Source organism: Antechinus flavipes, chromosome 5 (assembly GCF_016432865.1).
Source record: "Antechinus flavipes isolate AdamAnt ecotype Samford, QLD, Australia chromosome 5, AdamAnt_v2, whole genome shotgun sequence".
Taxonomy (NCBI): domain Eukaryota; kingdom Metazoa; phylum Chordata; class Mammalia; order Dasyuromorphia; family Dasyuridae; genus Antechinus; species Antechinus flavipes.
This window is the reverse complement of record NC_067402.1, coordinates 14,344,268-14,466,163: the sequence shown is the minus strand read 5'-3', so window position 1 is coordinate 14,466,163 and position 121,896 is coordinate 14,344,268. Positions and strand designations below refer to the sequence as shown.

At 51.6% G+C, this 121,896-nt stretch overlaps 2 protein-coding genes and 1 long non-coding RNA gene across 5 annotated transcripts; 2 read left to right on the top strand and 1 right to left on the bottom strand.

The window, feature by feature from the left end:
• The first annotated feature begins 1,464 nt into the window (after positions 1–1,464).
• Positions 1,465–47,518, top strand: GSDME (gasdermin E). Its single transcript, XM_051963187.1, has 10 exons — positions 1,465–1,775; positions 7,874–8,097; positions 11,953–12,145; positions 25,282–25,453; positions 26,119–26,239; positions 31,692–31,874; positions 34,582–34,709; positions 38,235–38,436; positions 44,460–44,533; positions 45,616–47,518. Exons 2-10 carry the CDS (start codon positions 7,887–7,889, stop codon positions 45,847–45,849), a joined length of 1,518 nt encoding a protein of 505 aa, XP_051819147.1. The 5' UTR covers positions 1,465–1,775; positions 7,874–7,886; the 3' UTR covers positions 45,850–47,518.
• On the bottom strand, positions 46,572–110,285 carry PALS2 (protein associated with LIN7 2, MAGUK p55 family member). Of its 3 annotated transcripts, XM_051963183.1 has the most exons (13): positions 102,948–103,125; positions 97,186–97,271; positions 73,700–73,830; positions 68,883–69,035; positions 61,914–62,066; positions 61,253–61,480; positions 58,341–58,472; positions 56,323–56,422; positions 55,993–56,061; positions 55,326–55,487; positions 53,742–53,944; positions 53,123–53,251; positions 46,572–52,093 (listed from the first exon to the last, which is right to left on the bottom strand). In XM_051963183.1, the coding sequence occupies exons 2-13, from the start codon at positions 97,229–97,231 to the stop codon at positions 51,917–51,919; spliced, it is 1,683 nt and encodes a 560-aa protein (XP_051819143.1). In that variant the 5' UTR covers positions 97,232–97,271; positions 102,948–103,125; the 3' UTR covers positions 46,572–51,916. The 3 variants fall into 3 exon arrangements, with proteins under 3 accessions (XP_051819143.1, XP_051819146.1, XP_051819144.1); XM_051963186.1 differs by lacking the exons at positions 97,186–97,271; positions 102,948–103,125 and adding an exon at positions 110,092–110,285; XM_051963184.1 differs by lacking the exon at positions 97,186–97,271.
• LOC127539149 (uncharacterized) lies at positions 105,954–107,661 on the top strand. The gene is made up of 2 exons (XR_007947852.1): positions 105,954–106,040; positions 106,134–107,661. It is a non-coding gene; the product is annotated as an uncharacterized LOC127539149 (long non-coding RNA).
• Positions 110,286–121,896: the final 11,611 nt, after the last annotated feature.

Genomic DNA, 121,896 nt, shown 5'->3' with positions numbered 1-121,896 from the left:
CATTTTTGAGGTGAATATCGGGCCGTCTTTGTTCCCTCAGTCACCTCCCTAGTTCATCCATTTATTTATGTATAGACAACCGGCTCCCCACAACAGCCCGCAGCCCGGCTCCTCCACAATCTGTTCCACCACATCTGGCCCATTAATCTTCCTAAACCATTGTTTTGATCGCATTATTCCCAGCTCGAAGCCCTCAGGCCTTCTCCTTTCCATTCGTGATCTTGTTTGATAAAGGCAGTTCCGTCGGTGTTGGAGATCTTGTTCTTCTTTTAAAATAAGTAGAATAATTCTCTCTGGGGAAGAGGTGCAGGTTTCTCGGGGACGTTTTCTTGGAGGCAGCTTTAGTATCAGTTGAAAGTAATAATCACCTCAAAACGCAGCCAGGTGATAAAAGTTCAGATCTTTTATTGTCTCTAATATAGCCCGGTTAGCTTAGAGCCCTCTGAATGTCTCCAAATCCAAGGGTTTTGTCCTTCAGCCTCTGCCTCTGCTTTCTTCTGCCTCCAGCCAGCACAGAGATGGAATGAATCTCTTGTCTCCTTCACCTGGGGCTCGGCCAGCTTTGTGGTGAGTCTTTCAGACCAGCTGGGTCTCAGTGGGGGGAGTGCAGGAGCCCAGCCACCTACCACAGTGGTGAGAGATGAAGATGAATCTGGTTGTCCACTGAACTCTCCACTCGTAGCTTTATCCTCTGAAAACTCTTCTTCCGCCACCAGCAGCCAAGTGGAAAATATTCTGGAATGAATCATTCTTCACTGACTTTTCTGAGAGAGAGGGATGATGGGTTTCCTCCCAGAGTGCTCTCTGGCCCTAAGAGCTTGAAGGGAGGTGTGAATTCCCAAAGTTACAAAGTTTACTTTGTGAATCTGGCAAACTTGTGAACTCCGATGAGTAAAGGTGCAAACACAAGCCTTGTACTAATTAGTTCTACTTAGTACCTTGTTTCAGGTTCTGGCCCAAAACATCTTCTTGTAAGATCAGATCAACAATCGATCAACTCTGATGAGTTAGCAGTTTGTCAAGATTCCAACACGTAGGGAAAAGAGTTAAGGCCGCATCTGGCCCGGTGAAACAGATGGGGAAACTGAGGCCGGGATCGGAGGCCCCGTCTCCCGACTCTTCCACGCAGCGGAGCTCGATGCATAACCCGCGTGTGGCTGGGCCCTGAGCGGCCCGTCCGCTCAGAAGGCACAAGAAAGGTAAGGGCGAACTTCTCAGGGACCCCTGTACCTCACTTTCTTCCTGCGCAAATAAGAGGCCTTGGCCCTTCCTCACGAGGCCCGGAGCTTCAAAGCCAGGACCCCTGCCCGCCCATTGCGAGCTCTCGCCACTCCCGAGCCCTTTCTTCGGTCCGCCCCGCCCCCCGCACAGCTGTGTCTCCGGCCCGTTCCAGCTGCTGGGCGGGGGCTAAGTTTCCCTCCCCGCCCCCTCCTCGGCCCGCCCATCACGCCCCTCCTCGGCCCGCCCACCACGCCCCGTTTGGGCCGCTACATAAAGGGCTGGTTCGCAGGCCACGATGTGAGCTCCAGTCCTCTTCCCACGAGTAGCCAGGATTCCAAGGGCCTGAGCCTGGGAAGAGAACCGGGGTGAAGTCGGGGGTCCCGGAGGAAGCGTCTCTTTCTTCTCCTCCTCTTCCTTCGCTTCCTCCTCTTCCTCCTTCAGGACGCCGCCGCTGTTTCTGTCCCCCCCGGGCTCCCCCGGACCAAGAAGCGGCCCTGACGCTCCCCACTGCGCTTCTGAAGGCCGCTGCGTCGGCAGCCGCTCACCTGGCCCCGGTAAGCCCCTGCGCCCCTGCCCCGACTCTCGCTCCTGCCCCTCTGGGGAGAGGGGTTCCTGTGCGAGTCGGGATGTCCCTGGGCTCCCTCGGCTCTTGCTCCACCCTCCCCTCGCCTGCCTCGAATCTGGTTGGAGGCCTCGGGAGGGAAGGGGAAAGTGGGGGAAGTCCTGCCCCTGGCTCAGGAAGTCCCGCAGCCTAGCGGGTCCCTGGGATGACTAAACTACTAGGCTGGGCCCTGGAACTGTCCCTGGGGGGAGATTGAGTCACTTGTGGAGCATCTTCCAGGCTGGGCCCTGGGTTAAACCCTTCTGGGATGTTTAAAAGAGATGGTCACGTGACAAAATATCTGTCTAGCACTTGGCCCGGTACTTGATACATAGTAGGTGCCTAATAAATGCTCCTTGGCTTCCGAGGACCTCCTCGGAGCCTTCCCTTGACTTCTATCCCCTCAGTGGGCTCTTGCCTGCTCCATCCAGGCCGGATTTGGGGGTTTGGCCCGCTTATAGCAGGCTCACTTTCGGGCCCCCAAGATGAGGCTGTTTGAGCATTTGGCTTTCTTTCTGGTTCTGAAGGAGTCACCTCTAGTCTGGGAGTCAAAGGGTGGGGTTAAGATGGGAGCTGTCGCTTCCCCTTTCGAGCCATCAGCTTCTTTGCAAATTGATGGCTTTGGTCAGTAGGGCAGTAAACATTTACCAAGCACCTACTATGTGCCAGGCAGTGTGCTAAGCTTGAGATACAAAGGGAGGCAAAAAAGTCCCTTTCCACAAGGAGCTCTCCGTCTTACAGGGTAGTCAGCGTTGTAAACAACTGTATACAGGCAAGCTCCAAGCAGGATGAACTGGAGAAGGTCAGCACAGGGCGGCTGGAGATTTAGAGGGTACAGGTGACCAATGGGTGTGTCAAAGGCAGGACTGAGTCCAGACCTCTGATTTGTCAAGTCAGAACCCCAGACTTCTTATTGTATAAGGAGGGAAACTGAGGTAGCAGAGCCCAGTGTTAATGATCAGAAAAGGAACTGAGAGTTAGAGCTCCAGATTTGCAGTCTGGATCCTGATCAGAATCTCTGTTCGGCCCGAAACCTACTGTCATCACTTCTTGGCTCCATGATCTAGAACTGAGGGTTGGTCTGGGTAGGTGAGCACCCTGTGAGTGATCTGTAGGAAAGAGGAGTTTCGAGGCCATCCAGACCCTCGCTCTCCATTTTAGAATGGAATCTCAGTTCCAGTGCTCTCTTCTTGTAGTTTGGGCTCTCTCCTTATTGGTAGAAATGTTGAGCTGAAGGACACCCCAACAAAGTTAGGGTCCCTAGGTGTCGCAGGTATGGCAAAAGAATTCGCAAACTCTGTCTCCAAGTTAAGGGGCAAAAATTTATTAATTGGATTAGCAAAGAACCTGGAGCAAAAAACCCTTATAGGAAAAGGATAGAGAGATCTGGTGTTCCATGTCACTGACAGGCTAATTTTTATTCTGTCGCTCAATATTGAATTTTACAGTTCAGAGGTGGGAATGGAAGGGTACCCCCCATTAGTCTCGGAAACCCCATTATCACAGACCAGCAGCCTGAGATCTAGCAGCCTATCTGGAATTGTGGCCCAGTAGTCTGGATGCTACTTCCACATTTCCTCTAGAAGCTGTATCCCGTCAGAGATGAACCCCTTCCAGAGAAGGAAACTGAGGCTGCCAAGATAGAAACAGCAGAACTGGAGTCCTTTGATGTCCAATTCAGGGTTTTGTGGTCAAAATCTGTGATCCTGCTGTTGCTTTTTAAACATTTCTTCCCACTTCTAAAATCATATGATCTTGTGATAGATCATACCCTTGACCTTTCTCTGAGCCTCAATTCTCCCCAGCAGGTGAGGGGGTTAGGCTAGAAGGACCCTCCTTCCAGTCTCAAGTCCTGTGATCTGCCCGGGGCTGGAGTTCCCGCCTCAGTGTCTCCAGCCTGAGACTGGACTTCCATTGAGAAGCTTCCAGGGTTCTCTTCTGTGACCCCAGGGCACTCCCAGGATCCTCCCGCTTTTGAATTCTTGTGATTCCTTCTGGTCTCCTACTGTCCTCTATGCTGTCTCCCTTCATCTCCTGCCTCTAGCTGACTTCCGGATTTCAGGAACCATTTGGTTTTTACTCTACAGTTTGTTTTATTCCGGACCAATCGAGGGCTTTTTTTTTTTTCCCCATTAAAAATGGACTGGGGTAGGGAGCTCTTCTTCAGATCCGACAGTAGAAATGTTGGAGCTAGCAGGAGGATGGGACGGTGGCTTTGGGATGCAGCTCTCCATCCACCATGTTGCCTTTGACTTGCCCTCTAGAGAACTGGAGAAGGCTTCCTGCCACCAGCTCCTAGGTCTCTAGCTAGAAGGGACCTTTAAGGCCATCCAGTCCCGATCCAGCCCAAGGCCACATAGCAAGTAAATACCAGGGCTGGGAGTTGGACCCCACGCCCTCTACCTCCAGATTTGGCTCCGAGGCTGTCCCATGCTTCTTTGCTGCTCCAGTGCACTAGCCATCGCCTACAATCCAAATGTATGGCAGATTTTAGTTTTCAAAGGGTCTTCCCCGGAACACCAATAGCAGACCTCTCTACCGAGACCTAGAGCGGTGGGTAATGGCTAAGGAGGTGAGAGACTGGGCCACGATCTGCAGAGTGGGAACGGTTCGAATTTCTTACCGCTCCCCCTCTCCCCTGTTGGTGCAAGGAAGTCCTTTTATCATTATAGAACTGTAGATTTAGAGCTGGAAATGGGGGGACTCGCGGATGTCTCTAAGTCCAAGCCCCATATTCTGTGACCTGACATTTCCTAAGCTATAAAATGAAGGGGAAGGTTGAGCTCGAGGAGTCATGGTCCTTCTGACACAAAAGCCACGGTCCCGGTCTTGTTGCTAAGAACTAGTGGATCCTGGAACAGCCCTCTCCGATTTCCTCATCGGTCAGATCAGGACCAAGAGTCCTTTCAGCTCTCGACCTTGGACAACATTTTGGTTTAGGAAGCGATTTCCTCATTGCCACCAGATGATGCATGTTGTCCTGTACATTTGGCCCCTTCCAAACTAGCATGACATAGTTGTTTTCTCCCAAAGTTGACATGGCTCCTAATTCACCTTCTTTTGATTTGGAATTATTCCCAATTATTTGGCTCTACTAACTACCCTTCCTATTTTCTGAATCAATAAACATTTATTAAGTACCCACTATATGCCAGGTACTGTGCGAAGTAACGAGCATGTACTGATTATCTATTATGTGCCATAATAGTCAGCGAGTATTTATTAAGCACCTACTGTATGCTAGACCCTTAGTGCTGGGGATACAATGATAAATTAAAATGATTCTTGCCTTAATTGAAATTATATTTTAATGGAAAGTTCTCAGGAAAGCAAAGTTAATACAGTATCAGATGTTCCCCTTTTGGTAGAAAGAAACCATGCTAAATGTACAGGAAGTTGATGTCATTTTTTTTTTACCTCTGTCTTTTGTGGTTTGTGGTTATTATTTTATAATTGAGGAATTTGAGAGAAACAGGTGAAGGGATTTACTTTAATAAGTGTCCAAAGCCAGATCATCCTGACGCCTCTGACTTGGGGTAGAGAGACCAATTAGGAAGCCCTGGAATCAGCCCAGGGATCAATCTAAGGGCCTAGACAGGAGTAGTGATTGTCTGACTACAGAAAAGGGATCAATAGAAAAGATCCAGTGCAGGCAGAAACCACAAGACTTGGCAACAGGTCTGCTCTGCGGGGTGAGAGAGAGTGAGCATGGAGCCCGGGAGGGTGGCAATGCCCTTGGCTCCATCCCGGCCAGATTCGCTGAAAGCAAATTAAACTGTTCTCAAAAGTAAAATAAAAATATTAAGAGTCTGGTTTGGACTTCCCTCCTCCTGTCTTCCTCCTTCTCCCTTCAGGGAGTCACAAAATCATTTCTCTGAACTTTGAGCTCAAACCATATTGGAGGGATAAGGGGAGAGTTGATTTTTGAATGGCAAGGCTCATTGGGCTTTTTCCAAAGCTAATTTAATCCGAGCACATTTCAATAACAGTCGGATTTGATGATTTTTTTTTCCCCTATCCTTCCTCATTTTATAAATGAGGAAACTGAGACCCAGAGAGGTCATATCATAGTCTGAATTCAGATAGTGACACGGTGGGAATTCAAGCTCTAGCTTTGTACATCATACCATGGTGTCTCCCCTCCAGGATTGGGGTGAGGGGAGGGCAGATTTTTTATAAAGGAGGTGTAAGACCTCATTTTTTACAGCTACTGAAAATGGCCTTTCAGGAATGGAAAGGACAATTAGGGACACTGGTTCCCTCAGCCTGAGGCTGTATTATTTACACTTGTTCCAAGATCCCCCGTACGATGACAAAAAAAAAAAAAAAAAAAAAAAACCAAAAGATGACTCATTTTTCAAAACCTCAAGAGACAAGGTTGTGTGGGGGAAAGGGCTTTGGGCAATTGAGAGATTCCAGTTTCCTTTGAAGAGAAAATTTCCTTTGTCAAATGAGGAAATCGCACTTCCCTTCCCCTGTGTGGTCGTGCTGTGCTTGCAACACTCTCATTTAGACTTGCTCACCTTCCTTCTGAGAAGAGAAGGGAAAGTCTTGTTCCTTCTCCCTTGCCCCCCAAGAAGCAGAGAAAAAGGTGTAGAGAGAGGAAGTTGATCAGTCAGTGACAGAATGGCCTGGAACCCAGAGTCCCAACCTAGTGGTGTTCTGGCTCGGAATTGTGGTGGCCCTCTCTGAGAACAGATCAGTACCTGCTCTAGAACTTCTGGCCCTACATGGCGTAGGGCAGGAGAAGGTTGGATGACTTGCTAATACGTGTCACAGGATGAACTTGAACACAGTACCCCGATCCCCAAATTTGTTCTCTACCAGTGATGGCACGCTGCTGCCCTTCAAGCCCCTGCATCCATACCGAAATAATGGTGTCTTCCAATGGATCACAATCTCAGAACAGGGGGGAAATCTCAGCGGTCATTTCTACTACTTCTAGGGGAATTCTGTCAGCAATTAGCAGCCCCCTCCATTTTGGAGAACTCTTTTTTTAGGAACGTTCTCCTTATGCCAAGCCTAAATATGCTTTTTTGTGCCTTCCCCTCTTAGGAACCTTATTGGTTTTGCCCTCCAGGGCCAGGCTGTTCAAGGCTGCTCCTTCTCCGTGACAGCCCTTCAAGTGCCGGGGATTTTCTTTCCTTTAAGATAAATATCCCCAAGTCCTTGGCCCGAGCCTCTTGGAGCATGGCGGCCCACCTGTCATGGTTGCCCTTTTCTCATGGGCTCCATTTTGTCAATGCCCCTTATAAGACGTGGTGCTCGGAAGTCGGAGTGAGGGGCTGCATATCCAGTGACGAGTCGGCCTTTAGAAAGAACACTAAAAACTCCAAGGACCTACTGTGTGCTGCATTCTGGGCTGGGTCCCAAGGGAGGTGCAAAGATCATCAAGAGGCTGCCTTTGGTCTCAGTGAGGGACATGTATATGTATATGCTTGTCATTTGTCAGTGGAGCAAGAGCTCCTTACTGAGCTAGAGATTTTATATGGCTGAGAAAGATGTGTGTGTGTGTGTATACACACACACACACGTGACGCACATGTACACACATGTAGCACACACATGCATACTTTAAAACATGTGTGAAATTTTCCACTGGATTTTGCACCATCTCTCTCCTCTTCCTTTCCTCTCCTTTCCCCCCCACCCTTTCCCTCTCCCTTTCTCCTCTTTTCTCCTTTTTTTTCCTCTCTCCCTCCTGAAGTCTTAATCAGAAAGTACCTTGTTCTCTCTTGGGATAATAATTCATAAGAGCCGACTCCTTCGACCATATGTGGCCGGGAAAAAGCAGTGGTACATTAGGGAGAAATAACAGTTCAATTCAGAGGAGAAAGAGTGATGAGGAAAGAGCAATTTTTTTTGATCCCTCGGTTCGCGCCCTGGCATCCATCCAGCTTGAGTGATTTTGGCAGTTTGTGTGATACCAAAGGCGGGGGAGAATGCTGTGCGGTGTGAGCTGTGGCCGGGGTAGGTTCCCCAGAGGATGCTGGGAAATTCTGCACTCTCTGTTTCTCTGTCTGCCAATGACGAGAGGGTTTCTCCTTCTAGGCGAGTCCTTGGGATGTTCGCCAAGGCCACCAGGAATTTTCTGAGAGACACTGACCCGGGAGGGGACCTGATCCCAGTGTCGAGCCTGAATGACTCGGACACGTTGCAGCTTCTGAGTCTGGTGGTGAAGAAGAAGAAGTTTTGGTGCTGGCAGAGACCCAAGTATCAGTTTTTATCAGTCACCATCAATGACATCCTGACCAAAGATCAGTTTCTGAACCCAGGTAAGGCACCTGCCGGGTGCTCCGGGCTGTTCTCCGGGTCCTTGGCCCCCAGTGCAGGGACGGGGACTCTCCTAGAGGAGAGGTCGAGGTCCAGAGGGAAGGGCTTGCTCCAGGAGCTAACGACCTCGTCCCCGTAGCATTTGGAAAGGGTGCCAGTAATGGAAAGCCCAAGAAAGGGCCTATCTCTGCTTACTCTGTGCTGGGCCCTAAGGGAGCTGCACAGAGCATGAAGGGGCTGTGTCTGATCTCAGGAAGGGAGGGGTATAAGCCATCATTGCGTAGGAAGCAAGAACCCCAACCTTGCCTCCTGAACTGGGGAGCTAACAGTGCTGGGAAGTGGATATGTGTGTGTACACATACATTGGGGGGGTTATAGATGAGAACATGTAGACAGAATTTATACAAGCACGTGACATACGATGTATAATCACATATTATGTACATATATGTACACACTTTTCTTCTTTTGTTATTTCATCTAGGGCAGGGCTTCTAAATTTTTTGTGGGTCATAGACGTTCCCTTTCTCAGAGTCATGTTTTTTAGTTCATAACATATAGGATTACCAAGGAAATCAATTCTATTGAAATAGAAGTTTGGTTTTCCCCCCCCTTAAGGAAGACTTGCCCAGGGTCACACAGTTAGGAAGTGTTAAGTGTCTGAGACTAGATTTGAACTCCTCCTGACTTCAGGGCTGGGGCTCTATCCACTGTACCACCTAGCTGCCCCTGAAATACATATTTTTAATATATGTGTATATATTTTAAAATTGGAACAAAAGGGAAAAACCATAGGAGAGAGGGGAAAAAAAAAAAAAAAACAGAAAAAGAAGTGAACATAGCATGTGTTGATTTACATTCAATCTCCATAAAAAGTTTTCTTTCTGGATAAAAGTACACACACACACACACACACACACTTATTTAATACTATGGCCCCGACTGGAAACCACTGTGGGGCCTACTTGGAAAGAAGAACTGACTTAGAAAGCCATAGGGAACAAAAGGGAAGTGAGAGGGAGGCAGGATGGCACCGTGTAATCGGGACTAGATCTGCCCTTGATAACCCCAGGGGTTCAGATCCGGCTCTGCTGCTTCCTAGGTTCCCTTGGCCCAGGAGACATCCAGGGAGGCAGTTTAGACATTGGACTCTGGATGTCGAAGGAGGTGGCTCAGCTCCCTGTTGCATGTTCCTTAGAGCCAGGATTGTGAGGCACTCTACAGAGCATGAGCGGGACCTTGTCCTGTGCCCCCAAGTGTCTTCCACCTAGTAGATCGGCTCCCGCCCCAGACTTCCTGCAGATGTATCCATCGTACTTTAAAGCAGGGGGCCCATCCATCCCTTACTTAGGTCTGGAAGGCTCCAAGTGGAGGCTGGGGAGGGATACAGTTGGAGGCTCCCTCTTTGTCCATTGAGGAAATATTACAGGTTCAGTTCCAGATCACCCGGAAAGTGAATGTTGTAATAAAGTGGGTCACGCAAATTTAGTTTCCCAGTGCGTATAAAAGTTACATTTACACTATACTGTAGCCTAGTAAGTGTGCAATAGTATCGTATGTATTAACTTAAAAATACTTTGTTGCTAAATATGCCAAACGTTGCCTGAGCCTCGGTGAGTCATGATCTCTTTGCTGGTGGATTGATCTTTTTCTGCTTGACCCCACAAGACTGAACTAAAAGAAATGGCTGGAAATTGGAGAGAACCTGATATGGAGGTTGGGTTAAAAACCATTTCCTAATGAGCTTGCCTAAGCTAGGATGGGCACTGCATGCGGAGGGACCGGGTGCCCCCTCCCTCGGAGGTCAGACGGCCCTAGTTAGAGGGGATTCTTGTTCAGTGTGGGCGGGGCTAAGTCTGAGGCGGGTCCCTCCTAGTTCTGCTAAGTGAAGATAGGGGATCTCCCCTTCCCCCTTCCCTCCCCCCCAATTGCTACAAGGGAGGCAGAGACTTCACGGGAGGAAAGGTCCTTCCACCTTAAAGAGGGCTACGGTGTCTTATGGGTCTGTTGTGGTGTTCCGGGGTGATGAGCGGCAGCGAGGACGTCCATGGTCCCAATGGTCCAGGCTGTTGGTCTTGTATCTGCCCGACAGTCAGGGCTCCCGGAGACACTCATACATCCTAGCATGTTGGAAATGGAAGGGGGTCTTAGAGAGCATTTAGTCTAGCTCCTTTGTGTTACAGTTTGGGAAACTGAGTCCCAGAGAGGGGACCTTTCCAAAATTGTGGACTGTTTCTAGTAGTTTTTTAGTTGATTCTCTAGGGTTCTGTAAGGATGCCATCATATCACAAAGAATGAGCATTTGGTTTCTTCACGACTACTCTAATTCCTTTCATCTTTTTCTCCTCTTATTGCTAAAGCTAATGCTTCTCATATAAAAATTGAATGGTGATGGTGATAGTGCGCAACCTGAGGGGACATTTTCAAAGGCTCACACCCGGAATTCTAATCCAGGTCCTTTGGCACCAAACCTGCTGCTCTGTTCACCAAGGAGACCTCAAGGGCCCCGTTTTACAGAAGAGGAAACTGAGTCATAGGGAAGTAAAGTTAGGCAGTCATTTACTAAAGGCCAGGCATGAGAAAAGACAGCCCCTATCCCAAGGAGCCCGCTGTCCAGTGGCTCTAGGATAAATTGGATGTGGCCCTAGAGACGGAGGACATGGATGCCAGAGGTGGGTCTCTCTCCACTGGGCCATCCTACCTCTTGCTAATTTCTTATGTTGCAGTGAGAGTCACAGGATCAAGAAGCTGGATGGAGGAGGGGTGGGGCTTCACAGACACCTCATCTCTGATGAAGGCTTTTGCAGATATATTTCTGCCCGATCTCGACCCAGGCAGGGAATCCCTCATCTCCACTCATCTTCGGGATAAAGTCCTGCTGAGCTTCACCCTCAGTTTGGCAAAAAGCTGTGCCCCTCACCCTGGGCCAACATCACTCCCCGGGCTCCCAGCCCTGTGTTTTGAGGACCTTCCCCCCACATCTGGAGACCCCTCTGCCCCCCACATCTGGAGACCCCTCTGCCCCCCACATGCGGAGACCCCTCTGCCCCCCGCCTCCCTCTCTGGGTCTCGTCCTGCCCTCTCATTCTCTGAGGGAGGATCTCCGTTATCTCAGGATTATCAAGCTGGATCAGACTGTCTGAAGATGTTCTTGGGACAAAGTCACTTAGGGAGGAGCAGGGGCGGGGTAGGATCTGTGCGGAGGGTGCTCTTTCACCAAAGATGGCGGTGGTTGTTCATGTCTAGCTCTTCATCATCCCTCTGGAATTTTCTGGGCAGAGATAGTGGAGGAGTTGGCCATTTCCTTCTGCAGCTCATTGTACGGATGAGGAAACTGAGGCAGACAGGGTGAGGTGACTTGCCTAGGAGGTCAGTAAGTGACTGAGACTGTATTTAAACTCAGATCCTTCTAACTCTAGGCCCAGTGTTCCATCCACTGAGCCACCTAGCCGTACATGTAATCAAAGGATCTGGATTCAAATCCCAACTTGGCCCCTTTCTAGCCATCTCTTCTTAGGCAAATTCCTTCCCTGCTTTGGGCCTCAGTTTTCCTTTCTGTAAAATGGTCTAAATCATTTAAGTGGCAAGGCCAAGTGATCAGAACCAGGGGTGTCCTATCGATAGCCTCCCCCGTTACTCCCCAATAATCCTGGTGTCCATTTGTCCATCGGGGCGGGTGAAGGGAGAACTGCCCCAACACCAACAGACAGGCGTAGCTTTGAATCCAGCCTTGAGCTTTTCCAAAGCTCTTCCTGCCTTTGGAAGAAGGGAGCCAGTTTTTAGAATGTCCTTTGGCACCCAGGGCACGCTTCCTCCCACCTTCGCCTGAGCTCTGGTCGTCCTTTGCTTCCTTCCAGTTGTGGTCGAGTCGGACTTTGTGACGTACGAAGGCAAGTTTGAAGATGTCGTGAAGGGCACGGTGGGGACCGCGCTGGGGAGGCTCACCCTGAACGCCGGAGGCTCGGGCTTGGTGGAGAGCCAGTCCTCCTTTGGGACGCTGCGCAAGCAGGAGGTGGACCTGCAGCAGCTCATCAGGGAGGCCGTGGAGAGGTGGGTAAGGAGAGCCCCTGCCGTCTGGCTGGGCGTCCCCAAATCCTGCGTCTGGGGGGATATTTCCTGGCTCGGTTTCCTCTTCTGTCAGTCGCGCTCGTGGGCTGAGAGGATGGCAGCCGAAGTCCCTGCCGTGCCAGGTCTGCGTTCGCCTAAAGGAAACAATTTGGGAACTGCTGCAATCTAAGAGCATTCATTTTGATTGTTTTGCCTACACTGCAGAATCTCGGGGTTGGGACCTTCACTCTTTATCAGAATAGGACTTTTCTCTCTTGTGTGGCCACTCATTCAGCCTTTGATTGGAGATAGGGGATGGGGAGCTCACTACCTGTTGAAGTAGTCTGTGCTCCCTCTGCCCTTGGTCATCCAGGACACATTGAATCCCACTTCCCCGGGACTTACTCAATGTGTCAGTTCTTGTGTGTGTCCTTTGAGACTTCTAAATGCCCAAGGATAAATCTGAACCCAACAGCAGGGCTGGAGTGCTCCAACCTGTCCACTTGGCAGCTGGTTGTGCTGGACGGTCTGATAGGGTCGAGCATAAGAGAGATGCATTGGGGTTCTAGCCTTCCATGAGCATGATATAATTGGGTAGAGAGCTGAATCCCCCACTGGCACTTGGGAAAGCTCTGGGTGACATTCTAGTTTGAACAGGAGGATCTGTATCTCCATGTGGAGCTGAGCTGAGGAAGAAGGGGGAACTTTATGGAAACTGGAAGTGGAAATTTGAACAGTTCCTTTCTCATGTTTTAAGGTAGGGAGAACAAAAGGCATCTTTTTATTATTATTTTTTTTGATAATATAGTTATTAACTATAGTCTTACTAATAACAATATATTATAAGGATATATTATCATTAATGATAATTTTCAACATTCATCCTTACGAAACCTTGTGTTCCAAATTTTTTCTCTTTCCCTTTTCCACACCTCCTTCCCTAGACAGCAAGTAATCCAATATATGGTAAACATGTGCAATTCCATACGTATTTCCACAGTTATCATACTGGACATGAAAAATCGGAACAAAAAGGGAAAACAAATGAGAAAGTATTTTCACTTTTTTGTTGTTGTTCTTGTTTTCTATGTTGTGATCTACTCTCAATCCCCATAATCCTCTCTCTGGGTGCAAAGGGCTCTCTCCATCCCAACTCTGTTGAAATTGCCTTAAATCACCTCATCATTGAAAAGAGCTGCGTCCATCACAGTTGATCCTCACATAATCTTATTGTTGTGTACCATGTCCTCCTGGTTCCGATCACGTCACTCAGCAGCAACTCATTTAAGTCTCTTCAGGCCTTTCTGAAATCATCCCGCTGATCATTTAGAAGGCATCTTTTTAGCGTCACAACACGGTTGTAAAAAATCAGTAAAATGAGATATTTAGCTTGGGTGATTTCTGAGATTCCTGCCCGCCTAGGGAGAATCGCTTAACCCCTCAGGACTTGGTTTTCCCATCTGTAAAATGAGGGATTCTTGAATGAGTACCAGAAGTCTCTTCTGACAGGATCCCATGATCCCATGATGATGGGGGAGGGGAGGGTGATATAGAGAAGAGTCTCTAAAGCCTTATCTTCAAAATAATAGCGTGTATATGTGTGTGTATATAAAGGTGGATACCTTTAGTGTTTACATAATGCTTGACGTACATTATCTCATTTAAGAATGAGTTTCAGGGATGGGAAAATGAAAACAAATGTCGGACGGCCCATTTGTTTGTGCTTATGTTAGGCGACTGAAACCAATGGCCAATGAGGCGACGGCCTCCCATCTGCAGGGTGGAGATGGTACAGAGCAGGGCTTGCCTCATTTCATGATGGGCAATAAATGCCTGCCTTCCCTCACCGCCAGCTGCGGTCATTCGGCTTCTGAAGCATCCGTGGAGTTTGGAAAGCTAGCCCTGATCCAAGGCTGCCCTTGAGGCACCCTTGACGCAGGTAATTAGTAACGTTTAAGTACAGCCTGTTCCCAAGGGTTATTTTCCCCAGACTTTTTTTATCCCAGGTAATTTAGATAAGACATTGTCCTCAAAATGTTCATTGTAATGCTGAGCTGAACCAACTGCCATTGCCCTCGTGTTTTCCATCTGTGAAATGGGATCGGAGAGAAATAGCACTTGTATTGCCCACTCCCAGAGCCATTGGGAGGAACGGGCTTCGTCGGCCCGGAGGCACTCCAGAAGTGGGAGCTGGTAGGGTGGAGCCCCGTCTAGATGAAGGGTCTTGGCGATTTGTTTGGCCATCCCCCAGTTGATGGGCATCTCCACAACTTTCATTTCTTTGCCACCACAAAGAAAGCTGCCATAAATCCTTAAACAGATGTAGATTCTTTTCCATTTTCCCTCCTTATCTTGGGAAACAGACCCAGGAGTAGTAAAGGGACAGTTTAATAATTCTTTGGACATAATTCTAAAGCTCTCTCCAAAATGGATCAGATCATGGATTCACCACGAATGAGTGAAGGTCCTAATTTTTCCACATCCCCTCAACATTTATCACTTTCCCCTTCTTTCATTTTAACCAATTAGGTTATACAATGATATCTCAAGGTTGTTTTTATTTGTATTTCTCTAATCAATAGTGATTTAGAGCATTATGAATATAAATTATTTTGTTTTCTTCATTGGAAAACTGCCCGTTCTTGTCAATTGGGAAATGCCTCGTGTTCTTATAGATTTGGCAAACTTCATTATATACTTGGGAAATGAGACCATTATCTGAGGAACTGCCTATAAAATATCTTCCCCAATTTCTGCTTTCCTTTTGATTTTGGCTACTTTTGTTTTATTTCTTCAGAATCTTTTTAATTTAATGTAATCAAAATGATCCATTTGGCATCTCACAAAACTCTCTCTTGTTCATAAATTGTTTACCTATCCATAAAGTAACATTCCATGTTCTTCAAATTTTCTTGTAATATCTCCCTTGATATCTAGGTTTTGTAGTCATTTTGACTCACCTTGATAAATGGTGTAAAATATTGATCTATGCTCAGTTTTTGCCAGACTGCTTTCCAGCTTTCCTGATAATTTTGACCCAATAATGAATTCTTATCCCCAAATAGAAGTCTTTACACTTGTCAAACACTGGATAACTAGATTCTTTTGCTATTGAGCCTATGTTCCTCATCTGCCTTACTAATTTTTTAAGCCAGTTCCAGATGGTTTTGATCATTACTACTTTATAATATCAATTGAGAGATCTGGTACTGCTAAACCTCTTTTTTTTTTTTTTTTAATAACATTCCCTCCCCCCCATTAGTTCCTTTGATATTCTTGACCTTTTGTTCTTTCACTGAATTTTATTATTTTTCTAGCCATAAAATAATTTTTAATAGTTTAATTGAGCATGGCATTGAATATTTAGATTAATTTTGGCAAAATGATCATCTTTGTTATATTGGCCCTGCCTACCTCACGAACAATTATTTCTTCATTTATTTAAATCTGATTTTATTGTATACAAAGTTTTTTTTTGTTGTTGTTGGATTTTTTAATGGTTTTGTTCATATAGATCATATAGATATATATGATCGTATAGATCTAAAAAAAAAAGAAAAAAGGCATTATCCGCTCTAGTTGACAGAGTTATTCTTAAAGACCCCTAGAACTATTTTTCTTTTGTTCATATAAGTGAAGTTTCCAGATAACTGAAGCATCTTTCTTTCATGTGCCATCAGTTGGCCAATAAATTCTATTAAGTACCTAGTATATGCTAGGTATGATCCCTATTTTCAGTGAGTTTACATTCTAACGAAGAAGACAAGTTCATATAAAAGTACGTGCAGCATGAAAATATAATTACCAAATACATATAAACTCAGGAATATGAATAGCTGGAGGGATAAGAAAGAGCTTGATGCAGAAGACAGTTTAAGTTATATTTTAAAGGAGAAGGGAAGGTAACCAGGGAGTATGTTCCAAACATGCAAACGCATAGAAGTGGGAAATGGGCTAGATGGAAGACTGGATTTGTACTATTTTTGGCAGAAGCCTTTTCTCTGATCTTGTCTTGCTTGTTAAGTAGTTGGTGTTGGGCATAACTTAATCTTTTTTGGTAACTCAGGAAATGAGGGAGTTAACTGAGATTTCTATAGTGTTTCAAAGAAGGTAAAACTCCTTTTTTAGCTTTTTGTTTTCAAAATAGATGTATCGATAGTTTTCAACATTGACTCTTTTTTATTGAACGTTTTTATTTTCAAAACATATGCATGGGTAATTTTTCAACACTGACCCTTGCAAAGCCTTGTGTTACAAATTTTTTCTCCCTTCCTTTCCCCCACCCCCTCCCTTAGACAACAAGTAATCCAATATATATTAAACAGCTTTATCTTTATCTCTTTATCTGCTCTTTCACCCACTCTGTAAGGTAGGGACTCCAGGGAGTAGCGCTCCCAATTTACATATAATGCCTAGAAAGGTGAGGTTATTTGCCCACCCAAGGTCACACAGCTAACAGATCTCGGAGTTGAGAATTGAATCCTTCCTTGCTTTGGATGCTACTGTCGATTGTGCACGATTCTAGGCTGGCCCTCCATGTGGCCCTTCTCTAAGCTCCGGTGAGCCTGGGAGCTGGACACCCAAGCTTTAAATGAGTAACTTGCTCCGTGATCCCTGACAAGTCTCTTGAGTTTCTCCAACACCTGGAAAATGGGTCTGAATGTATCAAATCTATTAATTACAAAATCTGCCTATGAAGTTTACATCCAGACTGGGAAATAGAATTTTCCCCCATCAGCAGCTTGTCCTTCTGTAACCCTGGCTTGCTAATTTTGTCTGAAAATTGGATAAAGAATAATTGTTTCTGCCATTTCCCATCATTCAGCATTTTTGAGGGGAGTCTATGAAGTGGAATATATTTCCCTTCACTGCCATCTAAGTATTTCTGACCCTCCTTGTTCTCTGTTCTCCCATCACTCCCTTCCGTTTTACACCTTATCTCTGACACTTGCGGCACCTGGAGCTTGGGCCTTCTTCCTTCTGTAGAATTGGGGGGTTGAACTAAAGAGCATCTATGGTTCCCTCCAGCTCTTAAACGTAGGATTCCCACGTTAACTCCAATTTGAAAAGCTTTTGAGTTTAGAGGACTTTTCTCAGGAAGACCCTGACTGGGAAGCAGTATTGAGCCAGTAGGGAAGAAAAGCAAAGAACACTGGAGACCGAGAAGGGACCAGAACTTTTTTTAAAAATTAGATTTTTAAAAAATTTAAAAATTTCCCCCCCTTTTGATCTGATTTTTCTTGTACAACATGATAATTGTGCAAATATGTTTAGAAGATTTGCACGTGTTTAAGCTGTATTTGATCGCTCGCTGTCTAGGGAAGGGGGTAGGAGGAAGGGAGTGAAATAAATTTGGAACACGGGGTTCTGCAAGGGTGAAGATTAAAAACTATATTTGTGTGTATTTTGAAAATAAAAAAGCCATTATGAAAAATTCAACATTTCTTTGTTTCTCCCTCTCTCCTCTACTGGGGGAAAAAGATAAACGCGAGTCTTCTGGCAATCTGTGTAGTGAAACTAAGCGAATTAGATGCCACGTACGGAAGCGAAAGCTTCATTTGCTGTAGTGACTTTGCCTGGTGGGGACGGGGTATGTGCTTCCTCGCTGGATTTCTGGGCTCTCACCAGACCGTTGGGCCTGCCCGTGAGTCCGCCCGAGGCCCGGCGGCTCCGTGAGTGGAGAGGGCCCTGGGTCTGCAAGTGGATGGACCCGAGTTGGAATGCAGCCTCAGACTCCTCCTGGGCAAGTCCCAGAGCCTCCCTTTTCTCGCCACTAGTGCTTGTCTCTCTCTCAGTACGGCTGGGAGGAAAGCACTTGGCCAGTGAGAGTTGAGTGGGGGCTTTGTCTCGGGCCTTCCACGCCCTGCCTATAAGATGTCACTGACTGTGGTCAGTGCGTGGCCGCGAGGTCACCGAGCATCACGTGCTGTGCCCTCGTGCGCCGTGTTTACCCCGGGCCTGGGCCTCGGTTTCCTTTGCTTTATTGCCTTCCCCTGCTGCAGCATCTCATAAACCCGGCCTGAGTGACTCCAGGGAAAAGGCTGGAAGTCCACACTTGCCAAGTGCTTTTCCTCCGCCCTCCCGGGGCCATTGTGTGCCAAGGAGATAAGCTCCCGCCGCCTGGGCGGGGTGCCAGGAGAAGCCGTCCCAGCCCGGGAGAGGCCGAGCCTAATGTGGCTAATAGAGAGTAAGGGATCTTCCGGGGGGCTTTGCGTGTCTCTGGCACTGATCCCACCGCAGTCGGGTCAGAGGCGGAGAGAGGGGACTTTCCCCTTCACTGGGAAGGCTGAATCCCAGCCTGAATCGCCTCCCTTGAGATGGTCCTGGGGGTCAGCACTCCAGCCTTCCGGCCTGCCGCAATCCCGCGGTGAGCCTGACCTCGTTTGCAGACCCCCGCAGAGCAAGGACCCCTCCCCCCCAAAGGTGCCCGCAGCGGCCCCCGTCCGGCCTTTCTGAAGTTGTTCCTCCTTCGGCCCCACTCATCTCCCTCCTCAGGCCCCGGCTGCTGTGGAGCTCCGTCCCAAGCTCCTCTGAACCAAAGGTCCCTGGATTTACAGACAGAGGGCAGCCCAGAAAGAAGAACCAAAGCTCTTTTTAAAAAATTTTTTTGCTCAGTCATGTCAGTCACATCCAGCTCTCTGTGCCCATTTTGGGTTTTCTTGACAAAGATAGTGAGTGGTTTGATATTTCCTTTTCCAGCTTATTTCACAGATGGGGAAACTGAGGGCAAAAAGGTCCCAGAGCTGCCAAGTGTCTGAGGCTGGATTTGAACTCGGGCCTGCAGGCTCAGTGTTCTCTGCTCTATGGCGCCACCTAGCCGCCCCGGCTGAATTTTTAAGTAGCCGTTTCAGTATCAGTCGCTTGTTTGACTCACACTGTGAATGTCCGGGAGTCCCGGGCGCCGTCCGGTCACATCCGGCCCCAGAGGCCCTGAGCTTTCTCATCATCCTCAGTAGTGAGGGCGGCTTTATTTTCTGACCCTCCCTGATAACGCACAAGGGTGAGGTTTTTGGCCCCCATGATGCCTTGTGGCTTTCTGCTGCAGACACAGATTTAGAAGCTTCCCCATCCAGCCTCCTCTTTACCCAGAAGCTGCAATGGGTCCATAGACCCCCCGGGAGCCGAGAGGCCCCTTGTGTTACAGATGGGGAAACCGAGGTGGGAGAGACCAAGGAACTTGCCCAGGGCCCCCGGGGACAACGGCAAAGCCCCCCAGCCTCGCCCGTGCTACTCGTCCCGTCTCCCCACCTTTTCCCAGAACTGCCGGCCACCTTAGTGCTGTTCACTCCAACTCCGCCCTTCATTTGCTATCTCTTAAGTAGCCCCCAGCCTTGGGTCCCCCAGCCCCCTGCTCTTTCACCTTTCACCCCCTGACCCCTAGGGTTTTCCTGGATCTTAGGTCACCTTTATGTTTGTCCCCAACCCCAGCCCCCTGCTCTTTCACCTTTCACCCCCTGACCCCTAGGGTTTTCCTGGATCTTAGGTCACCTTTATGTTTGTTCTCCTTGCTGAAGAAGAGTCGGCCCTTTGCCCTCGGCCTCCTGGCTGACTAAGGGAGGCTGGCTATTTATTTACCGCGGGAGATAAATGGTGACCGCCCTGCCGGCACGCTCCCGGGGGCCTGGGGCATTGACACGGGCGGAGCGCCCCCTCCCCGATTTATGAAGCGGTGTCTGAGTCATCCCCCCTGCCAGGCCCGTCCCCACCCCCACCCGGCCTGAGGGACGCAGCCCCTGCTGGGCCAGGGGAGGCCGGAGGGGAGTCGGTGTTTGGGGGAGAATCGTTTCACAAACACATACTTTGCCAGCTTAGGTTGGGGAGTCCCTGGGCTCCCTCCAGGGTGGATGGGGGGGCAAAGATTCCCCTGTTGTGTTGGGGCAGAATGAGGAGCCGTGGGTGGGAGCTGCTGAGCTGTTGGTAGCCATTAAAGCCATCCCAGAGTTCCCTGGGCCTTGGCAGGGAGGGATTGCCTCAGGCCAAAGGCAGCGGCCATGGGTCATCCCATGGCCAGGGAGGAAGCCGCGGAAGGCCCCATGAATCCCAGCTCAGGAGTCTCCCGCTGGGAGACCTTAAGCAAGTCCTTTTATTTCAGGAAGCTCGGGTTTCCTCAACTCTAAAAAAGAGGAGGGGGCTGCACTGGGGAATCCTGGGAGCTGCTGTAGGCGCTGGGCGGGAGGGGGGCCAGACTGGGCGGGTGCACTGAGCCTGGGTTTTATCCTGTGAGCCGTGGGGAAGCCTTCAAGGGTCATGAGCAGGGTCAGTAAAGGGATTGGGGGGGGGGGCAGACCGATGTGGCCAGCCGCCCCCACTGCAGGAAACCAAGGCAGGGAAAGGTTAACTGGCAAGCGGTAGCTAATGTCAAGGTGGGGTTCGAACCCGACTATTCCTGACCCCCAAGCCCTGCATCAGATCACTCCATGATGTCCATGAGAATGGACTGGAGCTTTGAAAAGGCGCTGGATTTGGAGTGGGGGCTCCTGAATTGAAGGGCCAGACCTGCCAGTTACTATTTGTCTGACTGTGAAACTCGGTTTTCTCATATGTGAAATGGGGGCAATGATGGTCCCTCCCCACAAAGTTGTGAGGATGAGCTGAGATAGATGCTATGGGCACTTAGCACACAGTAGGCGCTACATAAATGTTGCTTATTATCATCTGTATAATGGGGGGGCGGGACTGGATGCTTCAAAGTCTTCTTGGCAGGCAGAAGGAGCATCCCCTCAGGAGAAGCCGGGTGGTCTGGTGGGTAAAGGCTGGGGCCGGAAGACCAGAGGTCAAGCTCCAGAAACTTCCTGTGTGCCCGGGCAAGCCGTTCGCCGTGTGGCCTCGGTCCCCCCTCTGTAAAAGGGGAGGGTTTGGGCTCCAGCCTGACGAGAACTCGCCAAGGGTTGGCTCGGAGCCCATGACCCTTCTGGCTAAGCAGCCGAGAGGGTGTGGGGGTCACCATCTTCCCCCCAAGGACTGTGGGGAGAGAGGATCCATCCCACATTTGTCCATCCTTCAGAACCTCCAAAAGATGGCAGCACCATCCTGGGGAACGGGGCTCAACTCGCCTGCTCGGGAAGCGGGGACGCTGCCAGGGCGCTCTGGCAGGGCCCCCGGCAGCCACGTGCCCCCGGCCCCATTGAGAGCCGGGAAATGAGCCCTCCTGGGGATCTGCTCTTCCTCCGCATCCGAATGCTTTCACTCCCGGTCCATCCCGCTGCCACAGCCCCGAGGGGCTCAGGAAAGACTAAGTGGGCCCGCGTTGGCTTGGGGAGTGGCCTGTTTTCCCTGCTGCTAATCACTGCTCAGCCACAAAGTGATCTCTTCTGGGCTTCTTGGACTCCAGGGCTGAGCTTGTAAATCCCCCAGTGACCCAAGGTGAAGGGAGGCTGCATGCTGGGCCAGCTGCCGCTCCTCCCCAGCTTTTCTGCCTCTCTGGGTCAGGGCGTAGGGAGCCTGGGGAACAGGGCTGGGCGCGGCTCATGGGCCCAGAAGTGAGAGGGACCTTAAAAGTCTGGCCCGCCACCTCACAAATGAGGAAATTGTGCCCTTGTCCAGGGAGGCCCAGGTACACAAGTCGGGTGATCTCCCCAATATCATGTAGTGAGCGGCAGGACCAGGATGAGAACCCAGAAGCTCTCCTTCCTAAAAGCATTTTTGGACACTTGAGGTACGCTGGGTTTTGGGTTGTTCTTGAATAGGTCCAAATCAGCTCAAAGGTTTTTGGTAGGTTTTTTTTTTTTTTTCCTGAGACAATTGGGGTTAAGTGACTTGCCCAGAGTCACACAGCTAGGAAGTGTTAAGTGTCTGAGGTCAGATTTGAACTCGGGTCCTCCTGACTTCAGGGCTCTTGCTCTATTCACTGCGCCACCCAGCTGTCCCCTTGGTAGCTTCTTTTTAGGGCACATAGAGTTGAAATGAGCTCCAATGAACGGCATCTCTTCTAAATTTCAAGAGAGAGTCTACCATTATTTTGTTCTCTCCTGGGGGGATTAGAAGAAAATAAGTCTGTAAAGTGACCGATTGAGGGGATAGAAGCCGAAGGATGAGCCAAAAGATGAAATCAGCTGTGACGGAGGCGGGGAGCAGGGGAAACCTGAATCCAGTGAAGGGAAGGTTTGCAAAGAACTGATACATTTGGTTTGGATTTTGGCTTATTATTGCATCCTTATGTTTTCAAATCACTTTTGTTTTCAAATAAATATATATATATATATATAATATTCATATGTTTATAATATATATATATTTGAAAGCAAAGGTGATTTGAAAACATAAGAATATATATATATATATATATATATATATATATATATATATATATATCCTTTCCCAATCCCTTCCCAGAAAAGCATCTCTTGTAACTCAAAGTAAAAAAAAAAAAAAAGTTGGCAAAATCACCCAAGTGTAGACGTATCCACAGTATTTCACCTCAGTAGCCCTCCATCTTTGTAAAGAAGGGACAAAGATGTATGTTTTTGCAACTTTATTATTTTTTTAATGACCATTTTGTTTTACTTTTTTTTTTTCAACTAACAAATATAATTTACTCTCCCTCTCCTCTCTGCCAACTAAAAACAAACACAGCCCTCCTAATAAATGTGGCCAGCCCAGCGGAACACGGGTCCAGGTCGGCCTCGTCCAAAAACATACATGTCCGCACCATGACTCCATCGTCGCATGTGAGGGTCCTTCATTGTCTGTCCTCTGGTACACCATGTAGTTCACAGCTTTACTTTCTTTTTTTGGCGGTTCTATCCCTTTACATTGTTGTTGTCATTGTGTAAGGAGCAGCACTAGGTGGCACTGCAGTGAGTAGGGCCCTGGGCCTGAAGTCAGGAAGATGTGACTTAATTGTGGTCTTAGAGGCCTACTAGCCATGTGATCCTGGACAAGTCACTTAACCCCTGTTAGCCTCACTTTATCCCCTGTGAAATGGGGACACGCCAGAGAAGGAAACATCAATCCACTCCGGTATCTTTGCCAAGAAAACCGCAAACCTCTCTGAGACTCAGACGTGGCCGAATGAGCCGTGTACGTGTTTTCCTGGCCCTGCTTTCTTCCTTCCACGTCTGTCTCTCTAGATCTTCCCAGGCTTCTCTGAATTCTCCAGGGTTACAGTTTCTTACAGGAAGGTAATGTTCCATGACCCTCCTGTGTTGTGAGTTAGTTGGGTACGTGGGTATATTTATTGATGTGCCTCCTTACTCACAGTTGGCCAGTCTCTGCTGGTAAGGCTGAATCTATCCTTGCTGGGTTGGGAAGGACCCTGAGGACAAGGGCGATTTCTTGTTTTTGCCTCTGTGTCTCAGAGACATCCAGTAGGTGTCTAATAAATGCTTATTAACTTGGATGGTAGTTTGAGGAGCTGTCCACATCAGTCTCTTTAATGCAGATACGGTTGTTTTAGCTCCTTTCTGTCAACTTTTCCAGTGTCCATTCCCCACAGAACCTGAGTACAGACCCGCCAAATGGGCTAACTCACCCGTGCCTCAAGTCCTAACTGGCATCAATGCAAATGGCTTTTTAAAAAATCCTTATCACAATTAACCGTTTCTGGGGCTTGACAAAATATTTTTTTAAAATTTTTTATTTAAATATTTAAAATATCGGGGCAGCTGGGTAGTGGAGTAGATAGAGCACCAGCCTCAAAGTCAGGAGGACCTGAGTTCAAATCTGGCCTCAGATACTTACCACTTCCTGGCTGTGTGATCAGGGACAAGTCACTTAACCCCAACTGCCTCAGCAAAAACAAAAATCGTTTTTAAAAGGAGCTATATTCTCGCCGTTCTTTGAAAGCAGGTTTCTTCCCTTAGTTTTCAAGTGTCTTGTGTATTAATGATAGCCAGGTTCCATTGCTGCTTTTCATTTATGGGACTGTGATTTTTTAATGAAATTTGACCATTTCAGCTTTGTTTCTGGGGTGATAAGAACGGCGAGTTGTTTGGAGTGGCTGGAAGTCTCATGGCTAAGCACCTACTGTGTACACTGGCTCCAAAGTCAAAAATGAGTCGGTGCCTTCATTGGTCGGCCAGCTTGTGCTTGACCACCACTGATGGAAGTGGAGCGTGGGAGACCTCCGTCTCCCAGGGCTGCCCGTGCCCCCAGTCTCGTGGTTAGGAATCGGAGAAACAAGCCCCAGTTGTGGCCTTTGGTCCTTCCTTCTGGGACCAGATGGAACAAAACTAATCTCTCTTCCACTTGGTATCTCTTGAGATATTTGAGGAGCACCACCATGATGTCCTCATTGTTTGCTCTCCCATTAAAAGTTCATATTAAAAATCCCCGCTTCTGAAGGGATCCTCCCATGGCACGAGATCCCGTCTTTTCGCCGCTCTGGTTGCCTTCCCCTAGACCCTCCGGTTTGTCAGGCTCCTTCCTCAAACGCGGCTCCCACGGTCGGACCTCTCTCTGGCTGTGGCCCGACTCGGTCAGTGTCCAGGGGGCCTGTCGCCTCCCCCTTCCTGGAAGCTCGGTCTCTTTAGCTTGAAATCTCCTCAGAGAAGCCGAGCATTCCACCCGGAGTTGCGGGATGACCTTGGGCAGATGCTCTTCTGGCTCCAGCTCTCCATTTCTTCACCTCATTGACTTGGGTCCTTGACGTCCCTTAGGAGAGCCCATAGCCCTGATCGCTTCCCCTCAGTTTGTCCTGAATGCGCCTGCCTTCCCCATTCGCCGGAGGATGGCTCTGCTGCCGTCCCTGGCCTTCTGTTCTCTAGACCGAAGTAGGTGGGAGTTTGGGAACTTGGCCGGGCCCGGGGTCCGACTCCCAGCGGGGCTGCTGGGATGGATGATGGGCTGTTTGAAGACCAGCTGGTGGTCCTCTGCCCGCCTCCTGTTTGCTTCCCTGATGGCCCGAGCCACGCTGTGTGTAATGGGATCCCGAGACCCCTCCCAGCCCCACTCGCACCATAGGGTGGGGAGCGAGATGCGCTGCGGCCGTCCTTCTCTGGCCTCGGAGCTCTGAATCGGCCGCACTGAATCGTGGTTCATCTTGTTTCAAGCAGATGGCCTCCCACAGAACCGCGAGTCAAACTGTGGCCATCGTGGGCTCCCTCCCAAGCCCCTTGCTCCATCGGGAGCGGGAGGAGGTTCACGAGGCCGTTAGGCCCCGGGGAGGCTCCGGGACACTCACGCTCGATGCTCTTTTCCAGGACGATCAATCTGCAGAGCCCCGTGCTGCAGCAGGTCCTGGAGCACAAGAACGAGGTCCTGTGTGTCGTGACGCAGAAGATCGTGACCACTCAGAAGTGTGTGATCTCCGAGCACATCCAGATAGAGGAGAAGTGCGGCGGCGTGCTGGGGCTCAGGACCAAGAGGGTGGAGGTGACGCCTCGGTCAGAGCGGGCGGGGGGAGGCGGAGGCGTGAGGGGCTCGGGGCCCAGTGCCATCAGCAGCCTGGCTGTCCTCGGGCCTGGGGGTCTGGGGGCCTGGCCCGGAGGAAGGAGAAGGAGCCCGTGGGGTCATCTGGGTCAGCCCCATGATGCTGTGCGCATGCAGTACCCGCTCACACGCGCACTCTCTCACATACACGCTCACACTCACTCATCCACACACATTTTCACTCTAATTCCCAATGCACTCTCACTCTCACCCCCACACTCAGTCCCTCACTCTCACAATCCCTTTCACTCCCATACATATATATTCTTTTATTCCCACACTCGCCCCTTCACTTCCTCTCACTCTCACATTTGCTTCCACAAGCACAACCTCCTCTTCCTCCTCCCCTTCCCCCTTCCCTCTTCTTCCTCCCCCTCCCCCCAAAGCTCCTTCCTGGCATTCTCGAGGATGTTTCCATAAACCTCCCCAAGGGGCCGGAGCCGCCCCGTGCCATCTCATCCTCTGGGGGCCGTAGGCGCAGCTCTGTTTTCCCGTGAGTGTGGAAATCTCCTTTTGGGCGCCAGCGGGACTGGTGGTGGGGGGTTAATGAACTTGGGGCCGAGGAGGAAGAAAGCCCCTCACGGCCTGCACGCCCCCTCCCCCCTCAGGTTTCTGTGAGCGAAGATGGGAATGTGACCCGAGATTCCAACGTGGTCCTTGAGATCCCCACAGCCACCCCCATTGCCTTCAGGGTCCTGGAGCTCTACGTCAAGGAAGATGGGCAGTTTGGTGAGTGCCCCCCGTAACCCCGGGTGGTTTGGCGAGTGCCCCCAGTGCATTCTCACACCCACCTCTTGACCCCACCTGGAGTTTCCTTGGCAGAGATCCTGGAGGGGTTCACCTTTCCTTCTCTAGCTCATTTTACCGAAGAGGAAACTGAGGCAGGCAGGCTGACGTGACTCAGCCAGGGTCACACAGCTGGAAGGCGTCTGAGGCCGCATTTGAACTCGGGGAGATGAGTCTTCCTGACTTCCTGACTGGGCGCTGTGGCATCCCCAGCTCCCTTTGGAAACGTACAGCATACGCTCAGGCAAAAAAGTAAAAAGGAGTATTTATTGGGTGTCATGGTGCTAGACTAAATCAGGAAGGCCCTAGTTACAATTTAGCCCAAGACACTAGCTGTGTGACCCCGGGCAAGCCACTTAGCCCTGCTCGCCTCAGCTTTGCTTAGAAAATGGGCACAAACAGCATGTGCTCTCTTGGGCTGTTGAAAGAAATGGTGTTTCAGGTGTTTGGCAAACCTTACACTCTGATGGAGCTGTTGCCATGACAACAGATGTGTAACACTGTGCTAAGTGCTGGGGACACAAATACTGAGAGACGTGTCCCGCCCTCGAGGAGCTGGCCGTGGGAATGGGCAGGGATTGGGAGGAGAACGGGGGCTTTAAAGACCAGGAATAGTCTGAGTTGCTTTGATTTGTGTTCCTCGAGCAAGAGAAGGAAAGTGGGAGTGGGGGGGGAGGGACTCCCAGCAAGCTGGTGGACTGCCCCGGCTCGGTGGGGGGAAGTAGATTACCCGAGGAACAAGAGAACATTTATGAGTCTGAAGATCTGAAAAGGGTTCCAGTGGTAGGTGACTCCTGAACTGAGCCTTGCAGGAGGCCAGGGGACGTTACCATCTGTACAAGGTGGGGGGCGGGCGATGTAACGCAGGGAAGAAGGGGGGCGGTGATGTAACGCAGGGAAGAAGGGGGGGCGATGTAACACAGGGAAGAAGGGGGGCGGTGATGTAACGCAGGGAAGAAGGGGGGGCAATGTAACACAGGGAAGAAGGGGGGCGGTGATGTAACGCAGGGAAGAAGGGGGGGCAATGTAACACAGGGAAGAAGAGGCAAGACCGTTTTTCTGGAAGGGAGAATGCCAAAGCCAACGGGAGAGTGGGTGGGAGGCCCCAAATGCCAAGGGGGCCTTGAAGGTAAGAGAGGGAAGGTTAAGGACTTGTTCCACCAGGGGCACTGGGAGTGAAGCATTGGGCTGGATCAGGAAGATCTGAGTTCAAATGTAGCCTCAGACATTTCCGGGCTGAGTGATCCCGGGCAAGTCACTTCTCCCTGTTTGCCTCAGTTCCTCATCAGTAAAATAAGCTGGAGAAGGAAATGGCCAAGCCCTGCGGCATCAGCCCCTCCCGAGAAGAGCTGGCTGTGACCAAAGTGACCGCGCGGGGGCTCTGTGGGACCCGGACCCACACGCATGAAACTTGACCTAGCGGCCCAACCTGCCAGACTCGTCACCTCGGCTCTCCCGGGCTTCAGTTCCTCATCTATAAGGTCGAGGGAGGCTGAGCCAGGTGGCCCCCAAGGCGCCGTCTACTTCTCAGGCTTAGAGTCTCCTGCCCCGGGAGCTGGAAAAGCATCTCGTCCTTATTTCTGTCTCCTTTCCCGTCCCAGGCTTGGCAAGGGGCCCCCGCCATGGAGACCACTAACCAATGTCTACTGAGTCAGATTGGAATCGGGGATGGTTCAGATGAGGGTCATGTTCAAGTTGTTGCCTTGGGAAGCAACTCCCTGTTCTCTGTGAGGACCTCGGGGCTCACACCGTCTGAGGACCTCTGCTGGCAGGGAGGGCTGCTAATGCTTGTTGACTGATTGAAACAATATAAGCCTCTTAAAAAAATAAACTTTGGAATGATCAGCATCTATGTTTCCCCTTTTTCCCCTTCTTCCTCCCCTCCTTCCTCCATGCTTTTTTTTTTTTTTTTTTTTTTTTTTTGCTTTTTTCCTTTTTCTTCTTTCTTTTTTGCTGAGGCAATTGAGATTAAGTGCCTTGGCCAGCTCACGCAGCCAGGAAGTGTTAAGTGTCTGAGGCTGGATTGGAACTCTGGTCCCCCTGACTTCAGGGCAGGTGCTCGCTCTATCCACTGCCCCACCCAGCTGCCCCTTTCCTCCATTCTAAAAGGAAGAGCTCCCAATTTGGTCCTTCTTTTCATCCGAGGCTTGCTTGGCAATCTGGGTATTTTCCCAGAACTGAACCCGCCCGTGAAGGTTGTTGATTTGTCAGAAATGAGGCTGTTCAGTGGAGGCTGCCTGGAATTTTGAGAAGTTCCTGGGAAGAAAGCCCAGCCCTGGGAGGAGGGGGGTGAGGGCGGAGGGCAGAGGGGGGAGGGTTGTTCCCTCCCCAGCACCTGCTGTGTCTGGGCGGTGCTTGCTGAGGAGGAGCACTGCAGGGAACCCACCCCATTGGTTCTCCCTTTCTCACTGACATGGGTCAGGCTCTTCACTTCCCCTTGGGAACTCTTTCCATTTGGATCATCAGAATGGGATTATCAAGACAGCTAGCCAAACCCTCCATTTATCAGATGAAGAAACTGAGGCACTGAGGGGAAGATATTTGCCCCAGGTCACAGAGGTGGCAAGTGGCATCTATGAGACTTGAACCCAGGTCTTCTGCTTCTAAATCTGGTTCCTTGTATGGCCCCAGCCTCTGTCTGAAAGATTCCCTTACCCCCCAAACTTCCCAGAGCTTGGTCCCTCCCAGGAAAAGGCCGTTGCTTTCCCCAACGACAGCCGTGCCTGCTGGGAGGCAGCAGGGCACATTGTCCTTGTGGTCACTTTGTACAGATGCCCCCGAGTCCTGTTCTCACCCTCCCCGGGAGCTTTCGGGGCTTTCTCAGCTCCGTGTGGGGCCGATCCCCTGCTTGCATTTCAATTCCAGCCCTTCTTCCCCTTTCTCTTTTCTGGTGCCATCGGGGGCCGTCATCTGGGCCGCTTTCCTTTCTCCTTTTGCTCCTTTCTCATGCCCCGGGCTCGGGAGGCCGGTTCTCCCCTCACGCTGGGGCCTTGTTTTCCCATCGCCGAGTCCCCTCTTGGCCCGGAGTCCGTCCCGCGTGCCTGGCAGCTGAATGCTGGCGTCCCGTTCCGGGTTTTGTCTATCTGCTCCAAGTCGCTCTTGCCATGGCACATTCTGAATAGTTCCACTTTCTATACCACGGCCTCCAGGCTGGACTGGACCGGACTGGACCACCAGAGACCGGTCCGTGCCCCCTGCTCTGGCCACGGCTGCTCCAAACCCATTCTGGGAAGCGGCCGGCTCCCCTTTCCCAAGCCCTGGAGCCAAGAGTGCCCTCTGGCACGGGTCTCCCCGTTTCTACACTGGGGCATTCTTCCCAAAGTCTTAACTCGGTCAGTCCGCTCTCGTTCTTGCATTACCATTCCTTGAGAGAAGTAAAGATACTGGCTCCCTCCTGCTACCCTTCTGGGGACTGGATCAGAGCACAGAGACACAGGGACGGACGCTGGATCTCCAGTCAGAGATGCAGGGTTCAGTCCTGACTCCAGCATCTACTAGCTGTGAGACCTTGCACGAGTGGCCAAACTTCTTGGAGACTTGGGTTTTCGTGTCTGTAAAATGGCATAATAATTGGCTGCTGTGAGGATTGAATGACATAGTACATGAAAAAGTACTTTTCAAACCTCAAATCACCCTAGAAATATTAGCTATTATTATGACCATTAATGTTTCCTCTACCTCTCAGCCCTTGGTTTGGAAGTCTTGTGTTTCTTGGCTTTTGTTTTGGGTTTTGCACTTGGGCTGGTTATGTTGGACCTTGTCCTTTGTAGGACCCCCGCCCCCACCCCCTTTGGCCTCTGTGCTTGTAGTTCTCGGGCCTGACTGGGAAACCAGCCGTTTCCCAGCATTGCATGGGCCGAGGGCCGTAGACACAGGACTGGAAAGGACCGTGAGCGTCCGCTCGTTTTACGGAAACATGAAGTGATGAAGTGCTGTGGGTCAGGGTCCAAGGCAGGCTTGGCGCTCCCAGGCTGGGGGACTCTTCTCCCCAAGTGACTCTAACCTGAATGGCTGCCTCCTGTGTCCAGGAGGTCCCTGCATCTTCCCTAATTCTCTGCCCTTGCCTGGTGGGTACTTGTCGGCTCTTCAAACCCATTTCCCCTCCCAATATTTGCAGACGGGTTCCTGGGACTTGGCAGCTGCCTCTCTGCTCCTCCCTTGGAACGTTCCTTCCCCTGCCATCCAGTGAATTTTCTAGAGCAGTTTTCCTCATGGCCGCTCCCAGTTGGCCTAGACCACGGGAGCCATGGTATCCTCTCGGAGGCCATTCTGGACCTCCTCCAGGTCACAGTCCCACCCCGCCTGCTCCCCAGCCCATCTCCCTGTACTAAAATAAAGAAAGGAGTGTGGCCACTGGGACCCTCGGGTCCCCCTCTCCCACTTCTCTCCCCTCAGCCAGGATCTCCTCCTCGCAAGGTCCAGCATCTGCCTGGGAAAGCTTGGCTCAAAATTAGGCTTTGATCTTTCAGCCCTGATCTGGCTCCTCCAAGGCCGCCGGCTCTCTCTCCAGTCCAGGAACTAGAAACCTTGAGATTATCCCTTCCTTCCCTCCCATCCCTCCCTTCCCCTTCTCTCCCCCATCTAAGCTGTTTGGCCTTGGACCAAGTTCTCATTTTCTGGGGTTTAGATTTTCATGAGGTTGATCTGGTAGACCCTGAGGATCCTCCCCTCTCTGTGTCTGAGACTTCTAAGGACTCAGTCTTCCCATCTGTGATTGCCTTGAGGCTGGAGCTTCCCTGTTCAGTTCTTGAACCCTCACCGGAACAGTGATTTAGGTCAAGAGTTTTTTTTTTTTTTTTTTTTTTTCGGTCACTTCAGTCATGAATGAGTCTTCACAACCCGCTCTGGGGTCTTCTCGGCCCAGATACTGCAGCAGTTGGCCATTACCATCACTGGCTCCTTTTACAGATGAGGGAACTGAGGCAAGCAGAGGGAAGTGACTTGCTCAGGTCCACATGGTTAGTGAGCATCTGGGGCCGGATTTGAACTCGGGATGGGTCTTGGAGGCCTGGTGCGCTATCCACTATGGCGCCACCTAGTGGCCCCCTCGGTCTAGGACCAGAGCTCAGTTCAGGTGACGAGTATTTCTTTCTTTGGCTGGACCCCAGCTCCCTGGAAGAGGTTGCATGATTATGGAAGGGGGGTGGGTTACCCCGAGTCCTTCTTGGGCTGCTGCTGTCAGGTGGCCGCCCGCTTTGCCCTCTCTCCCCCTCCTTTGCCTGCGAAGGCCCAGATGGCGGCTTCCACATGGGGAGATAATTCTCTCCCAGCAGGAAGGGACAGCCAGGGGGAAATGATAATGCTTCAGACCCCTGCCCCGGCTCCCCTCTCTCCCCTAAGGCACGTCTATTAACGCCGAACTCCCCGGTTTTCTCGTCCCCTGTCCCTGTCTCAGAATTCTGTTTGCTGCACGAGAAAGAAGGCGGCTTTGAGCGAGGGAGCACGGACGGCCGGGACCACCTGGACGCTGGGATCTTTGGAGAGTTCGTCTTCCCCTTCATGCCAGACTCCGTGGACGGGAAATCTGAGGCCACGAAGCTCACGCCCGTTGAGGGCCCATTAAGCGCCTTAAAACACGGTATTAGAAGCAACGTGTGTCTTAATTAGCCTCCAAGCTGGCCCTCGGTCAGGGAGGGGTCCTTGTCGGGTGATTTAGCGTGATGTCTCAGTTTATTTTTACTTTTTAAATGTTGACACTTTATTAATGCCCTCTTCAAGGGAGGGGGGTCAGTCCAGATGGCCCCGGAGGTCCCTGCCCATCTGGGATCTTGAACAAGCCTCTTAACGCTCCTTTTGAGCTCCGGGTGTTCATCTGTAAAATCCGATTGGTCGGGATGTCCTCGGAGATCCCTAGATTTATGATCCCATAATTCTGAGACCTCGGGTCTCGGATTCCTTAAGCAAAGAAGAGGAGAAGATCTGTTTTTGTTGTTGTTTGTTTCGATGGAAGCTGGGGGGAGGCTTTACACTTTTTTTAATCCCCAGAAGCCTTACTGAGAGTAGCGAGTCTTCAGCAGGAGCGGCGACAGGGCTCGTGCCTCTGCTTTCCCCCCACCCTTGGCCTTCCGGCAGCACCAGCACCACGGTCGGCCGCCCTGAGCGCCCGTCAGATCTGGTGCCACGTGGCAGGGAAGGGTTGCTCGGTGGCAGGCCTTGCCCATTCTTTTTCCTCCAATCTTTGATATCTGGAGGTTTTGACAGGGGACTGGGAAAAAGAAACCAGAAGCCATGGGATCTCAGGATGCTGGTGTCTGGGGCCAATCAGGCTGGTGAGAGACGGGCTGGTCCTCAAGACCCAAATGACAAAAGCAGATTCACCTCTGCCTGTGGCCGGCAGACGGTCCGGGGTGGTCTCCCCAGCCCCACGTGCTGCCCTGAGAGTAGGGAGGGACTCGGTGGCCTTCCAGGGAAGGCTGGGGGCTTCTCCTCGAGGAAAGGCTTAGACTAGAAGGCTGCTGAGGTGCTGAAGGGAGATTCCGTGACTTGGACTCGAACCAGACACTAACAGCAGCTGACACCTAGATAACATTTAGTTGTTCAGTTATTTTTTTTTTGTCACGTCGGACTCTTTGTGACCCCATTTGGGATTTCTAAGTAAAGATGCTGGAATAGTTTGCCATTTCCTTCTCCAGCTCATTTTACAGATGAGGAAACTGAGGCAAATAGGGTGAAGGGACTTGCCCAGGATCACACAGCTAATAAGTGTCAGATCTTTTGTCTCCCAACCTGGCATTCTGCACAATGGTACCATGTTCCTTAAGGTACTTTAAGCTTTGTAAGCTCCTTTACCTATATTCTTTTTAACCTTGCAACAAACCTGGGAGGTAGGGGCAATTTTCCCCTTCAGGGAAACTGAGGTAGATAGTGAAGCCTGGATGAGCAGGGCTTTGGCAGCCAAACACAGGAGTTTATATTTGATCTTTGAGGTAAGAGTTAATAAGTCCGAGGCAGGGTTGCAAGCCAGGTGTTCTGGGTGCTCCTTCCACCCTGACATGCTGCCCTCCTTCAAGCGATCCCTCCGAGACGCCATTTACAGGTCAGAAAGGAAGGTCCCCTGTGCCCAGTACTAAGGGTCGGGTCGGCTTTAGATTGGCCAATGGAGTGTTCTGTTGGGCTCCGGATGCCCCCAGGGCTGTGTTAGAAGCCGGCTGCTTCTTCAGAGCTCTGGGCATCGGTGCTATGGAGAAAATGTCAGCATTTAAGGCTCCTGAAAAGGAGACCGAACCGTAGATCTCACCATCCAAGGAGAGGCCAGTGCCGGGGGAGGCCATGAGTGGTAGGGATTTCCAGGGCTATTTAAATGAGGTAACAAGATACAGTCTCGGCCATGGGGAACCACAGTGGTCTCGCCCTACACTCACTAATGGTCATCCTGGATCCCGGGAGGGTGGCCCCTTTCAGAAGCCCAAGAAATCAGGCAGGCAGAGGGATGGACGGGGTGACCTCAAGGTCTTGCTCTCTTTCACTCATCTTCCTCGGCCTCTAGTTCTTTATCTGAAAAATGGGAGACTCGTCCTAAGTGTCCAGGGGTCCATTGCAGTTTTTGCTGTTTGCTAGGCGCTCTCCCGGGTGCTGAAGATATAAAGATAAACCATATTGTCTCCCTCTTCCGGGAGTGCGTACAGGGCGTCCCTTGGATCCTCACGCCATTTTAAACTATTAAAGCTAACAAAGCTTAAAATGACCCAGACACTTGGGGGACCTGCTGTATTTAACTGGGGAGCTGCAACATCTGGCCAGAAAGTATCAAATAGGCACCAAGTGAATACAAAGTTATGTATTTTGTGGAGATGTATGATATTTTTATATTACATATATGTATGAACGTGTGCCTGCATTTACACAGCTGTATATTTTAATGATGATAACAATTAACATTTATCTAGTGATTGCTACACGCCAAGTACTGAGTGGTACAATTATCATCTCATTTGATCCTCACAACAAATCTGGGCAGTTACTATGCTGACAAATGAGGAAACCGAGGCAAACGGAGCCGAACTTTCCCAGAAGTCATAAGTAATCGGCCCAGTTAATATCTGTGTAGTTCCTTCTCTCTCACGCACAGAATAATGAAACTTTAAGGTCAGCACGGTCTCTTCCTCCGCCCGGTGAGTGGGAGCTGGCCGGATCCTAGCTGGCCAGAATGCCGGAGACTTGGAGAGGATCGTTGGCCCGAGTCGAATGTACCCAGTGTGGGAAATGCCGCTGAGGGGAAGGACGACGAGGGGCTGTGGAAAGCCGCAGCCCCGTCCCCTCCTGGCAGAGGCTTGTTGCTTCCACAGGGATGCTGCTCTTGGAGAGGAATTTCCGTCCTTTTGTGGAGCTGTCAGGCCATCACCGAGCAGCTCTGTGTGAAATCCTCTGGGAAGTGCTGCTTGACGATGAATTGGTGGTGGCCCTGGACACCGTGGTAAGGGAAAGGGCCCTCGAGCCCGCGACTTCTTACGCTTTCTGAACCGTGACCGGCATAAAGTAGGTGCTCGGAAAACGTTTCGGCTGAGTCAGACTCTGCACTCGGGGAGAAATGGGCACGCTGCTGGAAGGGAACTCTCAGTTCCCTGGTTATTCAGTCCTCATTCCTCATACACACACGCACACATACACACACTCACACAATTGCACAATCGCACACTCGCACACAATCTCTCCCTCTCTCACACACACACAGAGAAACAGAGACAGATTCATGTGGGTAGGGAAGAGAATTAAATATGGGGCCTCGGTTTCCTCATCTGTAAATTCAGAGAGTTGTATTAGGTGACCTCTGAACTTCTAGCTTTAGACGTTCCTTTATCTGATTCACCAACTTCAGATGCAGGGGCTGTTCTCCACTTCCTTGGTACCCCACTTTGGCCATCACTGCCCGGAAGATGGGGAATCAAAGGGCCAGGAGCTGTTCCTCTCCGTCCCCATGATCCATCTGGATGTAGACTTGGCTGCCCCCGTGGGGGGAGGGCTCCATCTTGGTAAAGGCCGACAAAGAAAGTTTCCTTGAAGCATTCTGGGTATTTTACCACTTGTCACTGTGTGAACTTGGCCAGCTCTCAGGACCACCCTCGCCCCCCCCCAGACTAGCTCACCTGCTCTTCCCCACGCCCGGCACCCCCTACCGCCTCCCAGCCTCTTCACAGAACCGGCTTTCTGCCTGAAATCTTCTGAGAACCCCGGGTTTCCCTCGAAGCTCAGCTCAGAGGCTCCCACCCGCCGTCGCTCCTGACCCCCAGCTGCCACCCAGACGCCTTTCCAGGCCGCTGGTGATACCAGGAGGAAGTGCAGGACTTGGAGGAAGTGAACCCGCGTTCCCCGGGTAGGGCAAGCCCTTTAACCTGTGTCTGCCTCAGTTCACCGACATGTAAAACGAAGATAACGGCAGCGCTTCCCTCCCAGCGTTGTTGGGAGATTATATTCCCAAAGCCATAAATACCATATAAACACCAGCTAGTGTGTTTTTGTTTACTTTGCCCAGACTTCTCTACGTATGTGTTGTTCCCTCCTAAGGAAGGTTAAGTTCTTTAAGGACAGACTTTCATTTTGTTTTTGTCTTGGTATCCTCAGCCCCTAGCAGAAGCCTGGCATGTAGTAAGTGTTTAATAGGCAGTTGTTGGCACATAGTAGGTGATTTGTGAACAGTTGTTGGCACATAGTAGGTGATAATGATTAATGAGCAGTTGTTGCCACCGAGTATTGATTGGCACATAGGAGGTGATTATAATAAGTGTTTGTTGATTGATTGAGTTAGGTACAGGGCAGCAGAAGGTCTCAAAGGTTCTGCGACACCATCTCCCTGGGTATTTAATTGCTCGAATGAAAAAATGAATGAAAATGAAGCCTTTTCTGCGTGGCAGGGGCAGGGTAGCGTGGAGCCTTGGGAAGCTGACCTCCGAGCCAGGAAGACCTAGGTTTAATTGCCTTTAATTCATCCTGGCTGTCATTTACATTCTTGCTCTCCGGGCTACCAGGCTTAGTGTGCAGAGAAGGTCCCGATCTGCATGGGTGGAGGGAGGAGCCGGGGGATGGACCAGCCGATCCCCCCCTTCTAGAGCGTGCTTTCGGCTCCCGGTTCCACGGAGAAGGGACTTAGCTCTTCAGGCCTCCGTTTTCCTATCTGTAAAGTGTAGGATTGGATTAGGTGTCCTTCCGGCCCCAGATCTGGGATCCCCGGCGTTGGCCAGCGGCCGCTGCCTCCCTCCCCTGCCCCTTTCTCTCCTCGTTCCTCGTTTCCGTAAGCGCCCGCGGCACAGCCCTGGCAGCTGCGCGGTTTGGGATGGCAGGAACATTGAGGGAGGCGGGCAGCGGGGCCGGCTGGGAACAAACAGAATGGTGGGCACAGGATCTTGTTCTTTCTTAGCTATTCTGCTGGTGAGGCGAAGTTCCCGAAAGCGATGATGTGCCGGGGGCAGCGGGCCGGCAGCCCGCCAAGCAGCCTCCGCTGCGGCCCGGGGACGGCTCTCGCTCACTTGGAGTGACTGATGGGAAAAAAACAGCCTGGTTTTTAATGAATCTTTATTTCTTTATCTGTTTGTTTTTGCAGAGGCTTCTGGAGCTCTGAGTAAAGACCTTTCCAGGCCTTAAAAAGACTTTATCTTTCTTCCTGTTGAAGTCAGACTATGCCAGGGAGCCTCAGGCTGTGGCACCTGCCGGGGAGGCGGGGCCATACCCCAATCACTCTGTTTGGCCCCCAAGTCCCCAAGCAGCCTGGTTTGGCTGGACAGCCCACTGAGTCTCCCATCCCCAAATAGCTCGTCTTTAAAAGCAAAATGTCCCCCAGACTTCCTGCCAGATGCTCCATCCTGCTGAATAAGGAGCTTCACCTGCCTTGACAAATGCTCAAAAGGAAAGAGTTGAGGGGAAATTTAAAGCGGAGAGGCTAGAACTCCCTTCCTGGAGAATGAGCATTTATTAAGCACCTATTAGGAAAACCAAAAAACCCACTCTGATTTTCCTGGGGATGGAAGGAGATTCATCCTTGGACCCAGAGGATCTTCTCCCTCAAACCGATAGGACCCTATGGGTGTTAGCCTCAGAGTACATTGGAGGGGATTCTACCCAGCTTCCACCCCACACTGTTGGCTGCCCCTTCTCTAGAGGAACTGATAGCTGGCTTCTGACGCCCGCCTCGAGGTCCTGTATTTGGAACTAGCTCTGAGTCTTAGACCCAAAGGCAAAAGACCCTTCTGTTTGCCATCGGCTGCCTTTGCCCCATGGGAAAGGTTGTACATTAGTACATTTATTTATTTTTTTTATTAAAGCTTTTTCTTTTTGGAATATAATTCATTGATTGATTTTTATTAAAGCTTTTTCTTTTTTGGAGGATAATTGGTTGATTGATTTTTATTAAAGCTTTTTTTTTCTTTTTTTGGGAAGAGGATAATTTTTTTTTTATTTCAGTTATTCAACACTGACCCTTACAAAATCTTGTGTTCCTAATTCCGCCCCCTTCCCTAAATAGCAAGTAATCCAATATATGTTGAATCTTCATAGAGTTATCGTGCTGCACAAGAAAAATCAGATCAAAAAGGGGAAAAATGGGATAAGAAATAAAATGCAAGCAAACAACAACAAAAAGAGTGAGAATGCTGTGTTTTCATAGCACTCAGTTCCCACAATCCTCTCTGGGTGTAGATGGCTCGCTCCATCACAGGCTCATCGGAGCCCCTGCTTGTTTTAAATTGATGATGCTTAGAGAGTTTTTTAGTCCTACAGTTCCCTAAAGGAAATTTGCTGCCCAGTGCTTGATCATGTACAGACATTCGCCTTGGCGGGGATGTGTGCGCCCCCGTGAGCATGTGGGGGTGTGAGGAGGGCGCGTGGAAGAGCCCGTTCCTTCCCCTTCTTATTTCTCGGAAGTTGCCGGCCTCCTCCCGTTCTCGCCAGAGCCGCCGGCTTGCGGCAGGAGCGGGCCTGGGTTGCCAACCTCTCTCTTGCCTCCCTGCAGCTCAGTGACATCCTCGCCGGCGGGTGCCCGCAGCTGTCGGCCCTGGCGGGGCTGAGCCGTCTCCAGCAGCAGCAGCAGCAGCTCGCCGCCTTCCTGGGGCTGGCCGGCCTCCGCGTGCGGGAGGACTCGCGGGTGTGGCGGGACGCGCAGGGCCCTCAGGAGCTGCTGTCCACCGTCCACTTCCTCGTCAGTGCCCTGGCAGGTAGGGGAACAAGCCGCGCCCCGTTCTTAGGGGCTTCTCCCGAGCCCATTCCCTCCTGTGGGAGACCCCGGGCAGGAGAGCACGGGATGAGCCCGGAGCTTGGGAGTCGGAAGGCGTCCGGTGGCCCACTGGCCCCTCTGACTTGTCCGATGAGCCGAGGGTCAGAGGGGACGCTGAAGGCCTCCCCGTTTTACAGATGGGAAAACTGATCCAGGATCAGGTGCCTAGGTAAGATCCCCCAGCACTAAGTGATGGAGCTGGGATCTGAATCCAGGGACGTCTGAGCCCTTACAGCTGGAAGAGACCCGTGGGCCTTTACACATGGGGACAGTAACTTGTCCAGGATTACATGAGGGTAAATATTAGATCAGGATTTGAACCCGGGGCCCTGGCCAGGCCATTTTGGGGTAGTTGTCATTCGTGGGCAGTTGTTTTTTGTTGTCCTGGAGACGGAGCCTAAATCTGCCTCTCTGATCCCCCCCCCCCCCCACTGCTGGGAAAGGCTGCCCCCTCCACCATCCTAAGGGACTCCTCCCCAGGAACTGGGGCCCCCGGGTGGGGCTCCTCCCCGCCCCACCCTTTGAAGCTGCCCCCACCCAGGGAGGCTTGCAGAAAGGGGCCCAGGACTGGCACCTCCCTGCCTGGAGGCCAGTCCGTGAGTGAGCTGGAGCTCTATCGGGACCCACTGGGGCCCGAGGGCCAAGCCAGGGGCCAAGAATGAAAGCATTCCTACTTACAGAGAACCTATGTGGGGGGGGATTGGGGGGAGGGGGCACAGGTACATGGACAAGTGCACACGGCTCTTCTAAAATAAATAGCAGCCCAACGGCTAATCCCGAGGGGAGCTGGGCAGCCCTGGGGGGCCGAGGAAGGCTTTGTGGCAGCCCTGGGGGGCCGAGGAAGGCTTTGTGGCAGCCGTGGGGGGGCCGAGGAAGGCTTTGTGGCAGCCCTGGGGGGCCGGGGCAGGGCGTGGCAGCCCTGGGGGGCCGAGGAAGGCTTTGTGGCAGCCCTGGGGGGCCGGGGCAGGGCGTGGCAGCCCTGGGGGGCCGAGGAAGGCTTTGTGGCAGCCCTGGGGGGCTGAGGAAGGCTTTGTGGCAGCCCTGGGGGGCCGAGGAAGACTTTGTGGCAGCCCCAGCAGCCCCTCCCCTCCCGAGTGACTCCCACCTGGGGGCCCTGGCATGGAGCCTCACTCAGGCCTCCCTGAGGGGCTGCCGGGGCCTCCCCCTGGCCCTTTGCCCAGCCCACAGGAGAAGAGCAAGAGTCGCCTTTCTCAGGCCTGGGCACCTTCTAAAAGGAAGCTCTGTTCTCTTTTCTACCCCCCAGAAGGCTTGAAAGGGACAAAGGGGGCTCCTCGTTCCCCTGGATTTTCCCTCCGTGCTATCACGAGGGAAACTTGGGGGGTCCTTTCCCTCCCTCCCGCTCCCTGGCAAGTAGTTTAGTTGGAGAGCCAAGAACAGAGGCAGCGTGTGTGGGGCGGGCACTGCCGGGCAGGAGTGGGGGCCCCGCGGCCGTGTGAGCCGAGTCAGGCTCTGGTTTTTCTCCGGGGGGGGGGGGAAGGGGGGCCTCCACTTTCCTCCACTGACATCCTGGGAGACTTTCCGGGCAGCAGTGTTGCCTTTGACCCCCCGAACTCCCGGGGCCCGGGACCCTTCTTTCCTCGGCTTTAGCCTCTCGGGTCGAGGGCAGTCGGGGCAGCCGATGTCTGGGGGCTCGAGTGGGCTGCCCGGAGCTCTGGAATGGCCTCTCTGGCCCGCCCGCATCGTCCCTTTATCTCCTGTTGGGGGAGTGGGGGGTCCAGGTCTCAAAGCCAAGGCCCCGGCCTCACACCCCCCATGGGACTTTGGAGTAGACCACTTGTGGGACATAATCCAGGGAGCATTAATGAAGCGCCTGCTGTGTGCCAGGCACCGGGCTGAGTGCTGGGAAGGCAAAGGAGTTGGGCGCTGTCCACCAGGAGGGACGATCCTGGAAACATGGCGTCCATTCGAGGTACACGTGGGTGACCCAGAGGGGAAGGCTCTGCGCCCTGGGGGCCAGCAGTAGGGAGGATAAAGTGCTGGCCTGGATCAGGAAGGCCCCGAGTTCGAGGGCAGCCTCAGACTTATTAGCTACAGCTAATGATAATAAACTAATGAGGACCTTGCTGGGCAAATCCCTCTCTGCCTGCCTCAGTTTCCTTCTCTGTAAAACGAGGGCAAATAGCGTCTACCTCCCAGGTCCCGGTGGGAATCGCGTGAGGTTGTACTTGGCTCCGAGAAGGCTGCTTACGGTCCAGCCCCAGGAAGGGTTCTGGGGGGGAGTCGAGGGGGCAAGAAGAACCTTCCGGGGACGGGGGAGCCCTCTGGGCTTGGTCAGCCCACTGCAGGGCCCAAGCCCAGGTCCTGAGCACTCCTGCCCGGGCGCTGGCCGACCGACTCCCTCACCTGCCACCAGGAGGCACTGCTGCCACCCCCAGGCCGCCCTACTTCCCTTGGCACTTGGAGGCTTCTGGGCCGTCGCCCTCTGCTTTGGGACCGGCGTCCATCCCTGCCCCCCTCCGCTCCCCTTCCTGGCTCTGCCTGCATCCGGCCCCTGGCTCCTCCTCTTGGCTCCCTGTGACTCCCCAGCCCCAGCGATTCGGCCATTTCAGTTGTGTCCCACTCTTTGTAACCCATTGGGGGTTTACTTGGGTCCTATAGTGATGCTAGAGTGGATCGCCGCTTCCTCCTCCAGCCCATTTTACAGATGAGGAAACCGAGTCAGGCAGGGGTGGGTGCCTGGGCCAGCTAGAGTGGATCGCGGCTTCCTCCTCCTCCAGCCCATTTTGCAGATGAGGAAACCGAGTCAGGCAGGGGTGGGTCCCACAGCTGGATTTGCACTAGGGAGGATGAGGCTTCCAGACGCCAGACCCGGAGCTGTGTGCACTCTGGTGCCCCCCAGTGGCCAATGCAGGGCAGGACACGGTAGGTGCTTAAATTCTTGCTGAGACTTGCACAGGTTTAACCTGAATTTAACTGCCCCTCCCCCCTCCCCCCCCCAGGGAAGATTTGACCCTCCAGAATTTTAACAAACAAACGTTAAAAACGGGGGAAGAAAATAAAATTTATATAGAAACAAACCCTAACTCAGTTTTGCGCCAAAAAGGAATTCTTGCTGGTTTTGAGCCCGAGTCCCCCCTCTGAGCCTCAGTTTCCTCCCTTGTAAAAGGGACCCCAGCTTTTTTAAGGCTGCTTCTATCCGCAGCGGCCCCCGCTCTCCCACGGGCTCGGCCACTGGTCTTTAGCCCCGCGCGAGTCCCTGCTGAGGGTCGGGCACCGTGCCAAGCTCCGGGTGGGCAGGGGAGCCCCTTAGGGAGGGCTGGGCTCGGATTCAAGTTCTGCCGTCACCAGCTGCCCGGGCGAGCCCCTTAAGCTCGGCCTGCCTTTTCCTCCTCTGTTTAATGGGGCAATAACTGCCCCCGTTTCACAGACGTGTCCCGAGGGTCCAAAGAGAGGCGCCGTTTGCAGGGCAGGCCGGGAGCCGCCGTCGGACGCGCACGAATCTCTGGGTTGGAGTTCCAGCTCTCGAGGGCGTGGCCCGGATTCCGGGGGAACTCTGGGAACTGGGGTGTGTCCCCCCGCTCAGGGACGCCCCAGTCTGTCCCCGGAACGGTCCTCCAGGGAGAGAGTTGGGAGAAGTGAGAGCGAAGGCGCCAATTTATGGAAAGGGCGCTGCTAATGCAAGTCCCTAGTTTTCATTAGATTTGTGAGGATTTCAATTATTATTAGCTTATGAAGCTCTGACCCTGAGGTGCTTCTGGGAGGCGGCGCTGTCGGAGTGCAAACTAACCTGGGGGGGGGGGGGAAGGGGGACATTTTTCCTCCGCGCGGCGGCCCCTTCTTGGGGGATGTTGGCGATCCTGAAGGTCGGAGCCGGTTTAAGGAGCTTTCATTAATATCCATCTCTTCTGTGTCTGCTCCCGCTCGCCAGATTCATCAGGAGGCTCCGAGTCTCCCGGGATACCCGGGAAACGTGAAAGTGATGAATGGGCCGGTAGCTCGGGCTTCCGTATAATGACCTTCTGGTCCTGCCGGGGCCCGAGGCAGAGCGAGAGGGAGGGCGGCTGCTGGGAGCAGGAAGGCCGACGCTGCGGGCACTGGCTGGGGGCCCGGGCAGATCACAGGGTCCTAGCTCGACAGTGGAAGATCCCTTAGGGATCAGCGCTCGCGGTTTGCAGATGTAAACCGAGGCACAGGCCCCAGCAACAGGGATCGGCCTCTCTGCGCTCCAGGCAGCTCCCTCAAAACGTTCTCTAGATGGGGAAAGAGTTTAAACGCAGAGGCTTCCGATGGAATCGGGGGTCCCGGGGGAGGGGGGAAGTTCTCCCTCTTTGGGAATGATCCTGGTCTCCAGTTTGTTCAGCTTTAAAAACTGGAGTATTTATCACTAAATCCCTCCTCCTCCTCCTCCTCCTCCTAACAATGATGGCCAGAGTTTCCCTCGTGCTTGTCCGGGGCCAGGCTTTAGAGATATTTAGGTATTAGACATTGTATAAATATTTAGATGGAATAGAGAGCTGAGCTAGCCCCAAAGTCCAGCCTCGGACACTCGCCAGCAGCTTCCCTCGGTTTCCCCATCTGTAACATGGAGGCCAGCGTAGCGCTCTCCTTATGCAGTTGTGACGTTTGTAAAGCGTTCGGGCCCGGACCTGGCCCTTACAAATGTTACTTGTTATCGCCAACAGTCCTGCCCGGTGGGCGCCGAATGCCCGCTGCTGGCCTGGCACCGGGGCACCCTAACGTGTGTGAAGCTGCCGGTGCTCCAGGAATCCGAGTTTAGTTACCCACCGGTCCTCCGTTCTCTCGTTCCAAACTGGCGAGGAGCAGGAGGTTCTCGGGGACCCCTGAGGGAGCCCGGGGTGACCTCAGGAGGGAGAGGACGGGGCCAGTCGCCACCTCCGCCCTCCGTGGGGCCCTGTTCTTCCGGGCTGGCCTGATGCTTCCTGCCTCTGGTTTTGGGGGCCCTCGGGGACAGAGCTGGAACTCTGCGGGGGGTGGGGAGCTTCCCAGGGCACAAGACCCGGAGGAGGGCTGCAGAGAAGGCTTTTCTCCACGGCCTCCAGGTCTGACTTTGTGTTAAGGCGGATGGGGTGACCCATAATGAAGTCTTATTCCCCCTAGTGGAAGGGTGACCCCTGGGAGGTGCCAGGACACACCGGGGTCTCCCGGCTCTTGGCCCTAGCAGCAGGAACTCTCCTCCGCTGCAGGGTCTCGGGGCTATTGGGGAGCGGCTTGGGAAGGATCCCGGGGGTCCCCGCCCCCCACCTCAGCCCCCAGGCTTCTGCCCACAGCGAGCAGGACAGGCTGCAGGTGTTTATCCGGGCTCCACACCCTCCCTTTTATAAATAAAGCTGTTAATTATTGCAAGAGCACGAGGGCTGGGAAGCCACTCGTGGGCGAGTGTTGCCCTGCCAGAGACGGCAAGGACGCCGCTTCCTCTCCTTCATCTGTCTCCCTTTGCTTTGAACTTTGAGCAGAAACAAACCCCAAGATTCCAGGTGACCCAGAGCAATCCTGTGGCTTGCTGGGATCGGGGAGCGCGATTCTTGGGCCTTTCCTTGGGCTCCCAACGTTTCTGTGTGAGACGGGGGCTCAGGCCTGTGGTTTCTCCTGCCGTTTTCTGCTCCGTCTCCACCCTCGCCCCCCCTCCCGACTCTGGACCTTGTCTGCCGGGGCCCTTCCCCTCCCCCGTGGGTGCATTCGCTCCCTCTTGCCCCCTGTTTCCTTCCGCTGAGGGCGGGGCTTCCCGCCTGCACTTGTTTCCAGGGCGTATGGCACAGGGAGCCCTGGATAGATGCTAACAGAGCATGTTTTTAGGGGTTATTTTGTTTGATTGGCCCCTGCCACAAAGGGGCTGCCCCGAGACCCCGGTGACCCCACGCCCAGGGTCGCGCGGGGATTACCCGCCGGTGCCTCAGCTTGGGGGGCCGGAGAAGGCCCGATTCTGAAGCCCAGGGAGGGAGCTCGGTCCGAGCGTCCGTCAGTGACCGGTTTCTCTCTTTGCAGAGATGCCGGACAACACAGCGGCTCTGATGGGCGTTTGCTGCCAGCTCCGTCTGATACCGACCTTGTGTCACTTGGTAAGTGCGGGACGCGGGAGCTGCGGGGGGAGGGAGGGAGGCCGAGGCCTTGGAGACCGTCCAGGCCCCCCATGGGGGAACGGGAGGCAAAGCCCCTCCTGAAGGGCAGAGGAACGGGGCCAGTGACTCCGAGTCTGTTGGAAGCCCAGGAGGCTGCGGGAGAGGAACGTGGCCCGGCCCTTCTCCCCGTTGGGGACTGGCCGGCTGAGCTCGCCATCCTGCACGGAGGGGACGAGGGCCTTTGTCAGAACTGTCGGCTTTGTCTTACCGGGGGTGGGGTGACGGGAGCCCGGCCCCCTCGGGAAGCGGCGCCCAGTGAGAGGGAGTCACTTAAACGCTCGGCCCCAGGGAGCCTGGCAGAAGCTTTCCTTTTAAATGGATCATAAATGAAGCAGCCCAGTAGGTGGCGCGCTCATGGGGTGTTCGTGCCCCTTCGTCGGGGGTCTGCCCTTTGGGCCAGGAGGAGCAGAGCTTGAGTCAGGTTATGGGGGAGGGGGAGCAAGGGCAAAGCCAGAGCGATCTCCAGTTTCTGGGCTGGTGGGAAAACTAAGTCCAGATCCTCGAGTCCACCCGGCCCAGGAGGGAAAATGCCGATTGCAGGGAGGGAGCCGTGTGTGTGGCCCCTGACCCAAGAAGCGGGGATTTGGGGGGGGGGGGGCTCCCATCCTTGAGGAGTGTGTTCTGTTTGGGGGGGGGAGGGGACACAGCGCTGAGGAGATCTGCAAGCTCAGGATAATTGGGGATGGGCAGGGGGTGACGGGGAGTCAGTCAGGCCCGAGCTCACTCTTGGCTCTGCCCTTCCCTGTCTAACCAACCACGACCTCTCCGGGCCTCGTCCCTGGCCCCGAGATCCCTTAGACACCCCATGTATGACCCCCTATCTGTGGGGGCTCTGGCGGGGGGGGGGGGGTCTGGCCAGGGGCCTCGGGAGCAGGACTGCTGGAAGAGCTGGAAAAGCTCTTCTTTCTGGGCCCTTCCCTCGAGCCCACTCGGTTGTTGAAAAGTAGACTTTCCTTTTTCTGCTCTTTTGTGATTTAAGAAAGTAAATGCATTAGCTCTCCCCTGGGTGGATCTAATTACAGCCTCAAGTGACATCCGCTGACGGCGGTTCCGAACTCGGGGACCCGAGCCTGGCCCCCCTCGGTGACGCAGGAAGCTTCGAGGTCGTGCAGAAGCTGTTCGCCTTGTCCAACATCAGCCTGGAGCGGAGGGAGTCGCGCGTGGAAGCCGTCATCACCAGACGGCCCCGGTATCTCCCCCTTGTCCTTTATATAGCCCTGCATGGACTTTGGGCTTTAGAAGGAAAAGCCGAGTGAGGGGATCGGGGAAAGGCCCAAGTGCTGCTAAGGGCGGCGTCCTGCTCGCTCCGGGGGCTCGCTCCGCCTTCAGGAGACCCAAAAGCTGCTCATGAGACAAATGAAGAGACCCCACCCCCACCCCCCACCCCATGTTAGCTAGGGCTTCCTTTTAAAAGACTCGGCAAAAAAACCGCCTCCTGCCATTTGTAATATTAGAATCACGACTGCAGAAAGGGGTGTGTCTGGGGATCGCTCACCATCGTCCATGCGCGCCCTGGGCTCGGACTGGGGGGCACGAGAGACCTCGTCTGTCTGTGTGACGGAGAGACTGTGGGGAGGCTGCCGAGCCTCCCGCCTCCTTCCAAGGGAGTAGGAAGACCCGTCTGCGGCCCCTGGTGCAGCCACTGGCAGCCGGGTTCCTCCGCGGCTGTCCGAGCTCCTGGGAGCCACGGCCGTTTACAGCCTTCCTTTCCCTTGCAGTGCAGATGTTTAATTAACCATGGTTTCTGAACCACGTGGTACCTGTGTCTGCTCCGGCCGGACAGCATCCGGGACTCGGGCGGTCCTGGGGCCTGAAGCCGAGGAGACATCCCCGAGCTGGGCTGCCCCGCTCCCTCCCCAGCCCCAGTCTGGCAGCCCCGGCCCAAGGCAGTGCCCTTTGTCCTTCCCCGGGAGCACCAGTCCGCTCCCCGGACGCCCCATCCCCCAGGGAGTGGCGCTGAAGAAAGGCCCCCAGCCGCTTCCAATAATAAGTCTTTATTTCTTTATATATACAAAAATATTTCATTGGGAATAGGTAAATCTCCGACTTTGTACATTTCGGTAATTGGCATCATGGACAATACATGAGCAAGACATGAACACGTGGGGGGCCTGGGGAAGATGGGGCGGAGCCAGCCTCAGGGCGCGCGTCCCTCTCGGGGAGCTGTGGTGGCCGGGACAGCCCGGGAAGTAGCAGCAATGGGCTTTAGGAACGTACGGAGCCAGGGTCCGGCGCGGGTTCAAGCTTGCAGCCGCCGAGCTTTCTGCCCTCAGCTTTTCAAACTGCTCTTCTGCACATGTGCAAAAGCTGATCCTAAAAACCATGCATTTTAATGTCCCATGTAGAACCACAGAGGAAAAGAAATGCCAGGAAGAAACCCCCCCAAGTTTCAGGTGCTGCCCCTTTGAAAAAGGGAATCGGGGCCAGTTTTTTCATACTACCTTAAAGAAACATTTGCTGGGGGGGGGGAGGGGGGGAAGGGGGATCACCTTTTTTTGCATGTGTGGAGGAGGGAAAATAGACGGAGACTTTAAGTCTAGGTTTTTTGGACTCTTTGCAAGTGGACTTGCAATTATTCCAAGTCTGCCACTTAAGTTTCTACTGGATTCAGGGCATTTTGGTTATTATTATTATTATTATTATTATTATTATTTTACTACCTTCTTGTAAAATGAAATGATGTCCCTTAAGGTCCCTTCCAGCCTAAATCCTCCCCAGGACCAGGTGAACCTCAAGTTCTGAAGCAGGAAATTTTTCTACTTAGAAGACTGTACCTTCTGTTTCAATTCTCGTTCTTTTGAAAAATGAAATGATAAAAGCACCTCGGCATTTGGTAACAATCGGTAACTGATCTTAGTACTGAGGATTTGGGACCTTTAGTTATTGCTCCCTGTTTTTGTGATTAAAGTAGAAACATGCAACTAAGCTACTGTCTGAGTGAAGTTTCTCTGGGATGGGGCTCCTGCTGAGGGGGGGAGCGGCCGCGCCGTCCGGCCACCAGCTGCAGGGCCCGCCACGGCCCCGCTAGACCTCCGGGGGCCGAAAGGCCGCGGGCCGGTGCGCATTTTGACACTATCTCCCCGACTCCTCCAAGCCCCCCTCACAGCCCTGGCGGAACCCGAGTCGTTCATCTTGCTGTTCATGAGCACCTTGAATGTCACCTGTGGATGTTTTCATGAGCAGGAACTGGGAGGCAGGGAAAAGGGAAGGAACAAAGCTGGCTACTGTGGAACCGAGACCCCGCCCGTGCCGGGCCTTGGGGCCGGGAGAGCCAGTGGTGGGGGACGCCAGCTCCTTAGAGGTATAGAGAATGTGGTGCGCGATCACCACCGTGAGGTAAACACTCAGAAACCAGCTCTGACCTTGGAGGGAGGGCGTGACTTGCGCTCTGACCCCCTCCCCCATATCTAATAACCTAAATTTCTTCAAAAACAACAAAACAAAAGTGCCAGCCGCCCGCGCCTTTACATCTATTTGTTACAATCTGACCCCGAACGCCAAGCTGCTTTCCCCTGGACCCCCCCGGGGGTCTCTGCGGCTGCACCACGAGAGATCCTGCTCCTTAGACTGACCCTGAGTTTCTCACACACAGACAGGAGTCCTTCCTCGCAGGCCTCGGGCTTTGGCTCCAGGAGGGCCAGACGGCGGCTCCAAGGCGGCATCTTTGGGGTTGCCAGGGGCCTCCAAAGGGTATGTGCACCAGGCACCGATTCCCGGGCCTGGAAAGGGGTCGCAGAAGGACCTCGAGGTGGAGGAATCGGCCCCAGGAGAGAGACCGGGGGCGCCAAGCCCAAATCTAGGGGGGCTTCCTTTCATTTCTCTGAGGATTATGCAATCCTCTTTTAGAGAAGGAGGAAGGGGAATATTAGAGTCTCACATAACCTGACGGACTCGATCTGATCACAGGAGACCCAGGATTCGATCCCCAAACCTATCAGGACTCACTTCTCACGGGTGGTCTCGGTCGAGAGCAGGAGAGCGGCATGGGGGGGGAGGGAGGCAGCCGAGCTACAGGGGCCACGAGCCTCACCTTCCACGAGCCTCACCTTCCCAGCTAGAAGGAGCCCAGCCCGGGGACCCGGGAGATGGGGGAGGGGGCAGAATGTCTCATCCAACCTGGGGCCCCGGCTGGAAGAGGAAACTCGGGTGGGCAGAGAAGGGCAGCGCCTCGATGGCGAGCGGGCACCCCCAGGAACCCCAGGGGCTCCTCCCCACCTCCCTTTGGGAGCTCAGCGCCCACAACGGCCACTCCCGACGGGCCAAACCAAAGGCGAGATGACGCAGGGTCTCCAGCCTGCAGAGCCTCATCAGGGACAAGTGTGCCCGAGCCCGGCCGTCCCCTCTCCCCCAGCCGCGGCGGCCGGGCTCTGGCTCCTGGCTGGCCTGCCGCGTCACGGGCTTCGGGGAGGGGACGCCTCCCACTGCTCCAGACGCCGCCGCTGCAGCCAAAGGGGCCCAGAGGGACGGGCCTGGCCCAGACCCTGAGCGCCAGGGGGACCCGGGGCCTTCAGATTTCCAAGGCAGCTGCCATGAAAAGCAACGCCCTGTGGGGCCTGGGTCAGTCCCCGCCCCGATGGCTGCACGGGGCCAGTGATACTATTGCTATTTTGGGGGCGAGCAAAGCTTGGTGCAGAACTTATCACGTGACAATGAAGGCCCCGGGGGAGCTGCCGGAGGAAGCCCCTTCTAGGGGCCGGCAGCACGCCCCCCTCCCCGCACCCTCCCCCCCCCCCCAAGGAAAATCATCTTCAGGGCTGTTCACAGATTTCAGACGATTGTTCAAGTTCTGTTTCCTACTTAATAGAAACTCGACAGTCACACTCCTGCCTCTCTGAGGGAGATTCTAAGACATGATCCTCGATCTCAATGACTCCTTCCAGTTACGGCAGCTTCTGGTCCCCCACCAAAGCGGCCGAGCATTTGGAATCGCTTCAGACCGTTCCCTCGTCATCAGAGCTCCCCATACCTCCCAAAGCCACATCGCACGTGTCCCCAGTTCCAGAACCAGCTGGATCTGCAACCCCAGCGGCGGGCTCCAACGCCAGGGCCAAAGGCCACCCCCTGGGTCTACCCTGCTCGTCAGGGGGCCGCCAGCTAGGAGCTCCCTGCTGCGAGCAATGGGCCGCAGGCGGCTGGGCAAGCCTAGAGAAGGGAAAGGAAACCAAGGTCCGGTTCACTTTTCCCAGAAGGCTGGCTCTTAGAGTACCCTAAAGACGTGCCCTGGGACCAAGGGTTTGGGTCTAGAGGAGCCTTATTTTACATGCGGGCACAGCCCAAATCACCCAGGGGCTGAGTGGCAGGGGTGGGCCGGCCCTCAGGGCTTCCCTTTAGCCCCCTCCTCGTGGCCCTTCTATCAGATCCACACTTCGGCACTTTCCATCCCCGATTAGGACACCTGAGCGCAAAGGAAGCCGAGCGTACGAAACCATTCCAAGTCCCTTTCTTGGTGAAGTCAGGATTCAGGCCCATCTAGCGTTGAGAGGCCCGGCCTTCCTCCCAGGCTCCTTTTTAGGACACGTGGTACAGACCACCAGGACAGGAGGCAGACCCTGCCCCACCAGCCCGCCGTCCCCAGGAGGCCCCCACGGTCCCCGAGGGGGGACACACTCCGGGCTCCCTTCTGTGCCCTGGAAGGGGCCGAGCTCAAACACAGAAACCCTAAAATCACCGAGAGTTACCTCTAAGCAGGTCCCTTGATTCATGTTGTGATGGGAAGACAAGAAACTGATGCAAATGGATCCTGATTAAACACTGTGACTGTTCTGGAGAAGGTTTTCTCAGGGATGCGGAATACCTATCCTAAGACTAAGAAGAGGGACCTGGGTCACAGCTCCACACCCCAGGGTCGGCTCTGGGACAGCACGGCGCATGGGGCCGTCTTAATGGGACTAAGCGAGCGACCCTGTGTACGAATCAGGCCTTGAAAGCCTAAGGCAATCACTGCAAGTCTCCTGGGGGGAACTCGTTAGGAGTCGCCTCCTCCCCTGCCCCCAGACCATCCAACTCCAGGAGATTCAGGACCGACACGGGGATGTGCAAGGGACAGAGCCGGACGTCCCGGGAGAGCGTCGGGCCGCTTATCTGCACGCGGCGGAACTGATGTGCGAGCCAATGGGAATGTAGAAATCTGCATATGATAATGTCAGTGAGCACAAGGAGGCGGCCACCCTACGGCCCGTCATAAACCTAAAGCCCATCTCTTAACAGAGACGCGCCGTATAAATAACATCTAGTTAGAGCATTTAGCAAGAGCTTCCACCTTTCACAAGCTACTCAATGGGTAGGGTTCTCAGCACAACACGGCACGAACATCCTATCATGTCACGTCTCAGAAAACACAAGGTTCACTCACGAACACCTCAAAATGGAAAAGCGAGAGAATCTTTAAATATCACAGGAATCGATAGCTGTAAAATAGAACTGCTGACCATATTATAATAAAAAGCTTTATAAATTAAGGTTTTTTCCTTATCAGTGAAATTTTCACTAGTGAAAATAAATACTTTGACCTAAGTTTCTGTTTCCCGAATCCTAAGGCGCTCTCTCCCTCCCCCGTCCCTCGCGGACTCGGGGTCTCTGCGGGGGCGCCCCTTCTCGCTCAGCCCCGCCGTACTAGTTACAGGGGAGCGGCCGCACCCTCCCCCACACAATGCATGCTGGGAAACGGCTCACACGAACAGCCTCGGAGGGGAGGCCCCTTCTCGCGCTGCATTTCCCCCTAAAACCAACGTGAAGGGGACCTACTGTCTGTGTAAAGTACAATGAGCAACCGCACCGACCTCCAGGAGAGCAGAAAGCAGACACGGAGTAAGGTGATGGGATGCTGGTTATGGCACTGATTACTGACATTCTGCTCTCAGAAGAAATTAAATTAGATGACAGTTCATAATTAGTGTTTTCCCTTAATAAGAATAGCTGGCAACAGAACCATAATGAGGGTTTTACAAAAACTGCTTCAAGTATCCATTATCACAGTGAAAATAGGAGACCAAAATGCACTGTTAAAGTGAATGATCGGAAAACTCGGATGAAAAAGGCAAAAATGTTAAATCAAAACATATACAAAATGCTTCAACGCATTTCTCTCTGTGATATGAATAGAAAGATTATCTGTAAAAAGTTAGAAAAATTAAGATAAATTACATATTTAAGTCCACTTCCCCTTCCACATTTTCTATAAAAATTCCGAGTCGTGTCCTAATATTTCAGTCTACCGAGTAAAAACGCCTCGACTTGGCCGGGACCGTCTAGCGCCGCACACGTTTCTTAGACAAACGTTTACTTGGAAAGGTTCCATTTTGTCTCTTCTGCGCAAAGGGCCCGTCAGTACACCCAGCTGATGGGGACCCACTGCGGCTCGGCCCGCAGTCTCTCGATGGCCGACTGCAGCTTCTCGAAGGCCTTGTCCAGGTTGTCGTTGACGATGATCAGATCGAAGTAGTGGTTGTAGGCTCTGTGGATGCGGGCGCTCTCATCCACCGTCTTCTTCAGGTTCGTGTCCTACAGGGGTTCGGAAAGGAAGGAAGGGGGATGACACGGGAGCTCCAGCCCGTTTTAGGCCGGGAGCCTCGCGGCCAAAGGCCTCCCACAGCACGGCCGACACCTGTCCGGCTGGCGCGAAGCCAGGAGGACGCCCCTCGCTTGGGCCGGATTTGCTCTCTGCCCGTTTGTTTTTCCCTCACGGCTCTCCCGGATGCATGAGGAGGATCAAACAGGAAGCCCCGGGACGCACAGAACTCTCCGGCTGGTACCAAGTCCAGCCCGGGCCCGCGAGCTTGTGTAACACTGACGATGGCGTTCCAGCTCCCTGGGTCCCCAGGATCCTGACCAGGGCCTCGCGGAGCAGATCTGCCAGCGGAGCCAAGAAGCCCCTGCCCGCCCGGGCTGGCTCGAGGGGGACGGGGCCTTCCGGCCAGAACCGTGGCCCTCCCCCCGCCCCCCAGGACCGTGCTCTCCCTGTCCTTTGGCCGACAGCACTGCCGACAATTCTTACGTTTGCACGGCTGCCAATAGAAAATGCCCGTCCCCTGACCTAAGTCACCCTAAGTCACCCTGTTGAGCTTGTAAACAAATTAGTTCCTCTGCTCCCTGTTTTCTGGGCCCGACCTAAGGTTCACCAGTGTGAGGAGCCCCGGGGGGAGGCCGCCCGACCCCAGCCAGGAAAGCGACCGAGCTCTCAGTCCCCGAGACGTGGAGGGAGGCGGCTGGACACCACCTGACCTTCCACACCTTTGTTTTAACCCCATGACCCACTGCCCAGCTTTTCCACGCTAACATCTCCCCTCAAGGAGCCAGAGCCCTGATCCCGTGAGTAGGAACCAGACGACTGTGGCCTTGTTAAGCGTGGCTCCCCGCTGGGAGGCCTGAGGAGCCTCCCCATAGCTACCACTGGTCAGCAGCCCCCCGGCCGCCGTGAGCTCCCCCGCGCCGAAGGCCCAGCGCCCTCCCTCCCCCCCCCACAGTCCCGGCCCAGGTCGCGGGGAGGCAGGAGAGGGAAGGCGGGCAGCGTGGGAGAGGGAGCCCGCTCACCGTCAGCAGCTTGGTGGTGATCCCAGCGTCCACCACGGCCTTGTGCATAGCGCGCAGAGTCTCCAGTTCGGGAGCCGCGATGAACACCACGTAGGGCATGAACTCGGACGTCCTCAACACTTTCAGAGCCTGGGGACAGGTGAACGTTCAGGCCCACGCCCGGGCTCCCCCCACGCCGTCGTCTCCGCTCGGAGATGTGAGACCGGCCGCCCCGGACGGATTCTGTCCCCGGGCACGACGGCTCCTTCCCCCACAAGGCGGCGGCCTCTGCCTTCCCTCCCCCAGGACGTCCTGCTTTCTTCCCTCCATGCACAGATTAAAGGCCTCCAGCCATAACCAGATGGAGCTGGTGCTACCTGTGCAGCCGCAGTCACGCCTCCCCCCCCCCCCCAGACTCCACCCGGGACTGAGCAGCTCAGCATTGGGAAGAGGAGGCCACGGAGAGCCTCTGGGCCATTCCCGGGCCTCCCGCCTCCCTCCCTCCCCCCCTCCCCCCTCCCTCCCTCCCCCCTCCCCCCTCCCTCCCTTCCCTCCCTCCCTCCCTCCCCCCTTCCCTCCCTCCCTCCCTCCCCCGCCCTCCCTCCCCCCTCCCGCCTCCGCCCCCCTCCCGCTCCCTCACCTGCGGGTTCACATCCAGGATGCACGTCCTCCCGGTCTGGGCCACCTCCAAGATGGAGTCTATCCTGGTGCCGTAGAGGTTGCCCTCGTATTCCCCGTGCTCCAGGTACCTCCCGGCCTTGATGTCCGCCTCCATCTCAGCGCGCGACACGAACTTGTAGGCCTGGCCGTCTTTCTCGTCCTCCCTCGGCTTCCGCGAGGTGACTGCGGGCAAGGCAAACGCACAGAGAGGGTTTCAGTCGGACCTTGGGCCTCAGCAGCTCCAGGTGGGGAGTCTGGACCGCGAGGGGCTGGCGCGGGGGTCGGGGGTTTCCACGGGGAAAAGAAACACGTTTAGGGGTGGCCCCGGGGGGCTTATTTATAGCTCAGGATCCGAGGGCCGCCCGCAGGGAGCTGGAGAGGCCCCAGGCCGGGGAGGGCAGGCGGGAGACTCTCCAGCCGCTTACACTCCAGTAATGCCGAGTCCTCCTGGGGCTCTCCTTTCAAGCCCCTTGCAACAGGCTGGGAAGCTGAGGACAGAGCGCGAAGGGACCGAGCTCCGGGGCTGCCCTTCCCCTGGTCTGACCCCTACTCCTCAGACGGACCCCCGCCCCCGCGCCTCCTCTCAGAGCGGACTCTGCCTCCGCAGGGGCCGACACCCCCGGCCTCCCGCCCAGGGGCTCCCGCTGCCTCCCGCCCTGCGCTCTCCACGGGGTGTCCGGGGGTTTGGCAGTTACCACGGAGTCTCCCTCCCCGCGTGTGGGCGACAGGCCACGGGGCCGTCCTCACAGGGCGGAGGAGCCGCCGAGGAAACATTAAGGGCTCTCGCTCCATCCCCGGAGACTCTGGCCCTTCTACCAAAAGCCTGGCGGGGGGCCCGAGGCCCGTGGCTGCGGATCCCCTCTGACCGAGGCCGGGAACCAGAGCCGGGGACCCGGCCCCGTCCGCACCCAGAGGCGGCTCCGCTCAGAAGCCTTCTGGTCCTACTGCACTCTGCGGTCTCCGGCCGCGTCGGCCAAGTGCTTAATGAGGCAAAGGAGCCTCCCAGTGTGGAACAATCCGGAGGCTCCTCGCGTAATTATGATTCTGGCCACAAACAGCCTTTTTTCCACAGATAAAGTTGACGTGGGAGCTCCCAGCCACGAGGAGAGCTCATCGCCTTCCACTAGAGCAACACCACGACTATGTGGGGAGGGCGCGGGCCGGAGGGAGGGAGGCCGAGTGCGGTTCCCCAGCCCCGCAGCCGCTCTGGGAGGGTGGGCCAAGCCCACGACCGCCCCGGGGGCACCCGCCACACGCTGAGGGGGCTGAGACCGAGCGTCCCGGCTCTGGGCACAGCCGGGCTCGCACAGAGACCTCGGCAGGCCCCGGGGGACCGGGTAACCAGGCTCGCGAGGAGCCAGCGGGCCGTCTCGTCAGAGGGAAGGCCATCGTCGGACGCTTCCGAAAGCCTGGTGAGGACGCAGGCCGAGAGCCGGGCTCACACAAAACTCCTGAGCTGAAGCATTCAGGGTCAAACCAGAAAAAGGGATCGGGAGAGAAGCAGCCCCCCCCCCGGCCCCCCACGACCTGACACAAAGCCGGGGAGGAAGTGGCGGTTACTCACACGGCACCGTGGTCCCAAACCTGGTGGGATTCAGCACGATGAACCTGTTCTTCAAGCTCCTCCGGCCAACCCCCTGGGCCCCGATCAAGACCAAGGTCTTCCTCTGAAAAGGCGGCATCTTGGCCACTTCCTCGTATATCTGGATTTCGTGTCGGTCAAATTCTAAGTGGGGAGAGAAGGAGAGTGTCAACCGTGGCCAGTGTCTGCACCGTTCTGCTGATGGCGGGCCCCCGGCCCCAAGGAGTCCCCAGTCCCAAGGAGCCCCCAGCCCCACGGAGCCCCCGGCCCCAAGGACACAGCTGGCCGGGTGAGCCCGAGGGCAGGGCTCCGTGGGCCCTCTTGCTGTGGCCAGAGACCGCCCGGCATCGTGTCCCCCCCTGGGGGATCCCAGGCAGCAAGTGTCCCCTCTCTCAGGGTCAGCAAAGCCCCTGGTGGGCAAGTCCGCCTGGAGAGAAGGCGACAGGCAGGGAGGCCCTCAGAGGGGAGAGCAGCTGGCGCCGGCCCCTCTGCCAGTCCCTGTCCCCCCGGGAACACCGCGGAGCGAAGCCCCCAGGAGCGACCGCGGCACGACTTCCCTGCGCCGCCAGTGGCGCCCAAGCCGGCAACGCTCCCGAGCAATGCTCAGACCCGCGAGGTCAGCCGGCCTTTCCAGAAGCTCTCACAATACCTGCATTGCGGGTGGTCAGGTACATCATCTTCTTCTTTTTTTTGCTGCTTATGGTTCCACAAAAAGGCCCTGGAGACAACGAGACAAGTGGGCTTTAAACGGCCGGCCGAAGTACCGGGAAATGCTCTCGCAGAACCCCATGGGCGTGCCCTGCCCCTGGGGCAACCGAAGGGATTAACTGAGCCTCCGACAGCGAGTCTGCAGTTCCAGGTAACGGATGGACACACACTCTCTGTCTCTCCACCCTCCCCCCCAATATATATTTATGGCTGATTTGGGCCCAAGGCTCCAGGACCCAGCAGCGGGCAGAGCAGGGACCCAGAGGCTCACCCGGGTTGTCCCAGTCTCTCCTCACAAACGCCTTCCTCTTCTCCTCCAGGAACTGGCTGGGGATGAGGCCGGCGCTTCCTCCCTCCTTCACGTGGTTAGCCTGGAATCAAACAGAGCCTGTAAAAGGCAGAGGCCGAAGACCCCTCCCCTCACGGACCACCCCCGGGGCTCAAGCACGGGAGCTCTCGGGGGCGTCTGGTGGGGGGCTGGATCTCAAGCCCCCTCCGGGGAAGGCAGACCCCGGGCAAAGCTGCAGCGCCGGGGGCTCGATCCCTGGCACGCCAACCTCCGCCTCTGCCCGCCGGGACGAGAGGAGCCTCCCAGGCATGGGGCTGGGTATGGGCTCTCCTGCCTGGCCACGCTGCCCACACGGACGATTTAAGGAGAGAGCGCGAGGTGGAGTCACGGGGCCCAGAGCCCCATGGAGTCAGTAGGAGGCGTTCCCACCCGGCCTCAACGCTTACTAGCTCTGTGACCCTGATCAAGTCACTCCACCCTGTCTGCCCCGGCTTCCTGAGGAGGGTAACAACACCAGCCTCAGAGAGAATAAAGTCATATTTGAAAAGCTCTCTGCAAACCTTGACACGTGACAAGTGCTAGCTGACAGTATGACTATCATTAGTAATTTTAATTATATATTATTCAAACAGAAAAGCAACAAATGATATATTAATTACAATCACCTACTATTACCTTTGATAATAATAATAATAATAATATTCAAGAGGAAAGACTTCAGGGTGGATAAAGTGTGAGAAAAAAGAACTAAGAGAAAGAATTCCTAAGTAGAGAAAGAAGAAATAGGAATGGGGAGGGAAAAAAGTTTAAAAAAAAAAAGCAGCTTTAGAAAAGAATCATTTAAGAAGAATTTAATCGTTCATGTCTTATTATATTGAATATATTTACATATTCATATTTAATAATTGATTGTTTAATAATTACTATAAGCTAAGTAAACTGAAAACAAGGTTCTAGGAATTTGGGATCCATTTTCAATTTTGAAAAATGCTTTTGAACATATTGTATTTATGATAATGTTAATATATAAATATACAATGTATCAAGATAGAATATATAATGTTATTCGATATACTCTATATGGAATAACATTATCTATTATATCTCGATACATATGTATATGAAGAGTAAAGTTACAGTTTAAAATGAAATGTTCCCAGTTTTATGGTGTTCCCAAGCTGTGGTGTTCTCAGATACAAAATAGTGCTGCAGCGGAGTCTGGAGTTTTGTCCAATTAAAAAACCCCAACAATCCCACCGTCCGGCTCCCTTTTCTGCTTTTAGAGTTGAGCCCCATTCTGGGAGATCCTCCCACAGACAAGTGTGCGCTCACATACGTGCGCACACAGAACAAGAGGGAGGCAAGGGGGCCTCCTCACATACGAAAAGCAAGCTGGGGGGTGGGGGGGAGCGGGGGAGAACGAGCCTGTTTCTCGAGAGCCCACTTGGGGAGGGAGGCAATGGGGGCGGCTGCGTGACTAGCTAAGTCTCCGGTTCTGTCCGGGCCACAGTTCCCTCCTCCATACAGACCCAACCCTGGCACCGCCAATTTGGCTGGATTGTTGTTATGAGGAGCAAATCACGTAGGAAAAAGCGCTCTGTCATTCTCAAATGCTCTAAAAACTTAACTTTCTGTTCTTAACTAGAGCAATCGGTCCCTTCTTTGCCCTCTCACCCAGCATTCATTTCTGCCCTGCTCTAGGTGGAGAGCAGGCCAAAAGACACACGGGCCCGCTGAGAGTGCACAAAGTAAGCTGAGTCAAAGGAGACCCCCCAAGAGGGGCCTCGAGGTCCCCCTGCCCAAGGCAGAGCCACAGCAGTCTCGGGAGCTGGGGGCACACAGCCCGCTGCGCGTCATCCTCATGGGCACTGCATCCCCCCAGATTCAGGGTCTCTCATGGGCGATGAGGACGTCTGGGAAAGGAGGGGGTTCTCTGATGAGGTAGGAGCGCCCACGTTCCTCAGGCCAGAGGAGCCCCAGCCGGGCCGAGAGCCACTCACCTGCCACCAGTTCGGGTCCTCACGGTTGACGATCTGAAGGATCTCTCCTTTTGAGAACTTCAGTCCCGCCTCCTTGCAGGGAATCAGGTTGTCGTTGTAGGGGTCGTAGTCAAAGTGGCATTTCACGAACACCTGAAAGGAAGTTCCGAGACCGTGACCGTGGCGCGGCGGAAGCCCGGCTCACCCGGGCGAGCGAAACGCCATGGGGGCGACTTAACGATGGCGTCTGTGACCAGCCGAGACGCTGCGGCTGTGGAGGTCCCAGAAACCATTTCCCACCAATCTCAAATACTCTTCAGTTCCCCAAATACTGGGATCCGGCTTAGTCAGACATAATCAGGGCAGTCGGAGAGCCAACCCCCCCATACTTTTACTGCTCCTCGCCACTCACGGCCTGGGCCCGGGCCACGCTGACAGCAGACCCTGCTTATCTAAGAATTCTTCCTTTCCAAGCATTATCGTAATCATAACCAGACACATCCGATGGTTCTGAAGAATAACAGACACACAATATACATCCGATACTCATTAAGTGAAAATCACAGCACCACGTTTCTGCGAGCCGCCGCACTTTTAACACCATTAAAAAAGATTAATCCGTAACACAATTCTAGCATTTAGAAAATTGTCAGAATTTTTAAAATACTTTCCTAGCTGTCTATCGATTCCTTGAAGATATAAAGCCAAATTATAAGTAAAACAAGAATAAGAATCGGTACGCAAACTATTATTAGTCAATTTACTGCCGATAGGTTTCTTGAAATGACGCTACGATCTGCCCGTGCCTTTGTTTGTTGTACAATGGGTAGATAAGTGCACAAAAGTCCAAAGGGTCTGAGGCCGGATTTGAACTCAGGTCCTCCTGCTTCAGGGCAGAGTCTGCTGCCCCCACCGGAGATTCTTTATGAGTGAGAGCAAGCACTTGGGCGAATCCTGTCCTCCCACACGTCGATTCACCAAGGGGGGCTTTCTCTTTAGTCGCGGCCCGACGCCTTCTCTCTCGTTCTTGTCTCTGTCCCCATGACGAGCTTCCATCGAGGTTCCGTGGGCCGGGGAGGGCTCCTCCTCCTGCCGCGTGTCCAGGCCGCCCCCCCAGCCGGCCCCTCCCCGGTACGATCCTCCCTTTCCCAGGATGCACTTCTGCATCTGCGGCCCACACATCGGGATCAGGCACAAGCCGGAGCCCACCGGGCTCCGCCAGCATCTCTCTGGTCCTTGGAGGCGCGAGGGCTTCTGAGCCTCCAGGAGGGAGATGCTCCAAGATCCGCTTCCTCAGGGATCGCCGAGAGAACGCCGGGATCCTCGAGGAGAACTGTGGGACGCGCGGAGCGGATCGGGCTGCTTTCTGGCGGCTCCTTCTGGCCGAGCTCGCTCCGTCCAGAGGCAGCGATGAGATGTCTCCGGCCACGAGCTTTCTGGTTCATCTTTTCAGCCTCTCTCCCAATGGCCCCCTTCTGTCCCCGGTCACAGCCCTCGCCATAGAGGGGCCCTCACCCCCTCACACCCGAACGATGGCAGCTGCTTGTAGTCCATCCTCCATTCAGCCATCTGAGTGCGTTCCCTAAAGTGCGCGTCTGACCGTGTCACCCCCTACTCAAACTCCAGGGGCTTCCCCCTGCCTCTGGGATCAAACGCACAAAGCGGCATCCCCTGGCCCTTCCCTTCTCCCACCTCACGGCCTCCCTGGCCCCTGCTCTCGCCCAGCCTCCAGCTGCTCCCCACGCGCCCCGTCCTCCGGCCGTGCTCCACGCCGGCCCCGTCAGCTTCCTCTCTCGACCCCGGTTTCTCTGGCTTCCTTCCAGCCTTCGGGGGGAAGCCTTTCGGGCTCTGCCTCACCCTCGGCACCTTCCGAGGGCTCCCGGACGCGCTCCTCCTTCCCGGCTGCTCCCCGCTGTCTCCTCAATCCCACTGGGAGCTGCCCCGATCTGGGGGGCGCGGCTCCCATCGGTCCAAAGTCACAGAACGTTCGTGAGCTTTCCCTGACCCGAGGTCTCTGTCCAAGAATCAGCCGCTCTCACGGGTCTCGTGGGTGGAGAATTAAAAAAAAAAAATTCAGCGCTTTGCGGAGAGAAGGAATGAGGAGCCAGGCCGAGGAGGAAAGGGAGGCGGCCGCTGACGAGGCCGTTGCGGGGATGGGCGGCTGCAGGGACGGGGAAGGAGGAGGGGACAGCATCACTGCTCCCCCGATCTCTCCGGGAGGCAGGGACCGCGCCTCAGTGGCCACGGGCTCCGACCAGCTTGGGCAGGCATTGGGCAGGAGGGCTGGGGAGGGATGCAGCAGCGCAGACCGGCCAGGAGGCCCAGGGGAAGGTCGGGGAGACCAAGGCAGGCCCCCAGAACTGGGGAACTCGGGCTCCGGTGGGGGCTGCCCCCCCACCCCCCGGAAGAGAGGAAGCCTCGGAGGCAGAGATCACAGCCACATGACGTGGCTCCTGCTCCCCTCGGGCCCGCTTCCCAGCAGCCTCAGGGAGACCCCGACCCGGCAAAGGGCAGCTCTGGGCGGCAGGTCCCTGCTCTGCCCCTTCTGGAGCTGGGCCGCCCCCTGCCACCCCCAGGCCCTGCGGAGGACTCTGGGAGCAGAGCTTCTGGGCGTGGGAAGGGCGGGCAGAACCAGCCTCCTGCGAGAGCAGCCAGCTGGCATCCGGGCCCCTGCACCGGCTCAGAAGGATCTCTTAGAGCAAGTACGGATGCGAGCACTGACGGAGACGGGCGAGGTTGGAGAGAGACCCTGATCACAGGCTTTACAGTTTAAGTGCGTTTCAAGCCTCCACTAAAACCCTTGTCTGAGGCCCCATTAGGGATGATGGGGAAAAACAGGGGAACGAGAGAGGGGAGAACCACAGAGAAGGGGGGGGAGAGAACGGCGCCCTGTCCTGGGCCTCCGGGGGCCGGGCCCGCCCGCCCCCGCTCACCTGCTGAGGGGCGACGGTGTCCCTGTAGCTGGGCAGGATCTTCAGGGTGACGCTGCCGCTGATGCTCCTCAGCAGCTCCTGCAGCTCCTTGGGGTTGCTGCCGACCTCGTGGCCGTTGACCTCCTTGATGACGTCCCCGACGTGGAGGAGCCCCTGCCGGTCGATCATGCCCCCGTGAAGGATCCGGGCGATCACCAGGTCGTTGTTTTCGACCCTGAACGTCACCCCCTGGGGGAGAGAGCGGCGACAGTCACCCCGGGATAGCCCCGAACTCGGGAGGGCAGGGGGACCGAGGCTCGCGGCTGCCCTCCCGGGAGGAGCAAACGGCTTTCACCCCCAGCCCAGGCTGGCCGGCACGGGGGCTCCGGGGGCCGCTCCCCTCCCGAGCCTGGAGGCAGGAGGAGGCCATTCTGCCCACGTGCGGCCGTGGGGACCCACCTCGGGGGAGGAGGAGGAGCCCTGCTCTCCATGCTCTCCATGGTCCCGCCCCACTTTGTCCTTTAGACCCTGGCCCTGGGCATCTCTTCGTGCTCCTACTGGCCCTGGGTGATAAGCTTCCCTACAGAAGGCGCTGGGGGGGCTCAGACCGCGCGGGGGCCAGAGCTCAGCTGCAGCCCCAGCACTCACGCCAAGGGGAGCCGAGCTCCGATCCCTGGCTTACCAAGGGCTCGCCCGCTTTCTTGTGGATCCCGAGGATACGAATGGCGTCCACCGGCAGCAGCTGATTGTTCACCGAGGAGTGATTCATTTCCGGGCTCGATGGGGGCGAGTCATAACACTTGGATGCCACGATGTCATGGGCCTCTAAGAGAGACTACGAGGGCAGATCAGAGAGGGGTTAGAGCGAGGGGCCGCCCGCCACAGCCCCGGACACCCCCCCTCCCCCGGGCCCGACCCCGAGGCCGGAGCCACGTTCCCAACAAGGGCACGCGGGGAGGGGCCGGATCCAGCTGCCCAGCATGGCCCCGGACACCCCCCGTGGGCCCAACCCCGAGGCCGGAGCCACGTTCCCAACAAGGGCACTGCGGGGAGGGCACCGGCTGCCTGGCGCAACCCCACGTGGTTCCCGAGACGTGTGCCGGGCAGAGGGCTCAGGGCCTGCTCCCGCCGGACGCAGCCAGAGCTGCAGCCTCCCAGGCTCCCGGCCCCCGGCCAGGCTCACCCTCACACTTGTAGAACAACAGCCCAGTGGCTGGAGGTTGGAGCAGGGCCTCCTTTGGGGCCCTCCCAGACTGGCCTCCCCAGACTCCAAGGCCCTGCCCGGGCCGTAAATCCCCCCAACTCATCCTCACCGTCCGGAGCGCTGCCCCCGGGTAAGGCCCAAATCTAAGGGCCTGCCCGCATCCTCCCTCCCCGCCAGAGGCCGCGGCGCCAGCCCTTCCCCGCCCGCTCCCTTTGCCCCGGCTCTGCCTTTGTGCCCAGACCAGGAGCCGCCCTCGGCCTCCCTGTTAGGCAGCGCTGCCGTAGCCAGGAGAAAGCAAAGGGACGAGGAGCGAGGGGCCCGAGAGCGGCTCCGGGAGCCCTGGGACCTCCGTCTGCGCCAGGGCCGTGAGCCCGACGCAGCCGTCCCCGAACTGCCGCCAAGGAGACGGAGCTTCTAGAGCAAGTGAGGGGCCGGTGCAGCCGCGCCCACGGGACGCGTCCCAGCAGAGGCCGAGGCCTGGGCGGCTCCGCCGGACCGTGAGGAGGGGAGTCTGGGTGAAGGCGCCAGAGGCCTCCTGGGAGGGCCCCGAGAGCCCCAGAGGGAGAATCCCTCCCAAATATCGTCTCGTTAGCCGAGTTCCTCCCTCAGGGATTTAAAGGCGGACCCCGTTTGAAGGAGGGACCAGAAGGAAGGAAGAAGCATCAGGGAGACCTCGCTTAGACGTAAGGGAAACATGGTCCCCAAGCAGCCATCACTGACCTGAAGACTTCAGACTCGTATGCACACGGGTCACTTGGGGAGAGTCAGAGACTCAGGTACACCCGGGGCCAGACTTGGAAGGGCTAGTGGGGGCCAGGCCAGGGCGAGGAAGGCCCAAGAGCTAATGTGAATCCAGGCACTTTTAGCCCTGTGGCTCTGGGCAAGTCACTTTAATCACCGCCTGCCTCAGTTTCCCCACTTGCAAAATGGGGATAATTATAGCACCTACCTCACAGTGTTGCTGATGAAGGGCAAATGAAATATATTTGTAAGGCGCTTTGCCAGCCCACGGTGCTATATAAATGCTATTATTATTATTATTTATTATTATTATTATTATTATGTAACCTGTGAAGTCTCTTCCAACTCAGACGTCCCTTTTAAGACTCTAAGGGAAATGGCAGGTAGCCCCCCTAAAAACAATCGTGTCGTGTTAAAATTGTTCCCGAAGGCTGCAAGCGAAGAGAGAGCCTGACCTCTTGTGAAAAGAACGGTTTTGTTTTGGCAGAAAGTCACGCTGTAAAATCGCAGGATTTAGAAGAAGTGATTGGGGGTAAATTAGCCACCGATGAGCAGCGAAGTGGGAGGAAGGAAGCGAGCTGCCAGAGAAATCCTTGCCTAAAGCCCCCACTATGTGAGCAGCAGAGAAGAGCTCTGCTTTGTGGCCTTCTTCTCCACGGAGCAGGCCCAGGGAGGGTCAACTGAGGTAGGCAAGCAGAGTGGACACTGGTGACGCTGTAAACACTCGAGGCTCTGGAGAGGCAGAAATAGCAGCGTCAAGTTTACAGGAAACTAAAAATAAATGGGTGCTATCTGATTTGTAAGATATTAAAAAAAGAGAAGAAAAAGATTTTCTCTGAGAAAGGAAAGGAGGGCAGTCAAGTGACTCCTGGCCGATGGAGCGTAAACAGGGAGCGTTTCCCAGTTAGAGCAGCCTTCAATATGCAGGACCTCGGTTGGACGTGAGAATTTAAACAGTGTTTTAGGGTTGGAAAGCTGAGTTTTGAAGAAAAAGCGGACACTGAATGTGACTTCCATTTCTAGCAAAAGTCCGAAAATCCTGATTAAGAGAAATCTTGGGAACACCTAGAAAAGGAAGCGCCCAAGTTGGGGCAGGGCAGCCTGCTGAGCCTCAGGACGAGCCTGGCAGCTGGGCCAAGTGCCCGGCGAAGGCCTGCCCAGCTCTGTGACAAGGCGCTTGGTCGCTCCCCTCCCTTTGTCCTGTGGCAAAGATGGAGAGATGCAGAGCAGGGGGGACTGCAAGCGGATGGAACTCGTCGGGAGGCCATTGCCCTTGGAGGGAGATTGCCAACGGGCGCCACGGGGATCGGGGCCGGGCCAAGGCTGCCGTTTAACATCTTCCCCAATGCTCTGGATGAGGCACAGAGGCCACGCTCACGAAACTTGGACGACACAAAACTAAGAAGAAACTAACATGCTGACGAGCCAGATTTTTAAAAGCTCCAGAAACTGGGCTAAATCGAGGGAAAGAAACTGAAAAAGGATGTAGAGTCTTAGAACAGTCAGGTTAAAAAATAACTTCAAACAGAAGTCTGGCTTTAAAAAACCGGGAGCAAGCGCAGCAAGTCAGCGGCGCACGTTGTAAGCGGGGGCTGGGTCCTGGGGGGCCGGGTCCTGGGGGGCTCCCCCACTGCCTTCTGCTGTGGCCACCACACACCCGGGCTCTCCATTTCAGGAAGGCCACCGCCAAGCATGAAATTGCCAGAGGGACACCGGGACAGGGAAGGAAACGGGCAGACAGCCTAGAGCCAACGCCCGTTAGGAGCGAGGACACTGATGTCAGAGAACAGGCCGGGAGGCAAAGAGAAGGGAAAGGACAGACTCACAACCGGGGGGAGGGCCCCGGTTCAGGCAGAGAGCCCGACAGCCACAAGTGCAGGGTTCTGTGAATGAGAGGAAAGAGACGGCCACCAGGCTTCCCGGGTTTGGGGAAGAGCAGGTGAGGTGAGATTTAGGGGCGCTGAGTTGGAGCTGACAGCGGGACACCCAACGGGAGAAGCAACTGAAGGCACTGCGTGCAGACAGAGGCCTGGGGAGAGCCCGGCCCCGGGGAAGGAAGGAGATGGCCAGAGCCGACCACCTGGCTGCTGGTGCTCCCTCAGAGCCAGTGCTCCCCCAGAGCCGGCGCTCCCCCAGAGCCAGTGCTCCCCCAGAGCCTTCTGCCTGGCTGCCGGCGCTCCCCCAGAGCCGGCGCTCCCCCAGAGCCGGCGCTCCCCCAGAGCCAGTGCTCCCCCAGAGCCATTGCTCCCCCAGAGCCGTCGCTCCCCCAGAGCCGGCGGTCCCCCAGAGCCTTCTGCCTGGCTGCCAGGGTTCCCCCAGAGCCAGTGCTCCCCCAGAGCCAGTGTTCCCCCAGAGCCAGTGCTCCCTCAGAGCCAGTGCTCCCCCAGAGCCAGTGCTCCCTCAGAGCCAGTGCTCCCCCAGAACCAGTGCTCCCCCAGAGCCGGCGCTCCCCCAGAGCCGGCGGTTCCCCAGAGCCTTCTGCCTGGCTGCCAGGGTTCCCCCAGAACCAGTGCTCCCCCAGAGCCGGTGCTCCCCCAGAGCCGTGCTCCCCCAGAGCCAGCTCCTGGCTCCCTTCAGTTCCACCTTCCCCTAGGGGCCTCCCCAAAGCTCCTTCACTCAGTGCCTTTCCTTGAGCATCTCCATTTTCCCCGTCTGTGTGTAGCGCTGTGTCCCCCAATAGACTGTGAGGTCCGCGGCTCTCTTTGCCCTTTTCTGTATAACCAGCACTGGGCAAACAGCAAGCACTTAATAAACACTTAATGCCTGAGGCGCAGGCAGCACCCTAAGTCCTGAAGGACGCCCACAGCCGGACATTCTCTCTAAGTCGCACGGCACAAATCACTCATTAATTCAGCCCCGGGACTCCCCATGCCATTCCCTCTGCATTCAGCAGTCCCTCCCACTGCCTTTTCCCCTCCCTGCACATTACTGGGGATTGACCCTCCAACTCGTGGTTGCCCAACCAGCTCCTCCGGGCGCTTCAGCCGCAGCAGACGCCCTGAACAAACCCCGTATTTACTGGCGTGACCTTTTGCTTCAGTCTCCGGGGGCACAGAGGGCCATCGGTCAGGGGGAGTCCAAGACGTTACAGAAAACATGACTGGCCGGTCATTTCCTGCCAGCCTGTGAGTGAAAGGTGGGCAGAGCCCGGTCTGGGAGCCACGTCATCCTCCCGAGGTCAGATCCGCCCCAGACACTGCCCCGGGCACCTCGTCTGCCCCCATGCCCTCACCTGTAAAATGAACTAGAGAAGGGAGTTCTCTCCGGGCTCTGCCAAGACCCCCCAGTGGGGCACAAAGAGTCAGACACTTTGGGAAATGACCAGACCACAGTTAGGGGGAAGCACAAGCTTCTCTCTAGGTCTCAAGGGTCCAACCCTGGCGACACAATCTTCAGGCACTAACGGGTCAGTGTGATGGGTGTGAAGGAGATCTTGTTCACAGAATCTAGTAACGGAACTGATCTAGGGAGAGACCCTCGTCGCTCTGCCCAAGGAAAGCTTTGTGCCGCAGGACAGTGACTCGGGAAGGAGGAGAGCGTGCTTTTTTTCATGTTTGCCTTTTACAAATACAATAAATGCTTATGTCAGTTGTTCAGTGAACATTTATTAAGCACCTACTGGGTGCCAAACACTGTGCTAAAGGGAAGCTGGGAAAAAGCAAACTCGGCCCCTCCCTTCACGGCACTCCCCGTGGGATGGGGGCGACCTGAAACTAACTGGGCAGAGACAAGGTTTCTCCCCAGGAGGCCAGCAGGAGAGGGCCCTGCTGGGTGTGGGTACCAGGTGGGCATCTAGGGGAGGGCTCTGCCAGGCGCAGGGCACCAGGAGGCCATGTAGGAGAGGCCCTGCCGGGCGTGGGTACCTGGTGGGCATCTAAGAGAAGGCCCTGTTGGGCATGGGTACTAGGAGGCCATGTAGGAGAGGGCCCTGCCAGGTGTGGGTACCAGGTGGGCGTCTAGGGGAGGGCCCTGTTGGGCGTGGGTACCAAGTGGGCATCTAAGAGAGGGCTCTGCTGGGCGTGGGACACCAGGAGGCCATGTAGGAGAGGGCTCTGGCTCTGTCAGGCGCAGGGCGCCGGGAGGGTGTCTAGGGGAGGATTCTGCCATGCATGTGATACCAGGAGGCCCACCTTCCCTACGGGGCAGAGCAGAGACAGGAGGTGAGCAACGGCCGGTCATGGGGGGCAGTGGGTGACCAGTGGGGCAGCACTGCAGGAGGCCGGAAAGGTGACGCCCACGGAGCAGGGCCAGGGGAAGTAGTTTATGAACCGCAGTGCAGTTAAAAAGACAAAACAAAAAGCAAAGCCTCCGGCAGAGAGGGGGCAGACCCCCTGCGGGTCCCTTGTCTCCATCATGCCCCACCCTCTGGGATCCCTTTTGGGGTTCTCTGGGCAGAGCTACCACAGTGCTCGCCATTTCCTTCTCCAGCTCACTTTACAGATGAGAAAACTGAGGCAGATGGGGGGAGGGGGGAAGAGAAGTGACGCCCAGGGCCACACCGCCGGGAAGTGTCTGAGGCCGGATTTGAACTCGGGAAGAGTGGCCCTGGCTCCAGCCTGGCGCTCTCACCACTGTACCATCCGGCTGCGCTGACGTATCAAACACCCCCCACGATCATTTTTTAGTTCTGCATGAACATATTTCTTCTCTTGGTGGCCAGTTAAGGCCACTGGGGGACCCCACAATAACCAAGCCAAGCAGCTTCAGAAACCCAGGCAGCCCACTTAGTTTTGTGCCGTCCTTGGGCCACAAGCCACACACTAATCTCCACCTGCCAGTTCAGAAATGTGTCTCTGGTCCCAAGATGAAAAAAGGAAAACCTCTGAGCAGTGAGGGGAGAATGACCTCAGGGCCCCTCTTTCATAGTAGCTAAGTGGGACCACCCTTCCACATAAAAGACCCTGTAACTATTATCATGAATTTTATAGAAAGACTAAGACAAATCCAACTAGAAATATTTTAAGGCAAAAATAAATCGAAAACAGAGGCCAAAAGGTAACTGATTTCCTTCTTTGAATAATATCAATCATCACAAGGATTTCAAATTTTAAGTAGTCAAATTTGGAATATGATTCATATATGGTTCTTGTATGGAGGATTTGTTTACGAAAAAATAAAATATTCAAAAAATAAAAGGTTATTTAAATAACCCTATATGAGAACAAAAAATTGAAATAAAACACCAAGAGGGATTTAGAAGTGAATTATAACAACATTCAAAGGAAAATTAATTTCAGTATTACATAAACTCATAGGGAAAGAAGAGAACCTTCTTTCTCATTCCTTTCTAGGACTCATACATGATTTTTTGATATTTAAACCGAGACCAAAAAGAGAGAAAAAGGAAAAAATAAACGTATATTTATAATAACGTAACAGCAGCATAGTGTTTGATAGACCCAAAGTTTTCACTTGCTTGAGAAAGGATTTACTATAGAAACTACTGAGAACACTGAAAACCAATCTGGCAGAAACTAGGTCTAGATCAACATCTCACACTATACACCAAGATAAAAGTCAAGGGAATATATGACAGAAATGAAATATGATATCATGAGCAAATTAAAGTCACTGTTTTTCCCTTTTTTGACCCTTTTTTTTGAAGGGTCTTTAAATCAAGCCCTTTGGAAATTTAATTGGTAAATGAGTCACATGGCCAAAGGCAAGAGGTGGCTAAAGAAGAAAGGCATGATGGGAAAAGGTTACCTGAAAGTGAGGCTCCTTGAGAATGCTGACCAGCTCTGCAACATTTTCATCTACGTTTATTAACGGGCTGATGTCTTCAAGAATTTCATTCACTAGTTCCAAGTTATTATCACTGACAGCTTCAAGTTTAGAATCTTCGAGTCTCTCGTGAGCCTGAAATCACGACAAATTTCTATTAACAGCAGTCTTACTTTTCATTCTTTCTGATCCAATTAATGTTTTCTTCTTGATTTATTAATGTTCCAGAAAGATTTTTTTACAAACCACACTATTTTGACATTTGACTCGCATAAGCGAAATTTCGGTTTGTTATACACACGCACACAGATTTTCCACCAATAGTTGTTCGAGCTGTATCAGACTTATAATTCACACTCTAATCCCGTTTCTAAAATGCAAATTTTGTAATGAACTCAGAGATCTAAAAAAGCTGGCTGCAACTCCTTTCGGAAATAGTTTTAACCGAATGCTAATTAAGGAGGCCGTATTCTCACCAGAATTTACTAATCTTTCTAGCTTAAAGATGCAATAAATATTAATGCTGCAACTTCAAAATTAGGCTTACTATGTATCCATCAAGAAAACATGTGTCAGGAATGGTTTCTGAGGTAACTGATTTTTTCTCTTTTTAAAAAATAGCTCGATTATATTTCCTTCTCCACCCATCTTATGGGAAAATATGGAGATGAAATCGTAATAAGGGAGCGAAGGCACCTCCGGCCAGACGGAACGCACACGTAATGAACTGTGCTAATGCTGCAGTAATTCACCGCAGATTGGGGCCGGAAAGGCAGAAGCCACGGCAGGGCTCAAATGAAGAGGGATGCCCGCTCTGCCACGGCCGGTGAAGCGACAGAGGAAAAACGAGCGCATGTGAAGGACAAAAAGCAGCCACACGGACAGACTCGAGCAGCCCCAAGCTCGAGATGGGGAAATGAGACCCGGCGTTAGTTCTATCAAGTGTCGCGTTCACTCAGCACAACCGCATCTCGGCGGCTTCTGCGCCGGAAGAAGCCTCCCGAACATGGATTAAAAATGACAGCGGATCCGCTCGTGTGCGCACTTGTCTGAGCTCGGCCCAAACTTCAGCTGGTCTTGCTATCTTGTCCCCGGTACAGTCTGCCAGAATAACTAGGGCAGGGGTGTTAAACACATTCCCAGGCGCGGCCCGACTCGATTAAAATGCGATCGAAGAATATTGAACAAAATAAACAAGAACAGAACAAACCACAGAGAGGGTTACGTGTTAAAACTGAGTCACCGGGATGCTACGGATGGATTGGTACGTGCTGCGTGCCCCCTCCCCCATTTCTGTTTGCGTTGGATGCCTCCGCTGTAAGGGAACAAACAGAAACTACCAACTGCTGAGCACATGCTTAAAGGGAATTTTAGTTTGGTCAAAAATGGGAGAAATGGTAGATCATCAAGAGAAAGCAAAAACCTGGGAAAAGACAAATAGCAGCCATCGTTTTTATAAAAACTCCTTCTCTCCTCATTTCTATCTATATATTTTTTTAAAAGTGATAATAAAAATAAGGAAAAAATTACACCCAAGTGTCATGTAATTGGGAGGGGGGAGCAGAGGGTGTGGGATGGGGAGGGAAGGAGGAAAGGAGAGAGAGGGAAGGAAGTGGGGAGGAAGGGAGGGAGAGAGAGAGACAGAGACAAAGAGAGAGACAGAGACAGAGACAGAGACAGAGAGAGATAACAAACCCAACACCTTGAGAGTTCAGGGAAGTTTCTCCTAAGGTAAAGGGTAAACCAGGCAAAGACTTGTGGGATATGCCCAGTCGGCTTGGCCATTCCTCCGGACAGAGGCAGGCAACATCGACCCAACTGAGCCTTACTCAGCGCCTCCCCCCAGGGATCTTGCCACAACTTACAAAAAGCTACCAAATCGTCCTTCGGTCAGGAAGAGAATGGTCTGCATGGGAGAAATCACCCAGAGAAGAGGCTCTCCTGCGTCCTCGGTCCTCTGAGCCCTCCCCACGCCCCGGGGGGCTGCGTGGCCCTTCCCCACACAGGGAGGTCCTCCCTGGTCCTGCCTCTGGAGCATCCTAGGCCCCAGGCCTCCAGGGCCGGGCTCAGCGGCAGCCTAAGCTAAGTGAGAGCGGAGCAGGGAGGGAGGCGGGGCTTATGGGGGACAGGGTCTGGGGCAGTGGGAGCAGCCCCTGGGTTCCAATCTACGCAACCTTGGTGGTGGGCCTCAATGGCAGCCAAGGTCTCTCCTGCTCTCAACTAATGGTCTTCCGAGATTTCATCTGGGGCTGGAAAGGGAGGAAGGGGATGGAGAAGGTGAAGAATTCTCCCACTTTCTTGCCCAAATTCCATCTTTAAAAAGAAAGAATTCACCAAAAATCCCCAGTCTCTTCTGCCCTTTTAGGATCATGTAAAGTCCAGTCTCTAATTCAAAGCAAGGATTAAGTCCCACGGAGCGAGCACTTGCTGTCTGCTTTTGGAAGAGCCAGCCTGTGCATCTCTGGAGTTCCTTCCTCCTTCCCTTTGTTGGAGCTCACAGCCCTCAAGGTCCTCTCTGATCCAGGGTTGGATGATCCCTCCCTCCCATTTCCTTTTCCTTTGGCCATCTTCCCCCTTTTTCTGGCCCCCATGACCCTTCTCCTTCCTCTGCTGCCTCTTCTCCAACCCCACCCCCCCCGCCCCCGCTCCTTCTCACCTGCTGCTCTGTCAGCCTTGATGCTTTGGGGGACCCCCAGGGCTCTGTTCTGGCTCCTCTCCCCTAGATTCTCCCCTGGTGACCTCCTACCTTCCTACAGATTCTCCAGCGCTGTCAAACCTAGCTTCTCTCCAGAGACCCAGGCGGACCCTACGCTCTGAGTTAGATGGAGGCCGTCTCACGCTCAACAGACCCCATGAAGACCCCATTTTCTTACCTATTTCTTCTCCTCTTAAAGGAGATAGTCTGTCCCACCCCCATCAACCCTCTAAACTCTCCCCCCACCCCCGCCAGCTGCTCAAGCCCCGTCAAGCCTCCGTCCTTCCTTTTCCCGTTACCATGGCCGCCCCTCAGGTCGGGAGAGCTCAGCGGTCACCTCCAGCCTCAGTCTCTCCCTCTCTCCTCCGTCTTCCGCACAATTACCCCAAAAGTTTCCTGAACCACAAGTCTGTCCTTGTTACTCTCCTGCTCCAGAGTCCTCAGTGATCCCCTCTCGTCCTCATTATGAATAAAATCAACCCAAACGCAGCTTTGCAGGACCCCTCCCGAGCCTGCCTCCGGCCCCTTTTTGGGAATCACTTAACAAAAAGGATGGACCGGGGCCGACCACACAGGGGCTGGTGCACAGCTTGGCTGCCATCCCTGCACTGGACTTGTCCCCATCTCCTCCCGGCATCCTTCCTGCCCGGCTTCTCCCTCCCTCTGCCGGGGGCTACGAATGCCAAGGCCGCGAGCCCCCCAAAGGGCTCTGGCCCCCAGCTCTCCTCCTCCACTCTGGGCTCGGTCAGCGTCCACCTGCTTTTCCGTCTCAGAGACACAGCCCAAGTGCAGGAATGACGCATAACCCATAAAAGCCCAAATCCCAAGGCCCAGAACAAAGTTAACAAAAGAATCTCAAAGCCAATGAAAACATTTGTTGGGGATTTTGGGGAACCCCAAAGATGTCGGCTTGTGGATGAGCTCGTTTCCGAGCTTCCTGCTTTGGGATCTGGACTCACTGACTGACTTTGGATTGAGCCTCTTTCTGAACTGGGGAATTCTCGGACTGCAGGCTTAGACCGGCGAAGGGTCTCGGGGGACGTTGTGTCCACTCAAAGTCGGGTCCGGCGGCAAAGCCGGGATTCGGATCCAGGCCTCCGGGGCCAAAACCCAGCGCGCTCTCCACCGGGCCACGGCCCGTTAGCAGCCGTGTTTGTGCAGAGGAGCGCTTACTGCATGCCGGCAGCCAGGTGGAAGAGGGAGCTAACGTCCCCGGAGGAGAACGGAGGGGGCAGGAATGAGGAAAACCGGCCGAGAAAACGTCCAAGGAAAACTGACGTACAACGAGACCTCAGAGGCAAGAGAAGCAGCGCGAGGACGGGCGGCTGCTGGGCAGCAGAGAGCCAGAAGGACTCCTTCTTCAAAACATTAGTCATTAGAGGGATCAATGAAAGGACTCAGGACCCCCACCCCCACCCAAGGCTGGCTTCAGGAGCGCTCCAAGGATGAGGAAGCCGCCCCCAACCAGAAACAATGGAGGTTCCAGGTAGTCCGAGAGGAACATGGCGGGCGTTTGGCTAGAGATACTGCACGTAGTAATGATTCCTTACAGAAAGGGGCGGCAAGCCTTTGGCTGACTGTCAGGATATTACCTGCCCATCATCACAGAGCATCAGAACCCTTCGTGGAGAGGATCAAGGCTCTGAGCCGGTGGGCGGCCCTTCATGGGACCCAGAATCCTGGGACTAAACCTGCGTTCTCTGCTCAGCTCCCAGACTCCATCGGGGAGACACTTAAGGGGCTGGGCCCGGGGGCCGGGGAAGAAGCCACCTAACCCGAGGCTCAGCTTTCTCATTTATAAAGTCAGTCAGAGGACTGGAAGAAATGATTTCTGCGGCCCCTTCCTGGATGCTGCTGGGATTTCTCTAACCAGAGGAAGGCAGAGCGGGAACCGTAAAGTTCTGTTTTTAATGTAAGAAGAAAAAGAAAATTGGTTTGCACTGAACACTTTAGGATGTTACCCTAAGACAGGGAGTACCATTTGCTGGCTAAAACACTACCACCCCAGCCTCCGTCTGCCCCGGTAAGCTCCGAAGCAGCGCTGCCCTTCCAAAGCAGAGCTTCCCCCAAGTTCCCGTGCTTGGCCCACGAACAAAGCCCCTACCTTTGCGAGGGATTTCACGATCGGGTTCTCCATGATGCCCTTGAGGAAGATGAGGTCTATTTCTCCCGCCCCTGTAGACGAGGGCAGCTCGGTGAGGTTGTCCAGTACCTGCTGCATCGCTGCTGCTGCTGCTGTTAAAGGGAAAAAAAGAGGGAAAAATGAAATGACAACTGACTGTGGGCCAGAGTCAACTTCCGTTAAAGCCCGAGGCCGTTCTCCCAAGTGTCTGTCCCTCTAAAAGAGCTGGTGAAGCTGAGGACTGAACGCACAAAACACAACATTGTAGCCGGTCAACAAAGCACCTACTATTCGCCAGGCTTTGTGCTAACGATTGGGAATACAAATGGCAAAAGATAGTCCCTCACCGAGCTCTATAATGGATAAACAGAAATAATCACCCAAGGGAAGGCACTAGAATTAAGGGGCACCAGAAGAGGCTTCTTGCACAAAGGGAGGGGAGGGTTGACTAGGCTCTCAAGGTAGCCCAGGGGAGCAGGAGGCCGAGAGGAGGGGGAAACGGCATGAGGGGCAGCCAGAGAAAACGCCAGAGTTGGGAGGTGGCGGCTTTGGTTTGAGAATAGCCAGGCCACGTTACTAGGTCAAGGATGTTCACAATAAGCACTGGTTTGAGGAAAAAAAAGAAAAAAAGGCACAGCGAAAATAATTGCTGCTGGCAGGCCAGTCCCACCCTTCTCAGGTCAGTCAAAGATCTATTAAGCACCTACTATGTGCTTTAAACACCTTCAAGAGCTAATAAATGCTGGGCCTCCTCTTTATCATCTGCTGCAAAAACAGCCTAGGAACTGTAGAAGCTCCTCCAGACTCAGTCCCAGAGACTTTCTGGCTCAGTCACCACACCTGGCCTGGCTGCCGCTGGCTCTCGCCTCTCCCCCCGGGCCCAGCACAGACCAGGCCGGCCACCGACACTTGCCGTCTGACGGCACTTTCAGCCATGGCACGTATCACCCTAGCTGGGAATGTGGCCTCTGGGGAACCTCGTGGGGAACGTGGGGAACGCGGCCTCGTGGGGAACGTGGGGAACGCGGCCTCGTGGGGAACGTGGGGAACGCGGCCTCGTGGGGAACGTGGGGAACGCGGCCTCATGGGGAACGTGGGGAACGCGGCCTCGTGGGGAACGGGGGAACGCGGCCTCGTGGGGAACGTGGGGAACGCGGCCTCGTGGGGAACGGGGGAACGCGGCCTCGTGGGGAACGTGGGGAACGTGGCCTCGTGGGGAACGTGGGGAACGTGGGGAACGGGGGAACGCGGCCTCGTGGGGAACGCGGCCTCGTGGGGAACGTGAGCTCCCTGGGACTAGCTCGTGTCCTGCCGTTGTAAGGTGTGTTGCCAGAGTCAAGCTCGGATTCCAGCAAAGGGCAGACGTGTGATGCTTGTGACTGACCGACGGTCTGAGCATCGTTTGTCCAGGACTGCGGCCAGCCTGGGTTTTCCCTCTCCCCTCCCGTGGGATCCTGACCATCTGCAGACCAGGAGAGCTCCCAGGGTCCACAACACAAAAGGGCTCTGGGAGAAACCACCAGCGAGCCTAAAGCAATCTCTCCTCCAAGCCTCCCCCACGAATGTCTCTATGTCGACTCTCAATGGAGCACAGAGAGGGAGGTCAGCGTGGGCAGATGAGAGAACATGCGTCAAGAGGCAGAGGGAGCCCCTGAGCCCGGTCTGGCTCAGAGGCGATCTGGGAAAACGTCTCCTCTCCAATCTGTAAAATGGGGTCAGCTTTCCAAGGTGTCAACTCGGAAGCTATTAAGAAATAGCAAGCTCCCACAGAGCAAAGCACTGCCTACATTACTCATGAAAGCTTCACAATAACCTGCAAGGTGGGTGTTATTATCCCCATTTTAGAAATGAGGAAACTGAGGCAGCCAGAGGGTCACAGATCTGAGGTCGGGTCTTACAGACTCCAAATTTAGCATTCCAGGCCCTATCCCTGACCTTCACGACTACATTTGCAAACATTTACCCCATCTTTAGAAAATCTCTGAAAACCCAAAATGCAGTTGGAAAGTAGAACTTTCCAATTTTATTCCCAATGAATGGTCTCCCCGGGCAAAGCAGCACGACCACAGCAGGGCCCTTCACCGAGAGACGGGAAGGCAGGAATTTACAGGCCTTCCTACATAGAAACAGACCACAAAGTTGCATTCCAGTTTTCTACAATAGATTTCATTATGTAAGGCAAATTTTACCGAGTACTTGGAATTTAACCACCTACATTGTTTCATAATGCTTCTTAAAAATCCTATTCCACAAAATATTTTCTGTTCCCCTTTAAAAGGCAAAAAATGCGTATTTAAAGGTTTTATTGTAGCTAATAAATTAGTTGGTATCTATGTGGGTTTATGGACTATTTTTAATATAAAAAGGCTTCTGTAACTAATATTTTATGGTGGTTTTGCTCACATTTACTTTGATAAAGTGAATTCCCCTTGAATACATGAGTAGGAGAAATGTGACAGTCGTTATGCTTTTTGAAGTTGCCAGCAATTACTTCTGTTCTTTTAGTTCATATGACAGTAAGCAACAAGCTTTTTAAAAAAATATATAAATAAACCAAATTTGTGTTACCTACTTTATTTACAGAATCCAACAAAACAAAATTCAATCCTACAGGATGCGGGAGAGCCTTTGAGAACGACTGTAAAAGACTGCATTTAAATTGTACATGTAAACACACAAACACATGCATTTACATAATCTAATTTGCAACTGTAGAACAGGCTCCATGATTCTATAATATGAATGTGTTGAACACCATATAATATAGTATAAAAGAAGGAACCTATTGGAATTTTGGTTAAAACGGCATTAGCATATTTTATTTGGAAGATTTGTTTTTTCTTTTTTCCAGTTTACACCTGATATGACCATATGGGTTTCCAGAATAACATTGGGATTAATCCAAAATGCTATCAAACCCATGACAAAATAAAGTTTAATTAATATGGCACTGAATGAGCAAATTAATTTAGGCAGAATTATCATTTTTATTATACTGACTCAACCTACCCATGAACAAAATTTCTTCAACTGTTTAGATCTGATTTTATGTGAAATGTGTTTTGTAATAGTGTTCATATCGTTCCTGGATTTGTCTTGGATGTATTTTATACTGTCCAGTTATTTTAAGTATTTCTCCATTTCTTCCTGCTGGACTTTATTGGTAATATATAGAAATGGTGATGATTTGTATAGGTTGATTTTTTACGTTGCAAGTTTGCTAATTATTTCAATTCTTTTTAGTTGATTTTCTAAGTATAACATCATATCTACAAAGTGATAATTTTATTTTCTCATTGCCTATTCTAATTCCTTCAAATTCTTTCTTCTCATTGCCACAGTAAGCATTTCTAGTATAAAATTTGAGTGGTAATAATGGGCATCCTGATTTTCCCACAGAAAGTTCTAGTTTATCTACATTGCACTCATGATGCTTGCTTGATGACTGTAGAAAGATACTACTTAAAATTTTAAGGAAAGTTCCATTTATTCTGTTGAATGAGTGTTGTATTTTATCAAAAGCTTTTCCTTCATCTATTGAGATAATCATGACTTTTGTTGTTTTTGTTATTCATGTTACCAATCATGCCGAGTTTTTCCAATACTGAACTAGCTTTGAATTCCTGGTATAAATCCCACCTGATCATAGTATGTGATCCTTGTGATATATCGCTAATCTCCTTGCTAGTATTTTACTTCAATTTTTCAAATCATTATTTATTAAGGAAATTGTTTGATGGTTTTCTTTCTCTATTTTGGTTCTTCTTGGTTTAGGTATCAGCACCATAATTGTGACACAAAAGGACTTTGATAGGACTACATTTGCTTAGTTTATATAATACTAGGATCAATGTTGGTAGAACTCATTTATGAATCCATCTGGGTCCTGAAGAATTTTTTCATAGGGAGCTCATTTATGGCTTGTCCAATTTCTTTTCTAAGACAGAATACTTAAATTACCCTATTTTCTCTTCTGTTAACCTGGATAATTTACATTTTTGTAACTACTTATCCATTTCACTTAGATTATTAGCTCTATGGCATATAATTGGGCAAGGGAGCTCCTGATTATTGTTTTAATTTCATTCTCACTGGTAGTGAATTTACCTTTTTTCTACTTTGAATATTGGTAATTTAGTTTTCTATTAAAAAAAAATCAAACAACTGTTTATTTTATCATTTCCCTCCATAAAAATAGCTCTTAGATTATTGTACATAGTAACATCAAGATGGTGTGATAATCAATCATGACAGACAGCTCTTATAATGATCTAAGACAATTCTAATAGATTTCCAACAGAAAATGCCATCCACATCCAGAAAAAGAACTATGTAGCCTGAATGCAGATCTAAGCAAACTATTTTTACTTTTTTTGTTTGTTTTTTTCTTTCTTGTGCTTTTCCCTTTTTGTTCTGACTCCTCTATGAGTAATATGGAAATATGTTTAAAATGAAACAGCTAATTTGATGGTTTTCAATTTCTATTCCTTTCAACTCTGCTAGTCCTTATTTTGATTTTCTGATTTGTTCTTTGACCCACTCGTACCTTATAATTATTTAGTTCCCAATTAATTTTTAATCTGTTTCCATAACCCTTTATTGAATGTAATTTTTATAGCATTGCTGTCTGAAAAGGATGCATTTAATATTTATGCTTTTCTGCATTTAGTTACAAAGGTTTTTTTCATGCCTAATACGTAGTTAATTTTTGTGAAGGTACTATGTGTAGATGTGAAAAAGATATGTTCCTTTTTATTCCCATTCAATTTTCTCTAGAGGACTATCACATCTCACTTTTCTAAAATTCTATTCTTTGCCTTAACTTCTAGTTCCAAGAGGGGAAAGTTTGAAGTCTCCCACTAGTATAATTTTCCTCTCTATTTCTTTTTGTAAATCATTTTAACTTTTCCTTTAAGAATCTAGATATTCTACCATCAGATACATATACGTTTAATAATCATGTGATATCATATAATTAACATTATCTATGGCCCAACTTCTTAAAACTGTGGGTCACGACCCCATATGGAATCATAGTAACAATGTCAGGGTTGCAAAATTATGATTTATGATCAGCAAACATTTGATTTGTATGTTTATCTATTTTAAAGTACCTATATACCCAGGATCATGTAAAAATTTGTAGGGTGAAAAGGGGCCACGAGTGCAAAAAGTTTAAGAAGCCCTGCTCTATGGTATCTTTTAACAAAATGTAGTTTCTGCTTATCTCTTAATTCAATCTATTTTTGGCTTTGCTTAATCATGACTTCTACTGCTGCTTTTTAAATCTTAGCTGAAGCAAAGCAGTTTCTGCTTCATCCCCTTATCTTTATTCTGTATGTTTATATTTCAATAAGTTTCTTAAACATAACATATTGTTGGATTCCAGATTTTAATTCATTCCACTCTGCTATCCACTTCTATTTTATGGGTGAGTTCATCCCATTCACATTCAGTTATGATTACTGTGTATTTCCTTCCATCCTATTCATTTTCATTCCCTCTCTCTCTTTTCCCTCTCTTCTCTTCCCCACTCCTCTTCTATCTCATCCATCTTCCAAATTCTGTTTTGCTTCTGACCACTATCTCTCCTGATCTACCCATTGTACTATCAATCTCCCCTGTTTTTCTTATCACCTTCCCCTCCTTCACTGTAGATTAAGGTAGATTTCTGCCCAACTGAGTGTATACATTACTATCTCTTTAAGTCATTTCCAATGAGAATAAGGTTCAAATGCTGTCCACAATCCTCTTATTTCCTCCTCCACTATAAAAGTTCTTCCTTTTGCATCTCTTATGTAAGATAATTTTCTCTATTCTTTCTCTCCTTTCTCCATTTTACCAGTATGTTCCTCTTTCTTAATTCCTTAATTTTTAGTTTTTTAAAATCACACCATCACGTCAACTCGCATCCTCTTCTCTTGTCTATACACAGAGTTCTCATTTAATGGAAGTAGACCATTCCAGACCTTCCCAACCCACTGTGGGGTTCTGCCAGACCTGATCCCTCCATGATTCTATGGCCTTTAATTTGGAGAGGCTTCAATGCCTGGAGCCCCAAAGAGCCAGAGTGGTTTCACTATCTTGAGGTCCTATGGCCCATCAGTCACAGAGTCAAATTTGTATAATGTGAAGTTAAATAAAGCAAATACTGTCTGTATACTCCTTCTAAATGCCCTAATAATAAAATTCTTACAAGTATCTTCCCATATAGGAACATAATTCATTTAACCTTATTGAATCCCTTGTGATTTCTCTTTCATGTTTACCTTTTGATGATTCTCTTGAATCTTGTATTTAAAAATCAAATTTTCTATTTAGCTCTGTTTTTATTATTATTATTATTATTAACAGGAATACCTGAAAGTCCTCTATTTCATTAAATAGCCATTTTCCCCATAAAGGATCATACTAAATTTTGCTGGATATTCCTGGCTATAATCTCCTAGCTCCTTTGTCATCTAGAATATCATATTCCAAGCCCTCTAATCCTTTAATCTGGAAACTGTTAAAACTTGCATTATCCTGACTTTGGCACCATGATATCTGAAATTCTTTCTAGGTGCTTACAATATTTTCTACTTGACCCATAAGATCTGGAATTTGACTATAATATTCCTGACAGTTCTTTTTTTGGAATTACTTTTAGGTAATCAAAAGATTCTTTTAATTTCTATTTTGCCTTCTGATTTTAGGATATCAGGGCAGTTTTTCCTTGATAATTTTTTTAAATAAAATGTCTAAGCTTTATTTTTTCCCCATGGCTTTCAGATAGTCCACTAATTCTTAAATTATCACTTGTAGATGTATTTTCCAGGTCAGTTGTTTTTCAATGAGATAGTTCATATATTTTTTCATTATTTTTTTTTGTTTGTTTCTTTATGTGTCATGTAGCCATTAGCTTCCAGTTGCTCAATTTTAATTTTTAAGGAAATTTTTCTTTAATGAGTTCTTGTACCTCTTTTCCCATTTGGTTAATTCTATTTTTTAAGGAGTTCTTGTCAGTGCCTCTTGTCATTTGGCCAATTCTATTTTTAAAGATTATTTTCTTCAATATTTTTGTGACTCCTTTAACAAGTTGACTTTTTCCATGATTTTCTTGCATCACTCCTTTCTTTTCCCAATTTTTCTTCTACTTTTCTTATTTAATTTTTAAAATCTTTTTTGAGCTCTTCCAGGAATTCTTTTTTAGGCTCGAGACCAATTCATATTTTTCTTTGAGGCTTTGGACATAGATTTCGATTTTTCTGCTTCTAAGTTTTTATTTTGATCATCCCTCTCATCATAGTAAAACTTTTTAATAAGTTCTCTTTCTGTTGTTTGCTCATTTCCAGCCTATTTCTTGACTTTTAACTTTATTGTTAAAGTTGGGCTCTGCTTCCAGGGTGGAGGAAGCACTGTCCCATGTTTCCGGTTTTTGGTGCTGCTATTTTCAGACCTAGTTCAGGATGGGGTCTGTAAGTTTTCCAAGGTGTCATGATCTAATGAGAGTCACTGCTTTAATGCATCTACAAAAACATCACTAGGAAAAATCAGTCTTTTCTTAACTATGAGTCAGAGAATAGACCTTCATGAAGAAAAAATTACAAATGTGGTACTATGGAGTCATTACAGACAAGGAGGATGCCTTTTGCAGTTATTATGTATTGCAAATAACTTGTAGGATTACCAATTTTGGTGATTTTAAGCTGGAAAAGTTTTGTATGAAAAATCAATACATCTAGGGTAAGAAAGAAAATCATCAATTTCCCCCAAAACTTGCATCAAATATTCCCAATAAGGCCTACAGGAATTAAGAGAAATTGAGAACAAGAACTATTCCCTCATAAGTGGTCCAAGGACAGAAGTCAACAGCTTGCAAAGTGAAACTACTTAGAAACAATTTGAGATTCTACCTCACATGCGACAAATTGACAAAGAGACCATAATATGCTAATAGTCATTGTCAGAGGGAAGACAAGCTCCAAGGAAACGGGCGACTCCACAGATCAGTCTCTTTGAGTCAAAGCTCCCACTACATGGTCTCTATTTCAAATAAGTCAAAGATGTACAGAAAAGTCCTAAATATAATAAAAATATTCATAATGCTGGAAACAAAGGGAGTACCTGGATTCTAAGGAATGGGTAAGTGGTACATGAATGCAATGGAATCTGCAAATAGGAGAAACTTAATAATGAGAATATTTGGCAGTCAGTCAACAAGTACATTTACTCAACATTTATGATGAGTAAGACTCTGCTAGCCTAAGGATACAGAGAGGGGCAAACAATTTCTATGCTCAGGGAATTGATAGTGTAATGAGGGCGATGCGATGTAAAGAGCGGGGTACCTACAAGATATACACAGAGATGGAGAAATCTGAAAGGGGAAGGCACTAATAGGAGAAGGAACCAGGAAAGGTCACCTGCAGAGTTGTGAAGGAGTCTGGGAAACTGAGGGGTGGCAGTAAAAAGGGGGGCAGCTAGGGCAAAGAAAGAGATAGGAGATGCAGGATACTGTGGGAGGAACTGCAAGGAGGTTACTGCAGCTGCATCATGGAGTGCAAGTAGGGAAGACATGCCCATATATCACAAAACATGTATAAAAAAGAGAAAGTAGAACAAGTATTTTTAAAAGTATGAAATATCCTGAGGGAAGTCAGGATTGACGAGAATGAAAGAGTGTAAAAGGGGATTTGAAGTTTAATATCCCCAACACTCTAAGATCTTGGCAACTGGTTCCATTACTTCCTGGCAAAAGAAGGAATAAGAAATGGAAGCTGGGTCAGAGTTTATATTCTTGGGCTGAAAGACTGTAGCAGGCAGGGACCGCAGTCATGAAATTAAAAGATGCCTGGTCCCTGAAAGGAAAGCCAGAGCAGATCTGGACAGCAGACGTAAAGACAGAAATAGCACGTTGCCGACAAAGGTCCCCATAGTCAAAGCTATAGTTTTTCCAGGAGCGACTCCACTAGCCGTGAGGGTTGGACTATATAAGGAAAGCTGAATGCTGCAGAACTGATGCTTTTGAATTCTGCTGGAGATTTTTCAGAGTCTTTTGGACAGCACGGAGATGCAATCAGTCAATGTTTAAAGAAATTAATTCAGACGATGCACTGGAAACTTCAGTGGAAACTTAAAATACCGAAGCTGAAACTTAGAATACTTTAACCACGTAATGAGAAGACAAGACTCGCTGGAAAAAACTGGTGGGAAAGACTGAGGGCAAAAGGAGAAGGGCACAGCAGAGGATGGTGGTCAGAGTCACTCCTGCTGAATGACTGAACATGTTCTAGCCCCTTTTCATTTCTTTCAGTAACTCTCGCATTTCCTTCTGGTTCAGGCAACATTTCAGAGCTGGCCGCTCCTTAAGGCATCTGTTCTACACGACCTTTTTACAATGTTGCGGCCAGAGAAGCAACAACGTGTCCCCAACAAACGTCCGAGATCCCAGCCTCGGACTCCTTCAGCTCCGCCATTCGGGAGTCCTTCCCCCTGCTGCAGATCCCGGCCATGCCTACCGACCAGGCTGCGGGGCTCCTGCTCGTGTTCTCAAAGCTGCCATCCACTTCATCCGGGGTCTCCGGAGGCCCCAGGGAGGGCCCTGGTCACCCGCCCGCGACCCCTCATCACACGCTGGGCCACACAAGTCCTTCTGACGTCCTTTAGTCCCATTCTTAGGATAAGCTCTAGAGGGGCACGAGGACCCAGTGGAGCAGAACCCTGGTGCAGGCTGCAGGAGGGCAGACTCATGGAGAAGGGGAAAACAGGCAGGCTGGAGACTATTCCTGCTCTTAAGTCAACAAGCACTTATTAAGCACCTACTCAATGCCACATGCTGGGCTAAGCACGGGGCTGAGAAGAAACAAGACTATGCACAAAAAATGGAAAAAAAACCCCTAAAATATCACGGTTATTCCTAAGAGGCTCAGAAAGCGCGTGTTTGGAATAAAAACATTTTTATAGTCAAAGGTTCTGATGATAAAGCCCTCATTTCTAAAATATAGAGAGAATGGATTCAAATTTATCAAGCCATTTCCCAGTGGATAAATGGTCAAAGGATATGAACAGACACTTTTCAGATGAAGAAATTAAAACCCTTTCTAGTTATATGAAAAGGTGCTCTAAATCACTACTGATCAGAGAAATGCAAATTACGACAACTCTGAGCTACCAATACACTCCTCTCAGATTGGCTAAGATGACAGGAAAAGACAATGTTGGAGGGGATGTGGGAAAACTGGGACAGTGATACATTGTTGGTGGAGTTGTGAATGGATCCAACCAACTGGAGAGCAGTTTGGAACTATGCTCAAAAAGTTATCAAACTGGGCACACCTTTAATCCATCAATGTCTCTATGGGCCTGTATCCCAAAGAGATACTCAAGAAGGGAAAGGGACCTGGATGTGCAAGAATGTTTGTAGCAGCCCTGTTTGTAGTGGCTAGAAGCTGGAAAATGAATGGATGCCCATCAATTGGAGAATGTTGGGTAAATTTCAATGTTATGGAATATTATTGCTCTGTAAGAAACGATCAGCAGGAGGATTTCAGAGATGCCTGGAGAGACTGACAGGAACTGATGCTGAGTGAAATGAGCAGAACCAGATCATTATACACGGTAACAAGACTATGTGATGATCAACTCTGATGGACATGGCTCTCTTCAACAATGAGATGATTCAGGCCAGTTCCAATGGTCTTGTGATGGAGAGTCATCTGCACCCAGAGAGAGGACTGTGGGAACTGAGTGTAGAGCACAACGTAACGTTCTCACTCTTTTTGTTGTTGTTTGCTTGCATTTTATTTTCTTTCTCATTTTTTACCTTTTGATCAGATTGTTCTCGTGCAGCAAAAGAACTGTATAAATACTATGCCTATATTGTATTTAACATATATTTTTACCATATTTAACAAATATTGGATTATATACCATCTAGAGGAAGGAGTTGGGGGAAGGGGGAGAAGCTTGGAACACAGTGTTTTACAAGGGTCAATGTTGAAAAATTATCTTTGCATGTGTTTCAAAAATAAAAAGCTTCAATTTAAAAAAAAGAAAAAAGAAAAAGCAGCCCCGAGAGGAGAAGAAACTCCGGGCAGCACAATTCAGCCAGACCAGGCTGCAGGAAGACACCAGCCACATGGACCACTCGGAGGCATCTGCTGCCTGGAAGCTAGCTCCGAACCCAGTCTTGGGGTGGAGGGAGATCCTTTTCCTCCCTCTATACTCGATTACTTGGGGATCCCATCAGCTAGCCAGGATTCAGTGATTATCTCTGTGCTGATGAGAAGCAGTCTATTTGTCTGGTTCCTACCTCTAGCTGCCCTATCAGGGCCTCTTGAACTGAATATCCCACAGAACCCAACATGGCCCAGAATCCTCATCCTTCCCCCTCATTTCTCCCCGCTACCTTTCCTTTCCCTGTGAACAGCACCATCCTCCTCCTCCCAGCCACCCCAGGAGGCATCTTCATTGCCATTCAGGTACCATCCCCTCTCACGCATGCTTACCCACGTATCCGTTCTGTTGCTAAGGCCTGTCAGTTCTGCTCTCTCTCCCGACACCCCACCACTTTGCTGCAGACCCCCAGCACCTTAGGCATGGAACACTGCAAAGACCTCCTGATTGGTTGGCGAGTCCCAATCTCTCCCCAAACCAGCCCATCCTCCAATCAACTAGCAAAGGCACCTTCCTAGAGAGCAGGTCATTTCCCTCCTCAATAAACTCCAGTGGTTCCCTACTGCCTACAGGAACAGAACATCTTCCGTTTGGTGCTCAAGGCTTTTCTTTCAAAGAATGGCTACTGGAAACCTCCCCCCACCCCCAAAAAAACCCACATGATAAACCTGAGAAAGGCTGCATTTCTTCCTAAAACTGTTCTTACCCGCGGATTATTTGCATGAAAGTCCTAAGCCAACTGGAACCAGTTTGTGGCCATCAAAAGTCAGACAAAGCTTTCCGAGATATTCTTCCATGAAGGTTAAGGGAGCTCAAACTCCTGGTTCAAACAGTAGCACCAAGGATTAGGGTTCTTAAGTATCTGCCTGATGATTGCATTGGCTTAGGAGACTCCCTGGGAATCAGCATCTGTTCCACAAATCACAGGCTTAGAACTGCTTAATAAGAATCACTGTCGGGTCAATAAACATATGCCAATTACTCTAACCACACTGCCCTCCGGTCTGTATGAAATCTGAGGGGCGCCCAGCTGTCCCATCGGGCTCCAGCAAAGCACAAAACGGGGAGGAAGCCGACTGCCCGTCCCCATGGTCTCCCCAGTGCCGGAGCAGGTCCCGCTCCTCAGAGCCCACCTCCACGAGGGCGCCCCTACGGATCGGGGGCGTGCCCGTCATCTGCTGTGGAGGGCCAACTACACTTTACTAGCATCGGTTTCCTTCTCCATTCTATGGATTTTATTTCTTTCTTCCTGAGGTCTACCAGGTGGGTCTATCTGGCACATCCAAGCTCCGGCAGCCCGCCACACTTGCCAAAGCCCTCGTGCCATTCCTGCTCCTGCTTCTGGCCCGTGGTGCTGACCGCCCCGTAAAGGCCATTCGGAACCACGCAAGGGTCATGGCTGAACTAGGAATCCAAAAAACCCAAATGGACGAAGCCCGTCCTAGCGTCCAGTCTCCGAGCTGTGGGAGGACGGCCAGCCTTGGGCCCGAGGCATCCGAGCACGTAGCCAGGAAAGACACAAACTGGACGATAAACTGAGCCCTGGAGTTAACCTGAGAAAGAGCTGGCTGTGTCACCTCTGGGAGACCCAAGCTTACCCCCGAAATAAAGGCCATCTTCTTGGCCATCGTGGAACAAGAGTCTCCAAAGAACCCATGGGGAGGAAACCAAGGGTGTGCTAGGCAATATTTAACAACCCAGCTTCTCCCCTGCCCCCAACACACACTCAAGTTTAATTAGAATTGCGTTTTGTCCCTTCCTTGCTGAAGTCCAGGCAAATCAACAAAAGAATAAATCGAGCCCTTCCTTATAACCTTTGCCAGTTTCCAAGGTGCAAGAGCTCACACTGAACATTTAACAATCAGCTCCCCAGTGCATCTTTGACAAGTGGCTTTAGTACAACCTGGATGAAACATTACCAATTAGGAATAAAACAGGAAAAATGGCGAGAATGGCATTGTCAGAGAAATGTCCCTGGGTTGGGGGGAGATATACAAAGGGCAAGGGATTGCAAAGGGACAGAGCTGTCCACTGGGTATCACCTTGTGTTGAAAAAGCAGGTCCCCCAGCCCGAAGAGCTCTCCTGGGGGCCGCCACGAGGAAGCGGACCCACGTCAGGAGGAGCGGGGACGGCCGGAGATGACGACCCGGCGGCGAGGACACAGACACAGCAACCGAGAGCTTTCCTTCTGGCACCACAGCCCACGCTTGGAACCAGAGATAGCGCTCCCAGGGCTGGCCCCAAACACCAAGAATACAAATTGGGGATTCGCATTGTCCAGATTCACTCTGAGCTAGCAGCCACACAGGACCGTCGGGAGAACACCCCAGACCAACAATGGCCAGCCGGGCCGCCCACTCCCACGAGTGGCAGCTTGTCACCCTGGGAGACCGAGGCTGCTCCCAGCACAGCCCTCCCCGATTCCTCCCACGGCCCTCCGGAGCTGCCAGCTGGGGAGTGACAAACAGCTCATCCCCCTTCCCGCACCGACACCCCGCGCTCCCTCCCCTGTGGCCCCCTGTGACCCCAGATCGCCCTTTCTCCCCGATTTCCTACCCAGCCTCCAAAGCCCCCTGCAAGCGCTCCCTCCGCTCGGGAGCCCGGTTACCCTGTGGCAACCACAGCTGCGTTGGCAGCTGGCAGAGAGTTAGGCGGGGGCCCTTCTTCCTCTCCTCCGACCCTACGCTCTGTGAGCGCCCGACCCCATCTCTGCAGGCACAGAGGGCGACTCAGTAACTCATCGGTTGGGCCTGGACCCCGTGCTTCGCTCTACCTCATGGACCCAAAGTTCTTAGCAGGGAGCGAGAGGTCTCCGAGTCGCACGTCTGGTCCCCACGGACCCCGTGGAAGGGGAGAGATTCGCGACAAGCCTGTGATCTCCCAAGAGGCCGAGAGCTTTCTCTGGGGAGCTGTGCCCGGCCATAACTCCCCTTCCTTGTCGCTCCGTCCACAAGCACTGGGGGAGTGCCAGGCGCTGGGCCGGGCCCGGGGGAGACAGAAAAGTAGCCCTGCCCTCAAGGGCTTTTACTCTAACAGAAGAAACTATCGAAAACCATGAGGCAGAGAAGCCATTCTGCAGAGGAGACGGAAGGTGACATGGTGGGAAAGGTCTCCTGGAAGAGGCGGGTCTTGAGCGATGAGTGTTGGGGGAAGATAAGGAGGGGGAAGGGGAGGGGACTGACGGCCGAGGGCCCGGGCAGCTCCCGAGATGGGAGACCGGGCGCCCCGGGAGGGGAATGGCAGAGGCCGAGATAGCCACGATGACAATGAGGATTAATTGGCCGATAATACGAGTTATTAATAATATTACTGATGATGGTGTGTGAGAATTCTGGGAAGGCGGGATGGCGCCAGGTGATGAGGTCTCAATGCCATTGGAAGAACTGGCACCCCGCGGTCAGACCCGTCACCCCCAAGACGAGAGCAGGGTTTTATCTGGGAAGTAAGACACGGGGAGAAATCTAAAGGAAAGACAAGACTTGGGTACAGGGAGTCAGGTAGAGTGATGAACCGAGAGATGCCCATGATGAGCTGAAGGACCAGGGGAAGAAAGCGAGAGAGGCTTGAACAAGTGCTGAAGCTTTCCAGCTTTCTCAAACCTCTTAAAAGGTCAAAAACGTTTAAGATCCACTTACTTTTCCAAGTAACTTCCTTCTCCCTAAATTACATTCCCATCTTTCCCTAATTTATCACATCTTATTCAAATTATAAATCCATTCAGCAGAGACCATGTCTAATTCATTGTTTCTGTATATTATTTTATGGTGCTTAATAAATGGAAATTAGCATTAGTCATAACAGTGATAAAATTTAATTTGCTTTTGTGCGAGTGGGCCGGAGTAACCATTGTTCGGGTCTGAACATCAAAAGACATGTTAATTTGGAAGACAGTTTCTTCCAATAGCAAACTGAAGTTCCTTTTCTTCTGAATGTGAGGGCAGAAAAAAGTGCAAAACTAAATGAGAAAAAAGGACAAATTTGATTCCACTGGCAGCACCCCCCCTCCCCGCCCCAGTTTGCTCCCCAGGGTGGGCTCCTCAATGCGGGAGGACATCTTCTCCCTAGCTTTGGAGACCTGGCCGTCTCTTGGCACTCAGCTGCACCGGACGGGACAGGCCCAAAGATAGGTTCATGTTGGATCTGTGGCCCCACAGGCTCTCTGCCTCCTGCCTCTGTTGGGCAATGCTGGGCCGCCTCCTCATTTGCAAAAGCACAGGACCGCTAGCACTCCAGCTCTATCATTTTGTGACTCTAAAAACAAGATCCCACCTCCGCACCCCCAAACACCAGTTATTCTCCATTTCACAGAGCAGCACTAAGCCGAAACACACTCAAAGTCTCTCTGCGAGTTCAGATCGTTGTGTGCAAGTTCTTAGGCAGCCAAGAACATTCTTTGAGAGAAGCTACTACAGAAAGAAGTCCCTCCTAACTCAGTCATCATCCACGTGGAGCAAAGGAAGAGACAGAGGGTCAGGCTCCACGGCCTGGACGCCCGGCCCAGTCTCTCTGGCTCCCAGATGCTCCAAGGACACTCAAGGTCTTGGGGTCGCAATCCAAACAGGCGAACCCAAGTGAATGAGCAGCCGACAACCGATCCCCATCATCTGTGGAGTCCATGTTTGTGAATTCACCTGCTCACTAAGATTTACTTGGATGCTCAAATTGGTACCCATGGGGCCAGGGTATCTGTGGATACCTGTGGAAGGGGCTGCCGAGGCCGCTTCCCCAGCTAAAGTCCCACAAGGAGACCCTCCAGCCTCTAGTCGGGCCCGCAGGCTGCACATGTCTTTGCGCACTCTAGTCAGTGTCCAGGTTTTTTGTTTGTTGGTTTGTTTTTAGGATTTTTATGCTTTTTGATGATTTTGCTGTTTAAAGAGCCCCCAAGTATCGCAGCCCCCGTTTGCTGTGATATGCTGTATGGGGAAAACATGTTAAGGAAGCTTCAGTCAGCCACGAGTGACATCACTGTTGTCCATGTGTCCAATGTGGGATATACAGAAAAAGGAAGAGGAAATAAACTGCTGGTATGGGAGGGCCATTGGGCTATATTGTAGTAAAAGGGGCCAGAGGCTTGCAAGAACTTGATCCTGTATTTCCCTGGAAGCGATGGCTCGGGATTGGTTCCTGGCGACTTGAAAGAATACAACAAGTAAGGCACATGACAAGAATCGATGGCGAACCTGCCAAACTACAGGATTCAGTGGCACGGGAACTACAAATGGTCAACAAGCTGCGCCACAAGTGAGCCGAAGGCGATGAACAGACTGGACTGCAGTCAGAAAACTGAGGCGATCTTACAACCATCTTTTTCAACCTCCATATTCTCTTGCTGCTGAGTCACAGAATACCACAATCTCCAAAGAATCCAAGGTACTTTATCAGTTCCAAATGTCTTGTTCTCTCTCTTTTTTAAGTTTTTTATTTTCAAAATCTATGAATGGATAATTTTCAGCATTCACCCTTGCAAAACCTTGTGTTCCAAATTTTTCCCTCTCTTCCCCTCCCTCCTCCTCCAGATGGCAAGTGATCCAATATATGTTAAACATGTGCAAGTCTTCTATAGATATTTCCATAATGATCTTGCTGCACAAGAAAAATCAGATCACAAAGGAAAAAAAATGGGAAAGAAAACAAAATGCAAGCAAACAATAACCCAAAAGGGAAAATGCTACGTCAGGGTCCACGCTCATGTCCCCACAACACTCTCTCTGGGTGCAGATGGTTTTCTTCATCACAAGACCATGGAACTGTTGGCAAGAAAGGGGTTCATGGTAGCTGGAAACGTAGCTTAGGCTGTTGATGATGACTGTGTGTGCCTGCTGTGCACATAGTACATGGTGTTTAAGCTATCACAAACAAGAAGGGGGAGAAAAAGCCACGCGGTATGGTTATAGCCACCGCGTCTTAGACCCCTGTAGCCTCTGAGGAGTAAAGTGGGAGCCAAGGAGCTTCCTCTCCAACTAGTGAAAACGTCCCCCACGCGGAAGCCCTCACACCTACTTATTTCCATTCTCTGGGGATTCCATGACCCATTTCCCAGTTCTTGCCCAGAGCTTCCCCAGCTCAGGGCAGGATGCACTGGCGTGGGAAATGACCTGTGACAGGGAGACCACCGCAATAGTCTGGGCAAAGTGTGGCAAAGACCAAGGGAAGGGGACAGATGCAGAGAAGACGTGGAGGGGGAGACAATGACAGTATTTGGCGACTGATTTAATTTGAGGAGGGGGAGACATGGGGAGCGGCAAGAATAACGCCAAAGCCACGAGCCGGGATGACCGGAAGGCTGCTGGTGCCCTTGAAAGAAACAGTAAAACGGAGAGGGTGGGTTGAATTTGGGGAAAAGAGAATGCGTTCTGGCTTGGACACCGAGTGTGGGATGCCACTGGACAGACATGCTGTTCAAAATGCCCAACAAGCAGCTGATGTTTCACAAGTGGATCTGGTTAGATCAATCCAAAACCCAATTACATAGCGATAATTCACATATGGAGCTGAAGCCAGAGTGGAGAGAAAAGCTTTTAAAATAGCTGTGGGGAGGCGCCACAATTAGGAGCCATGAAATGGGATAATAATTCAGCCACGGAGCCCAAGGAATGGTCCCCCAGGCAGGAGAACCAAGAAAGCCCAGAAACACCAAAAGCCCAAAGAGCAAGAGTCATAAAGAGCATCAAATGCTGTGGAAAGACCAAGAAAACAGATCTTGTTTGTGCAAGGCCATTGGTGCTCTGTCTCTCCTGGTAGAATGTGAGTTTCCTGGGATAGAGACTGGTTTCTGCCTTCCTTTGGGCCCCAGTACTTAGCACATAGTAGGTCCTTAATAACACATATAGAAAAGAGGGCGTCTGAGCCAACGGCTACCTCGGACATCTGCACCTTGTATAACTACGCGCATCCCGAGGCTGGCCTGGGATAATAACCTGCAACAACTTTCACTATTTCAATAACTGACATTTGTCCCTATTATCCATCTTCCAGCAAATCCAAAATGTACGGCTCAGTTTCAGCTGTCACGTCAACATGTTCGTTCTTGAATCAAATCCCGCCGTGATTGATGGGATTGAAAGCGTTCCAAGAAACAAGCTCTGCATGAGGACCCACCTTTCCTTCCCCTCTCACAGACAGGCCCGAGAAGTTAGAACCACTCTGTGATAAGGAGAAAACGTCTTCTTTGGGGGCAGCCGGACAGCGGGCGGAGAGGGCGCCGGCCCGTGACAGGGGCAGCCGGACAGCGGGCGGAGAGGGCGCCGGCCCGTGACAGGGGCAGCCGGACAGCGGGCGGAGAGGGCGCAGGCCCGTGACAGGGGCAGCCGGACAGCGGGCGGAGAGGGCGCCGGCCCGTGACAGGGGCAGCCGGACAGCGGGCGGAGAGGGCGCCGGCACGTGACAGGGGCAGCCGGACACTTAGCGCCTCCTGGCTTGCGGCCCTGGGCGAGTCACTTAACCCCGTGGTCTCGGCTCCCCCAATAATACACAGCTACAATTTCTGAGGGTGAACCCACCAAGTCCTGGTGCACATCTTGTGGGCTCTGTCTGTCTCACCACTGATGGTGTGGGCAGACTCCAGTGTGTACGACAGTCTTTCCTCTCCTAAGCCACACCAGCAGAGGCAACATGGAAAAGAGCCGGGGGCTCCAGGGAGCCATGGGACCCGTGTTCGAATCCCGCCTCCGAACCCTCACTATCAGCAGGCTTTGTCATTTGACCTCTTTGGGCTTCTGGAAGAAGAGGGGGAAGAACTGGGCGGCCCCTGAGGTTCCTTCCCACTCTAGAATCTGGATGAATGGAAAGGCCTGCGTGAAGCACTCACTGTGTTCCAGGCGCTTGGGGCACAAATACAAAAGGCTCTCTAGGAGCTCCCGGGCAGGACCCGGGACCCGGCGCTCCAAGGCCGAGACCGCGAGGCAGGGACGAGCCCCCACCCGAGGAGGCCGCAGCTTCCCAAATTATTAGCCAGAACCTAGCGAGGGGATGCCAGCTAACGGTGTGTTACTCTGCGCCGCGCCCCACCCCACCCCACCTTGGGTCCCACTAAGGGACGCATTGTATGAAGAAGACTCTGGGTCCAGAAGAACCTTCACCAAAAAATTACAAAAATAAAAGTCTCACGACAGACCTCATACAAATTACAAGTTTCACAAAGCAAGTTTGAAATCAAAGACTTAGAGCACTTAAGACACATACAGAATGAGATCCTGGAGCGGAATATTGCGAAGATGTGGGAATAAATGGTTCCAGTGGAAAACAAAAGGTTGTTCGTGCCCATTTTTAAATTTTAAAAATGCAACTAGAAATTGCTGCTTCGAGCACTTTGTACCAGGGACCGGACCCTCCGCGGCCACCTCTCCTCTTGCCGGAAGAGCCTGGATGGTCCTTTGTCTCTCGGGGGATCCGACCGGGGCCCGCCGGGGCCGATGCCAGGTGGCGAGCCCTCCTGCGCCCCCCCCATCTCAGGTGAGAATCGCATTCACTGCTGAACACCTCACAAAGCCCAGAGGTTCACAACTTGTGGCGCCCACATTTTTCTTCTTCGTGTTGGAAGATTTGTTACCATGCAAGAGAAACAAAAGCAAAGAAGGAACAGACACGAGGCACAGGCAGAAAAGAATGAAGCAATAGCGGGTAGCCAAGAGGACCGTGGGCGGGACGCTGAACCTGGACATCAGGGAGACTCTTCCCAAATTCAAATCCTGCCTCAGACATTCCTAGCTGGCAAAGGAGCCAGAAAAGGAAATGGCTGCCCCTGCATCATCTCTGCCAAGAAAACCCCAATGGGGTCACCGAGAGTTGGACACAATTTAAACTAACAAAAAGCAGCCACGTTAACTCCAGTTACTTGAAGACCAACTCTCCAGCTGAGAGAAGTCTGAGTAGGGGAGTCCTTTCCAGGGGGAATGCACTAATATTCTAGAGCTTGCACGTGCCAAATATGTAAGAAACAGCAGGACGCATACAGGGAAACACGGAAGGTGCTAGTGAACATCGTGACACAAAGGGACGGAAGCAGAACCCGTGAATGGCCACAGATCACAGGGACGGAAAGGAGGCCATCCGTGGGTCCAAGCCCGACAACGAGCCTGTGTGGCCCTGCTCTCACCCACGCTTAGACAAACTCCTTCCAAAGGAATCCCAGCTCCTTTAGTCTTCTGACTCTAAAAACCCAAGGGGGTGCACAAAACAATAGGACAACCCTCAGGATCTCCTCGAAGACCCCCAAAAAGGTGGACGTAGTATTTCATTTGGTCCTCATGTATTACTGGTGATCAGTATCCACAAAAAGTAGAAAACCCCATGAAAATAGTTGCTGTGCTACCCTCAGTTACAGAGGATGAAAAAAGCAGAGTCCCAAGAACTTGAGAGAGCCTCCAAATAAAATCATTGTAGATACTAAGGCTTGGTCACTTCAGTGCAAAGGGGGAAAAGAGATGATGAGTCTTGTAGATTACCCAGAAGCCTCATGCCTTTATATTCATGTATATTATTAATACTTTTTAATGGCTTTTTATTTTCAAGATACATCCAAAGATAGTTTTCAACACTCACCATTGCAAAACCTTGTGTTCCTAATTGTTCTCCCCACCCCAATCCTAGGCAGCAAGTAGTCCAATATATATTAAATATGTGCCATTCTTCTATATAAATTTCCACATTTATCATGCTAAACAAGAATAATCAGATCAAAAAGGGGGGGGGGGGGGAATGAGAAAGAAAGAAAAAAAAACAAACAAATAACAACAAAAAGGTGAAAATACTACGTTGTGATCCCCATTCAGTCCCCACGATCCTCTCTCTGGATGCAGATGGCTCTCTCCATCACAAATCTATCAGAAGTGGCCTGAACCACCTCAATGTCAAAAAGAGCCACATCTCTCAATTGATCATCACGTAATCTTGTTGCTGTATACAATGGTCTCCTGGTTCTCCGATAAGCCTCTCCAGGCCTCTCTGAAACCACCTTACAAAACAATCATATTCCAGAACATCCATATGCCATAACTTATCAGCCATTTTCCAACTGATGGGCATCCACTCAGTTTCCAGTCTCTGGCCACTACAAACTTTTTTGCACACGTGGGTCCTTTTCCCTTTTTATGATCTCTTACAGGCCAAGTACAGACACTGCTGGATCAAAGGGGATGCATAATTTATCAATACTTTCGAGAAAAGCACTGGCAGACATTGTTCATGGAGAACACCAAGTAACAGCACAGAAAAAAGATGAAATCGATTATTTAAAAGACAGAAAAGACTTGTTACCTATGTGCAATTATCCCTGAATCAGCCATGTACATTCAATGCCATCAATTTGCCAGGGCTAAAATCATAATTAGTGAAAAGCAACAAGAAAAACTAATAATGATGAGAAAAAGATATAGCATGCACATGATAATGTGGAAATATGTATAGGAGAATTGCACATCTTTAACCTATATTGTATTACTTGCTGTCAAAGGGAAGGGGGGAGAAACTTTTGGAACACAAGACTTTGCAAGAGTGAATGTTGAAAACTATCTTTGCATGGATTTTGAAAGATAAAAAGCTATTATTAGAAAAAAAGAATTTATGGCACAAAACAAAAAGATATGGTATGCACTTAAAATAATACAATTCTGAACTATTTAAGCAAGCGAATAACAATATAAAAGGGGAAATAGACGACAGAAATTAGATCAAGAGTGACCAAAATTTTGCATAGCTAGTTAGAAAAATCCAAAAAGTGATATGATCCTACGACTTAGAGTTGGAAGACCTCTGAGGTCATCTAGTAGGGCCCTTCTATTTTATAAAAAGGAAACTAAGAACATGGAGGCAGGGCACCCCAAAGAAGAGACCCAAGGCAATGTTTTCCAGGCAAGTCATCTTGACCACCATCTCCCTTGGGAGCCTGTTGCAGACGGCTCAGGATGCTGGACCGAAGCATTTTGGGAACTTGCAGACCTGTGTCCTTGGTCGCCATCCTGGGAAACCGTCTCTGGGGAAGGTGCAGCCTGGTGCCTGGACCTGCTGCTGCAGAGGCTGCGGTCCTAGCTGCCGAAGAGCCCAAAAGAAGGTTCTGGCCAAAGTCCTTAGCCCAGTCAAACAGCTGAACGTCAGAAACTGACAGGATCTCATGAATGGAAGTGACATTAAGGAAGAAGCCTTACCATCTGCTTTGCTGCAGCGCCCTAAGGACCAGGGGAATTTCCTATTTGAAGCCGAGATCTTCCAGGTGTTAATTCTCTCATTAGCAGGTGAGCTCCAGAGGCTGACTTTTCTGTCTCCCCAGCACATGCTTTGCATCTAGGAAGAGCTTAATAAAAGCTTCAAGAACATATAGGCAGGACTTGAACTCAGCTTCTACAACAAGGAGCCCACGATGTACCTTACAGCAGGTTCCTGACCTGTTTGCCAAGTAGAGAAAGATGGCTGCCAAAGACAGTACCGGAAAAGAATATGAACTCATGAAAAACCCTACAAGGAAGGATAATGGACAATTAGGAGCAGTATTGTTTCATACAGCACAGAGAGGCACAAGGAGGCTAAAGCAGCTGAAAGGCACTTACAGAGGAAAACAGATGACAGAGAAAAAATGGAAAAGATTTGCAGAACTCGTAACAACACTTTTCCCTCACTGCTCTGGGGCCCTGATACCGCGATTCTGAACACACTTATGGGGAGGCAGGAAAGTCAGAACGGGTCCAGTAGCCATACGCAAGGCCCTTGCTGGAGGCTGCCCAATGGCGAGAACACTCAAGGACCAAGAGACAGAGTGAAGAGATCTGAAGGAGGGGAAGATACCAAAGTCGGGCAATCAACGTTTGCCTTTGTTAACACCAAAAAAAGCTACCACGAGGACGCCAGTAAATGGACTCGGATCTGTATTCCTCGCCTCCCATGTACCCAAAATCTCTGTGAACATCAGCTAGGTGCCGAGGGAGCACCCTCAATGGGGAGATTAGTGGGAAGCAGGCAGGCTTCCGCAAGCCACGTTCACAAATGGACCCTTATCTTGACTGTTTCATAACTGAGAGAAAGACACTGAGAACACGAGGTCCCCTAAGCTCAGAATCATTGAACACTACAAAGCATTGGATTCAGTAAAGCTAAATCCCACTTTACAGGCTCTCTCTTCCAACAAGCTGTTTCTCATCTACAGATAAAAACCACTGAGGAGTTCCAGAAAAAAGGACAACAGAAATAACCTGGTTCCACACCTCTCTGAACTTGGACATCAAGTGAGGGACAGGAAGGGCTCAGATGTGGGTTCGCCACAGCTGTGTGTCAGTGGGAGAGTCATTCAGTGCCGAGTCCAGGCCCGGGAGGGAGGGATTACCTGTCGATGGTGAAGTCCTCCAGACGTTCTTGTTTTCTGATGACATTGTGCTGATTACATCAAGTCCGGGAATATTGCAGAGCTCCCTGAAAGAAATCTATAATCACTTAAGGAGGAACTGGGCCTGCCCATCCACACGGGAAAGCTCAAGTGGACGAAGAACGCCTACTGCCTGATGTTCAGCCTATCGCTCTTGTCTATCAGTGTGGATGTCTGACAGATGGAAGAGAGGGACGGGCCCGGGATTAAACAAGAGCAGGAAAGCAGGCTGGATCGCCTTCAGGAAGACGCGAAGCTCCTTCCGTGATCCCGGGCTTCCCCGCAGAGCCACGGCCACAATCTTTCTAAAACCAACATTCGACTGCTGGCGCCACATGGCTACAAAACTCGGACTACAGCAGATGCCAAAGAACTAACAAGTGATCCCCCAGAGACCGCGGGGGAGCAGACCCGCCGCGTCACCAACGGGCAGGCGCTGGGTGAAAGCGGGAGGGCTGGCCCGACGTCAGGCCCGAGGTTCCGCTGCTGCCCTCTGGACGTCAGGAGAAAGCAAAAAAAGGCCTCCTGGAGTGGGCAGGCGGGCCGGGGCAAAGTTAGAAACCCAAAGGAAATGAGAATCATCTTGCTATGACTGTGTTTAAAAAAAAAAAAATGTGTGTGTAAATTCTACATATAGGATTCCATTTCTGATCCAAACCTCTCTCTTCCTCTCCGCCCTCCCCCCTCATTAATCATGAAGTTCATAAGAAAAAAAGAAAACTAGGGTATCTGTCTCCTCCGCTCCTCCGACACTTTCCCCGCCCTCACCAGGCTTTCAGAGAAGTGCCCAGGGCCGAGCAGCCCCTGCCACCAAATTTCTCAGGCCTCTAAACTCGCCAAGGAAGGTCGGGGAACATGCTTCTAACTCAGGCTTGTCTTTTGTTGGTGAATCTCCCCCCCCCAACAACAGCCTCTTCTGAGAGACCCCATCTCCTTCCTTATGGGGGAGTGGGAGATCAGCATATGGGGAACCATTGTCATCCTGGTCTTTCCTCAGCAGCTGGCTCTGCCTTCTCCACTGCCTGCCATCACCATCTCGCTCCCTCAGCCCCCGAGAGCTACCGTAGCCCTGGGTCCCTGCCCTCCTCTCGGCAGCTCCCGTTCGCTCCGAGCCTCAGAAGCCCTGCTCTCATTCCCTTCCACGCACTGGAGAGACGGGCCACGGGAGCTCGCCTAGAGGTCCCGTAATTCAGTCTCATGTCATTAAATGCAAGAAGTTAAATACAGAGGATTACAAAGAAAATCATATTCAAATGATCGTGAAATACTATTATTAAAATATTGTTAAATAACAGTGCTATCTTCATATAGCACTATAAGGCTTACAAAGCATTTTATAAATCTCTTCACATCTGACCCTTAAAACAACCCTGGCGGGGGCAATGAAATAAGTGCTTTTATTATCTCCCCTTTAGAGCTGTGGGAATTAAGGCAGACAGAAGTTAAAAAGTCACTTGCTCATTTAAATGGCTACGGTGACATTTGAACTCAGAGCTTCCTGACACGGGCCAAGTAGTCTATTCATCATAGTGCTAACTTAGAACAAGATCACAGACCCCAAGCTAAGAAATTCTGGGACGGCACCATCTGGGGTCCATCCTGCTACCTAGCCCATCCTCAGCTCCCCCGACAGCCCCGATTTTGGCGTCCTCGTGGGATTATTTCACTCCCAGCCTTCAGAATTCAGAAGAAACTATTTCCTGTCCCTCCTGTGAGGTTTTGTGTTCCCAGAGGCCTTAGCAATCTGCTCTCCCCAAATCAGCAGGTACATAGGTGGACTGTTGTTCTCGCGGTTTCCTGCCCTCCTCCTCCTCCATAAAAATCTAAGCCCAAATGGAGCACTTATAGCTAACGCTTTTAAATGTTTTCAAACAAGTTATTCACTGGTGGCCAAGGGTCACTGCAACCACTATTTTCTTTATGTGGATTTTCCAAATCAACATGTTTTCTGTTAAATCAGTTCCTATTCCTAGCACAGGGAAGCCAGGGGAAATGGTATCACAAGATGGCTTTGTGGCAATGTTAAAATTGAAGTAAACACTAAAAATAAGGAGAGCACACAAAAGTACCCAAAGAGAGCTTTGGCCCAGAGGACATTTAGCCTCTCTGACAGCAGAGCACAAGGAACACTGGACTGGGAAGTGGCTCCAGCCTGGGCTTTGTCTCTGCCTGGTCATGTGACCTTCCACAATTCAGTGGCCCCAGAGCCTGAGAGCCTACTGAGGCACTCAGAGTCCCTTCCCTTCCAGTGCAAAACCGGAACGGACTCCGGGATTATCTCCCAAGGTCCCCAGCCGGCTCCAAACATTTGTAATTAACATTCAGCAATATAATCAGCAATGCCATTTAAAATATGAATATAAATCCCATTGTTTCTTTCATCATTAGCTCATCTGGCAGGAATTCTTCCTTATTTGACTTAAGCTCACAAAATCAAAGGCAAAATGTTAACGCTGTCATCTACCTGCCACAGACATCTCCTCCATCCTGCAACAGGGAGAAACCTTTCCGTTAAGACCAAAGAGAAAATTCGATTACAATAAATAACAAATTCTAGGGAAGAAACATGTCTGCAGGTTGAAGGACCACAGCTGGTCTGCAGCTTCTCCTAAGGAGACCTTCACCTACTGCCCTTCTGCATCAGCCACCTGCCCGAGATCCTGGTCATAAAATAACAATGATATGAAAAACCGAGCTCGTATTAGACCAGTACCGACTCTGGGCAAGGTGCACTCTGGGCCAGCCGTCGCCCGACGACGTGGCAACGGGGCTGGGACCTCCCGGAAGTTCTCACATTAGCCGGGAGATAAGCACACACAGACATGCCGGAATCCCAGCAGCAGCAGCAAGCCATCTTGACCAAAGTCCTCAGTTCTCAGGAGGCACATTCCCTCTCCCACTGTAAAGCTCAGAGGCCTTCGTCCCAGGCCTTAGCCACCGTAACAAACACCGGTCCGGTCCCTCTCCTCGCAGCACGTTACCTGTTCTATCAGTGCTCAAGAATCTCATTGCTATCCACACAAACGTTTCCAGGTGAGCGTTCCAGGGAGGGCCGCTGGAGACTCCTCCCAGCCAGGTGCCCTCCAACTGTGCCGTGAGAGCCCCGAAGCTCAAGCCCGTAGGGGATGGCCTTTTCCAACGCAGATACGGAGGGGCCTGGGGACCTCTCTACCCTCCTCGAACCCTCTAAAGGGCCAAGACCACATCGGAGGCTCTCTCCGTCATCACTGTCCAGCATCTCCGATTCCAAATGCAACTCCTCGGATGCTGAGCATCCTGCATACTAACTGCAGCTAAAAACCCTTGAATGCTTTTTTTTTTTTTTTGGTCTGATAACAATTTGTAACTAAAATTAAATTATTTAAGATTATATTAAAGAAAAAAAAAGATGCTATGCTGAGGTGCCTTCACCAATGATTAGATACATGAAAATGTCACCCAAATAAAATTCCTTTGGCTTTTATTTCCTAATTATCATTACACATGTGATTATAGACTTAGTATATTATTATTTAAAAGGCCGTACTAGCAGTCTAGTCAGGCACTCTTCAGTACCAACCAAATGGTTTCAATTCCAGGCTTCTAAAGAGGGAGGAAGAAACAGAGAGGAGCCTGGGAGAAAGAATGGAAGGGAAGTGGAAAGGACGCAGGAAGCTCCCTCCAGGTACAATGGCTTCTAACACTGAGTCGGTTAACAGGCATTCAGGCATCCGTTACTATTTGCCAGGCACTGTGGGGGGCGAGGGGGACCCCACAGCAAAGTACCCACAGAGTAGGACCACCACGCCCTTGGAGCTCCCTGAGGCTGCCCACCCAGGGAGGAGGCTGCTGGCAGTAGGGAAGAAGGGAGGATCTAGGAGGAAAGAGAAAGGGTGCGCTATCTATGGGACACAAGTGTAATGGGCTGAGGCTTGAGTTGATGCACTGAGGTCCCAAGCACATGAGGCTAAATAGTAATTGGATCATACTCTATTAATATATAATCTTGGAGAAAGAATGGCCCCCGCCCACTCTCTGTGCAGGTCCTGATGTGTTGTATAGGAAATGACGATTTTGGTGGGTGGAGGCAGGGGAGTGGAAAGGGAAGGGGAGGAGAGACTGTTTGCTTTTGCCATTGCGACGACCTTTCTGTTTGTTATTGTTTCTCTTCTTCTTTTTGCTTTTTTTGCTGAGGTAGTTGGGGTTAATTGACTTGCCCATGGTCATACAACCAGGAATTGTTAAGTGTCTGAGGCTGGATTTGAACTCAGGTTCTCTGACTTAAAGGCTGGTGCTCTATCCACTGAGCCATCTCCTTCCCTCCCCCTCTTTTTTTTTTTAAGGGAAAAATCTTCAGTCTTTATTCAAGTGAAGAGGTGAATAAAGATTGCGATAGCAAATATAGGCAATTACAAACAGAAAGGTGGTCGCAATGCCAAAAGCAAACAGTCTCTCCTCCCCTTCCTTTTCCACTCCCCTGCCTCCACCCACCAAAATCGTCATTTCCTATACAACACATCAGGACCTGCACAGAGAGTGGGCGGGGCCATTCTTTCTCCAAGATTATCTATTAATAGAGTATGGTCCAATGACTATTTAGCCTCACGTGCTTGGGACCTCAGTGCATCGACTCAAGCCTCAGCCCATTACACACATGAGTCTGAAAGTTCCCCCATCCCAGGCAATTGCAGCCAAGAGACCCCGACAGCCCAGGTGGTGCAGTGGGAGCTGGCCCGGGTGCAAGGGCTGCCTCAGACCCGCCCGGCCGCACCCTCTCAGGGCCTCCAGGCAGTTCTCTAGCCCTGGGCACAAGCCCTCCCTCGGACACACGCTGGTCATGTGATACTGGCCTGCCAACTGAAAAGAGATTCTTGCTGGGGGAAGCCACAGGCCAGGATCACAACTAAGACTGGAGTGGGGGAAAGGGCCGACCAACCGACAGAGCTCCGGCACCGCCAGGGACCTGTTCATTTAGGGGTCAAGCAAAGTTGCCTATTGAGGTGTTACATGAGCCATAGTCCCTACCTTGGGGAGGGGGGGGGAAACTTGCTATAATTACCTGGTTCTTTGTTTGTTCTCTGTAAAAAGTCAAAGAGTAATTTAGGAGGCCATAGAACTAAGTGAGAATTACTGCAAGACTATACTGAGTTTCTTCAGGTGTTTGCTTTAGCTCTGCTATCAATAGAAACAAAAACTCTTTAAAAGGAAAACTTGGGCAGGGGCAAAAGGCTAATTACACAAATTAAGCTGGCTGAGATCCAGCTTAAACACGCGTTTCATGGCACCTACTGTGTGCAAGGCAGAGGGGTCCTATCAGAACACACCCAAATTCAGACCAAGCCCGAGAGAACAAGGTGCGGATGGCTGGAGAGCCGGCCAGGTCACCCGCACTCCCCGCTGACCAGGCCGCCGAGCGGCAGAAGAGAACAGGACTGAAGCGCCTCCGGGACAATCTTCCGTCACCCTGTGTAACTAACTTGGGTAACTGTAACCTTGTGTCACTTTGAATTCTTCGGAGGACTGGAGAAGTAGCCCCCCAACACCCTGGGGAAAATCACATGGGACTTTCTGGCTGTTTTGTGATTCTACAATTGAGGGGGTCGTTACCTTCCGGGATTTGTGGATTCCCACCATGCCAGGTTCCCCTCATTTGCCCTGTAATCTATAACATGGCCGGTACGAGAGCGGGGTTTGTTCTTTGGAAACCTCTGTGGCCACAAGGGGCTCCCCACACTGCCACTTACTTTTCTCCTTCCCAAACTCAGAAGAATGCCCGGTCATGGCAGCAGCCTCCTTTAGATCAGGAACGACGCGGAGCCAGCGCCGGATGGCGCGAGGTCCGGGCTCCGGGACCGTTGGGCACCTTACGGGGAGTGGGATGGCAGAAGGGCCGGCTACCTGTGGAGGCCCGAGGGCCCTGCCCCCCGTGCTCGGTGACCCCACCCTCGGGGCAGCTGCTCCCTCTGTGAGGTCACAGCTGGGCTGACCCGATGCCAGGATCCTGGGAGATCCCGACCCATGGTCAGCCCCCCTGGGAGAACTCAGAGCTCCGGCTTCTCCAGAACAAGGGGGCAAGGAAGGAAGGAGCACAGAGGCACCGACTGAGCAGCAGCTTCTGCACCTCCCCAGGCCGCCTCTGCTTCCCAACAAATACCGGCAGGAGTGAGGGAGAAAGCGTCTTGCACCTCCACGATTATTCAGCTTAATTTCACTACATCCCGCACCCAAATCCGATTCAGGGAACCCTCAAAACCAGCCAATCAGTCCCACTTCTGGAAGGGAAACCACGGGCGGCGGAGGCAGCCAAAGGCCCCGGTGCAGGAAGGTGCCCGCCCCCTCAGGCAGGGAGAAGGGGCCGGGCAGCGGGAGGCCCTTCGTCAAGTCCAAGTAAATGAGAGAACGCAGCTGCGGCAGAGCCCAGACTTCAGCCAGAGCCACTCTGAGAAGGGCCGGGAAGCTGGGGCTGAGAAGGGAGGCGGGGAGGCAGCTCGGAACGGCCCAAGAGCTCCAGGAAGAGCGGGGGCCGAGGAAGCCACGGAGAACCGGGGGAGAAGCCTGAGCCAGGGTCCCACGGGGGCCGAGGGGAGGCTTCAGGCTGGGCAACTTTTCCAAGTCTAAGAGTGGGGGAGAGGGAGGCTGAGAAGCCAGAACGACGGGAGACCAGGGGAAGGGGCTGAGCTGAAAAGGGGAGGGAGGGTGGCTGAGCACCCGGCTGCAAGGAGGGCAGGGGAGCCGGGCCTGTAGCCCTGGGCAGGAAAAGGTCTGGAACAGCTGTGCAGAGTGAGTCAGGGAGGAAAACAAGTATAAGAAACCGACTGTCTTTAACTAGGAAATGAAATGAAACATTTTCGGTCCAGCTGAAAACGGAAAGCTCAGTAGCTGGGTCTCCCCCAGGGAGCCAGCGCCGCGAGCTCGGCCAGCAGTAACGCGAGCAGTAACAACATTAACGGCCGATAGTCACGTGCCCAGTCTCTGCCTACCTGCTCGTGTGCCAGTCTCCCAAGCACCCGGGAGGGGAGGCCCGGGGTCAGGCCCAATCCCACCCTGCGCAGGCTCAGCCGGGGCTCATCCCGGGCACACAACTGGTGACCAGAGGGGAGCTCGCGGACTCGAGGCCCCGAACTCCATGCGGTCACTGGGCCAGACGAGAGAGGCGCCCCGCGGTGGCGGGCTTCAGGGAGACCGCAATAAAGCCCCGTGCGAGACCCTTTACAGCTGGGAAGGATCCCAGGTCACTCGGCACACCTGCCCCACTGCAGAAACCGAGGCGGGCGCTGAGGGCCTCAGCCCAGTTACAAAGGCAAGCAGCCGAGCTGAGACTGGGACCGCGTCTCCTAAGTCAGCTCTCAGTTCTCTGCTCCTACACTTTTCTCACTTCCACTCTGGAGGAACCAGCCCCGACCCCTTGGGCTAAACCCAGCGGCCTCTCCCCAAGGTGCCAAGGGGCAGCAGGCCCAGTCCTAGCTCCCGTCTCCTGGAGGTCTCCAACTCCCCTCCTGTGAGATCCTCCCTCCCACCTCTGCCAACCCTCCCCAGCCACGCAAAGCCTGCCCCTCGGCCCTCCCTCCGGTCCCCAAATGCACCAAATTAAGTGGAGAACGTGGATTCCAAGTGGTAACAAATACAGCAGAACCACTCCCAGGTGTGAGGGGGAAGCACCCAGTCTGGCCAGGGGCGGCCGTGGGCCCGGGGTCTGCAGAGGAGCGGGCCAAGTGAGGGAGACAGCACTGCAGAGACAGGGCGGGGGGCGAAGGCAGCCGCCCCAGGGAGGGGAGGCCCCTTCGAGGCGGGACAGTCACTAATTAGTTGTAAAGACGTCCATGTGGCCAACACGTGGCCTCACTAAGGCCTGGGAGGACAAGGCAAGAAGCACTGGTGATTTCACCTACTTGGGGACTTCCCGGCCTGGGGACTCCCTCCGCAGAAGCAGATAAGGCGTCTCCCATGTGACTCGGGCAGGTCCCAGGTGGCGCCAGAAATGACATGTAGGAGAGAGAGACATGATCCAGACTCCCCAGTGCCCAGCAGCCCCCAGGGCAGGACCAGAAAGGCCCCCCCGGGCATCTGTCTGTTTTTTCCACGTGGACGTGCCCAGAAGCTGTAAGGGATCCTAGGGCTTTTGAGACAAACAAGAGGAAAGCTCAGAGAATGCCCTCCCTGCCCCCACCTCACAGGGACTTAATTCAGAGTGGGACGTGATAGGGAGGGAGAGCGTGAGCAGCCAGAGGCGTTCTGTCCCAGGCCTAGAGCTGGCAGGAGGGGCCGGGAGGCCTCTGGTCCAACTCTGTTATACAAAAAGGGGAAACTGAGACACAGATGGGCTGAGTGGCCAGTGCTGACTGAGGTGAGGCTTGAACCCACGTCTTCCAGACCCACAGCTAATGCTTCTCCCCTCCCATCCCCCACCTCAAACAGCTGAAGGAGCAGCTTCGGCCCAGACCCACAGACTCAGGGCTTCCTTAAAACCAAAGATGCTGAGAAGGCCAGGCTGGGCCCAAAGCAAGTGGCCACTGGAAAGAGCCACGGCTGCTGGATGTGGGGGAGGCTGCAGAGGCTCCTCAGGAGTCAGAGGCCCAACCGATTGCCTCTGCCGGTGAGCTGGAGAGGGAGGGGCCTGTGCAAGCTCTCCTGGTGACAGCCATGGGAAGAGGAGGTCCTCCCGGTGACAGCCACGGGAGGAGGAGGTCCTCCCGGTGACAGCCACGGAGGAGGAGGTCCTCCGGTGACAGCCACGGGAGGAGGAGGTCCTCCCGGTGACAGCCACGGGAGGAGGAGGTCCTCCCGGTGAGAGCCACGGGAGGAGGAGGTCCTCCCTGTGACAGCCACGGGAGGAGGAGGTCCTCCCTGTGACAGCCACGGGAGGAGGAGGTCCTCCCTGTGACAGCCACGGGAGGAGGAGGTCCTCCCTGTGAGAGCCATGGGAGGAGGAGGTCCTCCCTGTGAGAGCCATGGGAGGAGGAGGTCCTCCTGGACCAGCCCTTGGAGCCCTTATTCCATGATACCTTTCAGAAAGCTCATTCCCCAAGAGGAACTCTGGGGGGAATCAATGAAGCATCTAGAAAGCTGTTACTGTGATCCAGGCACCAGGCTCCATGTTGGCGGTCGGTCCCCAGGCAAACACCAACTGCCCCTTTAAGAAGGAACAACAGGAAGGCAGCACAGGGGTACAAGCTGGGCCCGAGCCAACTTGAGTGGGGAGGGCAAGGAAAGACCTGAGAGAGAGAGGCTGCAGCTGAGTCTCAAAGGGAGGCTCTCCAGGCACTGAGCTCAGCCTGGGGGCTCCCAAGGAGGCAGGTGGGGAAGAAGCAGAGCCATGATGGGAGCTGACAGGAGAACCCGCCATGACCAATCCTGCCCAAATGAAAACCCCCTTGGCAACAGCGCAGGATGAGCTGGAGTGGGAGGAGCCATACTAGGGGGCCGCGGCCACACTGTGGAGGGTCGGGGACACCAGGCTGAGCACAGGTGGGAGCTCCGGGGGTGAGGAGAAGCTGAGGCAGGATGGCAAGGGCCAATGGCAAGATCTGGCAGCTGATGTAACAGTAACAGCACTGGACAGATATGATCTCACTTGACCTTCTCAAAAACCCCACTGAAGAGATGAGGACGCCGGGTCCCATGGTCTCTCCATGGCCCCTCGCTGAGAGGTGGGGGAGAAGGCGGGGTTTGAGCACAGCCTCTGCCGGATATACTAAGCAAATACTTGTGGAAAGACAGAAGCCACATTCAGTCTAAGGCCATGATAACCTGTCTCCTGACCTTTCTGATCTTCTGCCATTGGCCTCCCCTCCCCAAGGTACACTCTTGCCATCCTCCTCAAAGGTCCTGAGACAAGAGATGGGGCCCATCTCCCAGCTCTGTGCCCCATGCCTGGTCTGCTCTGCCTTCTAGCTTGCTTTAAAACGGTTCAAATCTCCCCCGACCCTCCCAGGGTTCCCTCCCTCTCAGAGAGCCAGAACATGTCTCTCCATTGGAATAGAAGCTCCTAGAGGGCAGGGACTGTTTTTATTTTCTATTCCCAGAGCCTGGCCCAGTGCCTGACACGGCCAGAAATGCCTGCCCGCGCCTGAAATCCTTTACTCCCCCCTTGGGAAGGGAATAGCACCGGGCCTGGTGCTCCGCCTCAGCCAGACTAAGACTGAAGCCTCTTTTGACAGAGCAACGAGTCAAGAAATACTTGTAGAAAGAACCAAAGTGGGAAAGGTAACGAATGTCACAGAAGGAGAGACTGGCAAGCCGGGACTGCAGACGCTCCTACAGGCTGGGCCCCATTTCTCAAGCTTGCTAACTGTGTGTGAGGCAGAACAAGATCTACATCAGCCAAGAAAATGCTCTTCTCCCAGCAAACATGAAGCTAGAGATAATATCCTGATCATCAAAATTCGATCAGATGATTCTTCCCCGATTCTTGCAGATTCGAGCTGTATTTTATTCCCTGTAAACATTCTCTAAACAATATCTTTTGCTTACTGAGCTCTTCCTCAGGATAATTAGGAAGAACGATATTAAAGCCAATGTACTGAACAGAAACATGAAACGCTCGCCCAGCTGACGCAAAATCCTTTTAGTCTCCGTGGTGGGCATGACTGACAGCTTGCTGCTCCGAGAACTTGCCTTGGGTTCCAATCTCGGCTCTATTATGATAAGAGAAGAACTTCCTCATCCTGTGGGTGTTAAAAAAACTGGCATGAATTAGAAGAGATGCTTCGAAATCTCCTTCTCTAGAATCCTTTAAAAATAGGCTCCCCATCTGCTTGGGAGACTTTAGAGACAAGAGCTTCTCTGGAAAGAGGGAAGGTCTCCCTAGAGCCCTTTCAAGACTTCTTCCCTGTGCTTGGCTTTTTTTACCCCCTAATCCCTAAATCAACAGTCAGGCTCTTGGAGAAAGCTCTAAAGTTATCACAGAAACTACCAATGCCTAGTCTCTATATTTAAACCATCTATAGGAAACCTGGAGATAGGCAGGCCGTTTCTCTAAAGGGGCCTTTAGAGAGAGCCAGTCTATTTGCATGTTTGAAAGGAAGGGGGTGGGGGGTGGGGGGGAAAGATGTCACCAGACACCTTGATCAAAATGTGCTGCTGTCTACTTCCTCAACCAACATATTGCTAGCAATTTGGCAAGCCGCCCGGGCGTGATTAACAGCTAGTACATGTGAACCGGGGTTGTGGTCAATCTAAATTGTAATATCTCCCCCCAGTGGTTGTATCCGGGACACTGGAATACGAGCCGCCTAGGTTCAACTCGAGGCGAGTCAGGCTGCCCCAAATTACAGACCAGCAGGGCTCGGGGGCCATACGAAAAGCCCGAGTTCCACACGAACAGCATGTAGCTGGGCTTCCTTCTCTAGCGGAGGGATACTCCGATGGGGAAGATGCGGAGGAGGAGGAGGGAAGAAATCTACAATTCAGGGAAATTAACCTTTTTCCAAGGCGGGTGACGTTTGCTACTGTCTGCGGGCTGAGCTGGGAGGAGTCCTGTCAACGCTCCGTTCAATTTCACTGGAAAGCCACAAAGATCAGACACAAAGTTGCAGCTATCGGAGAGACTCTCACCTGCCGCAGGAAAACTGCTGACAAGAGCCGGCTTGGCTTCCTCATGTTCCCATTACGAAATCGCAAGTTTCAGAATTACCTAGAAATCCATAGTCTGCACTCTCAGTAAGGCGGAGGGAACAGATGGGCTTTCGCTTTGCCCACATCAATTCTCTTAGTTACTTATTAGATAGCTTTTGCCTCTTTGGAATCCCAGGATATTTACTATTGTTTCAGAAGCCGGCCGAGCCCGGCTTTCGAAAGCGAAGACCGGTAGTGAAATGAAGATCCTGTTCCTCCAGAGGCAGCAGACCCCAATCGCATTTTTAAAAATACTTTTTTCCCCCCAAAGTCACGACTCATAGAAGTTCACGACTCTTAATTCTTTAGGGATATCAGTAGGAATGGAATCAGAAGTTAGGAAAGGCTGCTGGACAGCCCTCCGGGTCAGGATTTAATGGGAGGAAGACTCCGGGGGAAATCTGTCTCCGACATTGTGACTTCTGTAAATAAAGACCATAAAAACCCAATCCGATGGGGGAAGGGGATATTTGGAGAATCCTGCGGTTTTGCTGTGCTCAGGTTTAAATCGCTGGATTTTTCCAGGGATAATTAACTCGAATATAAATTCATCTCCAAATTCTGCCCCCCCAGGGGAGAAATGGAATGGAGGGGGTCCGCCTGAGAAGGCATCCGAGGATAGGGCGCAGTGGGTCCGGGCACCGGCTGCTGCCCATGCTAGTCCTGAGCGAGGCCACTTATTTGTCACCACCGTGGGCATTAAGGCAGCCCTGGCCGCATGGGGACAAACCCGGGGATCGGGAAGCCAGGCGGCTTATGTAAGACATGACCTCAGAGCGATCACAGCCCCCAAAGTTCGGGCTGATTCCGGGCGGGGGTCCCACCTCCCGGGCCCCTCCGGGCACGGAGCGGGCACAGCGGGGGTCCGGCCCTCACTGCAGTAGTGTGGGCGCAGCCAAAGGAGCACCCCAGCTCCCCAGGCAGGGGCGCACGCACGCACGCATGCACGCGGCCGGGCTCCCCACTAACTCCGGCGGGGCGCCCCCACTCTGAGGCCGGACCTTCCGCAGGCGCCCCGGGCCGTCCTCCCCGCGGGGGGAGGCGCCCGCCCTGCCCATTCCACTCGGGGGAGTTGGGGGCGCGGGGCCGGCTGTGCCAACGGGGCTGGAACCGTACCCCCTCCTCCCTAGGGGAGCGGCTCGGCCCGGGCTGGGGGAGGGGCAGGGGCCCCCCACGCGCTCCGCCCCGGCCCGGAGGAGGGGGCGCGGGGGCGGGGGCCTGGCCCGAGAGCGGGCGGGCAGCCCCACAGACACGCGCGCACACGCATTCACTCACCGGCTCGCGCCCCGCTGTCTAGTCCCCGTCGCCGCCGCCGCTCCAGCCCCCGCGCCTCTGGCCGCCGCCGGTGCCCCCTCAGCTGCTGCCACTGCCGCCGCCGCCGCCGCCGCCGCTGCGGCCGATGCCCCCCATGGACCAAGCCCGGCGCCGGACTGGAAGCGGCCAGAAGCGCCGCGGCTGCGCTCCCCTCCGCTCTGCTCGCGTGTCCCCGCGCGGCGCGGCGCCCGCCTGCCCGCCGGCCCTCCCTCCCTCCGGCCCTCGCGCGCTCGCTCGCTCACGCGCCGCCCCCCGGCCCCGCCCCCGCCGCCGCCGCCGCCGCCTCGCGCAGCCGCCCCGCCCCCGGGAGTTCGCGCGAGCCCGCGGCCCCTTGCGCGTGCGCCGGCCGGGACTGGCGGGCGGGGGCGCGCGGGGGCTCCGCTCGGCGGCTGCCCTCGGCTGCTCTCTGCTGCCCCCTACCAGTCTCCCGCTGCTTCCACGCCCCCGCGAACCCCGCCCCCTCCCCCGCCCGCGCTCCGCGTGGCCCCGTCTGGCTCCGGGAGCGCGGGCGGCCACGTGGGGCCCGGGGGTGGCCAGCCTTCTCCTCCCCCCCTCTCCCGCGCCTGCAGTCACCCGGGCTGAAGCTGGGGCAACTCTCAGGGGAGGAAAAGCCCTCCCTCTCAGAGTGTGCTCGGGGTTCCGGGACTGACCTTGAACCGAGCACATAGTAGGAACATAGGGGATGACCCAGCCGGCGGGGTCGGGTGGACACCTCCTCCGCCCCCCGGGGACTCGGGGTTCCTGGAACCCTGAGAGGCTAAGAAATAACGACGAACAGTTCTAATGTTTGTAGAACACCTACTATGTGCCGGACCCCGCGTGCTAAACGCTCTAACAGGACGTCATTTAATCCTCACTACGGAGCTGGAAGATTCAGTGTTCTTACTTACTCCCACTTTCCAGACGAGGAGACTGAGGCTGACCGGGGCCAGTGACCCGGTCACTCCGCCCCTCGGTGTCTGACTCCGGGAACGAGAATAAAACCAGTAGAATGTTAGCTCCTGGAGAGCTGGGGCTGGGCTGCTTTTTACAGAGTGCTCCAATGAAAGCTTAAAACTTCTCTAAGGCTTTCGGAATATCCTGCATTGTATGCAGCCCTTGGCTTTTGTCCTTGGGTCGGGGTTGAGGGGGAGCGTCCCAGGACTGTGGGAACTCTCCGGGTGGAACACTTCCTTCGCTGACGCAAGTTACCGTCACCTGTGACTCGGTTAGAAGTCTAGGTTATAGATCGTAGCCCGAAGGCCTCCCCCTTGGAAAAGGGTTCAAACGCGGGCCGGGGGTGGGGACGCCCGCTGGAGTTAGTGGGGAGCTTCAGGGAAGCGTTTCTATTCCCAGTCTGTACATCGAGCGCGAGGACCCTTCACAAACGACTGTCGAGTTGATAGACTGACCGGGTGACCTTGGCCAGTTAATTGGGCTCTGGAAGCCTCGGTCTCTTATCTAGAAAGCAGTCAATGCAGTGGAAATGGCAGATGTTGCCCGTTGAGTGGTTGTGAGAGTGAATGAAATCACTTAGGCTTACAAACTTTGAAGTGCCAAGTTAAGGCGAGGTGTTAGTCTCTCTTTGTACGGGCGGTTCTGAAGAGGAGGCGGAGGCGGTTTCCGGGCCGGGGTTCCAGCACCTGGTCTTTCTGACTCGGAACTCGGCCTTCTAGTCACTTCCTACTTGGCCGCCTCTCAGATATTTACTCAGCCCTTACTCTGTGAGGGTCAAGGGAAAGAAAAAAAAAAAAAAAAAACAATAATCATCCTTGCCTTCTTTCTGCTACTGGGAGAACTGACTGTTCACAGATAAATAGAAACAAGATTGCACATAAAGAAAGAACGAGTATTTCTAAAGCATCTACTTTGTGTAGGGAACTGTGCTAAGTGCTTTACAAATATAGCTCATCTGATCCTCTCACCCTGGGAGCCGGATGCAGTTATCACCCCTCTTCCAGGTAGGAAACTAAGACAGAAAGAGATTAGGTGACTTGACCAGGATCATGCAGCTTGAATGAGGGAAGATTTGAATTCTGATCTTCCTGACTTCAGGCCCAGCTGCTTCATTCGAACCAGTGCCTGCTGAAGGAATGAATGGAGATAATATGAGAGGGAGGGGGGGAAGAGCATCACCCCACATCCCACAGCACTGGTACTTAAGAGACATTTTCTCATTGGATCATTTGTTCTGATCTCTATGACTTTGGAAGAATCACTGTCCTTCTCAAGCCATCAGTTTACTCCTCTGTAAAACGAATGGGTTGGACTCAATGGTTCCCAAGGTTTTTTCCAGCTCTGAGTCAAGATTCTTGGGAAGGGAGAGACCCAGTAAGATGGGTGTGCCATTATATTGCCAGGAAGATTGGGGAGGGAAAGACTTGTCCGTGGTCCTGGAGCTTGCTTCTCATGATAGGATCGCAGAAGTTGGGAGGCTGTCTAGTCCAATGCCATCTTTGTACCAAGAAACTTAGGTCCAGAGAAACCAAGGCAACATAGCTAGGGTCAATATTCTCCCAGCCATCTCTCACCAAACTCTCCTTGGATGGCTACAGTGAGCTGGTCTCCCTTCGAGAAGAAAAGGCAAAAGGCTTGAGTAATGCATCTACACTCTCCAGGTTATCAGGAAGTTATCAGGAAGTATAGAGTATTCCTTTCCAAAGAAGAAGGAAGAAGAAAAAGAACGAGGAGGAGGAGGAAAAGGAAAGGAGGAAGAGGTGGAGAAAGAGGAGGAAGAGGAGGGATTCATTATAGAAGAAGGAGGAGAAAAGAGTAATAATTGCAATAAGATGCTAAATTTGTCAAGTAATCAGAGGATCATCTTTGATCTGAGGGGAGCTCTTTGTTCATTCAAGAATGATAATATTGATACGATGTCCTCAGATCAGGTCATTCAGTCAAAGTCAGAGAAAGAAAAAGCTAGTGGTGATTGTCTTTCCCCACAATAATAAAAGCTCCTTTTCTCTTTAATGATATTCCCATAGATTAGCCCAATACCTGGCACGTAGAATTGCTTATTAAATGGATTTTCATTCATTCATTGACTATAGATCTTGCAAGAAGTCCATGAGACAAAATCTAAAGAATGAATCGACAATAAAATCCACAACCACATATGTCTCAGCAAAAATGCACAAAATATACATAAAAAGCATATTTAGAGGTATTGGGGCTATAAAAGGCAAAAATAGTCATTGTCCTTAAGTTTACTTTCTATCAGAGGAGACAACAGGCACACACATAAGAATATACAAGATTAGAATAAGATAATTTGGTGGAAGGGACTGAAAGGGGAGGGTCAGACCAGGGAAGGCCTCATGTGGGTGGTAGTGTTTGAGTTGAATGTTTAAGGGTACTAAGGATTCACAAGAAGAATGAGAATTCAGCCTGGAAGAACAGGTTGACACTAGACTGTGAAGGACCTGAAAAGTCCACTAGAGGCATTTGTACTTTACCCTCCTTGAAGCAACAGGAAGCCACCGGCAGCTACATGGAGTGAGATTGGATTCCCCACCTCAATGACCATAACCGACCAGGCCCAAATGAAATTACTCAATTGGTCGTTTCACCTCATTCCTCCCTATTTCTATTTCTTGAAACTCTAGAAACTTTGGGGACTTTCTTCTTGGGGAGATCCAGGAGCCCCTGTCTTGCTTAAGTTGAGTTACCTTGCTCCCAATAGGAGGAATTTTTCACCATTGTCTGGTTCGTATTCTCCTATGTGGACCTTATCTAGTTTCTGTTTTGCTAGATTTGAATAAATGAGTTTCTTTTCTTTCTCTGTGTGTGTTCATTATAAACTGGTATTAGTTAGGGGAAGGGTCATGCTTTGAATAAAGAGCTTGGGATCCTCAAGCTCCCAAAATGACAAAGTGATAAAAACTTAGATGGAACCCGATCATATCCCCTATGTAAACAATCTGTACAGAAGCAGAATCAGAGCCTGGTGGCCCTCTTTCTGTATCATCTTTGCTTCCAGCCCCTCTTCTTCTCTACCCTCCAGTTATTTATTAAGTTCTGCTTATCAACCCCCAATCCTGATAGCGACCCTTAATATCAATTCTATCATCCCATTTATTCAAGCCTTTCTCTCTACTCTCACGGTCACAGCCTCAGTTCACGGCCTCATCATCTCTCATCTAGACTTCTATAGCAGTCTTCTGGTCTTCCAGCTTCCTCCTTTCCCCATCCAATCCATCTTCCACATAGCGGCCAATCTCCCTAAGACAGTTGTCAACTCTATGCTATGTAGCCGTGAGCAAAGTGCTAGGGATCCAAAAAAAAGGCAATGTCTGACTCTGGTGTGACCACCACGTTCCCTTCAATGGACTCTTCCCTATAATCTCTAGAGTAAAACACAAACTCCTCTGGTGCCCACCCGACCTTGCCTGCCATTTTATACCACCCCCTCCCCGTTGGTCCATTCTATTTTCCTGCCAGTTCAACTACTAATCTTTGAGCTCAAAACCCCATCCCAACAACCAATGTTTAGAACAGTACTTGGCACATAAAAATCTCTTAATAAACTTTGGAAGGCGGAGGGTTACTGAGTTTATTCATTTGCTGATCTCCTCCCCCTGTGGCTAAGCACCTAGAATTCTTTCCTCTATCTGACTCTCCAATTACTTCCCTTTCTTCAAAGCTCGGCTCAGGGCTAATACTCCTCGAAGCTTTTTGCAATCCCCCAACGTTAAAGCTTTTTCCTGCCTTATATTACCTTGCATTTACTTATTCGGGCATAGAATATAGCTAGCTATCCCTAGTTTACTATCTCTCCATTTCCCACAAAATGTAAACTATTTAGGGAGCCTATGTTGAAAAGCTATCTCTACCACTTACAGCCTGTTGTAGTCTTGGACAAATCAGTGAATCTCTGTGGGCCTCAATTTCTGAACTATAAGATGAGGGAGTTCAATTAAATGACCCTAAAGGCCCTTTAAAAAAAATCTTATTACTGGTTTTTAGGAGATTGGGGAAAGGATCTTTGAATGCTTAATAAAATAATTCTTTATATACAGTAAGCACTTTATAAATGATTGGCCCAGCGTCTTCCCCCAAATATTAGAGAGCAGCCTTGAACCTATTTCTCCTCTCTTAATTCCAACACTTTTTCCAACTCTAATTCCCCCCTTTAAAAAACTATATTTGATTGCTCTTATACAGTAGGTGTTTAATCAGTGGTGAGTTTTTTTTTTAACTGAATTGAATCCAGTTGAGTTATTGCTGTTATTAACCAGCATCATGTCTTTTGAAACAGGCCGTCACTGCTGCCTGAGTAAGCCTGGGTTGCTGACCAGGCCGGACACCCCACCCAGCCAGTAAAAAAAACAACAGGGAAAACATAGCCACTCATAACTTCTTTTCATTCAGTGGACATCTCTGTCTGTCTCTTGAATTTTTTTCCAAAAATAAAAGGGGTGTGTGTGATTCCCACCCCAGGGTAAATAAGCTGAACTGGGAACACTGGCTCTCTTCATATTGCAGAGCTTCTGGTGAAACCCTAGATACCACTTCCGTGGGACCCACCCACCCGGTCCCCAGCTGGGTGGATCATCCCACCCACTGCCTCCTCCCTCAGCATCAGCAGAGTCTGAGCTGAGCGTTTCCCAACTCTGCAAGCCAGGCCTGGTGCATGAGCATGAGCAGAGTCCAGACACACAAATGAAGCATCCTGACCCAGACGCAAGTCTGACTTTTCCATGGAAAGAGTTTGAGTGATGTGAGCAGCCTTGGGGCAGCCATCTGTGGCTAAATGAACTTCCTTTAACCAGAAAATTCTTTAATTCCAATTAAAATTTCTGTAAACAATAAAAGTTCTGTGAAATCTCATCTTGCTTCAGTCTATACAGGGTTTCAGCCCTTTAAAAAAAATGAATGTATATATGTATATGTTTGTGTGTATATATGTGTGTCTATATCCATGTATCCATCCCTCCATATCTGTGTACATATACATATACCCTAGCTTGAGTATAGCCTTCTAAGGGGGATGGGAAGAAGAGGAAGAGGAAGGGGAAAAAAGAATAAAGTAAAAAGTTCCCCACGGGGAAGCAAAGAAAAGATGAACAGCTCTGAGCACAGTGTGTAGTATTTATCATATAGGCTTTCTTGAAATGGACATTTATTGCTTTATATTTTGAATCCTCTCATGTTTTGCAATGAACAGGGCAATGTCCCCTCCCCCCATTTTGTATTTAAGTTTAAAATAAACTAATAAATGAAATGAAAAAAAAAAAAGTTGACAATCTTGGTGAACTACTGTGAATTGCTTATGGGATAAAGAAAATCCAAGTTAGAGAACTTGTACTAATTTTGTTAATATGAGAGGTTTTTTAAATGTTTTTTTTTTCAGTTGATAAGCATTTTCCCCTCCTTCTCATTCTCCTCCCTCCCCTATTTAAAAGAAAAAGAAGTCCCTTGTAATTTCTGAGGGAAACAAAGAAACCCCTATATTGTCGGTGTTCAAGAATATATGTCTCATCCCACTCCCTGAGTCCATCCATCACCTCTCTGTTATCACAGGGCTCCTGGAATCCAGGTTGGTGTTTGTGTTGATTAGAGTTTGTTTTTTATTAGAGTTTTTAAGTCATTCAAGTTTGTTTTTACAACGCAGAATCACTCCTTTCCAAGTCATAAAAATAAAAGCAAGCTATATCGCATAAAACAATCTACGACATCTGGTCATTGTTTGCCGATTATATCCCAAGATGGTTTTACTATATAGATGTAACTGGAAAGAGAAAAAAATCGCTTCATTAGCAGTCTTGGCCACATCCTGGAGCCATTTGCTGTCTCCCAATGGTCATTAATTGAGGAAACCATTCCTTGAGATCTGCTCTCCAGGAACATCAAAAGGGAAATAAGAAGGTGGGGAGCAATTCAAAGCAAAAGAAGAGAGGTTCCAGGGACTGGCACCCACACACTCTCTCTCTGTGCCCTCTCTGTTACATGCACTGGGAGAGTAGGAGAAAAAAATTGTTCTGGTTAGTGTCGCCCACCTAGGATGGGTGGACCCAAAGTACAATTGTTTAGGTGAAATTTGCTTACCAAACTTTCCCATGCCCAGTGAAGGATCCTCACGCCCTGCAGATGCCCTTATTTTGCCAGCTGAAGCCCACAGACCCAAAACTTCCTCCTCCCCTTTGCTTCTTCCCCCTCCCCACCCCATGCACATAAGTTCTGCCTTATCCCATCTCAGCCCTTCAAATTCAGTTTTATTAATCTTATCTCTGATTCTGTGCTAATGACTTAATGTGCTATCTTAGGTACTAATTACATTTACATAGGAACTAACAGGTTTACAAAGTACTTTCCCCGAGGCAGGTACTGCCAAATAAAAAGAAGAGCTACCAGGGTAGCTGGTATAGCACCTGGTCTAGAGTCAGGGAGACTCAGAACTGGTCTTACTAACTGTATGACTCTAGGCCAATCATTCAACCCCGATTGCCTCCATTTTCTCCATGTAAAATGAGTTAGAGAAGGAAATGGCAAACCACTTTTGTATCTTTGCCAAGAAAACCCCAAATGGGGCTACCAAGAGGCACTGACAATGAATAAAAGGCACTTATTAAGTACTTACTGTATACAGAACTCTATGCCAAGTGCTGGGGACACAAACAGAACAAAGGGGTTTTAAGACAGCCCCTGCTGACTGGGAAATCTCATTCTACTTAGGGAACGTTACACACAAAGGGAGTTATGGGGCAGCACAAAGTAGAAATGATGCCTTTTCTCTAACTGGTTTTTCCCCTCATAAAACTGCATCTATTTCTGAACTATTTAAAAGGACCAAAGACTTGAGTGGAGATAACTTTTTTGTCCTATTAGGGAACCAGTTGGTCCTCAGTAGCTGCAGGAGAGGGGGACTCTAGCACCAGTTGCCAGATTAGCAAAGAAATTACTTCTCATTTGTTATTATCCCAATTTTTGCAGTTGAGAAAACAGAATCAAATCCAGACTTGCATATGGTCAATGTCGGCATCAGAATTGGAACTCAAGGCACCATTGAATTTGTATTTATATAAGTATTGTAGTTTGAGGGCTGCAGGGGCTTGTCCAGCCCCCTCACTTTACTGATCTGGAAGCCTAGTGAGAAGTGATGTGGATTGCTGCTGGTCACCCAAGCTAGTGGGATGGTCCCAAGCACTCCTGGCTGATTCTGGTTCTCTGGAAGCAGACCTTTCTTCAGCTATGTTCTCACCCTGGATCTTCCAGTCTGGAGATTTCCTCCACTTGGCGCACCCATCTCATCTTGGAACACCCCTCTGCCATGCTGGCCCTCTTCTCCCACTGGCAAGTTCTTCTCATGGCGTCCATTGAAGGCCTGGCCCAGGCTGGACAACCTTAATTCCCCTCCTTGCCTGGGATAGAGTATCCTTTTCAGTTCTCTTTTATCATTTTCCTCCATTAGAATGTAAGTTCCTTGAGGACGGGGACTGTATTTCTTTCTTTTGGGTTTTAAATGTTTAACACAATCCCTGGGACTTAGGAAACACTTTTATTCCCCAGCAAAACCCAGGTCCTCTGGTCCCCAATTCATCATTTTAAGAAGTCCTCTTAAAATAGTAACTTAAGCAGTAAGGCTTAATTCAAAAGAATCCTGGGACTTTCAGGGACTCAGGAAGCTGACAGAAGTCAGCTTGGGTGAAAAGTGCACATTCTGTCATTCAAATCATTGTAGGTGGCTGCCTATTTCATCTTCCTATGGGAACAGCCTGGGTCAGAAGTAACTCGGTTTTAAGGAGAAACTGTATTCGTAGCTTTAAAAAAAGATGACAGACTGAGAAACCCCAAATCTGTTCTTTAGGAAGTGAATACAGCAGGTATGGGAGACTTGTGACTTGTGAAGTGACCTATCAGAATCCTTAGCCAGGACAGCAAAAACCAATCCCCTTCTTACCATTTCCCTTCAGGACACCCTAAGGCAATTAGTCTTTTTTATTTTTTTAAAGCATTTTATTATTCATAGACTTTAAGACTTCTGGATTCTTTTACTTATACAGTAACTCAGTAAAAGAATCAATCACCGAAATCAAGAATTTAGAGCAGAGGATGACTTCAGAGATCATCCAGCCCAACCTACTTACTTTATAAATGAGGAAACACCGAGAAATTAAATTATTTTTAGTGACTAACCGCAAATCCCACTGCTGAGATAGCACCTCCTGCCGGGACAGCACCTACAGCATCCCAGGTATTGTGCTTGACACGAAAGCAATGATGAAATAGTCTCTCCCCTCAATAAGCTTCTAATTTTACTTTCATGACTCATCTGCCCCCTTTTCTTCTAGGACTCCACCCCCACCTTGACATCCAGGTCCCTCCACGACTCCCACCAGGATTGTTGCTGTAGCTGCTGGGGGCTCCACCTGCCTCTTCCCACTCCAGTGCATCCTCCTCTGTTCTGCTGTCAAACTCATCCTCCTGAAGCACAGGTTCGATCTTGTCATCCCGACCCACAGGACCCCGACCCAGTCCAGTGACTTCCTCCTATCTCCCACGTAGAATCCTGCCCCAGCTCTTCACAGCCTGGCTCCTTCCTGGCTTTCCAGTCTTCCCCTGTCATGCCATTCATGGAGTTCCCATAATCCTCTAGTCCTCTGTGCCTCAATGGCACTGACTTTCTCATTCTTCCTCGAACAAGACACTCCGCTCCCAAGCATTCCATGCTTTTTCATTAACTGGACTTTTCTTTCTTCCTTTTCACCTCCATCCCCCAGCTTCCTCCCATCCCAGCTAAAATCCCACCTGCTACAAGAAAACCTTTCCGGGTCTCTCCTGATGATAGCGGCTTCTCCCACCCGAATACTTCCAATTTATTCTGCACATAGCATGTTTGTACCTAGTTATTTGTCTGTTGTCACCCTACGTTAACTAGACTGTGAATTCTTTGAGAATAGATACTTTGTTGGCTTTCTTTATGTCTTCAGAGTTTAGTACAGGGAGGAATCCTACTTTCACGTTCTCTCTGTCCAGATTGGAAGTCAACAAGCATTTATTAAGTGCCTACTGTATGCTAGGCTGGTCCCTAGAGGACAAACCCACTGTCTGTCACTGGGCCTTCCAGGCATGGGTTCCCTTGGCAGAGACACTAGATCCCACTTCTACCTAAGGTCTTCATCCCCAAGTTCCATCCACACAATGCTAAAGCATCAAAAAAAGACATTCCTGAAGTATTGTATACATCTGTAGGAGCCATGACCCGCCAGGCCATTTCTTGTCCCGTTTCAACTCGTGGGTTACAAGGCAGAGTAAATAAAAGAGAGCTCTTCAGTGTGACCCCCAGACCTCACAGTATTTATTGTAACGCCATCTTTTCTGAGTTGCTGCCTGCCACGTGTACACCCCTGTTACAAATCCTTCCAGGAGAGTGGGATGTGATAGAGGGTGACAGATAATCACTCTCATCAGTGTCCTTAATAATATTCGGATTTTTTCATTTCCTCCAAGGTTACTCTAACAGGATCATAATTTCACCAGTCCCCAAAATATCCTCAGTTGAAAACCTAATTCCAGTCCATTGCTGACTTACATTTTTAAAAAGTACGAACACTAAAAAGTCTTCTGAACAGTCAGACCGTGAACCTTTGAGAAAAACTCGTGGATAATAAATAATGTGCTTTTTTCCTTCCCAAATCTCAGCTAAAACCAGACAATATTGTAAAAGCTCCAAATCTGCCCACGGCCTTTACAGCTCGATTTCCTGTGGGTGATCCATAAAGAGAAGGTCTGATGATCCTAAATATGTTAATTTCTGAAAATGTCATCATGTTGTATGTCACTACTGTGTTTTGGGGAATTGTCCTCTTCCTTTCCATCATAAAGCCATAGCTCGTGCATTGGATTAACTAACATTACTCTAATCCAGAATTCTCAGATTGTGGTTTGGGAACCCTAGGATCCCTAAGACCTTCTCAGGGGATCTACAAGGACAAAACTGTTTTCATAATAATATTGAAATGCCTTATTTCTGATGCAGTAAATCGATGACTGTAATCACCATAATCTAAAGATCTTTTCAAGGTCTGTCAGAGTGTGAAAGGGGTCAAAAAACCAAAAAAAAAAAAAGGAGAGCTTCTGGGGGCAAGGGTTATTTTTGCTTTTCCTCATATCCCCAGCCCAGTGCCTGGCACAGAAGGGGTGCTGGATACTTGTTGGCTTTCCTGTCTAGTCCAAATTTTCCCCTTGATCGTCCCAGTCATTCCTAGTCTCTTGCCCTCCGTTTTAAGTGTGTGAGGTGTTCAGGAGGACCAGCACCTCTGGGAGGAAGGCTACCCATCCACCTTTAGCGCCCACCTTCACCCACCTCTCACCACTGTCTCATGTGCAGCAGCCACAACCAGGGAAACCCTCTCAATAGACAGCCATGGTTCTCCTCAACCACGCCATGAGTTAGGGGGCAACATGGGCAGAGTTCCCCCTTCAGAATGGGCAGATGAAATCAGTTTGTGGCAATCACCTCGAAGGCGGCTGAAACCGAAGCTGTGGGGTATCTGGAGCTCGATCAGACCCAGAAGACCCCAAGGTCACCACTGCTTCCTGGGCCGTGACCGTTCATGCTTCGGCCTGGCCACTGAACTTTGAAGCCTCTGGAAGAGAGACTCAAGCAAGGACTCTACACAACTACCTCACTTAAATCCCCTTTTAGACAAGCCAAAACATCATCCGTGATGTCACTGGTTCTCTCCCAAAAGAAGGACGACCAGCATCTGGGAAGGAGAATTAATGCATCTTAACCAAGTTATTACCCACTCCTACCAGGCCCCAGAATACTGAAGTGGCTCTAAC

Excerpts from the sequence above, each read along its gene's own strand:
- GSDME (XM_051963187.1), top strand. The coding sequence starts at position 7,887 with ATGTTCGCCAAGGCCACCAGGAATTTTCTGAGAGACACTGACCCGGGA. Across the intron at positions 34,710-38,234 it reads TGGTGGCCCTGGACACCGTG|CTCAGTGACATCCTCGCCGG; the intron begins GTAAGGGAAAGG and ends GCCTCCCTGCAG. Across the intron at positions 44,534-45,615 it reads TACCGACCTTGTGTCACTTG|CCTCAAGTGACATCCGCTGA; the intron begins GTAAGTGCGGGA and ends ATCTAATTACAG.
- PALS2 (XM_051963183.1), bottom strand. The coding sequence starts at position 97,231 with ATGTCATCAGAAAACAAGAACGTCTGGAGGACTTCACCATCGACAG. Across the intron at positions 69,036-73,699 it reads TCGTGAAATCCCTCGCAAAG|GCTCACGAGAGACTCGAAGA; the intron begins GTAGGGGCTTTG and ends TCGTGATTTCAG. Across the intron at positions 53,945-55,325 it reads GTTTGGGACCACGGTGCCGT|TCACCTCGCGGAAGCCGAGG; the intron begins GTGAGTAACCGC and ends CCTTGCCCGCAG.